Source organism: Melanerpes formicivorus, unplaced genomic scaffold (assembly GCF_026170545.1).
Source record: "Melanerpes formicivorus ecotype bairdi unplaced genomic scaffold, bMelFor1.0.p_v2 SCAF_15, whole genome shotgun sequence".
In the NCBI taxonomy this organism is placed as follows: Eukaryota; Metazoa; Chordata; class Aves; order Piciformes; family Picidae; genus Melanerpes; species Melanerpes formicivorus.
Window position 1 is genome coordinate 15,874,975 of NW_027142367.1, and position 144,179 is coordinate 16,019,153.

The window sequence follows — 144,179 nt, forward strand, 5'->3', positions numbered from 1 at the left end:
TATCCTAGCAGAAGTAATATGTCTATGGAATTTGAATTAAAACAGATTAAATACCTGCAAAGAAGTGCACTAGAGATGTATTATTGTGATTCATTTTCATTGTCAAATCTCGAACCCCTTTTGAAAAGCCAAGCTAAAAATACCAAGGGAGGCAAGAAATAAGGCCATGAGCAGAAGTAATCAAACCCATCTGCTGTTCCAGACTCTCAACCTCAACCTCTTCCCTTTTTATGCCCTCGGTAAAGTAGGGATCTTCCTTACCTGTCCTCACAAGCAGTGCAACAGTACCAACTTCTCAGCTTAGGAATATTTCTGTTCCAACTGAGATCGTCATTGCCAATCAATCCATTGCATTTGAGCATTTGAAGGGAAATGAGACCCTCAGAGGAACACCCCCCATGCTCTGGGACCATCAGAGGAACACCCCCATGCTCTGGGACCATCAGAGGAACACCCCCATGCTCTGGGACCATCAGAGGAACACCCCCATGCTCTGAGACCGTTAAAGGAACACTCCGGGGCTGTTCACAACTCAAGACTTCTCTCTGCTATATGGCATTTGATAACTCACTCAGGAAATAAGCCAACCTATTAATTACAGTTCTGTGCATCCTCATCAACTTCACACACAAGCATTCAGAAATCTGGAACCCTCTAGGAGGTAAATAAGTAAGTAAATGTATTTGATATCCCTGGTAGGTGTCTTTGTTCAGGAGCACACAGAACCAAACCTGCAAATGTTTTCTGATGGTCTTAGGGGGCTGTAAACAATTTAGGTTTTCAGTGCTCAGTTGAAGGGCAGTCAGCCATGATTTTAGATCTTTAGCTGGACTCTAGCATAACCACACCCTGCTGTTCTTGCTCAGATGGTTCAGAGAAGCCTGGTGGCCACATAATTCTCAGAAGAACCTCTGCACATGAAGGAAGCTTTTTGTTGCCAGGCTGTTGATGCTCCTCCCTGGTCAGCCAAGTGGAAGCAGAGCTGTAGGCAGGCTCATGATGCCTCCCTCCCAGGCCCCTTTCCAAACATCCCATATTCAGCAAGACTTTCACTGACGCTTCAAGGGGAGAGGAGAGGCAAGCAGAGGTAGGCCAGGCACACAGTTTGCAGAGGCAGATGATGAGCAGCTGCCATGGGAACACTTCATCTGCTGGGCTGTTGTCCTTTGCTGATATGGCAGATTTGTAAAACACCAAAAGCTGTGTAGATCCTAATTCTCAGGTCTGCCTTCTAGTTCTGTTTAAGGACTCTTATTTTTGTCTTATGTTCTTTTTGTCTGTTTGTTCAACTTCTGTGTGGTTTCTTCTGTAGGTCCCAGCAGAGTCTATCCACAGGCACACATGCCACTCCACACGTGCGTGGCTTGGGTTGTAAATGTTCTCCACCATGCTCTTTTCTGCTTTGCCTCATTTATCCATGTACCTTCCATGTTCTCACTTAATTTTTGGTGCAACTAAACCTTACAATAAATTATTATTAAATATAACCTGACAGTTGACAGAGTCTTCCTGGTTTGTTTTCTCCTGGGCATGGGGTGGGGGGAAGATGGGAGGTGGGGAGAAAAGGGCTGAGTTTCCATGCCATCCCCAGAAAGAAAGCACTGAGATGAATGAGTGATAAGAGGTCTTTAAAGCCACATAACTGTCAGCCAGCAAGCTTCTGGGCATCAGTTCAATTCTTTCAGTTCCTAGCTCCATCTGCTGAAAACCTGCCTGCAGGTCAGTGGCTGATCACAGCTTTCCACAGACCAGGTTCTCACAGGAAAGGAAGGGCTAGGCCAGCAACTGCATCTGGAGCTCAAGGAGACAAGATAGATCAGATCCACACAGACTGCACTGGGTTGGAAGGGACCCTCAGAGGGTATCTTGTCCAACCCCACTGCAGTCAGCAGGGACACCTCCAACTAGATTAGGCTGCCCAGGGCTGCAGCGAGTCTGATCTTGAATGTCTCCAGGGATAGGAGGCATCCCTGGGCAGCCTGTTCTAGTATTTCACCCCACTCATAGTGCAGAACTTCCTCCTGATGTCCAACCTAAACCTATCCTGCTCCAGTTTCAAACCGCTGCCCCTCGTTCTGTCACTAAACCCCCTTCTGAACAGTTCCTCTCCAGCCTTCCTGTAGGCCCCTTGCAGGTACTGGAAGGCCACTGTAAGGTCTCCCTGGAGTTTTGTCCCCAGGATGCACAGCCCCAATTCCTTCAGCCTGTCTCCACAAGGAGAGGTTAGGATAGCAGCTCACCCACAGCCCTTCACCTAAGACTGGCTTTTTTGCACTAAACATACTATTTCCCGTGTCTGTTTCCCCCTTTTTTGCTGTTTCTGATGGTGAATAATTTCTGCCTTCAAGAAGTGTGGCAGAGTCTTTAGTCAATTTTCACAGAATGCTCTGAATGGCTTTAGTGGGAAATGTACTCTGATTTACAAGACTTCATGCCAATGTTTGTGTGTTGGGGGATTGGGTGGGGGGAATTAGTCAGCATGGATTTGGGAAGGGCAGGTCCTGCCTGACCAACCTGATCTCCTTCTACGAGCAGGTGACCCGCCTGGTGGATGTGGGGAGGCCTGTGGATGTAGTCTACCTGGACCTCAGCAAGGCCTTTGACACTGTCCCCCATAGCAAACTCCTGGCCAAGCTGTCAGCCCATGGCTTGGACAGCAGCACTCTGAGCTGGGTTAGGAACTGGCTGGAGGCTGAGCCCAGAGAGTGGTGGTGAATGGAGCCACATCCAGCTGGTGGCCATCACTAGTGGAGTCCCCCAGGGATCAGTGCTGGGCCCCATCCTCTTTAACATCTTTATTGATGATCTGGATGAGGGCATTGAGTCCATCATCAGTAAATTTGCTGATGACACCAAGCTGGGGGCAAGAGTTGATCTGCTGGAGGGTTGAGTCCCTCTGCAGAGGGACCTCGACAGGCTGGACAGATGGGCAGAGTCCAAGGGCAGGAGATTGAACACATCCAAGTGCCGGGTTCTGCACATCGGCCACAACAACCCCATGCAGAGCTACAGGCTGGGGTCAGAGTGGCTGGAGAGCAGCCAGGCAGAGAGGGACCTGGGGGTACTGGTTGATGGTAGGCTGAACATGAGCCTGCAGTGTGCCCAGGCAGCCAAGAGGGCCAATGGCTTCCTGGCCTGCATCAAGAACAGTGTGGCCAGCAGGAGCAGGGAGGTCATTCTGCCCCTGTACACTGCACTGGTTAGGCCACACCTCGAGTCCTGTGTCCAGTTCTGGGCCCCTCACTTTAGGAAGGAGGTTGACTTGCTGGAACGAGTCCAGAGAAGGGCAACAAAGTTGGTGAGGGGCTTGGAACACAAGCCCTATGAGGAGAGGCTGAGGGAGCTGGGATTGCGCAGCCTGAAGGAGACTCAGGGGTGACCTTATCACTCTCTACAACTACCTGAAGGGAGGTTGTAGACAGGCGGATGATGGTCTCTTCTCCCAGGCAGCCAGTACCAGAACAAGAGGACACAGTCTCAGGCTGCACCAGGGGAGGTTCAGGTTGGATGTTAGGAAGAAGTTCTATACAGAGAGAGTGATTGCCCATTGGAATGGGCTGCCCAGGGAGGTGGTGGAGTCGCCGTCATTGGAGGTGTTCAGGAGGAGACTTGATGGGGTGCTTGGAGCCATGGGTTAGCTGTTTGGGTGGGTTGGATTGGTTGATGGGTTGGACACGATGATCTTGAAGGTCTCTTCCAACCTGGTTTGGTTTATTCTAAATAAAAGTTATTCTATTGGCTTGGATTGTTTTGTAGGAACTTTCTTGGGTTTGGTAGTGCTGGCCAAATTTGGCAGCTGCACACGGGGCCGTGAGGTAAGTTCCGACATGGGCTCAGACTCCATTATTCACAGAGATTAGTTAGTGCTGATTTCTGTGAATCTCTGATACTTCTGCTTTTGTCAGCTGCTGTTTGCCCAGCAGCAAAACACCACCTCCTGTGTGGAAAATCAGGGATATTTATCATTCTATGGAGCTCTCAACTTGTGATGTTGAGAGTTCTCAGCTCATGGATGTTGACAAGATCAAGCACCTTTTCTTTCTCAGTCACAAAGGCTTCTCAGACAGATTCCTCAGACTAAATTCGCTTCATGTAAACATAGGCAGCGCCCTTCTGCATGGCAGAGCTGTTCTGAGATCCTTACTGCAGAATACACCTCTTGGGTAAAAAAAGTATTTGACTGCTGCAGTACAAAATGTCTTTCATTCTACAGGTGAAGGGAAGGACAGGCTAATGCTGCAGGCTGCAGCACAGCACAGACACACCTGGTGGAACATGGCCCAGGCAGCCTGTCCAGCAAGAGCTGCCAGTTTGACTTCCATGTTTTGCCAGCACAAAGACAGTAAAGTCTAAGCTGCAAGTACAAGGCCTCTAAAATAGGATGGTTACAGAGAATCATAGAATGGGTTGGGTTGGAAGGGACCTCCAAAGGTCACCCAGTCAGCAGGAGCATTCTCCACTGCATCAGGTTGTTCAAAGCCTTGTTGAGCCTGACCTTGATTACCTCCAAGGATGGAGCCTCAACTACCTCCCTGGGCAACCTGTTGCAGTGTTCCAGCACCCTCATAGTGCAGAACTTGTTCCTAACATGCAATCTAAATCTGCTTTTCTCTCATTTCAAACCATTGCCCCTTGCCCCATCTGTCCATGTTTGTCCCAGGCCTTTGGGAACCAGTCCCTCTGCAGCCTTCTGGTAGCACCCTTCAGGTACTGGAAGGCTGCTTTTAGGTCAACCTGGAACCTCCTCTTCCCCAGGCTGAACACCCCCAGCTCCCTCAGCCTGGATCTACGATCTGGATAGAATTCCAGGCCTCAGCAGCATCCCCACCCTTCAGTCTAAGCACTTCAGACCTTATTTTTCTTTTCCTGATGTTTCACCTTCAGTTTTATCAGGGCAAGATAATAATCTCGGAGTTAATGAGTCTGAGAGCTGAGATTATCAGGTAGAATTGGATGAGGAAAACCATGAGGGGTTTTTTGGTTTGTTTGGGTGGGGTTTTTTGTTTATTTGCTTGTTGGTTTTTTTTCTTTAGGACCAACCAAACTCAAAGCCCTTTTTACCTTTTCTCATTGGGAGCCAACCATTCCTGAGGCATTTGTTTTCTTTAACTATGCCAAACCTTTTGTAATTCCTGACCTTAACATCACATTTAAGAGTTTACAGCAACATGCCAAGAGGCTTGTGCTGTGTCTCTTTAGTCCTTGTGCTCCCATCAAAGGTGCTGTGCTGATGGAAGCCTATAAAGTGGCTCTCCAGCACTGCTGTCAGTATTGGATGTGTCCCTCTCTCCCCAACCTTTGCAGCTCTGGCATTTTCTCTGCAAGGCTGTGAAATGTTTCTGCAGGAAGGTATCTGACCTGGTTTGGAGGAGGAAGCAGTGATGGGCCAGACAGTTATTTGTTTTAACAAGGGATTTGAACTGCACTGTCAAGATCTCCATGTGGTTTGTCCACATGCCTTGCTGGACTGGCACATAGGATATGCTAAGGAGGCATCACCACAAGACTTTCAGCCACAGCTAAAAGACATGAATGCAATCATGGTCAGAGAGAGGTGGCTTTGGGTTTGTTTCTTCCAGCAGCTGTACAATCATTGAGTTGTTTTGGTTGGAGAAGACCTCTAGGGACATCTAGTCCAACCACCAACCCAACACCACCATGGCCATTAACCCACATCCCCAAGTGCTAGGCCACACTTTGCTTGAACACCTCCAGGGGTGGTGATTCCACCACTTCCCTGGGCAGCCTCTTCCAACACCTCCTCACTCCTGCAATGAAGAAATTTTTCCTATTCCCCACCTAACCCTCCCCTGGTACAGTTTCAAGCTGCAGTGGCAAGCAGCAAAGTCAGAGGCTATAATGCTTTGGATGCCAGTCATGGAGTTTCCCTGATCGGAACAATCTGGCAACCATCACCTTTGGACACCTGAAGCAGAGCTTTGCTTTCCTGAGGAGCTGCACAGCACAGTGATGCCTATACCAGCTGCTTCAAGCCTTTCACACATCATGTGCTGCACTGCATCCCCAAGGGCAAGTAACAGCAGCATTTCCTCCTGGCTCTGCAAACCTGGGGTTGTTTGGTTCCTCAGATACTTATTCAGAGATTAACAAATCAGTTTGGTTGGAAGGTACCTTGAATACCATCCAGTTCCAACCCCCCTGCCATGGGCAGGGACACTTTCCACTAGCCCAGGTTACTCAAGGCCTCATCCAACCTGGCCTTGAACACCTCCAGGGAGGGGGCATCCACAGCCTCCCTGGGCAACCTGTTCCGGCGTCTCCCCACCCTCACTTCCGAATCTCCAGCCTGAAACTGCCCTCCTCAAGCTTCAGTCCATTCTCTCTCATCCTATCACTCCCAGCCCTTGCAAAAGTCTCTTCCCAGCTTTCTTGTAGGTCTCCTTCAGGTACTGGAAGGCTGCTCTAAGGTTTCCCTGGAGCCTTCTCTTCTCCAGGCTGCACAGCCCCAACTCTCTCAGCCTGTCCCTACAGGGCAGGTGCTCCAGCCCTCTGATCATCTTTGTGACCTCCTCTGGATCAGCAGTTCTATGACCTTGTTTTTCTGGGGGCACCAGACCTGGATGCAGCACTCCAGGTAAGGGTAATTCCATGCCAGATTGTCATGATTTGGGTGGACACTGATTTTTCTCTTTCTCTGGTTAATGTAGAGCAGATTGGCAGGGAACAAGGCTGGTTGCTGTACAGTCCTGGTTGGGTGGTTGCCCTTTGGGTCAGGTGAGTATCCTTTGGAAGGTGGGAGGTAGCATCATCATACACACAATTTCCCTAGTAAGCGTGTTCAGACAGGAGAAACACCTGGAGCTGAGGGTGACATTGGCAGGAAATGAACAGGACAGCAAAGATGGAGCTGGGAGCAGATGGGGAGACCTCAGGGCTCTGAAGAATGTGGGTAGCAGTAGGTTTGCTCACAGCAGAAGACAGCAAAGACCTCTCAGGGGAGAATAGCTGGTTTATTGGAAAGCCAGCAGCTGCTGGAAGCTGGTGGTCTGAAAAGTGAGAGAAGAGGAATGTGACCTCTAAGAACATGGTGTGCAAGAGGAAGAATTTACTTCAACCACCTTTCCATTTACCTCTCCTCTTCCCTAGCAGAGCTGAATCTGACTCTGCAGATCTGAATCGGCTTGGTATAGAACCCAACTACCTGTGCTGGTGTGGTGACTTTTGAGGGCCTGCACTTCAAGCACCGTATTTTGCAGCTTTAGAGCCCCCTGTCAGGAGTCATTTAAGCTCCCTTGAAGAATACTTCAGGAGTAAATTCTTGTGGAACTAGGGTGATATCCTAAATGATTATCCAGCCTTGGCAGTTGTCTGCAGTAATAGAAATGTAGTTGTCTTTGGCAAGCTGTCTAAGGAGTTCATTAGCTTCACTGTGCTGTACCTTCTTAGTTCAGTGCATTTATCTCTCTCCTGTCCTTGTCTGTCATTAACTTTCAGTCTCCTTGATTGCATTCCACATGGATCTTCAAGTCATTCATTATTTGTTCAGATTTTTTTTTCCTGAGTTAAACTCATTAGACACAGTCCCTCCAGCCTTTCAGCATTTCAATGTTTTAATCATACTTCTGCTCTCCAAAGGCAGAGGGAATCTCATTTTTTCTGTACTGGCTTCCATTGATTAAGAATTGTTGCCCAGACTTTTGCAGTCAGGGTGTCATAGAGACTGCACGAGCTCTAGAAGTCACAGACTTCCACAAGGAAGTCTCCAGCCTGTCACCATGCATAGAGATCACCTCTTCCTACATTTGGGGCAGGACATTGCCCCTGTGAAATCACAGGTTTGTCAGGTTTGGAAGGGACCTTGAGGGTCATCCAGTTCAACCCCCCTGCCATGGGCAGGGACACCTCACACCAGATCAGATTGCTCAGAGCCACATCCAGTCTGGCCTTAAAAACCTCCAGGGATGAGGCTTCCATCACCTCCCTGGACAACCTGTCCCAGTGTCTCACCACCCTCATGGTGAAGAGCTTCTTCCTAACATCCAATCTGAATCTCCCCTCCTCTAGCTTGGGTCCACTCCCCCAGTCCTATCACTACCCAACATCCTAAAAGTCCCTCCCCAGCTTTCCTGTAGCCCCCTTCAGATACTGGAAGGCCACAATGAGGTCTGGGAGCCTTCTCTTCTCCACACTGAACCACCCCAACTCTCTCAGCCTGTCCTCATAGGAGAGGTGCTCCAGCCCTCTGACCATCCTCATGGCCCTTCTCTGGACACCTTCCAGCACCTCCAGCTCTTTCTTGTAAATCCTACTGCCCTGTGTATCTAGCTTAATTGCTGGGCTAAGGCTGCCCCATATTGGTGGTCTTTCCAGTAGTTAAGACTTTGACAGGCCTGGCACCAAACCAAAACCCTTCACCAGCAATTTCTACCCTAGGTTTTTGATAAACATCTGATATGATAAAACTGGGCTTGCCCTGCCCACTGCTCATTGCAGCCATTGGAACTGCTCCCTGTTCTCTCCCTGCCATGGCCATCACTGGGCTTGTTTTAGCTGCATTTGTCTTTGCTTGGTAAGAACAGCTCCGTGTTTGGTATCTTCCCTGCTCCATCTTTGGCTTTCCTACCTGCACTGATTCATGCTTGGATAGTGTTTTAAGCTTCCTTCCAGGTCAGCTGGTCCTGCTTCCATCACATCCATGCTTCCTTTACAGCCTAGAGTTTAGTGAGGAGCTTCTGGTACATCCATGCAGGACTTGTGACGTTTTGGGTTGATTTCCTGCTTGTCTGAGTGGACCACTGGAGCAGTGTTTCTTTGAAAAGCTCCTCTCTATCACCCATGGGAGTCTTCAAAGGCCTTTAAAGGGGCTGAAGTCTGCTCTTCTATAAGCCTGGGATTGTGAGGCTGCTTTGTTTGCTTTCATCCCTTTCTCCTGGGATCATGAATTCTGCTATGCAGCCAAGTCACCCCTGATCCTCACAGCCTCAGCAAGCTCTTTCTTTTCTGTAAGTCTGACATTGAGCAGAGGGCTTCCTCTCTTCAGCTGCTTAATCACCTGAGTGAGGAAGTGATCATCAATGCCCTCCAGAAACCTACCAGGCTGATTGTGCCCTGCTGTGTTTCTTCTCCACAGACACCAGCTGGTTGAACTCTCCCACGAGGACCACAGAAGGAGAAGCTTCTCCCAGCTGTCTGATGGAGCCCTCATCTGTATCAAGCCTGAGCAGCCTAATCAGGCAGTCTGTAGCAGACACCCATCACAACAGCCCCTGCAGCAGGTTGGGTCAGCAGGTGAGAAATGAGTCACCCTCACAGGATCACACAACAGCAAGCCTGTGGTATCCAGCTGCCATGCAATGGATGGGAACATCTAAACCAATCCTTCTGATTTCATCCTACTTTGCTAAATGCACTGCAGTCCTCAGCAGTCACAGGTTTTTTTCCCCCTTAAGCTGGCATATTCTGATGCAAACCAAGTAACCAAGAGTACATTACAGCATCATTATTCTTAGCAACTAACTGAATGTTCATAATGGTGGAAAGAAGAAAAGAAGGAAAGGGGAAGAAGAAATGTCCAAAATTCCCCAGTGCTGAATAAAAGGATCTGGATGCTCTGATTGCTAGCCAGAGAGGAGAGAAAATGTTATCACATTGTCTGCTTCCAAAAGACAGATTCACTCAGGTGTGTCAACAGAGAGTCATCAACAAGACAAAGGAGGCATTTTCCTGTTTCACTTAGCAGTGGTGAGGCCTCAGCTGGAACATTTTGCTTCATTCTAGGTACCTGATGTTCATAAGCTTCCCTACAAACTGGAGGGAATTCTGTCGAAGACAAGAATGATGACATTTAGGCTCAGGAAGTAAAAGTCAAAGGAACTCTGCTTAGTGCAGAGGGATGACTGAAGGCTGGCAATGGGAGAGCCTTCCCTGTTGTGCAAAGGAAGGACTGTGGGAATAAAGTCGTTCTCAAACAAGAGATCTCTGGGTTAGGCACAGTGGCAGGGCTGGGTAAGGGCTGGAGCGACTCCACAAGAGGATTGTGTGTGCACTTCCAAAATGGGAATTAGTCAGGGATGATACAGATGTGCCTCAGAGCACAAAGATGGGGCAGAGGAGTTTGGAATGTCTCCTCCAACCTGAATTTCCCACAGTTCTGTAATTCATAGCATCATAGTATCATTCAGGGTTGGAAGGGACCACAAGGATCATCTAGTTCCAACCCCCCTGCCATGGGCAGGGACACCCCACACTAGATCAGGCTGGCCAGAGCCTCATCCAGCCTGGGCTTAAACACCTCCAGGGATGGGGCCCAAACCACCTCCCTGGACAACCAATTCCAGGGCTTCACCACTCTCATGGTGAAGAACCTCCTCCTCATGTCCAGCCTGAATCTCCCCACCTCCAGCTTCATTCCATTCCCCCTAGTCCTATCACTACCTGAGATCCTGAGCAGTCCTTCCCCAGCCTTCCTGTAGGCCCCCTTCAGATACTGGAAGGCCACAATGAGGTCACCTTGGAGCCTTCTCTTCTGCAGACTGAACAGCCCCAACTCCTTCAGTCTGTCCTCACAGGAGAGGTGCTCCAGCCCTCTGATCATCCTTGTGGCCCTTCTCTGGACATGTTCCAGCACCTCCACATCCCTCTTGTGATAGGGGCTCCAGAACTGGATGCAGTACTCCAGGTGGGGCCCAGGTGAGCTCTTCCTTCTCTAGAGAGGAGGAGACCCCTGCTCTGCTCCCAGCAGGACAGGTTTGGGCTTTTTTTACCCCCCCTAGCTTTTCCCACTGAAGGGACATCCAATCCTTTAGTTCCTCAGAGAAGAAGGATGAATGTTCCTGTGAGTCTGTGAAAAGCAGCATTTACCAGGTCACTAATCACAGCAGAGGGGTGACAAAAGGCAGCTTCCCCTGCCTCCAACCTCTTGCTTTCTAATTAGGTGCTGCCAGTGTAGTTGACAGTGTGTAAGATGCAGAGATAGCTCTTGCTCTGGGGAGCTCAGAGTCTGAAAAGCCCAGGCATGAAGATCCCTCAGGATTAAGTTCCTGCTTCCACGTGCTTTAAAGGGCTGCTAATTTTTCACTGTGGACCTATGAATCACATTCTAAATTGAGAGAGAGATAAATAGAAAGCAAAGCTATTTCAGGTGAATGGGGGCTTGCAAAAAAACACACCCACAACCCTGCAACGTGCTGCTTTTGGCAGGCAGAGGAAAATTAATAGAGAAGTCAAGTGCTGAGTGGCATGGATATCATCACAGCAGCTAAGAATAGCAAAGCTCTGTCTCTGCTCTCACACAAGAGGTTGATCACTCTATTTAAAACGTGGCAGTGCTTCATGGTGCAGCTGGCACTGCAATGTTCCAGTCAGGAATTGCCAGTCTTACTCAGGGTTGCAAGCAAAATAGATCCCCTGAGCAAGTGATTCGTTGTCACTGATTGTCAGAAACAAGAAATTACTCAGTAGTTGAGAAACCAAACTAAAAATAACCCTTCCCAAAATCATTTCACACTAAAAAAAAATAAACAGCAAAACACAACCTGAAATAATCCCAAACCAAGTGCACAAACCTGCAAGTCCCAGAGCAGAGAGCTGCAGGCACTGTGGCACTTGACTCTGCTGGTATCATCCGGGAGTGGGCACACACCAAAAGCATCCTATCAAAAGAGAGATGTACACCATCTGCACCCTACCCTCCTGGGCACTGGAGGTATCAGAGCAGGTAATGCAAGGGAAGGTCCATCATCCAGCCTCTCCTCATACCTCCCTTGCCTCTAAGCTGTTTCTCCCTACCTGCCCAGCTGGAAAATCCACATATTTCTGATCATCTGTGAGTAAGACCCCCGACAGCAGCAGCAGCAGTGGCACATGTCATGGTCATTCCACCACTTGGAACAGTTCCTTGGGCTTTTCCTCTCTGCTTCTCTATGCAGTACTGCACAGTCTGGCTCTTCTTTCTCAGTGATCTCACTCTCTCTCCATTCTTTGAACCCCAAAGCAAAGGAAGGGAAGGCTCACAAAGATAAACAAGACTTATTCAATTAATTGTGGGCTCAATGCCAACTGTGGTTAGACAACAAAAGCACCACAGTGGAACTTTCCAGCTTTAAAAATAGGACAACCCAAAACTAAAACAAAGAACCAAACCTAAGAGTGCAGCAAGCACAATGGGACCCACAGCCTGGATTTTAATCGTGACTTGACCTTCCATCCTGGATGACCCTGGGTGACTGTTTGTTTGGTTTTTAATGGACATTGCTACAAAGCTGTGAAGAATTAAGACATATATTCAGGGCCAGCACCATATGTTAATCCCCTGCTTAATGATTCATTAGTAGTTAAGATTTGACAGGTAGGCCTGGAGCAACAGTGCAGCAAAAATGACAGATATCCTTACAGACTGCTGCTGGCACCAAGGGGGAAAAAAAAGGCCTTGGCTGAGGCAGTGCAGTGAAACAGAAGTCAGCTCAAGAGAGCACTCCAGTTTCTGTACAGAGATAAAGCAGCAGTGAGCCACATTCTCAATTGGTCTCTTCAGCTGGAGAAGGAATATCAGAGATTTGTCTTTCTTTTCCAACATTCAGCCTGTTCACTGATTTCTAAGAATCTGAGAGTTTAATTACCTCTGGCAGGCTTCACAACAGCCATTACATAGACCCATAGAACTGTCAGGGTTGGAAGGGAGCTCAAGAATCATCCTGTTCCAAACCCCCCGCCATGGGCAGGGACACCTCACACCAGATCAGGTTGCCCAGAGCCACATCCAGTCTGGCCTTAGAAACCTCCAGGGATGAGGCTTCCACTACCTCCCTGGGCAACCTGTTCCAGTGTCTCACCACCCTCATGGTGAAGAGCTTCTTCCTAACATCCAATCTGAATCTCCCCTCCTCTAGCTTGGGTCCATTCCCCCCAGTCCTATCACTACCCAACATCCTAAAAGTCCCTCCCCAGCTTTCTTGTAGCCCCCTTCAGATACTGGAAGGCCACAGTAAGGTCTCCCCAGAGCCTTCTCTTCTTTCTTTGATTAGAGTCAGCAGAACTTATTTTGTGAGGATTTATATTTTTTAATTGTATTGTGACTCCCTAGATCTTCCTTGAAGTGTTCAGAACAAAAGGCATGGAGCTCTGGAAAATGTTTAATCATGTGTGATTTAGAGCAATCATAAAATACCTCCAAAGCAGCATATCAGCTCCAAAAAGGCTTATCAACAACCCTAACGTACCAACAGAATGCTCTTTTATCACAGCTTCTCAAAATGTCCCTGGGGTCATTCAGCCTGAAGAAGAGAAGGCTTTGAGGAGACCTAAAAGGACACCTTCCACTAGCTCAGGTTGCTCAAGGCCTCATCCAGCCTGCCCTGAATGCATCCCAGGAAGGGGCATCCACAGCTTTCCCAGGGCAATCTGTTCCAGTGTCTCACCACCCTCACTGTCAAGAATTTCATCCTAATCTCCAGTCTCAATCTGGCCTCCTCAAGTTCCAATCCATTCTTTCTCATCCTGTCACTACAAGCCATTGTGAAAAGTCCCTTCCTGGCTTTCTTGCAGCCCCCTTTAGGTACTGGAAGGCTGCTCTAAGGTCCGACTGGAGCCTTCTCCAATCTGAACAGCCCTAACTCTCTCAGCCTGGTCCCCACAGGGGAGGTGTTCCAGAAGATCAGAGGGTCATCTTCATGACCTTTTTACAGCTGAAATAGAAAGGAAATGCAAAAATCCTGTGGAACAAAGACTGAACTTGGTTCCAAAGAGCTCCATCAGGTATTTATTAAAACCCTTTCTAACTCCAACCACCTCCCAACATTTCTACTATGACTGAAATTAGGGAATCAGATGCAGAAGCCACATGCAGTATTGATCTCTGTTACAATTACATTCCTGCTCAGCACACAGACACCAAACACAGAGCAGCAGGATCTAAAATGGCAAAGCTTCAAGGTCTTGTTGTCAAGTGATGGGGAAGGTGAAACGATGCCATAGTGTCTGGGTGGCTTTGTCAGTCAGAATTAGCCCATGTGAACCTGAGCACGTCTCTTGGCTCCAAATCCAATCCAGCCTGACACTTCCTTGCCTTTTGGATGCAGGAGAGCAGGTGGTGTGAGAATTTCCTCCTCCACTGAAAGTGGGACCAGCTTTCACCCTGTACATTTACTGTTATTTTTTTTCCTTGACAAGGTTGTGGTAGTTGAGGTTTAGGAGCACAATGCAGCTGAATACCAAACTGAACTGTAAAATCATAAAATGGCTTGGCTTGGAAGGGACCTCAGAGACCGTCTGCTCTAACCTCCCTGCCAACTAGACTTGGCTGCTCAAGGCCTCATCCAACCTGGCCTTGAACACCCACAGGGAGGAGACATCCACAACCTCCCTGGGCAGCCTATTACCTGAGGCAGCTCTAAGGTCCTCCTGGAGCCTTCTCTTCTCCAGGATAAACACCCCCAGCTCCCTCAGCCTATCCTCATAGCAGAGGTGTTCCACCCCTTGGATCATCTTTACTCCTGGTGTTAATCTTCAGCACATAAATCACTGCTTATAAAAACAAGAACTGCCAGAGGTGACAGTCCAACCCCCATCAGTAGGATTGAGGAGGGCAGATTTAGATTGGATAGTAGAAAGAAATTCTTGACAGTAAGGTTGGTGAGACACTGGACAGGTTGCCCAGGGAGAGTGTGGATGCCTCCTCCCTGGAGGCCAGGCTGGATGATGCCTTGAGCAACCTGCTCCAGTGGAAGGTGTCCTTGTCCTTGGCAGAGGGGTTGGAACTGGATGATCTTTTGAGGTGCCTTCTGACCCCTAACATTCTGTGAGTCTATCATCCTGTGTTAAAGCTGGGCCAAAGCCTCAGCAGAGAAAACTCCCCTCCCCAGTCTGGCCAGTACTGCTCCATCATTCCACTGACACCAGAAGCCTGCACTTGCTGAATTTTTTAAGTCTGATATGGAGAGGAACCAATGGAAAACTCTTCCCAGGGCTTTGTAGTTGCTGTGACTGAGAAGAATCCATAGCTCCACAGTGCTGGAAGAGCAAATCACCAATGAGTACCTTTCTCATAAATGATTCCTGGGGTTTGGAGGATATTCAAGGAGGCTTGTAAAATACACAAAGCTTGGGAAACTTCATCAGCAAGTCATGACTTAACTGTCTCTGTTTGCATGAGCACACACACAATCACAACTAAATGATTTAAGTTTCATCCGCTCTGCGTTTTGGTTTCTTTACCACTCAAGCAAAAATGATTTCTTTGAAAGTTGTGAAGGGTGCAGTAGATGAAACATCAGTCCTGAGAAAGCCTCACTTGGAGGGTGTTTTATGTACATACCTCTTTTGAGCTGAAAGTAAGTTCCTTCTTGATTACAAATCACAAAAGGTAAAGCAGGAGCGTATCTCTGGCTAGTGCAAGTGGTAATTATCTTCTCCTGGATGAGGATTGCAGGGCCATGCCTTTTATCAGAGAAATTAGCTACCTGCTCAGTACCACCTTCTGCAGTCTGCACAGGGAAGCCAGCTCCACTTTCATTGCACTTTCCTCTGAAGGACAAGAAACCATTTCACAGCTCTTCAAAGCTGAAGGGATTTTACAGGATCTGATACCCTTTGAAAACTCAAACATGATAAACACCACGCCCTTGAAAACAGATGCAGCTCCAGGATCTGCTGTGAATGAGGTCGATACTTTTAATTCTCTTTCAAGAGAGCCATTAAGAGTAAAGGTTCTTGTGAGGCTAATTGTGCAGCCTAAGTGCCAGTGAACAGAAATTACAGCTTTGTTTGTGTGCTGTAACAGAATCACAGACTGGTTTGGGTTAGAAGGGACCTTGAAGATCCTCTAGTTCCAACCCCCAGTTGTGAGTATCACAGTAGCACAGTATAACTAAGGTTGGAAAGGACCTTGAGGATCATCGAGTCCAACCTATCAACACAGACCCCATGACTAGACCATGGCACCAAGTGCCACGTCCAATCCCCTCTTGAACGCCTCCAGGGACGGTGACTCCACCACCTCCCTGGGCAGCACATTCCAATGATGAATGACTCGCTCGGTGAAGAACTTCCTCCTCACCTCGAGTCTAAATCTCCCCTGGCGCAGCTTGAGACTGTGTCCCCTTGTTCTGGTGCTGGTTGCCTGGGAGAAGAGACCAACCCCCTCCCGGCTACAACCACCTTTCAGGTAGTTGTAGAGGGCAATGAGGTCTCCCCTGAGCCTTCTCTTCTCCAGGCTAAACAATCCCAGCTCCCTCAGCCTCTCCTCATAGGGCTTGTGCTCAAGGCCTCTCCCCAGCCTTGTTGCCCTTCTCTGGACACGTTCAAGTGTTTCGATGTCCTTCTTAAACTGAGGGGCCCAGAACTGGACACAGGACTCAAGGTGTGGCCTAACCAATGCAGAGTCCAGGGCACAATGACCTCCTTGCTCCTGCTGGCCACACTATTCCTAATGCAGGCCAGGATGCCATTGGCCCTCTTGGCCACCTGGGCACACTGCTGGCTCATATTCAGGTGGCTGTCGATCAGCACCCCCAGGTCCCTCTCTGTTTGGGAGCTCTCCAGCCACTCCGACCCCAGCCTGTAGCTCTGCATGGGATTGCCGTAGCCAAAGTGCAGCACTCAGCACTTGGACTTGTTGAATGCCATCCCATTCGACTCTGCCCATCTGTCCAGTCAGTCAAGGTCCCTCTGCAGAGCCTTTCTATCCTCTAACTGACTAACATCTGCTCCTAACTTGGTGTCATCTGCAAACTTGCTGATGACTGACTCAACCCCCTCATCCAGATCATCAATGAAGATGTTAAAGAAGATGGGGCCCAGCACTGATGCCTGGGGGACGCCACTGGTGACTGGCTGCCAGCTGGCTGTGGCACCATTCACCACCACTCTCTGGGCTTGGCCCTCCAGCCAGTTCCTAACCCAGCACAGAGTGTAGTGGTCCAAGCCACGAGCTGACAGCTTAGACAGCAGTTTGCTGTGGGGGTCGGACTGAGTACGGAGACATTCCACAAGCCCAGGGTGCTCAAGGCCTCATCCAACTTGGTCTTGACCAGCTCCACTCAGTAACTCACCTCTTGGTTTAATATGCAGGGAGACTGCTGTATGTCTCCAGTTTTGGGGAGAAAAGGTGATGTAGAAGGTGATGTCCTTTAGATAAATAAATCAATCCTTATTCAAAGAATCCTAGATTGGCTGAGGTTTGAAGCGACCTCAGAGATCATCTAGACCAGCCTCCCTTGCCATGGGCAGGGACACCTCTCAACTAGACTTAATCTTGAAGGAGGAAAGTCTACAGTATTCTGTGAAGCCTTTGTACACAAAGGGAATAATGAGGTTTGAGGTGTGTGCCATCTGAGGCTGAACAGATTTGATATTCCTGAGGGGCAACACTTAACAGAAGCCTTTACTTATGGTATTGCTGCACTTCATAGGTTATAGACCAGTTTGGGTTGCAAGGGACCTTGAAGATTGTCCACTCCAAACCCATCTGCCATGGGCAGGGACACCTTCCACTAGCCCAGGTTGCTCAAGGCCTCATCCAGCCTGGCCCTGAATGCATCCCAGGAGGGGGCATCCATGGCCTTCCCTGGGCAACCTGTTCCAGTGTCTCACCACCCTCACTGTCAAGAATTTCTTCCTAATCTCAGTCTAAATCTGGTCTCCTCAAGCTTCAATCCATTCCCTCTCATCCTATCACTACAAGCCCTTGTAAAAAGTCCTTCACCAGCCTTCTTGTAAGCCCCCTTCAGGTACTGCAAGGCTGCTCTAAGGTCTCTCCAGAGCCTCCTTTACTCCAGGCTTGAATCTTGAAGAAGGAAAGTTTTCAGTATTCTGTGAAGCCTTTGTGCACAGGGGGGAAAAAAGAGGTTTGAGACTGAAAATGGCTTTGACTTTCCTGAGGAGCAACACTTAACCCAAGTCTTTACTTATGCCATTGCTGCAGCTGCTTCCCACAATTGCAAAAGGTTGCAAAATACAGAGAAAAGAGCAGTTAGATCCATGCTCATTTGGGGATAAATACAGCACTTGCACTAGGCTTTGCTGCAAGAACAAATACATCAGCAATTTACCTGGTTGTTTTTTTTTTCATCTGAATGAATTCTTCAAGGCTCTGTACAGCTCAGTGAAACAGAAATGTTCACAGGAAACAAGCATCCCACTCTTCTCTGTTTTGACTCTGATGTACTTGCAGGTGATGAAGTCACTCAGGTACCCCAGCCCTGTTTCACCTCACTCCATTCATTTGTGTTTCTGCACTTCCCAAGAGCTCTCAGCAGCCCTGCTGAGTGCTTGCTTCCATCAGCACTAACTTGGCATTGAGTGCTCTCATTTTTTATGTCTCTGAAAAAGCAAGCAAAGTGGCAGACAATCTACAGTTTGACTTCTAACCTGACTTATGAAGAAAATCATTAGGGTCGAGGCTGCTGAAAGAGGAGTCTCTGAAAAGATCTGGCACTCTCTAGGCTGAGGGGAAGCAAACCTCTCACCAAGCCCAGGCTGCAAATGCTGACTTTGCAGAGCTGTCTTGCTGCAGAGTGTTCTCTGCCCTGCAGCTCACAGCTCTGCAGGGCTATGGCATGAGCATGACAGCATTTAACAACCACTTGGCAGCTAATGCAGTGTATCAAGTGGGAAAGAGTCAGGCTTTGGTGGTCTGTCGTTTGGTGAAGGAATGAGAGGTTAGCTGCTAATTCCTAGTAATGATTTCATCCAGCCACTGTAAGCATCACCCTTCAGTCAGCTGAATCATCTCAAGTCACACATTATTTAGGAGCAAAACAACAAACGTTCCTCTGTCAGTAGAAAATACTTTCAGTATCTAGTTAAGAAGAAAAGACTAATTACAGGTAGAGGTGGCCTTGCTACAGCTCTTCTAGGGATGTTACCCACCTTTTGCCTCTCTGGTTGCTTGCTTTCATGCAAACTCTGTGCTGAGAGGAATCTAAACACCTTGCTAGAAGCAGGTTCAGCAGAACTGTCACAGGCTCAGGCAGCAAAGTATTTTTTCTCTCAAACTCATTTAGCACAGAAAACTGAAAAATTTAAGACAAGTAAAGGTTTAAAGCCAACAAATTACATAGTCGAAGAAAAATCAATCACAATCGATCTTCCTTGTCTGAGTGTGAACATGGAATGGAATGGAATGGAATGGAATGGAATGGAATGGAATGGAATGGAATGGAATGGAATGGAATGGAATGGAATGGAATGGAATAGAATAGACCAAACCAGGTTGGAAAAGACCTTTGAGATCATTGAGTCCAACCTATCACCCAACACTATCTAATCAACTCAACCATGGCACCAAGCACCCCATCCGGTCTCTTCCTAAACACCTCCAGTGATGGTGACTCCGCCACCTCCCTGGGCAGCACATTCCAATGGGCAATCACTCTTTCTATGAAGAACTTTTTCCTGACATCCAACCTAAGCCTCCCCTGGCACAGCTTGAGACTGTGAATTTTTGGGGTTGGGCACCCCCAGCTCCCCCTCCAGCTCCAGCCGGGAGATGACATTGGGCTTGGGCACCGGGAAATTGTGTCTCCAATATTTTCCACCCCGTTGTAACCTAACTAAAACTGAAGGAGGTATCTCACATCCTGAGTAAACTGCCATGCTGGCAGTCCCCCCTGTGCACATCTGTAACACTCCAACCACAATGCACCCACAAGGGATGCTCATCCCAATTAAAAAACAACCTTTATTAAGACCAATCCTAACCAGCAATCCTAATACTTTATAGAAACAATTCCAATGCATAACTTAAGAAAACTTCTGGTTTTTCACATCCTTTTCCCTCTGTACATCCCCTCCCTCTGTGTACTTACTGTACTTACTTAATGTAGCAGCATTACCATTTCCCATTGGGATTAGAGTACAAATAGTTTGAACCACATTTATTACTATTGCTTTGGTTCAAAGTAAGGAACATACTCCTCAAAGGCTTCATAAAATTCTCCCATAGCATAAATGCTGCTGCCACTGATCCAGGAATTAGAGACATTTTCTTTGAGCTTCAGGCTGCCTTTGAGAGCTGTCCACTTTCAACCTGAGGAGTCATCTTCTGGTCATTAAGAATCAAGAAGCTGTACAATATTCTCTAGGCATTTTAAGTAGTAGGCATGTAGCTCATCTTCTTCAGGCTGTGGAGTAGCTAAATGGAAGGAAAAAAAACACCAAAAAAAAAAAAGAGTTGAATTTCTAGTGGGCTCTTCAGACTCAATTACCTTTAAGATTGCAGCAAATGCCTTGGTAGAATTCACCCTATGTTACCTCCTCAACCTCTCTGTATTATGAGCAGCAGATCAAGTATTAATATTTCATGTTGCAAAGTCTGGGCTGTGTTGTGCTTTATTTAAAGGCAAGAATTCCATAGCTTTCCAAGCCCCCACCTAGCTGTGACAATCACAGTATCACAGTATAACTAAGGTTGGAAAGGACCTTGAGGATCATCGAGTCCAACCTATCAACACAGACCCCATGACTAGACCATGGCACCAAGTGCCACGTCCAATCCCCTCTTGAACGCCTCCAGGGACAGTGACTCCACCACCTCCCTGGGCAGCACATTCCAATGACGAATGACTCGCTCGGTGAAGAACTTCCTCCTCACCTCCAGTCTAAACCTCCCCTGGCACAGCTTGAGACTGTGTCCCCTTGTTCTGGTGCTGCTTGCCTGGGAGAAGAGACCAACCCCTTCCCGGCTACAACCACCTTTCAGGTAGTTGTAGAGGGCAATGAGGTCACCCCTGAGCCTCCTCTTCTCCAGGCTAAACAATCCCAGCTCCCTCAGCCTCTCCTCATAGGGCTTGTGTTCAAGGCCTCTCCCCAGCCTTGTTGCCCTTCTCTGGACACGTTCAAGTGTTTCGATGTCCTTCTTAAACTGAGGGGCCCAGAACTGGACACAGGACTCAAGGTGTGGCCTAACCAAAGCAGAGTCCAGGGGCACAATGACTTCCCTGCTCCTGCTGGCCACACTATTCCTAATGCAGGCCAGGATGCCATTGGCCCTCTTGGCCACCTGGGCACACTGCTGGCTCATATTCAGGCGGCTGTCGATCAGCACCCCCAGGTCTCTCTCTGTTTGGCAGCTCTCCAGCCACTCTGACCCCAGCCTGTAGCTCTGCATGGGATTGCCGTAGCCAAAGTGCAGCACTCGGCACTTGGACTTGTTGAATGCCATCCCATTGGACTCTGCCCATCTGTCCAGTTGGTCGAGGTCCCTCTGCAGAGCCTTTCTGTCCTCTAACTGACTAACATCTGCTCCTAACTTGCTGTCATCTGCAAACTTGCTGATGACTGACTTGACCCCCTCATCCAGATCATCAATGAAGATGTTAAAGAGGATGGGGCCCAGCACTGATCCCTGGGGGACACCACTGGTGACTGGCCTCCAGCTGGATGTGGCACCATTCACCACCACTCTGAGAAGAAAAAAAACCAAATCTAAGTGCAAACTGCTTTTCAATCATTCTAAATTACAATGAGGTCATGGCTTGTTCTTCTCCAAACTTATCCTCTGGTAGGACAAAGCAGAAAGCCAGAATAACAGCTGTGTGGAAAAATCCCTTCCCTTGCACCCAGAAGAACAATCATAGAATGGTTTGGGTTGGAAGGGACCTCCAAAGGTTATCTAGTCCAACCCCCCTGCAATCAGCAGGGATATGCTCCACTAGATCAGGTTGCTCAGAGCCTTTCATGTCCCTCTTGTGCTGAAGGCTCCAGAGTTAGGGTGATGAGGTCTCACCAGAGTGGAGTAGAGGGGCAGAATCACCTCCCTCAACCTGCTGTCCACACTTCTTTTGATGGTAAGCAGGAACAGACCTTTCCTTACAAAGCAGCCACAGCAATTACCTGGGGTCTTTTCAATCATTCCTTCACCAAGAGGCATTTCTCTGTATCTGTGTTTGTAAGCTGCCTAACCATAAACCACACTGCTTCCCATGGCCTTAGAGACAGAAGCATCCTGGATGTGAGGAGGAGGTTCTTCACCATGAGAGTGGTGAAACCCTGCAATGGGTTGTCCAGGGAGGTGGTCAAGGCCCTGTCCCTGGAGGTGTTTAAGACCAGGCTGGACGAGGCTCTGGCCAGCCTGATCTAGTGTGGGGTGACCCTGCCCATGGCAGGGGGGTTGGAACTAGATGATCCTTGTGGTCCCTTCCAACCCTGACTGATACTATGATACTATGATCCTGTCAAAAACTTCTAACAGTTACTGTGCTGACATAAATGGAAATGTGTTGCTGGTTATCCACCAGATGGAAAAATACACAAGTGGCATTAGCTGGAAGTAAGACTTACATTTCTTAATTGAAGAGTAGGCCTCATCTATTCTTCTCCTTATGGATGGGTTCTTCAAAGTCACTTTTGCCTGCAGCACACACAAACCCAGGCACAAATTTATTTCCTTTCCTACATTTTCACACTTAACAGGCAAAGTTTGGGAAATTGAAATTGCTCAGCAGAACCTGAGATAGAGGAATTTTAGAATCAGCAGATGACTGCATCATGAGGCCCCCTTAGGGCAGCCTTCTAGTACCTGAAAGGGGCCGACAAGAAAGCTGGGAAGGGACTTTTTACAAGGGCTTGTAGTGATGGGATGAGAGGGAATGGATTGACACTTGAAGAAGGCAGATTTAGGCTGGAGATTAGAAAGTTTCATAAAGCATGTTTCTGAGACTTAAAAGCAGTGTCTCCATCTGTCATTAACTTGTTGAACAAGGTGACCTCTGGGGGTCCCTTCCAACCCACTGCAGTCTGTGAATACCAACCTTCTGGTAGTTGTGAAGCAGAGCCCAAAGTGAAGCTGCTCCTATTCTCTGAACAGCACGACTGTCACTTTCCAGACAGGCAGACAGCACTGCAATTGCTTGATCTAAGGAGAGAAAACATAAAAAGCATCTAGGAAACAGCAAAAGAACAGAAATATATTTACATGTCTCACATATTCTGGTGCTTGGAGTACACTCATTTAGGGCTACATGGAAAATCAGGGGACTAGAGCAACCCATTCCAGAGTCTCACCACCCCTGTACCAAAGAACTTCTTCCTCAGCTCCAATCTAACCATGCCCTGCCTCAGCTTCAAACCATTCCTCCTTGTCCTGTCTCTAGACACCCTCATGAAAAGTCTCTCTGCAGCCTTCCTGGGGGATCCCCTTAGCTATTGGAAAGCAGCTCTCAGGTTCTTCTGGAGTTTTCTCCAGGCTGAACACCCCCAGCTCCCTCAGCCTATCTTCACAACAGAGGTGTTCCACCCCTTGGATCACTTTTGTGGTCTTCCTCTGAACTCACTCCACCAGCAAGATGATCTCCAGAGGTCCCTTCTAACCATTCTGGGACTCTGATTTCTGGAGCAAGTATTGGTAGAGCACAGAAATTACAGGAACTTTATTATCAGGTTAATTAAAGCTAAATAAGCTCACAAAATCAGCAGACTACATTTCAAACAGTATTAACATAGCAAAACAAAGCCAAGCAGTGGTAAAAAATGAAGCCATCAGTAATCAAACAATCACACTATTAATAAGCCTCAGCTTGACAGGGTGCTGGGCCATCTCATCTGTACCATCACCTAGAAAGATTGGACCTTTCTAGATGATGCTTGGGGTCTTCTCCAACCTGGCAGCCTGTGATGATTCTGTGATTCATTATGTACAGCCATCAGCTATGCACAGGATCTGAGTAAGCCTTGTAACTCTTTTATATCTCCCAGTAGCCACAATTAGAGCCACATCAGGAGGGAAATGAAGATGTTGTTGCTTTCCTTAGTACTTATTCTGTGGATGATTTGTGACCATTGAGGACTGTTTGCCACCCCGCTGTAGGTGCCTTCATTTCCTAGTCTTGCTTTGGAGCCAGCCTCTTCAGGCTTGCTTGTTTAACTCATAATAAATAAAAACCCTCACAGATTATGTAAGTGAATAGTGTATGCTTAATTAAGGCAGCAAATCAGCACCTCAGGAAGAAAGGCAAAGCATGGAGACTATTGGAAAACCGGCTGAGAACTTACAACAAAGACAGAAGCATTCTCTCTGCAATCAAATGGGGGAAGGAAGTATGCCTCTGACAAGCAGTTAAGAAAGAAGTTATGTGCATGTTGCTCCACTAAATATATCTGCCATGATCAGAACTTTATCATTACTATCAACATGGTCTGCAGGTGACAGAACACAAGAGGTGGAGGTTGGTCTCTTCTCCCTTATATCAAGTGACACAATGAGAAGAAATGACCTGAAATTGTGCCAGGGGAGGGTTAGGGTGGAGATGAGGAACAATTTCTTTCCTGCAGGCATTGGAGCAGGCTGCCCAGGGAGGTATCACAGTACATTACAAGTTGGAAGGGACCTCCAGAGATCATCAGGCCCAATGCCTCTGCTAAAGCAGGATCACCCAGGGTAGTCCACATAGGAATGTATCCAGACAGGTTTTGAATGTGTCCAGAGAAGAAGACTCCACAACCACTCTGGGTAGCCTGTTCCAGTGCTCTGTCACCCCCACTGTAAAGAAGTTTCTCCTCATGTTGAGGTGCAGTCTTCCATGTTCAAGTTTAAACCTGTTGTTCCTTGTCTTGTTATTGCACACCACCAAAAAGAGCTTGGCCCCCTCCACTTGACACTCACCCCTCAGATATTGATAGATATTGATCAGATTCCCTCTCAGCCTTCTCTTCTCCAGACTAAGCAGCCCCAGGGCTCTCAGGCTCTGTTCCCACAGGAGGTGCTCAAGTCTCCTCGTGGCTCTGTGTTGGATTCTCTCCAGCAGGTGGTGGAGTCACCATCCCTGGTGTTGTTCCAAAAATGTGTGGCCATGGCACCGTGGGACATGGTTTAATGGCCATGGTGATGTTAGCTTGATGGTTTGACTGGGTGGACTTGGGGATCTTTTCAAACCAAAACAGTGCTATGATTCTATGAAAAGTCAGCCTCAACACCCAGGACTTGCAGGAGCTAAAAAGTTTTTGTCCAACTGAAGGATAGAAACTTCAGTTCTTTCATACTGGCTGACACAAAGAATCCTTCAAATCGCCCCCAAAACATGTAGCTGTATGAGAGAAGATACAAACCCCTTCAATCCATGGTGTGTTTCTATACTGAGATGATCAGATTCACAAGAAATCAGGAGAATTTTTTAAAGCTATTTGGTTTTCATTTTGCTATGGATTATTTTTAAGTTTTTCCACCAAAATAAATGTTCTACAATTCCTCCTACAAAAATGGGGCTTTGGACAAAGGATTTTGCCTTCCAGTACCTGAAAAGGGCCTGCAAAAAAGCTGGGAAGGGATTTTTACAAGGGCTTGCAGTGGTAGGATGAGAGGGAATGGATTGAAGCTTGAGGAGGACAGATTGAGACTGGAGATGAGAAAGAAATTCATGACAGTGAGGGTGGGGAGACACTGGAACAGGCAGCCCAGGAAGGCTGTGGATGCCTCTTCCCTGGAGATGTTCAAGGCCAGGTTGGATGAGGCCTTGAGCAACCTGGGCTAGTGGAAGGTGTCCCTGCCCATAGAAGCAGGTTGGAACTAGATGATCTTTAAGGTCCCTTCCAACCTCAACCAGTCTATGAAACTATGAGCAATATTGGGTTTGGTCATTAAGCAAAACTGCAATGAAAATGTGATCTTCTGGAAGACAGAATACTCTCAGACTACACCAGAATGTATACCCTTGAGATACTTACCATTAGCTAGTATCTTTGGTTTATTAGTTGGACTAAAACATATGTTGTGAAGAATCAGTAATGCTAGATGTTGGCTGCTCCTGTGCTTGTGTTTACACATTTCCACAATCTGGTCTAAAAAGCCATTTATCTTCATGATCATTTGCTGTCCATCATCTCCAAAAGATATGCTCAGCAGCAGCTTCAGCCAAAGAGCAGACACATTGCTGGGACTTTTATGACTTCCTTTTGGTGAGGAAAGAGAAGAAAAGTTCTGCAGGAAGTTGCTCTGCCAGAAAAAAGGAAAAGGGTGTTAGAATTTCCAGTATTCCATGGTTTATTCATTGCTGTTTGATCTTCTAAGCTGCACACTTCACCAAAACCTAGTATTTCATTGTTAGTCAAGGATTTTGACAGAATTACAGCAGAAGAATTCACATCTTGGTTAAAGAGTCAGTAGGGTGAAAACCATTTTTTTTCTGTGCTAATTGATGCAGTGTAGATGCATGAAAGTTGGCCCACCAGAAATAAAGATCATTCAATATACACCTTACACAGGGAAAATACAGTACCTATATTCACATAGCAAGAACAGATTTCTACATTCCAGCCAACTACAGACATGGAGCACACTGTGATGGGTTAGGAACTGGCTGGAGGGCCGAGCCCAGAGTGGTGGTGAATGGTGCCGCATCCAGCTGGCAGCCAGTCAGTAGTGGAGTCCCCCAGGGATCAGTGCTGGGCCCCAGCCTCTTTAACATCTTTATTGATGATCTGGATGAGGGCATTGAGTCCATCATCAGTAAATTTGTTGATGACACCAAGCTGGGGGCAGGAGTTGATCTGCTGGAGGGCAGAGAGGCTCTGCAGAGAGACCTCGACCAACTGGAGAGATGGGCAGAGTCCAAGGGCATGAGATTGAACACATCCAAGTGCCGGGTTCTGCACATTGGCCACAACAACCCCATGCAGAGCTACAGGCTGGGGTCAGAGTGGCTGGAGAGCAGCCAGGCAGAGAGGGACCTGGGGGTGCTGGTCGATGGTAGGCTGAACATGAGCCTGCAGTGTGCCCAGGCATCCAAGAAGGCCAATGGCATCCTGGCCTGCATCAGGAACAGTGTGGCCAGCAGGAGCAGGGAGGTCATTCTGCCCCTGTACACTGCACTGGTTAGGCCACACCTCAAGTCCTGTGTCCAGTTCTGGGCCCCTCAGTTTAGGAAGGAGGTTGACTTGCTGGAACAAGTCCAGAGAAGGGCAACGAAGTTGGTGAGGGGCTTGGAACACAAGCCCTATGAGGAGAGGCTGAGGGAGCTGGGGCTGCTTAGCCGGGAGAAGAGGAGACTCAGGGGTGACCTTATCACTCTCTACAACTACCTGAAGGGAGGTTGTAGACAGGCAGATGATGGTCTCTTCTCCCAGGCAGCCAGCACCAGAACAAGAGGACACAGTCTCAGGCTGCGCCAGGGGAGGTTCAGGTTGGATGTTAGGAAGAAGTTCTATACAGAAAGAGTGATTGCCCATTGGAATGGGCTGCCCAGGGAGGTGGTGGAGTCGCCGTCATTGAAGGTGTTCAGGAGGAGACTTGCTGGGGTGCTTGGTGCCATGGGTTAGCTGTTTGGGTGGGTTGGATTGGTTGATGGGTTGGACACGATGATCTTGAAGGTCTCTTCCAACCTGGTTTGGTTTATTCTAAATAAAGGTTTATTCTAAACTAACTTTAAAAGAATTAATCCAAAAAGCCAACCAAGAGAGCACTAAACCACCTCTTTTGTACAACTCCAATTTCAGGACCTCTTTTGTACAACTCCAGTTTCAAGACCTCTTTTGTACAACTCTAATCTGCATAAAGATTCTTTTACACAATTTGTCAAAGCACCTAAAGATTAAATGATTAACACAAAAGGTAATTTCTTGCTTGCCATTGTTCTCCTGTCTGCTCACCTGCACGACCCACTGAAGTGATTGCAATCAATACAGATGGCTGCTAAAAAACTTTACACTGCACTGAAACTCAGAGGGTGATAAAAGGCTGTAGCAAAAATTGTGTAGTTCCATAGGCTGCTTCTGTCTGTAATATGAAGAGATCTGGACCTGCTGCAGTGGGTCCAGAGGAGGCCCACCAAGATGATCAGAGGGCTGGAGAACTTCTCTTATGGCAACAGGTTGGAAGCGCTGGAGCTGTTCAGCCTGAAGAAGAGAAGGCTCTGGGGAGACCTCATAATGACACTTCAGTATCTGAAGGGGACCTACAGGAAGGCTGGGGAGGGACTGTTCAGAAGGGCCTGTGGAGACAGGACCAGAGGCAATGGTTTGAAACTGGAGCAGGGTAGATTTAGTTTGGACATCAGGATCAAGTTCTGTACAATGAGAGTAGTTAAATGCTGGAAGAGGCTGCCCAGGGATGTGGTTGAGGCCCCATCCCTGGAGACATTCTGGATGAGTAGTACAACTAACTGAGAATCATAGAATCATTTTATTTGGAAGAGATCTTTCAGATCATCAATCCTGAGCATTAATCCAGCACTTCCAGATCACCACTAAACCATGTCCCTCAGCACCACACCTACACATCTTTCAAATACATCCAGGGCTGGTGACTCCACACTTCCCTGGGCAGCCTCTTCCAATGTTTTGCAATGCCTTCTGTGAAGAAACCTTTGCTAATATCCAACCTAAATCTCCCCTGGCACAACTTGAGGCCATTTCCACATCCTGTTGCTTTCTACCTAGGAGAAGACACTGACCCCCACCTCACTAGAACCTCCTTTTAAGTAGTTGTAGGAAACCATAAGGTGTCCCCTGAGCCTTGTGAGAAGGCACAGCTGCTTTGATTCCTGCAGAAGCATCTCCATATGGTCACAGTTGACTCCATATTGAAAGAAGAAGGTTCATTATAAAGTCAATGCACCCATCACATTGCTGAGATCAAGAATATTGTTTCCTTACCTTCTGAATAATGCCTTTGCAGTCATGAGACACAGCAAGGTTAGAAAGAAGACAGAAGACCACGTGCTGAATTGGGCTGTTGTCAGTTGACTCTTGGGAAGCCAGTTTCAAGATGTTATGCATTAATGCATTGCCAGCTGTGCCTCGTGCTGATGGCAGCGACGACTGGCCACCACTGGCCCAACAAAGTGAAGCACAGCCTTAAAGAAAGAAAAGCACACACATGCATTAGGAAAGGACACACCTATAGAAAGAGCAGTCTGCAGCTCACAGACTGAAATGAGACTTTGGAAAGGCTTGGAGTTTTGCTTTGTCTCACAGTGAAGCCAATGAAGCATGCCTGAATGTGGCACTTTGCTGGATAGGTGTCTGCTGTTCTGCAGTCTAAGAGGTGGTTCTGTTGATAAAGACATTGCTGTCTTCAAAACCAGAATCACAAAGGCTAGAAAAGACCTTTAAGATCATTGAGTCCAACCCTAACCCAACTACCATGACCACTAAATTATATCCTGAAGCACCACAGCTACAACTTCTTGAACAGCTCCAGGAATGGTGACTTCACCATCTCCCTGGGCAGCTTGTTCCAACACCTCAGGAGAGAAATTTTTCCTAATCTCCAACCTAACCCTCCCCTGGCACAACTTCAGCCCATTGCCTCTTGTCCTACAGCTAGTTATTTGGGGGAAGAGGCTGGCCTCACTCCAACCCCTTCAAGCCAATAGCAAATAATTATCATAGACTCACAGAATGGTTTGAGTTGGAAGGGATCTCCAAAGGTTGTCTTGTCCAACCCCCCTACAGTCAGCAGGGACATCCTCCACTAAATCAGGTTGCTCAGAGCCTTATCAAGCCTGACCTTCAATAGCTCCAGAGATGGGGCCTCCTGGGCAACCTGTTGCAGTGTTCCAGCAGCCTCATGGTGCAGAACTTGTTCCTCACATCCAATCTAAATCTGCTGTTCTCTCATTTCAAAGCATTGCCCCTTGTCCTGTCACTGCAGGCCTTTGGAAGCAGTCCCTCTGCAGCCTTCTTGTAGCCCCCTTCAGATATTGAAATGGTGTTCTATTGTCTCCCTGAAGCCTTCTCTTCTCCAGGCTGAACAACCCCAGCTCCCTCAACTTGTCCTTGTAGCAGAGGTGCTCCAGCCCCCTGATCATCTTCATGGTTCTCCTCTGGACCTGCTCCATCAGGACCATGTCCTTGTTGACAATTACTCAAAGGAATTAAAATGTTTCCTCAAATTCAGAAAAGAATCCTTATGAAAAACACATGAATGCAAGCTACTGAGGCCAATGCATGAATAAATGGGGAGAAAACATGACTACAGAAGTAGATTATTGAATACTCCAACCCCAGGATGTTCTCAGTCAGGGCTGGAGCACAAACTGTGTGAAGAACTGATACAGTGCTCTCAGCCTGAGGATTCCTAGAGCACCACTTCTACAGAATAGTAGCAGGGCTTTCAGTGTAACCTTCAAACACAATGGTTTGAATTAAATTCTATTTAATCCTTTCACACAATTGTCCTCCTGCTAAATCCAACAGACTGAAACAGGAGCTGAACAAAAGTCCTGGATGTATTCAAATCAAAACTCTTGAGAGACTTTGCTGGACCAGTGCTTTTATACTTTGATGGTAATAATAAACCTTCTTTTCTCTTTATTATATGTTTCTGTCTTAATTATCCTGGTTCAATATGTTGATGTCATAGATCACTGAGTGTCTCTCATACCTGCAGGGCAGTTTGCAGTGTAGACACAAAGCAAATGCAGAGCTATTTGCATGGAGGAATCATCTGTCAGAAACCACGGCCACAGTGACTGCACAACAGGAACCAGATGAGCTTTGAGTGCTGCCACCTAAAAGAACAGGAGGAAGAATTTAAGCTAGATAATCAAATACTTGGCAAGGGAAGAATAAATAGAGTGAGAAATGCATTTTTTTATCTTATTGTGCCCCATTAGTTTGCTTCAAGAGATTGTGTGCAGTGAACAGCCACCACCACTTCAACATTAATGGAATTAACACCATCCCAGACATGCTCAGCTACATGCAGACAAAAGACTTACTCATTCCAGCTGTGATTGCTCAAGAGCTCCCTATTCTAAAGTTTTATTCTACTCCAACTGAGCTAATTATTTGAGCTCAAAAAGCATAAAAATAGAAAGGTTCAGCTCTCCAGAGGAAATGATACAAAACATCAGTCACCAAAAGCGACCTCCTTGTCTCCTCCAAGAAACTATCCCTGTAGCCTCCAGATCACAAGAAGAAACATATTACCCAGTCATCTCGTCTGAGCTTATGGCACAGTCAAGCTATGAGGCAAGAGATAATCAGATGGCTTGTTCAGGCCCACCATTTCCATGTTCTGCTAACACAGCCCATCAACAGGGGCATATCTGAAAAGGCAAGAAACCATGGGGTTCCACCAGTGTATGAGCTGTGTCACAATGCAAAACAAAACTGAGTTGTGAAAGAGAAAATGGAAATAAATGTGTGAAAGGTGCCAACAGTAAGACACAGCAGTGAGAAGAAAATAAAGGATACAGGAAAGAATGCCAGAAAGCAGCATTTATATATAAAGAAACAGAAGAGGGGATTCTGCCCCTTACTCTGCTCTGCTGAGACCCCACTTCACATACTGCATCCACAGATCCTTTCCAACCCCCAGCTCCTGTGATCCTGTGATCCAGTTCTGGTGTTCCCAGCAGAAAAAGGACACAGAGCTGTTTGGGTGAGACCAGAAGAGGCCACAAAGATGATTCAACAGCTGGAGCATCCCTGCTATAAGAATAGGCTGAGGGAGATGGGGTTGTTCAGTCTGGAGAAAAGAAGACGCCAGGGGGACCTTAGATCTGCCTTCCAATAGGTGAAGGGATCCTACAGGAAGGCTGCAGAGGGACTTTTTATGAGGGTGTCTACAGACAGGACAAGGGGGAATGGTTTGAAGCTGAGGCAGAGCAGGGTCAGACTGGATCTTAGGAAGAAGTTCTTCGGTACAAGGGTGGCAAGACTCTGGAACAGGCTGCCCAGGGAGGTGGTGGATGCCTCCTCCCTTGGGGTGTTCAAGCTCAGGCTGGATGAGGCCTTGAGCAGCCAAGTCTAGTTGAGAGGTCTCCCAGCCCATGGCAGGGAGGTTGGAGTAGATGATCTCTAAGTTCCCTTCCAACCTGAGCCATTCTGTGACTTTACTATCTAGAGATTTATAGAGAGAAAAGAATACATACATAAAAGGCTTATTTTCTCCTTCATTTCTTCTGCCTATCTGTTTTGGCTTTTTTTTTTTCCCCATAGGAAAAATAATTGAAAAGGAGAGAGAAAAAGACAAAGAGTGTGCAATGAAAAGAAGAAATTCAAAACAAGCTTCTGAGCAACAAAAACAATAGGGAAAGAAAAAAAATTGTGCCTGCCAGGATTGGTGTAATTTAAGTCAAAGCTAAGTGTTGGGGGGGGTTTTGTCTTTCAGGAAGAGAAAGGTAAAAAGGAGAGAGGAACAAGGAGAGGAAACTACTTTCCAAGATGTGAAGTTGTCTTTTAAGAGCCTTTCTTCTTGCTCCAGATTTTTTCTCCACGTCCATTTTTCATATTATGTGCTTTGAACATTGGCAATATTGATTTAAGCCAAGCAGAAGTGGCTTCAAAGGCTGATAGGAAACCTTTGGGAGATGATGTTGCAGTATGAACATTTAGCTCCTTAATGCATGTATGAAATCTTCTTAGGAAGTGGTAGTGAGAATGAAATTTGAATGATTTCTTGCCATTAATCTCAAGGTTAAATTTAGCCAGCTTGCAAATAATTTCCAAGGAGAAAATGTGTATATATATATTTTTTCACAGACTCACAGAATAGTTTGGGTTGGAAGGGACTTCAAATTTAGATCACCCAGTTCCAACCTCCCTGCCAGGGGCAGGGACAACACTCAGTAGCCCAGGTTGCTCAAAGCCTTAACCAACCTCACTGAGTTAAAAACTACTTACCTTGCATTCTTCATTTTGGAAGAGGCAGTTTCTGAGCAGCTGCATAGAACATCTCAACTGCTTGATGAGGTTCTCCTCCTAGCCAGAGAAAAATATTGGAAGATCATTAGCATAAGACCAGAAGGAATTTTGCACAAGGAGGGAAATTTCACTGGAGAGGTGCACCTCTAAGGCATTTGGGTGACATCTCTTCAGCTGACCTTCCTTCTGATTTCAGATGGGACTTCTCTCAGCTAGCTCTGTCTCTAATATATATGTTAGAGGCATTTGTAATGACTTACTTGCAGTCATCCTCATCTCTCTTTATAACCCACAGGCAGCACTTCTAGGGTCACTAATCTGGCCAAATGCAGAGATCTCAGGCTGAGAGAGGTGATCTTTAAGGTCCCTTCCAACCCAAACCATTCCATGAATTTATGAATCTGTAATGCAGAGCTCCATTTCTCTTCTATTTAATGAAGAAGGGGTGGGAGCACTTCATGGGTATTTCTTCCATCCTAAAGCAAACATTTACACCAAGTCAGGTGAGTCACTCTCCTGAAGCTCCTGTATTTCTTCCTCAGATAAAAAAAAACCAGGGTAAACAAGCTCTGTCCTGCAGATCTCTACATTTGGGCAACCAAATCCATCCTTGTACTCCTAGTGTCTTAGTTTCCTATCCTTAATAACAGAAAGAGTTTCCAGCCTGATAAGAAGAATATTACCAAGATAAATAGGGACCTCAGGACAGTGAGGTACTGCACTGAGATTCAAGTACACAAGTAAACAAAATATCTATCTTCATGATGGTGCTGTGACACTAAAAGGCTAATGATGGCTGACCTATCTCTGGAAGGCTGACACACTAAAGTGCTTCTGTAAGATTATCAAATTCCAATAGGCTTCTTCACCACAGGAGACTCTTTCAGCATTTATCAAGGATAAAGGAACAAAAACGTAAAACAGGATTCATGCTTGATCTCAGACAAGGTGAAGCAGCACTGCTGGCTTATAGATCATATAATGTGCAGCTGATGACATGTGGAGATGAAGAAAAAGTCTCTCTCAAAAAAAGTCAAGTCTGGGAGATGGAAAAGAAACCTCCAAGTCATCATTGCAAAGGCATTTTATGATGGGGTTGTCTCATTTTTGGTTAAATAAAATGCTAACCCTAGAGATACTCCTGCAAGAACTTCCATATGTATTCATTCCTTTAACAAATGCAACTAGCATTACATCTATGAAATGCCAAAAGGTACAATGTGTATTGAACACTGCCCCCAGTGTCCCCAGCAGAAGAAGGACACAGAGATTCTGGAGCACGTCCAGAGGAGGCCACAAGATGATCCAAGGGCTGGAGCAGCCCTGCTGTGAGGACAGGCTGAGGGAGCTGGGGATGTTCAGCCTGCAGAAGACTCCAGAGGGACCTTATTGTTGCCTTCCAATAACTGAAGGGATCCTCCATGAAGGCTGCAGAGGGACTTTTCATGAGGGTGTCTAGATACAGGACAAGGGGGGATGGTTTGAAGCTGAGGGAGAGCAGGGCTAGACTGGATCTTAGGAAGAAGTTCTCCAGTACAAGGCTGGTAAGACTGGAAGCTACTGGCAGTTCTGTGAGTGATAAGCTAAATCTTACTCTGAAAGCAGTGTCTCAGTTTCCCTCACATGAAACTAAATTGCTTGGTTTTATGCACCATGTATGATGAGCAGCATCCTTACACATAAAGCATGCCCAGCAGGCCTAGGGAAGTTCTCTTGCCCCTTTGCTCTCCCCTGCTGAGACCACACCTGCAATACTGTGTCCAATTTTGGGCTCATCAGTTCAAGAGAGACAGGGATCTAGTGGAGAGTTCAATGGAAAGATAGGAGGGTAATGAAGGGACTTGAACATCTCTCCTGTTAAGAAAGACTGAGAGCCCTGGGGCTGTTTAGTCTGGAGAAGAGAAGGCTGAGAGGGGATCTGATCAATCTCTCTAAATATCTGAGGGGTGGGTGTCAGGATGAAGGTGCCAGGCTCTTTGTGGTGGTGCACAGTAACAGGACAAGGAACAACAGGTACAAGCTGGAACCCAGGAACTTCCACTTCAACCTGAGGAGAAACTTCTTTGCTGTGAGGGTGCTGGAGCCCTTGATCAGGATGTCCTGAGAGATTGTGTAGTCTCCTCCTCTCGAGACTTTGTAAACCCACCTGGATGTGTTCCTGTGTGACCTGCCCTGGGTGACCCTGGTCTGGCAGAGGGGTTGGACTGGAAGATCCTTGGAGGGCCCTTCCAACCCCTCCCATTCTGTGATTCTGTGCAATTCAAAGTGTTGTGAAGAGGAGGACATCTGTTGATCATGTCTGTGCTGGGAGCCCCCAGGATCATCAATACTTGTGTACATTTAAAAGAAAGGGGTTGGACTGGATGATCTCTGCAAGTCCCTTCCCACCCCTAACATTCAGTGATTCTAGGATATGATGTAGCAACCTACAGTTCCAGCTCAGAGGGGAAATCTGCCACAGCCTTCTGCAAACCTTTTTCAAATAATTCATTAAATCTGAAAGGTCTTTCTGACCTTTCTCAGGGGCTCATTTCCTACAATTTCTTTCAAGTTTTAAATTCCTTATGCATTTAGCATTTCTAAGTAAGAAACATAAGGAGCCAGATGACTTCAACCTTACTGGACATAGCCAGGGAAGGACACCTTTCAGCATTCACCCCTTGAAGTACAGATAAGAAATGTGTGTAGAAGATCTCCAGAAAATAAGAAAACCAGAAAATAGTCTTCAAATAGCAGGGTCAAACTCACAATCTACTAAGACCAATATACTCTGGGTGGGAGAGTGAATGAAATAATCAGTTGAAAATAAGCTCTAAAAGCCCAGTATCCAGATTCAGTGCCAGTTGTCACTTCCTCTTGTCTCACCTGTGACAGATAGCAACAGCACCTGCCTCAAGGAAAAGACAACCAAAGCAACCAAAACACCCCAGCAAAGTAGCAACAAAAAAGAGCTGCTAAGTGCCTTATCATAGCAGTCTTTTAGGGTTTATAGTTACCTTTTTCTTCTGTGCTTTACCAGGCTTCAGGGCATCCAAATTCAGCTGTGCATGGATGTGTTTCATGTTTTCTATGCAGCTGTCTATCAGGTCAGCTGGAAAACAGACAAAAAAAAAAGGCTGACATTTGCAAGTTCATTTTATGGCAATGATTTTCTTGATTACTGTTACCCTCCTGAGTAGAGATTTAAGGATTAGGATCTTCAAATACTGGGAGTTCACAATATTTTTTTTATCAAAGAATGGTAGGGGTTGGAAGGGACCTCTAGAAATCATCCAGTCAAACCCTCCTGCCAAAGCAGGATCACTGAGGGCAGGTCAAAGAGGAACACAGCCAGCTGGGTTTGAAAAGTCTCCAGAGAAGGAGACTCCACAACCTCTCTGGGCAGCCTGCTCCAGGCCTCCAGCACCCTCACACTAAAGAAGTTTCTCATTGTACTGAGGTGGAAGTTCCTGGGTTCCAGCTTGCACCTGTTGTTCCTTGTCCTATGACTAGGAACCACAAAGAGCCTGGCACTTTCATCCGGACACCCACCCCTCAGATATTTAGTGACATTGATAAGATCTCCTCTCAGCTTTCTTCTCTTCTCGGGACTAAACAGCCCCAGGTCTTTTCTTGCCTAGGTACAGCCAGAACTGAGATGCCTGGGCATGCTTTCACCTACAAACCTGCATTAGCACAGCATAAAACAAGGAGTGGAAGGTGCAGGCTGTGCAAACCCTGCAGTTCCAAATGGCTGAACACACCACCAGCAGGAAAAACTCACAGGTTACAAACACAGAGCTGTGAATTGGCTGCAAAATCCCAGACTGGCCACAGCCAAATATTTCATTTGTAACTGAAAACTTCAAGTATTGATAAGCTTTCTCCATAAAAATCTGCCCAAAAACATTTTCCTAGGTCTTTGTTTTGCCAAAAATAAAAAAGAACTAGAAGAAAAATACATAAAACAGCTGCAAGCATTTGCTTCCTAACTCATTTCCCACCCCATTCAGGTATGCTCACCTTCCAAAGCACACTGCTGAGCAGTTTTACTGACAGCTAAGAGGGACAGCAGTGCATTTGTAGCAACTTCTTTCAGCACATCCCTGGAAGATTTTCTTTCACAAACCTACAAAGAATGCAACAAGGAACAAAGTGACCAGAGGAAAAGCACTGTTCAGATTTAGAGATCTGTTGGCACAGTCCATATTTTCAATGGGGTGATTCTTAACTGCATTCCTCTCCAGAGCTCTCCCTCTCACACATCCAAGTGCCGGGTTCTGCACATCGGCCACAACAACCCCATGCAGTGCTACAGGCTGGGGTCAGAGTGGCTGGAGAGCAGCCAGGCAGAAAGGGACCTGGGGGTGCTGGTTGATGGTAGGCTGAACATGAGCCTGCAGTGTGCCCAGGCGGCCAGGAGGGCCAATGGCATCCTGGCCTGCATCAAAAACAGTGTGGCCAGCAGGAGTAGGGAGGTCATTCTGCCCCTGTACACTGCACTGCTTAGGCCACACCTCGAGTCCTGTGTCCAGTTCTGGGCCCCTCAGTTTAGGAAGGAGGTTGACTTGCTGGAGCAAGTCCAGAGAAGGGCAACAAAGTTGGTGAGGGGCTTGGAACACAAGCCCTATGAGGAGAGGCTGAGGGAGCTGGGGCTGCTTGGCCTGGAGAAGAGGAGACTCAGGGGTGACCTTATTGCTGTCTACAACTACCTGAAGGGGGGTAGGAAACCACCTTGGAAAATGCATTAATTTATACTCTTTAGGTGCAACAACTCTGACCTTGCACTATGAGGGAATGAACTGCAAGGTTTAGTGATTCACTTTGGTTCATCATGTTTACTAAGGCAGCTGTTAAGAACAACACTGTTGTTCTTAACTAGGTCTTGAACCTTAGAAATCTCACTACAAGTTTGGAAAAACATAAAAAAACCACAAACATATCAGTATTTGTCCAAATATATTCTGTCTCTGTCATCTTCTCCAGGTAAGGTTTTGTACCATGCAGTTTGAACACAATTGCCTTGCAATGCACTCCTGAAAGTTGCTGTTGTGCCATTATTCAGCTTATTACATGAATTTCAAAGAGGAGTGTAAGAGAGGACTCAAATTCAAGACATCTTGGCTCATAACTTGGAATAATTGTCTCCTCATTAGCTGACTCCATTCCTTTGTATCAAAGTACCAAGCTGCAGGAATGTGCCCTGCAACCACATTGTTAAATGTTAGCTACCTGAATAATCAGTGCAGTGAGTTGAGTTACTGATGCTTGACATCCTTCAGTGTGATCCAGGAGAAAGCTAATAGTTGGTTTGTGACACATGCTCTGCTTATCTTGGAGCTGTCTTCTTCCTTCCTCATTCAGGAGGACAGAGAGGAACTGTAAACTGGCCATGTACAAAGAAGGGTTTGTGGCTGACAGATGAATGCAGTCACAAATAGTATCTGAAAGGTTAAATAACACAAAACAAAAATTAGATTTCCTTCTGAACAGAGTTTAGGTGGCTCACAACTCTGGTGAGACACCAGAACAGGTTGCCCAGAGAGGGTTGTGGATGCCCCTCCCCAGAGATGTTCAAGGCCAGGCCGGATAAGGCCTTGAGCAGCTTGGTCTAGTGGAAGATGTTCCTGCCCATGGCAGCGGGGGTGGAACAGGATGACCTTTAAGGTCCCTTCCAAGCCAAACTATTCTTTGAATCTATGAATCTGCCACAGCTAATTACTAGAATCTAAACAGGAATGCTCCTCTTTCCTATTTGTTTATTAGTTGCCAGGTTAAAACCCATCCCAGAACAGTGATTACCAATTACTGCTGTGCAATGATTTGCAAAGGCTGCTGTCACAGATAGAAGAGCTATTTGGCCACTCTTCCACAACAATGTAGCTAAAAGGTTGAAAAAGTCCACCCATGTTTCATGAAGCACAGATGTTAACTCAGAATCTGCAAAGAGAACACAGGAAAAAACATCAAACCATTGATATCTGTGCGCACACCTGGACAGTAAAGCCTGACACCAACTGTCAGCTTAAATGAAGGTGGTATAGGAATGAAGATCTGCCTCTATCTGGCTCTACTGGAAACAAAGCACTGCATTACCTAACCCATCCCTGGAGCGACTGGTGAGGATGGTGAAGGTGTTTCCCAAGAGAGGCTTCAGCAGTTCATCCTGGATTACAAGCTGAGAGTCCACCAGCACACATGATTTCAGCAACTTGGTCACAGCTGACAGGTACTGAAGTAGTGACACCACCTGTAAGAGTTGTTAAAAGATATGAACTGAGGCCAGGGATTTGTTCCTTCCATGTTTTCAATACTGACATCACCTCAGCTCCTCCTTAACATTTGGAATTCATGTCCAGCACTTGAAAGAAATAATAGAAGATAAATCAAAACTTCTTCTCCTCATTTTTATTGTGGAATATGAAACAATTCCTACACTGGAAACACATCTGTGAAATCAGTTTTCTAGTGACAAAGGAGTAAAGCTTCCTGTGTGGAAGTCTTGCCTCTCATTATATGCACAGCTTCTTGGGAAGCTCACAAAGGACAAACATTTCAGTGGTCATTAATGTTGATGAATGTACAGAATCATGGAATGGTTTGGGTTGGAAGGGACATCCAAAGGTTGTCTAGTCTAAACCCCCCTGCAGTCAGCAGGGACATCCTCCACTAGATCAGGCTGCTCAAAGCCCTGTCAAGCCTGACCTTGAATATCTCTCCAGGGATGAGGTTTCAGCTACCTCCCTGGGTAACCTGTTGCAGTGTTCCAGCACCATCGTGGTGCAGGATGTTTTCCTAACAGCCACTCTAAATTTCCCCTTCTCTAATTTCAAAGCTATATTTAATTCCTGAAACCTGATACTTGAGGGGAAAAAATGTATTTCTTACATATTTATACAATTATTCATAGTATCATAGTTTCATTCAGGGTTGGAAGGGACCACAAGGATCATCTAGTTCCAATCCCCCTGCCATGGGCAGGGACACCCCACACTAGATCAGGCTGCTCAGAGCCTCATCCAGCCTGGGCTTAAACACCTCCAGGACAACCCATTCCAGGGTTTCACCACTCTCATGGTGAAGAACCTCCTCCTCACATCCAGCCTGAATCTCCCCACCTCCAGCTTCATTCCATTCCCCCTAGTCCTATCACTACCTGAGATCCTGAGAAGTCCTTCCCCAGCCTTCCTGTAGCCCCCTTCAGATACTGGAAGGCCACAATTAGGTCACCTGGGAGCCTTCTCTTCTGCAGACTGAACAGCTCCAACTCCTTCAGTCTGTCCTCATAGGAGAGGTGCTCCAGCCCTCTGATCATCCTCATGGCCCTTCTCTGGGCACCTTCCAGCACCTCCACATCCCTCTTGTAATAGGGGCTCCAGAACTGGACACAGTACTCCTGGTGGGGTCTCACCAGAGCTGAGTAGAGGGGGAGGATCACCTCCTTTGACCTGCTGGCCACACTTCTCCTGATGCAGCCCAGGATCTGATTGGCTTTGCAGGCTGCAAGTGCACATTGAGAGCTCATGTTGCGCTTTTTGTCCACCAGCACCCCCAAGTCCCTCTCCTCAGGGCTGCTTTCCAGCCAGTCCCTGCCCAGCCTGGATTTGTGCCTGGGATTGCCTCGACCAGACGCAGGACCCTGCACTTGCTCTTATTGAACCTCATGAGGTTGGCTTGTGCCCACCTCTCCAGCCTGTCAAGGTCCCTCTGGATGGCCTCCCTTCCCTCCAGCGTGTCTGTTCACAAGACTTCTGCAGAATCACATTTTCTTAATAACCTAGGGGTCTTGCTTCAAAGTAAATACCTCCAAAGTAGGTTGGACATCAGGAGGAAGCTCTGCACAATGAGATGGTGAAATAGTGGAACAGGTTGCTTAGGGATGTGGTTCAAGATCAGAATTGTTGTGGACAGGGGCAGCCTGATCTAGTTGAAGGTGCTCAGTGCTAGGGGGTTGGACAAGATGACCTTTGAGAGCCCTTTCCAACATAATGTGAATCTCTGTGAATCTCAGTGGAGAGCACCAAAGTTTTTACATGGTGCTGTGCCATGAGCACAAAGAGATGACCAGAGTTAAATTTGATACCAAAGCAATTTCACTGGCAGTAACCCTTTATACTTGGCATATATCAAACTGATTGAGAACTCTGCAAGTGTCTGCAAGAAAATAAACAGGAAATGTGTCAGTAAATGTGTCTAGTTCAGACTTCAACGTACAAAGAAATTCACAGATTTACAGAATGGTTTGGGTTGGAAGAGACCTTAAAGATCATCCAGTTCCAATCCCCTTCCCCTAGCCCAGGTTGCTCAAACCGCATCCAGCCTGGCTTTGAACACCTCCAGGGAGGGAACATCCACAGCCTCCCTGGGCAACCTGTTCCAGTGTCTCACCACCCTCACTGTGAATGCCCCAAAATGTCCAAAAAAAGTCTCTGACATGATTTCTGTACTTTTAAAACACAACTGGGACACTGCTGGATGGCTCTAGGCAACGTTCAGAGGGTGGGGTCGGAGTGGCTGAAGAGCTCCCAAACAGAGAGGGACCTGGGGGTGCTGATCGACAGCCACCTGAATATGAGCCAGCAGTGTGCCCAGGTGGCCAAGAGGGCCAATGGCATCCTGGCCTGCATTAGGAATAGTGTGGCCAGCAGGAGCAGGGAAGTCACTGTGCCCCTGTACTCTGCTTTGGTTAGGCCACACCTTGAGTCCTGTGTCCAGTTCTGGGCCCCTCAGGTTAAGAGGACATCGAAACACTTGAACGTGTCCAGAGAAGGGCAACAAGGCTGGGGAGAGGCCTTGAGCACAAGCCCTGTGAGGAGAGGCTGAGGGAGCTGGGATTGTTTAGCCTGGAGAAGAGGAGGCTCAGGGGAGACCTCATTGCCCTCTACAACTACCTGAAAGGTGGTTGTAGCCACAAGGGGGTTGGTCTCTTCTCCCAGGCAACCAGCACCAGAACAAGGGGACACAGTCTCAAGCTGTGCCAGGGGAGGTTTAGACTCGAGGTGAGGAGGAAGTTCTTCACCGAGCGAGTCATTCGTCATTGGAATGTGCTGCCCAGGGAGGTGGTGGAGTCACCGTCCCTGGAGGCGTTCAAGAGGGGATTGGACGTGGCACTTGGTGCCATGGTCTAGTCATGGGGTCTGTGTTGATAGGTTGGACTCAATGATCTTCAAGGGCCTTTCCAACCTTAGTTATACTGTGACACTGTGATACAGTTAATGGTTCTGTGTTGAATACAGTGTGGTTGATTTTCTCTTAAACTTTGTCAAAAGCAGAGACACTCACATGAGAGTACCCTGTAGCAATATATCTGAGCTGTCTTAACAAAAATACATGTTGTAGACATTTTTAATTTAATAATTAAGACAAAAAAATAAGAAGTAACAAATGTCCCTCTCACCTGAGCTTTCACATCTTCTGTATGACATGGACGACCCAATGGAGCTTTCAGTTCCAAGATGCATCTCTCGACCATGTTAGCACTTACAAGACTAAAGTAAAATAAAGTTGGTTAGAAATATCCTTAAATAATTAAATACTCCACTACATTAGCATTCCACAGAAGAGAACAGTGTAAATAAACAGAGTGAAAATAAACTAGGAAGTACTGTCTTCAAATCATAGAATGTTTGGGGTTGAAAGGGACCTCTAGAGAACATCCAATCCACTCCAACTGGGTCACCCAGGGCAGGTCACACAGGAACACAGCCAGCTGGGTTTGTAAAGTCTCCAGAGGAGACTCCAAAACCTCTCTGGGCAGCCTGCTCCAGGCCTCCAGCACCCTCACATGAAGGAAGTTTCTCCTTGTACTGAAGTAGAAGTTCTTGGGTTCCAGCTTGTAGCTGCTGTTCCTTATCCTATCACTGGGCACCACCACAAAGAGCCTGGCACCTTCATCCTGACATCCACCCCTCAGATATTTAGAGACACTGATCAGATCCCCTCTCAGCCTTCACCTCTCCAGACTAAACAGCCCCAGGGCTCTCAGTCTCCTGTGAGGTTCAGCAGTACAAATCTGGTGCAAGGAGAACTTTAGCAGCAGAAAGTTGTTTCAAACCAGCCAGACCAAGAAGAATTCCAGTGGCTGTTCCTGCACTGATAGAAGTGGTTTGTTTGTATTTGACTGCTTATTTCCTTTCCTGGAGCAGAACAAACATCTCTGTAATGACATCAACAGTATTCCAATGAGGGGTTGAGATTTTCTGTTAATTAATTGCAGCATGAGGAGCAATACAAAAGCTCTTGAAAAATCTGAACTCATTTTCAAGCTTCACTTCAGGACTTCCAAACACTTTCTAATGATGAAAGGATTTGTTACATAGGAAATGGAAACATGGGATATAATCTGGGGACTATTTAGAAGTGGCTCCTTCTTTAGACTCTGTTGTTGTGTTTCTCTTCTCTTCTCTCATCCTATTCTCTCCCAAACCTGGCAAGCAGTATTTACTCATTCAGTCTGCCTGCCCTTAGCTCATCCTCAAGATACTGCATACAATGCAAGGAAGAAATCACAGAAGGAACTGCAGTGATTTGAAGTTCTCAACATCTGACTATATCACACACTGTAATTAAGACTTATCCATCCCAAAAGGATGGTTAAACAGCCATCTGCCAAAACCCAGAGGGACACAGCAGTGCTGTGGAAGAAAGGCACCACAAATGGAATCACCAACATCAAAGAATGGCTTAGGCTGGAGGGGACCTTAGAGATCTACTCAAACCTCTCTAACATGGGCAGGAACACCTCTCAGCTAGCCCAGGTTGTTCAAAGCCTCATCCAGCCTGGCCTTGAACTTCCCCAGGGAGGAGGCATCCACAACCTCCCTGGGCAGCCTATTTCGGAGTCTCACCACCCTCCTACACAAGAACTTCTTCCTCAGCTCCAGTCTAACCCAGTTCTCCCTCAGCTTCAAACCATTCCCCCATGTACTGTCTCTACATTCTATGATCAGGTGACCCGTCTGGTGGATGTGGGGAGGCCTGTGGAAGTGGTCTACCTGGACTTCAGCAAGGCCTTAGACACCGTCCCCCATAGCAAACTCCTGGCCAAGCTGTCAGCCCGTGGCTTGGACGGGAGCACACTGCGATGGGTTAGGAACTGGCTGGATGGCTGAGCCCAGAGAGTGGTGGTGAATGGTGCCACAGCCAGCTGGCAGCCAGTCACTAGTGGTGTCCCCCAGGGATCAGTGCTGGGCCCTGTCCTCTTTAACATCTTTATTGATGATCTGGATGAGGGCATTGAGTCCATCATCAGTAAATTTGCTGATGACACCAAGCTGGGGGCAGGAGTTGATCTGCTGGAGGGTGGAGAGGCTCTGCAGAGAGACCTCAACAGGCTGAACAGATGGGCAGAGTCCAACGGCAGGAGATTGAACACATCCAAGTGCCGGGTTCTGCACATTGGCCACAACAACCCCATGCAGAGCTACAGGCTAGGGTCAGAGTGGCTGGAGAGCAGCCAGGCAGAGAGGAACCTGGGGGTGCTGGTTGATGGTAGGCTGAACATGAGCCTGCAGTGTGCCCAGGCAGCCAAGAGGGCCACTGGCATCCTGGCCTGCATCAGGAAGAGTGTGGCCAGCAGGAGCAGGGAGGTCATTCTGCCCTTGTACACTGCACTGGTTAGGCCACACCTCAAGTCCTGTGTCCAGTTCTGGGCCCCTCAGTTTAGGAAGGAGGTTGACTTGCTGGAACGAGTCCAGAGAAGGGCAACAAAGTTGGTGAGGGGCTTGGAACACAAGCCCTGTGAGGAGAGGCTGAGGGAGCTGGGGCTGCTTAGCCTGGAGAAGAGGAGACTCAGGGGTGACATTATTGCTCTCTACAACTACCTGAAGGGAGGCTGTAGACAGGCGGATGATGGTCTCTTCACCCAGGCAGCCAGTACCAGAACAAGAGGACACAGTCTCAGGCTGCGCCAGGGGAGGTTCAGGCTGGAGGTCAGGAAGAAGTTCTATACAGAAAGAGTGATTGCCCATTGGAATGGGCTGCCCGGGGAGGTGGTGGAGTCGCCACCATTGGACGTGTTCAGGAGGAGACTTGCTGGGGTGCTTGGTGCCATAGGTTAGCTGTTTGGGTGGGTTGGATTGGTTGATGGGTTGGACGTGATGATCTTGAAGGTCTCTTCCAACCTGGTTTGGTTTATTCTATTCTAAAGTTTATTCTAGACACCCTTATGAAAAATCCTTCTCCAGCCTCCCTGTAGGATCCCTTTAGCTATTGGAAAGCAGCTCTAAGGTCACCCCAGAATCATCTCTTCTCCAAGAAGAATATTCTCTTCTCCCAGTTCCCTTAGCCTATCCTCACAGCAGAAGTATCCCAGCCTTTGGATCATCTTTGTGGCCTCCTCTGTACTCACTCCAACAGGCCCGTGTCCTTCTTATGCCAGGGACACCAGAACTAGAGGCTGTATTTGAGGTGGGGTCTCAGCAGAGCAGAGTGAAGGGACAGAATCCCCTCCCCTTGGCCCTGCTGGCCTTTTCCATAAGAAGTAAAATAGGATCCAATTTATTTTCTTGCTTTGCTTGTATGTTTTTTAAAAGGCCTGTTTGCACTCTTCAGGAGCAAGCAGTGATCAATATATTTACCAGTTTTGGTAACAAACAGTGGTGAATCTCATCTCAAACTTTTCCCCTCTACTGCTACCACCTTGTTTGTAGTCCAGCAGTTATTGATCCTGTACCTGCTGAGAGCTGTTAGCAAATGTGCCTGTTGGAGAGCAATTCCAGTATCTTCTGGTGTGACAAGCAGCAGATTGTGCAGAAGGCTGCAAACAGCTGACAAAAGGGCAGGTGTGACCACAGCACAGTGTTTGGATGGAGCAGCAGACATGGGGAAGTCATCTCGACTTGGAGACTCTGTTGTGGTTGTATTGCTTTGACCTAGAATGTGGTCAATAAAAGGAAAGAAAAAGTCCAAAACACCAAAGATTAACCCCAGCAGTTAGAGGAAACAGATTGCTTTTTCTTTTTCATAACATATCTGAGTTCCCTCTGCATTTCAAACAGCTGCTAGAGGAAAGCAAACAAAACACCAACCAAGGAATCAGATGCAAGAAAAAGTGGGGTTTAAAATAGTTCTGAAAGAAACTGTTCCACCTACAATGCACTAAGAATAGTTGAACAGCACATTTGGAAACATAAATTTGCACTTATTTCCTTACAGAGTAGGATATTTTGTATTTGGGGATATCTCTCTCTGCATTCAGCCTTTTAGATATGGATAAATATTTCAGTTCTTTTTTTACATACTGATTTTAGCTTCCTGCAGATAAAGAGAATTATGTGAACTGCTGAAGTGGGCTGAGAGAAGGTCCACCAAGATGATCAGAGGGCTGCAACACCTCTCCTATGAAGACAGGCTGAAAGAATTGGGGCTGTTCGGCCTGGAGAAGAGAAGATTCCAGGAGACCTCAGACCATCATTTCCAGAACAAGAACCAGAACAAGAGGACACAGTCTCAGGCTGCACCAGGGAAGGTTCAGGTTGGATGTTAGGAAGAAGTTCTATACAGAGAGAGTGATTGCCCATTGGAATGGGCTGCCCAGGGAGGTGGTGGAGTCACCATCACTGGTGGTGTTCAGGAGGAGACTTGATGGGGTGCTTGGTGCCATGGGTTAGTTGTTTGGGTGGGTTGGATTGGTTGATGGGTTGGACGTGGTGATTTTGAAGGTCTCTTCCAACCTGGTTTGGTTTATTCTAAATAAAGGTTTATTCCAAATATCTGAAGGGGACCTAGAGGAAGGCTGGGGAGGGACAGTTCAGAAGGGCTTGTGGTGACAAGACAAGGAGCAAGGGTTTGAAACTGGAGCAGGATAGATTTAGGCTGGACGTTAGGAGAAAGTTCTGCACAATGAGAGTGGTGAAACACTGGAACAGATTTGTCAGGGATGTGGTTGAGGCCCTGTCCCTGGAGACATTCAAGATCAGACTTGATGTGGCTCTGGGCAGCCTGATCTAGTTGCTGGCGTCCCTCCTGCCTGCAGGTGGGCTGGACAACATACCTTTTGAGGGTCCCTTCCAGCCCAGTGCAGTCTGTGAATCATCAAGGACTTACCTTGTGCCATGAGCCGGTCAGCTCCAGTGTCAGGAATAAAACTGGTTGAATTCATGGGGACTGCTGTCTGCAGGTCACAAACACTGCCTAGAGGTGGTGATGCAGACCGGATCTGGAAAGGCATGGAAAGGGAAAAAGCCATTTGTAGCTTTTGTATTTTGCTTGAGGGACTGGGGGGGAGCAACCACCAAAATCACCAGACCCATAAAGCCAACACTGATGTGAAAACTACAGGTCAAAATGAACTGAATCACATTTTGCTCAGATTTGTGTATCTATGTTTATATCTATATATGGTGTATAAGCATCCAATAAGTAAAACTATTGAAAGGTCATAGAGTATGTAGAAATTCAGAATAATATATTTAAGATGTCTCTCAGCACAGCAGTAATTCCTTTTAGGGTTTTATGTGTTGCAAAAGAACTATATAGGTTCAGCAATATAAGGGTTTGGGTTGGAAGGGACCTTAAAGATCATCTAGTTCCAACCTGCTTCTATGGGCAGGGACACCTTCCACTAGCCCAGGTTGCTCAAGGCCTCATCCAACCTGGCCTTGAACATCTCCAGGGAAGAGGCATCCACAGCCTCCCTGGACTACCTGTTCCAGTGTCTCCCCACCCTCACTGTCATGAATTTCTTTCTCATCTCCAGTCTCAATCTGCCCTTGCCATGAGCAGGGACACCTTTCACCAGACCAAGTTGCTCAAGGCCTCATCCAGCCTGGACTTCAAGACCTACAGGCAGGGTGCATCCACAACCTTCCTGGGCTGCCTGGTCCAGTGTCTCACCACCCTCACTGTCAAGAATTTCTTCCTAATCTCCAGTCTAAATCTGCCCTTCTCAAGCTTCAATCCATTCCCTCTCATCCTATCACCACAAGCCCTTGTAAGAAGTCCCTTCCTGGCTTTCTTGCAGCCACCTTCAGGTATTGGAAGGCTGCTCTTTGGTTTCCCAGCAGCCTTCTCTTCTCCAGGCTGAATATCACCAGCTCTCTCAGCCTGTCCCCACAGGAGAGGTGCTCCAGCCCTCTGATCATCTTCATGGCCTCCTTTGGATCTACTCCAGCAGTTCCATGCCACTCATGTGCAGGAGGCACCAGAACTGGACACAGTGTTCCAGGTGAGGTCTCACAAGAGCAGAGCAGAGGGGCAGAATCCCCTCCCTCATCCTGCTGATCACAGTGTTTTTGACGCAGCCCAGGGCATGGCTGGCTTCTCAGCTGCAAAGATCTGAAGTATGACAACCTGAAACACCCCTGTTAAAACCTGATCAATGCCCATGTTACTGGAAATTCCTCCTCTTCATCCTTCTTATTCATCCATATAATTGACTCAATCTACATTTGGACTAAGACAGAAAGCCATTGCTGTGGCATTTAAACTCAAATTTTTCATGGACCATTTGCTCCACTGAGAACATCAGCACTTGTCCATTTGTACCAGGACACACTCAGATAAAAATATAACAAGAGCATCAGTCATCAACCAAAGGAGAACTTCCAGAGCCTTCCCACTTCTGGTTACTTCTCTTAGCCCTGATCCTTACCGGTATTCATGGTGAAGATGTGAGATACTTACAAGACAAATGACAATTTTACTGTCACACTAGCCATGACACTTTACACTATTGGTCATATGATCAATAATTAATTGATTAATTGATGATCAAGGGACTTGAACATCTCTCCTGTAAAGAAACAATGAGGGAATAGAATAGAATAAACCAAGTTGGAAGAGAACTTCAAGATCATCATGTCCAACCTATCATCCAACACCACCTAATCAACTAACCCATGCAACCAAGCACCCTGTCAAGTCTCCTCCTGAACACCTCCAGTGATGGCGATTCCACCACCTCCCCGGGCAGCCCATTCCAGTGGGCAATCACTCTCTCTGTGTAAAACTTCCTCCTGACCTCCAGCCTGAACTTCCCCTGGCGCAGCCTGAGACTGTGTCCTCTTGTTCTGGAACTGGCTGCCTGGGAGAAGAGACCAACCTCTGCCTGTTTACAACCCCCCTTCAGGTAGTTGTAGAGAGCAATAAGGTCACCCCTGAGTCTCCTCTTCTCCAGGCTAAGCAACCCCAGCTCCCTCAGCCTCTCCTCATAGGGCTTGTGTTCCAAGCCCCTCACCAACTTCATTGCCCTTCTCTGGACTCGTTCCAGCAAGTCAACCTCCTTCCTAAACTGAGGGGCCCAGAACTGGACACAGGACTCGAGGTGTGGCCTAACCAGTGCAGTGTACAGGGGCAGAATGACCTCCCTGCTCCTGCTGGCCACACTGTTCCTGATGCAGGCCAGGATGCCATTGGCCCTCCTGGCTGCCTGGCCACACTGCAGGCTCATGTTCAGCCTACCATCAACCAGCACCCCCAGGTCCCTCTCTGCCTGACTGCTCTCCAGCCACTCTGACCCCAGCCTGTAGCTCTGCATGGGGTTGTTGTGGCCAATGTGCAGAACCCGGCACTTGGATGTGTTAAATCTCATTGAAACTTAAGGGCAGATTGAGACTAGAGACGAGGAAGAAATTCTTGAGAGTGAGGGTGGTGAGACACTGCAACAGGTTGCCCAGGGAGGCTGTGGATGTCCCCTCCTTGGAGACATTTAAGGCTAGACTGGATGAAGCCTTAAGCAACCTGGGCTAGTGGAAGGTGTCCCTGCCCATGACAGGGGGGTTGGAAGTAGATGACCTTTAAGGTGCTTTCCAACCCAGACCATTCTATCCCTATACCTATATGGTGCTTCTGCAACAAGTAAAGCCCTAAAAGGAATTACTGACGTGCTGAGAGACATCTTAAAGATATTATTATGAATTTATACAAACTTTCATGTACTAATGAATATCTTCTGCATCACAGAACAACTCTTTCTCCATCTTCTACAACTGTCTAAACACTTAGGGCAAAGAAATAAAAATAAAGTCTTAGAAATGCTAACAAAAAACCCAACAGCAAATAAAAAAACAACCCAAACAAAACCCAATACAATGAAAGTTCTATGTGGCTAGAAAAAATACCAGCTTCCTGCACTGATGAACATTCATTGCTGATTGCTTCACAGTGGGACATGGGTTAAACCCAGAATTTTCCTCCTGCCTTAACAGAAAACATACAGTAACACAAAGAAGTTGTTTCACAGAATCACAGAATGATTTGAAGGGACCTTCTAATGGCATCTAGTCCAAGGCCCCTGCAGTCAGCAGGGGCATCCTCCACTAGATCAGGCTGCTCAGAGCCTTGTCAAGTCTCATCCTGAATATTTCCAGGGATGAAACCACATCCTGGTCTCCAAACTGGTGACACATGGGTTTGATGGGTGCACCACTAGATGGATAAGGAACTGGCTTGATGGCCGCACCCAAAGAGTGGCTGTCAATGGCTCCATGTCCCAGTGGAGGCCAGTGACAAGTGGAGTCCCTCAGGGATCAGTCCTGGGACCTGTCTTGTTCAACATCTTTGTGGGTGCCATGGACAGTGGCATTGAGTGCACCCTCAGCAAGTTTGCTGATGACACCAAGCTGTGTGGTGCAGCAGACATGCTGGAGGGAAGGGAGGCCATCCAGAGGGACCTTGACAGGCTGGAGAGGTGGGCACAAGCCAACCTCATGAGGTTCAACAAGAGCAAGTGCAGGGTCCTGCATCTGGGTCAAGGCAATCCCAGGCACAAATCCAGGCTGGGCAGTGACTGGCTGGAAAGCAGCCCTGAGGAGAGAGACTTGGGGGTGCTGGTGGACAAGAAGCTCAACATGAGCTCTCAGTGTGCACTTGCAGCCCACAAAGCCAATCAGATCCTGGGCTGCATCAGGAGAAGTGTGGCCAGCAGGTCCAGGGAGGTGATCCTCCCCCTCTACTCAGCCCTGGTGAGACCCCATCTGGAGTACTGTGTCCAGTTCTGGAGCCCCTATTACAAGAGGGATGTGGAGGTGCTGGAACACATCCAGAGAAGGGCCACAAGGATGATCAGAGGGCTGGAGCACCTCTCCTATGAGGACAGACTGAAGGAGTTGGGGCTGTTCAGTCTGCAGAAGAGAAGGCTCCGAGGTGACCTAATTGTGGCCTTCCAGTATCTGAAGGGGGCCTACAGGAAGGCTGGGGAAGGACTTCTCAGGATCTCAGGTAGTGATAGGACTAGGGGGAATGGGATGAAGCTGGAGGTGGGGAGATTCAGGCTAGATGTGAGGAGGAGGTTCTTCACCATGAGAGTGGTGGGACCCTGGAATGGGTTGTCCAGGGAGGTGGTCGGGGGCCCCGTCCCTGCAGGTGTTTAAGGCCAGGCTGGATGAGGCTCTGGCCAGGCTGACCTAGTGTGGGGTGTCCCTGCCCATGGCAGGGGGCTTGGAACTGGATGATCCTTGTGGTCCCTTCCAACCCTGAATGAAACTGTGAAACTATGAAACCTCAACTACATCCTTGGACAACCTGTTGCAGCACCATCATGGTGCAGAAAACTTGTTCCTAACATCCAATCTAAATCTGCTTTGCTCTAATTTCAAACCACTGCCCTTCATCCTGTCACTGCAGGCCTCTGGAAAGACTCCCTCTGCAGCTGCCTTCTTTGCCTTCCAGGAAAGAAAAGCTACCACCTTTGGTAAGGATGAACTGGGGGTCTGAGACAGTCTATCTAGTAAAAGGATATTTACTTCTGCCACCACCTTCTTGCTGGGAGCAAGGAAGCTTACTACTGCCACCATCTTCTTGCTGGGAGCAAGGAAGCTTTCTGTTGCTTAACAGCGAAACAGCAGACTCTGGACAAAGATTTAATTGGGGGTAGGGGAGAAGAGCTGTGTAGGGAGGGAGCTGACAACTGCAAATCAGAAGTAATACAAAAGAATACAAAAAGTGTCTGAATAGAGACAGAATAAATGTGAGGGTTTTGCAGTTTATCTGCTGAAAATGAATGAAAGGTCTTTTCTTAACCTCTGGTATAAAAATCCCTCTGGCATTGCTTTAATGGGTGTGCAGTGATTAATTCCATTCAGTTCCCTTTTCAAAGGTTTAAATCACTTAACTGTACAGCATTCTGGTAACCATGGCTCCAAAAAATACAACACACAGTTCTATGAAATAGCAAGGGGGCATCATAGGAAAGAATGGCCTTGACTTAAAGCTAGCTGAGAACTGTGCAGATCTTTAACCTGCATCACTTTTAGCTCAGGTTTTTCAGTAACTGCTCTTTTTGCTACATGGTCCTGGGCATGGAACAGCCCTGGTGTATTTATTTAATCAGTGTGGAAGAAATGTCTCCATGCTGATTGATGTTCTCAGTCATACACAGAATCAGAATCACAGAATCAAACACCAAACACAACCCAACACACTCTGTTCTCTGTATAATGATGGAATCATAGAATGGCTTGGGTTGGAAGGGACCTCCAAAAGGTATCTAGTCCAACCCCCTGATCAGGTTGCTCAGAGCCTTCTCAAGCCTGACCTTGAGTAGCTCCATGATGAGGCCTCAATCACCTCCCTGGGCAGCCTGTTGCAGTGTTTCACCACCCTCACAGTGCGGAACTTGTCCCTCACATCCAATTTAAATCTGCCCTGCTCTCGTTTCAAAGCATTGTCCTGTCAGGCCTTTGGAAACAGTCCCTCTGCAGCTTTCTTGTAAGTACCCTTCAGATATTAAAATGATGCTCTAAGGTCCTCCCAGAATCTTCTCTTCTCCATGCTGAATATCTCCAGCTCCCTCAGCCTACTCTCACAGCAGAGCTGCTCCAGCCCTTGGATTATCTTGGTGGCCTCCCCTAGACTCGCTCCAGCAGCTCTGACCTTCTTCTGCTGGGGACAGCAGAACTGGAGGCAGTATTCAAGGTGGGATCTTACAAGAGCAGAGTAACCCTGTGTCAAATCAGCCTATGACAGCAGAAAGCTCAATTTCAAGTATGTGAAACCTGAAACCAGAAAACTGATTGTTTGGTTTTGTCACAACTTTTAGGAAATGTGTAAAATATAAACCAAAAACCCATCAGACCTTTTCTCTTTGTAGAAAAGGATTCACACAATTTCACAGTATCACAGTATCACAGCATAACTAAGGTTGGAAGAGACCTCGAGGATCATCGAGTCCAACCTATCAACACAGACCCCATGACTAGACCATGGCACCAAGTGCCACGTCCAATCTCCTCTTGAATGCCTCCAGGGTCGATGACTCCACCACCTCCCTGGGCAGCACATTCCAATGACGAATGACTCGCTCGGTGAAGAACTTCCTCCTCACCTCCAGCCTAAACTTCCCCTGGCACAGCTTGAGACTGTGTCCCCTTGTTCTGCTGCTGGTTGCCTGGGAGAAGAGACCAACCCCTTCCTGGCTACAACCACCTTTCAGGTAGTTGTAGAGGGCAATGAGGTCTCCCCTGAGCCTCCTCTTCTCCAGGCTAAACAATCCCAGCTCCCTCAGCCTCTCCTCATAGGGCTTGTGTTCAAGGCCTCTCCCCAGCCTTGTTGCCCTTCTCTGGACACGTTCAAGTGTTTCGATGTCCTTCTTAAACTCAGAGGCCCAGAACTGGACACAGGACTCAAGGTGCGGCCTAACCAAAGCAGTGTCCAGGGGCACTATGCCCTCCCTGCTCCTGCTGGCCACACTATTCCTAATGCAGGCCAGGATGCCATTGGCCCTCTTGGCCACCTGGGCACACTGCAGGCTCATATTCAGGCGGCTGTCGATCAGCACCCCCAGGTCCCTCTCTGTTTGGGAGCTCTCCAGCCACTCCGACCCTAGCCTGTAGCTCTGCATGGGGTTGCCGTAGCCAAAGTGCAGCACTCGGCACTTGGACTTGTTGAATGCCATCCCATTGGACTCTGCCCATCTGTCCAGTCAGTCAAGGTCCCTCTGCAGATCCTTTCTACCCTCTAACTGACTAACATCTGCTCCTCACTTGGTGTCATCTGCAAACTTGCTGATGACTGACTCGACCCCCTCACCCAGATCATCAATGAAGATGTTAAAGAGGACGGGGCTCAGCACTGATTTAGTAAAAAGACATCAGTTATGCTTCTGCAAAGATCTCCAGGATGTGGCTTGCTGAAGAAAAATAAAAGCAATTTCAGCCTTCTCAGAATGACATTCATGAAATGAATGGATATGGACTTATTCAGAAGAGCTGGTTGTGGGGTTTTAAAGAAAATACAATAGTTACTTTAATATCAGCGAAGAGCTTCTGATATAAATAATTCTACTTGCTTTAATAGCTGATAAGTCTCAATTATTTGTGCTTGTTGTCAGCAAATCTGTCCCTGCACAAGGAAAATGTTTTTCCCCTTCAGTAGGTGCTGCAGAGTCCTTTCCATCTCTGATGGCTCCATCATGCCATCTAGTGGGCTTGGAACAGCTGCAGTGTCCTGCTACCACCAACGCAGAAAATCAAGAGACAATTTCTACAACCTTTTGGTAATGACTTCGTTCATAGATCCATTGAATGGTTTGGCTTGGGAGGGACCTTCAAGATCATCCAGCTCCAACGCCTTGCCATGGGCAGGAACACCTTCAGGTTGCTCAAGGCCTCATACAGCCTGGTCTTGAACACTTCCAGGTGTATTTTTAATCCTCATATATCGAAATGGAAAGCTTCGAGCCAAATAGCAGGAACACAAAATTTATACAGGAATAAACTGCAAATCGTAGAATGGCTTAGGAGCAAAGGGACCTTAGAGGTTAAATCTATTGCCCCTCGTCACTGAGTATCACTGAAAAGAGCCTGGTACCTTCATCTTGACACCCACCCCTCAGATATTTAGGGACATTGATCAGATCCCCTCTCAGCCTTCTCTTCTCCAGACTGAACAGCCCCAGGGCTCTCAGTCGTTCTTCATAGCAGAGATGTTGCAGTCCCTTCATTATCCCTCTATCCAGCAGATCTTTGTTTCTCTTGAACTAGGCACCCCAAAACTGGACACAGTATTGCAGATGTGGTCTGAGCAAGGCAGAGCAGAGGGGCAGGAGAACCTCCCTAGACTTGCTGGCCACACATTTCTTGATGCACCCCAGGATCCCATTGGCCCTCTTGGCCACAAGGGCACATTGCTGTCCCATGGAGAACTTACTGTCCACTGGGACTCCAAGGTCTTACTCCATGGAGCTGTTCTGCAGCAGGACACCCCCCCAGTTCGTACTGGTGCCAGGTTATTCCCTCCCAGAAGCAGGACTCTGCTGCTGAGCTGTGACTTCCACGCTGCATTAGATGCTTAAGCATAAATAACACAGTGTTGAAGAAAATACACAATTACAAAACTGGCTTTCAGTGCAGCCCATCACAGCTGCCTTGGAGTTCTCCTGCAGTCCTTGAACAGGTATCTTTTTATCAGGTAACTAATGAATTAACATTCAAAAGCTTCCTCCACAGCCTGATCTGATTTTGCAAATCTCCTCTGGAACTGGAAGACTGTGTTTCAATTTCTCCTCCTTTCCATTTCCCATCATGACAGACAACAGATGTTTGCAGCCTTTCATTGCAGTCATCATCCGAGCCAGAAACAAACTTCCAAGCGGCCACCTGCCTTTTATTTTTCATGTCTGCTTTTGGGTCTGGCAAACATTTGTGCTACTTTTATCTTTTCTGAAAGCATTTTGAGAATTCAGAGATTGTTATGACACAGAAGATAATTTTAACCCAGTGCCCTTGTGTGGTTCTGATTGATCCAATTCTATAGCTGTCTGGTGTAAATATAAGATCAGCCTGTAAGGACAAGAGGGATAAATCACAGAACCAACAAGGTTGGAAAAGACCTCAGAGATCATCAAGTCCAACCTATCACCTAACACCACCTGACAACAAAACCATGGCTCCAAGTGCCACATCCAATCCTTTTTTGAACACCTCCAGGGATGGTGACTCCATCACCTCCCTGGGCAGCACATTCCAATGGCCAATTACTCTTTCTGGGAAGGACTTTCTCCTCACCTCCAGCCTAAACTTCCCCTGGCACAGCTTGAGACTGTGTCCTCTTGTTATGGTGCTGGTTGCCTGGAAGAAGAGACCAACCCCAACCTGGCTACAACCTCCTTTCAGGCAGTTGTAGAGAACAATAAGGTCTCCCCTGAGCCTCCTCTTCTCCAGGCTGAACAATCCCACCTCCCTCAGCCTCTCCTCATAGGGCTTGTGCTCAAGGCCTCTCCCCAGCCTTGTTGCCCTTCTCTGGACACGTTCAAGTGTTTCGATGTCCTTCTTAAACTGAGGGGCCCAGAACTGGACACAGGACTCAAGGTGTGGCCTAACCAAAGCAGAGTACAGGGGCACAATGACTTCCCTGCTCCTGCTGGCCACACTATTCCTAATGCAGGCCAGGATGCCATTGGCTTTCTTGGCCACCTGGGTGCACTGCTGGCTCATGTTCAGCCAGCTGTCAACCAGTACCCCCAGGTCCCTTTTTCCAAAGCATTTAATGAACAATTTTATATTTAAAATAAAGAGATTACTCTCCAAGTTACCATAGTTTCAGCTGTTGACTGAGAATGTGAAGATTGGCTCTGACTCAATGGAGCCTTCCAAAGATTAAGAGAATCATCCAAATCTGTAGGAAAATAATGAATACAATTAAAAATTGAACAAAAACCCCAACAACCCCCCCCCAAAAACATCCATTCTCTTTTTCATTTCTGTAAGACCAGCAGAAAGCATACCAAGAGGACTGTTTCAGTGAAACACTAAAGTAGCCAAATTCATTTATCCTTCTGAAGATCTCAGAGTGTAAATTTTCACCCCCTGTTACCTATGAATTCTTATCCAGCAAATCCCTTGAACAAACAGACTCATGTAAAACATAAATTCCAGCAAAACATAAAATACTCTGGGAAGAGCCTCACTTAGCTCAAAAGGCAGCTATGGAGCCTTCAGTGGTTAAAAACAGTGCAAATTTAGCTTTCTTTTAAATGTACACAAGTATTGATGGTCCTGGGGGCTCCCAGCACAGACATAATTAACAGATGTCCTCCTCTTCGCAACACTTTGAATTGCACAGAATCACAGACTGGGAGGGGTTGGAAGGGCCCTCCAAGGATCTTCCAGTCCAGCCCCTCTGCCAGAGCAGCATCACCCAGAGCAGGTCACAGAGGAACACATCCAGGTGGGTTTTGAATGCCTCCAGAGAAGGAGACTCCACAACCTCTCTGGGCAGCCTGCTCCGGGGCTCTCTCACCCTCACAGAGACAAAGTTTTCCCTTCTATTCCCATGGAACCTCCTCTGCTCCAGCTTGCCCCCAGTACCTCTCATCCTATCATTGGACATCACTGAGCAGAGCCTGGCTCTGTCCTCCCAACACTGCCCTGCACATCTTTATCAACAGCAATCAGGTCACCCCTCAGGCTCCTCTGCTCCAAGCTAAGGAGCCCCAGCTCCCTTCGGGAGATGTTCCACTGCCTTCAGCACCTTTGTAGCTCTGTGTTGGACTCTTTCAAGCAGTTCCCTATTTATGTTCCTAGTTTATATATTCCTTTTGGCCACACCTCAAGTCCTGTGTCCAGTTCTGGGCCCCTCAGTTTAGGAAGGAGGTTGACTTGCTGGAACGAGTCCAGAGAAGGGCAACAAAGTTGGTGAGGGGCTTGGAACACAAGCCCTATGAGGAGAGGCTGAGGGAGCTGGGGCTGCTTAGCCTGGAGAAGAGAAGACTCAGGGGTGACCTTATTGCTGTTTACAACTACCTGAAGGAGGGTTGTAGACAGGCAGAGGTTGGTCTCTTCTCCCAGGCAGCCAGCACCAGAACAAGAGGACACAGTCTCAGGCTGCGCCAGGGGAAGTTCAGGCTGGAGGTCAGGAGGAAGTTTTACACAGAGAGAGTGATTGCCCACTGGAATGGGCTGCCCAGGGAGGTGGTGGAATCGCCATCACTGGAGGTGTTCAGGAGGAGACTTGACAGGGTGCTTGGTTGCATGGGTTAGTTGATTAGGTGGTGTTGGATGATAGGTTGGACGCAATGATCTTGCAGGTCTCTTCCAACCTGGTCTGGTCTATTCTATTCTATTCTATTCTATTCTATTCTATTCTATGGCAAGTTACTCACACCAGAAGTTATTTAACCAGGTTTATACCACTAGGAGGTTACATTAATATCACTTACCAGTTACAGCACCTTTTTCTATGAGGTAGTTGTCTTCCTTGGAAGAATTCCAGTCAAACATGTAACACCCTAGGTAGCAGTGTTTCACCATCTGATTCACGTGTTCATAGAAGTGGTAGTGGTACAAAAGGGCCTTAAGTGCAGGTTTGCCTGTCTGAGAGAGGCCAGTTTCTTCATCATGGACACAGGGACCCTGCAGACAGGAAATTCACAAACAGAAATTCTTGAAATGAAGCTTTAACATTCAATAAACAGTCAAACTAAAAGAGGAGCAATGTCTCTCACCACTAACTTGATCTATTGCAGAAAGCAGGAGATAACACTGTGCTTGAAGAGGTCAGACGATGAAAAACTCAACTTAAGCCAGGTGCTGGGCTGCATTGGAAGCAGTGAGAGCAGGAGGACAGGGAGGGGATTCTACCCCTCTGCTCTGCTGAGACCCCACCTGGAGCACTGTGTGCAGTTCTGGTGCCCCCAGAATAAGAGGGACATTGAACTGCTGGAGTGGTTCCTGAGGAGGGCCACGAGGATGGTCAGAGGGCTGGAGCACCTCCCTTACAGGGCCAGGCTGAGGGAGCTGGGGCTGTTCAGCCTGGAGAAGAGAAGGCCCCAGCAAAACCTTAGAGCATCCTGCCAGTAGCTGAAAGGGGCTACAAGAAGGCTGCAGAGGGATGTTCCCAAAGGCCTGCAGGGACAGGACGAGGGGAAATGGTTTGAAATGAGAGAAGAGCAGAGATTGGATGTGAGGAACAAGTTCAGCACCAGGAGGGCAGTGGAATACTGGAAAAGGTTGCCCATGGAGAGAGTTGAGGCCACATCCCTGGAGATATTCAAGGTCAGGCTGGACAAGGCTCTGGGCAACATGATCTAGTGGAGGATGTCCCTGCTGAGTGCAGGGGGGTTGGACTAGATGCCCTTTGGAGGTCCCTTCCAAACCAACCCATTGTATGCTTAATAACACCTCTCTGTAGCACTGTGACCTTTGTCACCAGTGCAGCAGTCACTCACTTGCCACAGACCATCTTTGCTGTCTTCTGGAGGAAATGGAATCACAAGGAGATTTTGCAGAATAAAAGCAGCCTGAAAGAAATGAAAGCATTAAGATTGCCATCTAGCCACCACACTTCAAAAAACCCTAGCAGATTGAAAAGCACAGTCTACATATTCCACTGCTTCAGGGATTTCATATTCATGTTGGGGGGAAAAAAATAATTAGGAGGATGTAACCTGAAAATCCCTCAAACTCCACCTGTGATAGATGTCAGTAGGGCAAGGCACAAGAGGAGGCTGGTAAGGAAATAAAAGGCAAGGAAGAGACAGAATAGAAATCCTACATATTGTAATAAAGAATAATGAATTAATAAAATAATGGATTTGATTTCTATTCCATCTCTTCCTTGTCTTGTTTTAATATATAAACTACTTCTAAGCACCATTCCAGTACTGTAAATCCTGCTGAATGTGAACTGCATAGCAACAAGTAATGAAAAAAAAATCCCACAGCAGGAAAGTCTGGATCAGTGTTCAGGACTCTTCACCACATTGTCCTCAGGTCTTGATTTTTCATTATTATAAAAAATTGGGGTGTTATTACTCAAAAAAACCTGGGACGATGCAGGAGACACGTTGGGACAGACACATACATCCCAAATGTGGCCAGCAGGTCGAGGGAGGTGATCCTCCCCCTCTACTCAGCTCTGGTGAGACCCCACCTGGAGTACTGTGTCCAGTTCTGGAGCCCCTATTACAAGAGGGATGTGGAGGTGCTGGAAGGTGTCCAGAGAAGGGCCACAAGGATGATCAGAGGGCTGGAGCACCTCTCCTATGAGGACAGACTGAAGGAGTTGGGGCTGTTCAGTCTGCAGAAGAGAAGGCTCCGAGGTGACCTCATTGTGGCCTTCCAGTATCTGAAGGGGGCCTACAGGAAGGCTGGGGAAGGACTTCTCAGGATCTCAGGTAGTGATAGGACTAGGGGGAATGGGATGAAGCTGGAAGTGGGGAGATTTAGGCTGGATGTGAGGAGGAGGTTCTTCACCATGAGAGAGGTGAAGCCCTGGAATGGGTTGTCCAGGGAGGTGGTCGAGGCCCTGTCCCTGGAGGTGTTTAAGCCCAGGCTGGACGAGGCTCTGGCCAGCCTGATCTAGTGTGGGGTGTCCCTGCCCATGGCAGGGGGGTTGGAACTAGATGCTCCTTGTGGTCCCTTCCAACCCTGAGTGATACTATGATACTAAATATTTTCCTAACTACATGGCACATATGTTTTTCTGATTTACATCACACAGACATCACATGGATTTGTGGGTGGACTGAAAATGCTGGATTTGGAATTCTGTCAACCTTTGTCAATAATTTCACTCTTATGGGAGTATTAAAATGGTTTGGAAGGTAAGGAAAAGAAGGAAGCAGACATTCCCAAGAGCACTTTGCACACATACATTTAAAATAGTACTAGGGAATATGCACACAAGTGAGCAACAAAGCTGAGAAGAGACTCACATTCACATGAAGAAGCAGATGAAGAGATGGGATTCAGCCACTCTGCTCTGCTTTGTCAAGACCTCACCTCCAGTATTCCGTCCAGCTATGGGACCCCCAATACAATAGAGACATGAACCTGATGGAGGGGGTCCAGAGGAGGGCCACAAAGATGATCAGAGGGCTGGAGAACCTCTCATACAAAGACAGGCTGAGAGAGTTCAGGCAGTTCAGCCTGCAGAAGAGAAGGCTCTCTTAGGGAGACCTTAGAGCTATACTCCAGTATCTGAAGGGGACCTACAGGAAGTCTGGGGAAAGACTCTTTGTAAGGGCTTGGAGTGATAGGATGGGAGGCAATGGCTTGACACTGGAACAGGGGAGATTTAGGTTGGACATCAGGAGGAAGCTCTGTACAATGAGAGTGGTGAAACACTGGAACAGGTTGCCCAGGGATGTGGTTGAGGCCTCATCCCTGAAGACAATCAAGATCGGACTTGCCGTGGCCCTGGGCAGCCTGCTCTAGTAGGAGGTGTCCCTGCTGCCCACAGGAGAATTGGACAAGATGCCCTTTGAGGGTCCTTTCCAACCCAATGCAATCTGTCAATCTATGAATGGCCATTGCAGGCTGGGCCATTTTGTTATGTTTTAGCAGCCTATTTGTCTGCCTGGGTTAAGCCTTGGGAGCTTTTCTGCATTTGTGGTGAGCCTGACAGAGCAGGGTTAATGATTGGACCTAATGACCTCAAGGATCTTTTCCAACCTGAATGATTCTATGATTCCATGAGTTCATTTTTGCCTTTACACCAGCCAGCTGCTTTTGTTGCTTCTTGTGCAATTCTAAAGAAGCAGCTAAACTTTTAATCAGGCAGCATTTAACTCACAAAGCAGAAAGTATTGTGCAGTGTCAGAGAAGAGATATACAGAATAAACTGAAGGTAAGATAAAATAAAACAGCATGCAATAAAAATCACATGAAAGCAACCATGACAGCAGAAGGACACAAGAAACTCACCTCCCTGCGTACCATGCTACATTCAGCCTGGTCCAGTAGGATGTTTATCACCGTGCCCCACAGCCCCCCTGAGATGTTCTGGCAGCTTTCTGCTAAAGCAAGGCATCCTGTTTCAAGGGATGTAAGAGCTGATCCTATTCCAAGTGCTGTGAATCTCACCTAGTAACACACAAACACAACACCAAGGGATTATTCCTTACAACAACCAGCAACACACAGAATCACAAAATGATTTTGGTTGGAAAGGATTTGTAAGATCACCCACTCCAACCATTCTCTACCAACTCTGAGGCTAAACCATGAGCCTCAGCACCATATTTCTGTGTCTTTGAAACACCTCCATGGATGGGGATTCAACCACCTCCCTGGGAGCCTGTTTGAGAACCCTTTCAGTGAAGAAGTTTTTTCTAATGCCCAAGCTAAACCTCCCCTGGTGCAACTTTAGGCCATTTCCTCTCATCCTATCACTTGTTACTAGGGAAAAGAGACCAGCCCCTCACCTGGCCCCAACCTCCTTTACGGGAGCTGTAGAGAGCACTGAGGTCTCCCCTCAACTTCCTCTTCTCCAGGCTGAACAACCCCAGCTCCTCACCAGCCCTGTTCTCCAGACCCTTCACCAGTTTTGCTGCCCCTCTCTGGACACGGTCCAGCCCTTCAATGTGGTGTGAGGGGTCCAAAACTGAACCCAATACTGAAGGTGTGGCCTCACCAGTGCTGGGTACAGGTGGACAATCACCCCACATGAAGTGAGGAGAGTTCTCCTGATGCACTCTCCCAGCCCCTGCAGCAAGTGCTGTACATGAAAACCTCTTTTCCTATAATTCTCTGGCCCTGTACTCAGAATCACAACTATGTGTACATAAAAATGACAATTAATAAAACAGATCTTTTAATAAGAATGAACCATGAGACAGCCTGCAATATCCTTCCCCCTTTAGCACTCTAAAATAGATCTCTTCAGCAAACTTACAGAACTTAACAGATCTGCATCAAAGCATTTATCACATTGGCTCTGAAGATCCAGTTCCTGTAAATTTCTCTGCTTTGCAGCTAAGTAACAGCAATGTCAATGCAAGCTGGCTATCAATCACCAACCTCAGTGACTAACGAGAGCACAGGAGACAGGAAGATGCAGGGAAGGATTTCTTAGATGTTGATATGGAAACAGTCTCCCTCACTTTCTGGCCACTGCTGTTTAGGATATAGTTAGCAGTGGTGTCCCCCAGGGATCAGTGCTGGGCCCCATCCTCTTCAACATCTTCATTGATGATCTGGATGAGGGGGTTGAGTCAGTCATCAGCAAGTTTGCAGATGACACCAAGTTAGGAGCAGATGTTAGTCAGTTAGAGGACAGAAAGGCTCTGCAGAGGGACCTCAACCGACTGGACAGATGGGCAGAGTCCAATGGGATGGCATTCAACAAGTCCAAGTGCCGAGTGCTGCACTTTGGCTACGGCAATCCCATGCAGAGCTATAGGCTGGGGTCGGAGTGGCTGGAGAGCTCCCAAACAGAGAGGGACCTGGGGGTGCTGATCGACAGCCGCCTGAATATGAGCCAGCAGTGTGCCCAGGTGGCCAAGAGGGCCAATGGCATCCTGGCCTGCATTAGGAATAGTGTGGCCAGCAGGAGCAGGGAAGTCATTGTGCCCCTGGACTCTGCACTGGTTAGGCCGCACCTTGAGTCCTGTGTCCAGTTCTGGGCCCCTCAGTTTAAGAAGGACATCGAAACACTTGAACGTGTCCAGAGAAGGGCAGCAAGGCTGGGGAGAGGCCTTGAACACAAGCCCTATGAGGAGAGGCTGAGGGAGCTGGGATTGTTTAGCCTGGAGAAGAGGAGGCTCAGGGGTGACCTCATTGCCCTCTACAACTACCTGAAAGGTGGTTGTTGCCAGGAAGGTGTTGGTCTCTTCTCCCAGGCAACCAGCACCAGAAAAAGGGGACACAGTCTCAAGCTGTGCCAGGGGAGGTTTAGACTCGAGGTGAGGAGGAAGTTCTTCACCGAGCGAGTCATTCGTCATTGGAATGTGCTGCCCAGGGAGGTGGTGGAGTCACCGTCCCTGGAGGCGTTCAAGAGGGGATTGGACGTGGCACTTGGTGCCATGGCCTAGTCATGGGGTCTGTGTTGATAGGTTGGACTCGATGATCCTCGAGGTCCTTTCCAACCTTAGTTATACTGTGATACTGTGATACTGTAATAGTTTCATTAGGAAATAAATTAATGAAACCCAAATTTTGCAAATACTTCAGGGTCAAAAGAAGACTTCAACTCAACATTGCATCAACTAACCTCAGGGTCTCTATCTACCCACAAAGGAACCAGCCACGCCAGACCTAGCTGAGAAGATGCTTGTTCTTCACTGGTATCATAAGGCAAAGACCAAAGAGATATCCAGTCCTGAGTAGAAAACAGAAAATAAATGAATACAATTATTTTACAACTGTTTTGACACCAGTTATACACTGGAACACTTCAAATGCACACAGTACGAATATTTCATGGACTCACAGAACAGTTTAGGCTGGAAAGGACCTAAAACATCATCTAGCTGCAACCACCCTGCCATGGGCTGAGACACCTCCACTAGCTCAGGTTGCTCAAGGCCTCATCCAACGTGGCCTTGAATGCCTCCAGGAAGGTGACATCCACCTCCCTGGGCAACCTCTTCCAATCTCTCCCCACCCTCACTGTCAAGAATTTCTTCCCAATCTCCAGTCTAAATCTGCACTCCTCAAGCTTCAACCCACTCCCTCTCATCCTGTCACCACAAAGCCCTTGTAAAAAGTCCCTTTTTTCAGCAAAAATATTTTGATTCTGACTCTGTAAACACACATTTACCCTGCTGACTTAAGCTACTGAATCAGATTCTACTCATATCTCCTTCTTCATAGAATTAGGACAGGAGAGCTAAAGAAAGAGTAAATATTTGACTTGAAAGACTGGAATCATTTGTTCCATTCCAAATGCACTCCTTACATATTTTGGTTTCATTTGTCCTTAACATTATCTTTCTCTCACATTTTAAATGTGCAGAAAACTACCAGGTTAAAACATGCAATTATTTCTTAGATCCTGCTGTATTCTTTTTCTTCATGCACCCATCAGGTGATTAAATAAACTCCTGCAGACTACCACATGAGCACTCTGCTACAGATCACATGGAATCAAACTTCACTTTGCAAATCAGCTTTATTTAATTCAGGTTAAAAAATTCTGCATCCCTGCAAAATGCTCTGGTTAACCACTGCACAAACACTGCCTTCAGCTCATGATAGCTGAAGTTGTATGTCTCTGTGTCTTCTGACCATCTCAGTCCTGTATGTCACAGAATCATGGAATGGATTAGGCTGGAAGAGACCTTGAAGATCATCTAATCCAACCTCCCTGCCATGGGCAGGGATGTGTCTCAGCTAGACCAGCTTGCTCAAGGCCCTATCCAACCTGGCCTTGAACATCTGCAGGGAGGAAACATCTGCAACTTCTCTGGACCATCCATTCCAGAGTCTTGCCACCCTGGTAGTGAAGAATTTCTTCCTAAGATCCAATCTAAACCTATTCTCCTTCAATTTCAATCCATTTCTGACTGATGTTTCATTTAGGGCAGCGGATTTTGCACGGATCCCCTCAGTACACCCAAAACTGATAACAAAAAGCACAATGCTTTACACTCTTTGGATCTGGGGGAGGAAGACCATCAACATTCAAAATGAAATACAAAACACAATTCAGCCTAGCAAGACCAATTAAATGGATGGCACCAAATAGTGTGGTCTGGTTGACAGGCTGGAGGGAAGGGATTCATCCAGAGGGACTAGGAAGAGATTTGAGAGGTGGGCCCAAGCTAGCCTCATGAACTTCAACAAGGAACTCACCATATCCTTGGCTTGAGCCATCATTTCATGGGACAAGTGAAGCAAGCAGAGGACTGTGCTCTTGGTGACCCCTTTCCCCATGAAGGACATCGCGTTTCCTCCCCATTCAACATAAAAAGATGAGATCACCTAAAAGGGGGGGTACAAGGTCGTGGTGGCTTTGCTGTATGCAGCATACAGGGAGAGCACAAAGTGTCCTACTCAAAATGAAAGCATGATTTAAATTGATGAAAAGACAGTAGAGTTTTAGAAATAAAGCAATTCTTAAAATTCATCTGAATCATTCACTCAGGAGATGGTTTTCCCTATGGTTAAACCACTGAAGCTCAGTGGTTTCAGTGACTTGAATCAGAAGAAACAGAAGAGGTTTCTGTATCAAATTCTAATGAACAAAAGTCATGAAAATCACAGAATGTTAGGAGTTGGAAGGGACCTCTACAGATCACCCAGTCCAACCCCCCTGCCAAAGCAGGATCACCCAGGGCAGGTGACACAAGAATACATCCAGGCGGGTTTGGAAAGTCTCCAGAGAAGGAGAATAAAGGTCACTGGATCGTAACGCAAAATGAACTGTCTCTGACCAAATATCAAACCATGCATTTGAAAGGCATGCTGCATTCAACAGAACATACCCAAAAAGATTTTTCTAACAAAGAAGAATCTTAAAACTTACACTTCGAGATATATTTTTCCCCTCAAAGCATGGCAATTTAAACCCATCCATGTTTCATTGAATCACAGAATGTTAAGGGTTGGAAGGGATCTCTAGAAATCATCCAGTCCAACCTCTATGGCAAAGCAGCATCACCTAGGGCAGGCCATTCAGGACCACAGACAAGTGGGTTTGGAAAGTCTCCAGAGAAAGAGACTCCACAACCTTTCTGGACAGCCTGCTCCAGGCCCCCAGCACCCTCACACCAAAGAAGTGTCTCCTCATGTTGAGGTGGAGCCTCCTGTGTCCCAGCCTGTACCTGTCGTTCCTTGTCCTATCACTGGGTACCAAAAAGAGCCAGTTACCAAAAACCAAACAAACAAAAACCCAGAAATGCCAACACACACCTATGTTTCATCTTGCTTACATTATAACCACTTTATACCAGTATTTAAATAGGGGATGAAGACTCACACAATACAACCTAGCATCATTGATACAGACACACAGCACACAACATAGAATCACAGAGTCATACAATGGTCTGGGTTGGAAGGGACCTCCAGAGGTCATCTGCAGTAAACAGGGTCATCCTCAGTGAGACCAGGATCATAGACTCGATGCTTTCACTATTTATTTGGCAGAGAAAAACATGTTTCCCACCCCTGTTTCTAGAGATGATAGTCCCTACAAGTAAAAGCTAAACCTGTGCCATTAGTTAGTGCTATTAGCTAGGCAGATCCTTGCCAGCACTCAACCCAAAAGCTAATTTCTAAGCTACTCACCTCGAGCAGACCTATTAAGTATTTCTCACAAATGGTGCCAGGTTCAGCTGCAGCAGAGTAGGTACTCCAGCCTGGAAGCGCAGTGACATGAACCATTCCTCTTAATGTTCTCTCCAGTGAAGGGAGGCCATAAAAATGTGGGGCATCTGTCAGCCTTAAGCACTGCAGCAATGTCAGAGCCAACTCAGACCTGAAAGAGCCTGCGAGCTCCAAGCCCTCTCTGGTTTTGTTGTTAAAAAAACAAACAAAAAGACACAAAAAAATCAGCTGCCAACGTGAAGCTTTTGTGAGGAAACATTCCACAAGAGATCAGTGCCTCATGCTTCTTACACTTAGCGTATGAGTCTCAGCATCTCGATTTGTTACTATTGGTTGATAGCCAATTTAATTCCATGTTACTCTGTGCATTTTCTATCTTCACCCAGGTTCTGAAAGCATGCTGCAGCAGCTGATGATAACAGTAAAACCAAGATATAACTCTCTTATTGTTAAAATTAGACAGAATTCTAATTATTAAGGAGCACGTTAAGTAAAGAGTGGCACAGCTTAGTCCATTTCCTCTTATCCTATCACCCAATACCAGGGAGCAGAGAGCAATCCTCACCTCGTTTCAATCTCCTTTCAGAGCACCTCTCCTATGAGGACAGACTGAAGGAGTTGGGGCTGTTCAGTCTGCAGAAGAGAAGGCTCCCAGGTGACCTCATTGTGGCCTTCCAGTATCTGAAGGGGGCCTACAGGAAGGCAGGGGAGGGACTGCTCAGGATCTCAGGTAGTGATAGGACTAGGGGGAATGGAATGAAGCTGGAGGTGGGGAGATTCAGGCTGGATGTGAGGAGGAAGTTCTTCACCATGAGAGTGGTGAAACCCTGGAATGGGTTGTCCAGGGAGGTGGTCGAGGCCCCGTCCCTGAAGGTGTTTAAGAGCAGGCTGGATGAGGCTCTGGCCAGCCTGACCTAGTGTGGGGTGTCCCTGGCCATGGCAGGGGGGTTGGAATTAGATGATCCTTGTGGTCCCTTCCAACCCTGACTGATTCTATGATTCTATATTCCAGTTTTTCAGTTTAAAATCATAGAGTCATAGAATGGTTTGGGTTGGAGGGAACCCACAAAGGGAATCTTGTCCAAACCAACTCTAGAGTCAGCAGGGGCATTCTCCAGTAGATCAGGGTGCCCAGAGCCTTGTCCAGCCTCACCTTGAATATCTCCAGGGATGGGGCCCAAACTACCTCGCTGGGCAACCTGTTGCAGTTTTTCAGCACTCTCATGGTGCAGAACTTGTTCCTCACCTCGAATCTAGATCTGCTCTTCTCTAATTTCAAACCATTGCCCCTCATCCTGTCATTGCAGGCCTTTGCAAACAGTCCCTCTGCAGCCTTCTTGTAGGCCGCCTTCAAGTCCTGGAAGGCCAGCCAATGGTTGAGCCACAATGCAATTCTATTCAAACTCTGACTGAGATACAGCAGCAGCAGACATTGTGATGCCCTGTCAGAATTACAAAGGCAGATCTATTTCCACTGTACCTGTCAGTCACTGACATGGAACAAAACAGCACTGTGTTAAAAAGATGAATCAGTTCTTTATCCAGTTGCTGCCTGACAGCACTCTGCATTTCATCAGCTTCATCCCGTGCTTGAGATTCCGGCCGCACCAGGAGGCATAAAAGGGATTTTGGTTTCTAAAAAGAAAGAAGAAAGACAGTCAGAGGACACATAGTTTAAATCCTACTTCAATCCCCACCAGAAAGCCAACTTCCTGTTGAGAGCTTGCAAATCACACACAGCAGAAATCACAAATTCAGAGTCATTGCATGATTTGGGTTGGAAGGGACCTTAAAGATCATCTAGTTCCAACCTCCTGCCATGGGCAGGGACATCTTCCATGAGCCCAGGTTGCTCAAGGCCTCATCCAGCCTGGCCTTGGACACCTCCAGGGAGAGGATATCCATGACCTCCATGGGCAACCTGTTCCAGCATCTTACCACCCTTACCATACAGAGTTTCTTCCTAATCTCCAGTCTAAATCTGCCCTCCTCAAGCTTCAATCCATTCCCTCTCATCCTGCCACTACAATACCTTGTAAAAAGGTCTTTCCCAGCTCTCCTGTAGGCTCCCTTCAGGTACTGAATGGCCATTATAAGGCCTCCCAGGAGCTTTGTCTCCTCTAGGCTGAACAGCTCCAATTCACTGTCTGTCCCCACAGGGGAGGTTCTCCAGCGCTCTGATCATTGTTGTGGCCTCTGGAGCTGCTCCAGCAGTTCTTTGTCCTTATGCTGGGGGCACCATAAGTGGATGCAGTACTCCAGCAATTCCATGTCCTTATGCTGAGAGGGGGGGCAACAGAACTGGATGCAGTGCTCCAGGTGGACTCTCGTGAGAGCAAAGCAGAGGGGCAGAATCCCCTTCTTCACAAGGATGATTAGGGGACTTGAGCATCTCCCCTGTGAAGACAGACTGAATGCCCTGGGGCTGTTTAGTCTGGAGAAGAGAAGGCTGAGAGGCAATCTGATCAATACCTATCAATATCTGAGGGGTGAGTGTCAAGTGGAGGGGGCCAAGCTCTTTTTGGTGGTGTGCAATAACAAGACAAGGAACAACAGGTTTAAACTTGAGCATAGAAGACTGCACCTCAACACGAGGAGAAACTTCTTTACAGTGGGGGTGACAGAGCACTGGAACAGGCTGCCCAGAGAGGTTGTGGAGTCTTCTTCTCTGGACACATTCAAAACCTGTCTGGATGCATTCCTGTGCAGCCTACCCTGGATGATCCTGCTTTAGCAGGGGGGTTGGACCTGATGATCTCTGGAGGTCCCTTCCAACCTCTAATGTACTGGGATACTGTGATTAATACCACAGGATCTGCTGTTCCTTGCTTTTATGACGAGTGCTTCCCTTTGAGCAACTCAGCAAACCAAAGCAGACAACCAGTTCGCAGTTGCATCATTTCTCACATCTGACTTCTTAGCCATATTCTTACATTTTTAAGCAATGATTTCAAGATCCACTTCAGATGTTCTGCCTCCAGATTTGATCTCTGCTCTCTAAGCAACTTGTTGAAAAATCTTAATACGTCTACCAGAAGCCTCTCATCCTCTGCAGAAGCTGGAAGGACTTGCAGAAACCTGCAGTGCAAACAGAAGAATATATGTAGCATGTGAAAGTGGAGTTTAGGAACTCAACTAGCAGGACTGAAGTCACCTAAAAACGTGAAATTATATAAATAGGTATATTGCATATATTTACAGATGACAAAGGTGGAAGTATTACAAGCAGGATATGGAGGTGCTGGAATGTGTCCAGAGAAGGGCCACGAGGATGATCAGAGGACTGGAGCACCTCTCCTATGGAGATAGCTGAGAGAGTTGGGGTTGTACAGTCTGGAGAAGAGAAGGCTCCAAGGAGGCCTTATTGTGGCTTTCCAGTATCTGAAAGGGGTTACATGAAAGCTGGGGAGGGACTTTTTAGGGTGTCAGGTAATGACAGGACTAGAAGAAATGGGGCAAAAGTAGAAATGGGTAGATTCAGAATGAATGTCAGGAAGTTTTTCACCATGAGGGTGGCAAGACTCTAGAAAAGGTTGCCCAAGGAGGTGATGGAAGCCTCATCCCTGGAGGTGTTCGAAGCCAAGGCTGGATGTGGCTCTGAGCAACCTGATCTAGCATGAGGTGCCCCTGCCCCTAAGATTCTAAGTGCTTCTCCAAGAATCTCCTGGATTGTTTATGCCCTGCTGTGTCAGAAACAGAGGTGCATGGACATTCAATTCTGTACATTTAAAATATGAAAAATAGGAACTTTCCAGCTTAAGCTTCATAAACAGGAATGAAGTTCTGTCCTCAAAAAGCTCACCTGCTTATTGCCTTTTGCCAAACAAAGCTCTTCAAAGTGGTTCCACAAGACCCAGAACTGCATTTGAATGCCAGTCTGTCATTCAGCATGTAAAAACTAAGCCTAGTTAGAGCAGTTCGAACATTCCTGTGGGATGCTGCCTGAATGATTGAATTAAGACAATCCTGCAGTCCATAGCCGGTGTGAGTTATCTTGAGTAGAAGAACATCTTCTGAAGATAGTTTTAATGAGTCTAAAAATCTGAAAAGGTAGAAGAGAAAAATTATTAAGTCAGGACCTTGATGATCACTTCAGTCAGTGCTGACTCCTTCACCCCCAGGTTCAAACGAGAAGACAAGACAGAAATTACAGAATCACAGAATATTAGGGGCTGGAAGGGACCTTGAAAGATCATCCAGTCCAACCCCCCTACCAGAGCAGGATGACCTATACCAGATCACAGAGGAACACATCCAGGTGGGTTTCAAATATCTCCAGAGAGGGAGACTCCACAACCCCCCTGGGCAGCCTGCTCCAGTGCTGACTTAAAATGTTATTTCTGCTAACCAATTCTTTCCTCTCCTTCTTGTTCCCCCACTTCCACCCCAAACCAGCAACAATAACTAACAACCCCACCTCATTTAAAGCATGAGCTGTTTAGGTTCTTGGACAACATGTCTACAGCCTCCTGAGATGTGATCCTTTCTTTTTAAAATACACCACTCTCACAGTATCACAGTATAACTAAGGTTGGAAGAGACCTCGAGGATCATCAAGTCCAACCTATCAACACAGACCCCATGACTAGACCATGGCACCAAGTGCCACGTCCAATCTCCCCTTGAACGCCTTGAACGCCTTGAACTGAGGGGCCCAGAACTGGACACAGGACTCAAGGTGCAGCCTAACCAAAGCAGAGTCCAGGGGCACAATGACTTCCCTGCTCCTGCTGGCCACACTATTCCTAATGCAGGCCAGGATGCCATTGGCCCTCTTGGCCACCTGGGCACACTGCTGGCTCATATTCAGGCGGCTGTCCATCAGCACCCCCAGGTCCCTCTCTGTTTGGGAGCTCTCCAGCCACTCCAACCCCAGCCTGTAGCTCTGCATGGGATTGCCGTAGCCAAAGTGCAGCACTCGGCACTTGGACTTGTTGAATGCCATCCCATTGGACTCTGCCCATCTGTCCAGTTGGTCGAGGTCCCTCTGCAGAGCCTTTCTATCCTCTAACTGACTAACATCTGCTCCTAACTTGGTGTCCTCTGCAAACTTGCTGATGACTGACTCGACCCCCTCATCCAGATCATCGATGAAGATGTTAAAGAGGATGGGGCTCAGCACTGATCCCTGGGGGACGCCACTGGTGACTGGCCGCCAGCTGGATGTGGCACCATTCACCACCACTCTCTGGGCTCGGCCCTCCAGCCAGTTCCTACCCCAGCACAGAGTGTAGTGGTCCAAGCCACGAGCTGACAGCTTAGACAGCAGTTTGCTGTGGGGGACGGTGTCAAAGGCCTTGCTGAAGTCCAGGCAGACCACATCCACAGGCTTCCCACGTCCACCAGACGGGTCACCTGATCATAGAAGGAGATCAGGTTGGAGAGGCAGGACCTGCCCTTCCTCAATCCATGTTACCTCAAACCAGTAGAATCAGAATCACAGAATATATCTGGTTGGAAAAGAATTCAAAGATCATCCAACCCAACCCTCAAACCCAGAACAACCTGAGCTCCTCTCTGAAGCTGAAAGCATTTGAAGCCAGTTGGAAGGTTAACTTAACTGAAATGTGCCAGGATTTAAAAATCAAGATAAATGGGCTCACATTCCTGCTTCCTCTTCAGAATTCATCAGTTGCAGTAGGTTTTCAATCCCATGGTACCAGGAGAAATTCCAAGCCATCTTAAGCATATCTGACACAGGCTTCATAGCCAAGCACTCTGAAGACAATGGCAGCACAACAGTGTTAGGGCTAACAACATGATGAGCGGTGATCCTAACTGGGAGATGATACCTAAAAAAAGAAACACATGAAGGAAAAATTAAAAGGAGGTTGGTTGTTCCCTTTTTTCTTTGGTTTTGTTTGGTTTGACCTTGTTTTGGTTTTTTTTTTAATTAAATGCTCTATTGGATCAAGCTTTGAAATGTGCAAACAAAGCTCTTGAAGCTGTTTGGCAGAAAACAAAGACTTAGAGAAATAGCTCCTTGCTTAAAAATGCAGTTTTGGATTTAAAAATCAAATGTTGCCCTTCATTCTCCCATCTCCACACTTCAGGAACGAGAGCAAATGGCAAAAAAAGCAAAGTTAACTGTTTAAAAATAACTGAATACCTCCCAAACCCCAAACTACCCACACATACCTTCTGACAATAGCAACAGGTAGACTGAAGGGAGGTAGGCCACTACCATCAGTGGTTGTGCCATCAGCCCTGCAAGAGGTTACATAATAGTTATAGAATCAGAATGGTTTAGGTTGGAAGGGACCTAAAAAGAGCATCCAGACCAACGACCAACCCCTCCTGCAGTCAGCAGGGACATCATCCATTAGATCAGGCTGCTCAGGGCCTTATCCAGGCTCTGGATAAGGCCTCAACTGGGCAACCTGTAACAATGTTCCACCAACCTCATGGTGCAGAACTCGTTCCTAACATCCAAACTCAATCTCTTCTTCTGTCATTTCAAACCATTGCCCCTCGTCCTATTCACTGCAGGCCTCTGCAAACAGTCCCTCTGCAGCCTTCTTTTAGGCCCCTTCAGGTATTAGAAGGTTGCTATTAGGTCTCTCCAGAGCCTTCTCCTCTCCAGACTGAACAACTCCAGCTCCCTCAGCCTGTCCTTTGTAGCAAAGGTGCTCCAGCCCTTGAATCACTTTTGTCAACCTCTTCTGGCCCTGCTCCATCATGTCCATGTATTTATACTGCAAAAAATATGCAGTGTAGTTCTATGTCTATACAGCATGCAACCCAAATACTGAAACCATTTGTTTGGTCTACAACCATGAAATTTTAGTTGTATGTAATGTTTAGAGCCTGATTTCTTTGGATATATAAACTTACTTGCACTAAAACCTCACATTTCTACCACAGATACTGTGATTAAAAAGCTATTTTTTTCATACCACATTTCTGTTCTGGCTGCTTCGTCGAACAACAGAAGACAGAGCAACACTGCAGCTTCAGTTAAAACAGCAGCATCATTGTGGAACAGCAGGGAAACTGAATGAAAGAAAGATACCCAGAAATGTGTTAGGAAAAGACAGACATTTACAAATACAGAGAAGCACACTGGTTAACAACAACTCATTTCCACAGGCATTTTGCCAACGTCTTCAACAGATGTGACAATGCAGATTCACAGATTAGACTCCAAGATTCATAGATTCATAGAAAGGTCTGGGTTGGAAGGAGCCTTGAATACCATCCAGTTCCAACCCCCCTGAAATGGGCAGAGACACCTTCCAGTAGCCTAGGTTGCTTAAGGCCTCATCTAACGTGGCCTTGAACACCTCAAGGGAGGGGCATCCACTACCTCCCTGGGCAAACTGTTCCAGTGTTTCCCCACCCTCACTGTCAAGAATTTCTTCCCAATCTCCAGTCTAAATCTGCCCTCCTCAAGATTCACAGAATCAACCAGGTTGGAAAAGACCTCAGAGATCATCAGGTCCAACCTATTACCTAACACCACCTGGCAACTAAACCATGGCTCCAAGTGACATCCAATCTTTTTTGGAACACCTCCAGGGACAGTGACTCAATCCAATCCCTCTCATCCTACCACTACAAAGTCTCTCCCTAGCTTTCTTATAGGCCCCTTTTCAGGTACTGGAAGGCTTCTCTAAGGTCTCCCTGAAGCCTTCTTTTCTTTGGGCTGAACAGCCTCAACTCCCTCAGCCTGTCCTCACAGGGGAGGTTCTCCATCCCTCTGAACATCTCTGTGGCCTCCTCTGGACACACTCCAGCGGTTCCACGTCCTTTTTATGCTGAGGGGCACCAGAACTGGATGCAATACTCCAGGTGAGGTCTCATGAGAACAGAGCAGAGGGGCAGAATCCCCTCCCTTGTCCTGCTTGGGTAACAGCAGCACACAGTGACTTATCTTTTAAGTATTAGAAACCCTGAAGTGATTCAAGGTTCTTTTGAATGTTATTGGTTAAACATCTAACCATATTCTACACATTTTCTTTTGATGCGTTCATCAAAGCCAGTACAGACTCCTTACCTCTGAAGAGCAAAAGCAGCAGAGCTGACTGCTGTGCTAGAGAAAGACGAAGAACCGGATCAGCAGACACCAGCTTGCGTAAGAGCGTCAGGCATGGTACCATGATGGCCTCCATGAGCTCCAGGAACAGAGAAAAAACAAGGAAAGATCAATAACAATTAGGGTAATCCAGTATCAGATGATTAATACTAGCTGTCCTGTGGAATTCCATATACAGCTGTCAGCTTACACTGTCCTGTTGGCTTGATCTAAAGCATTCATTGTCCAACATGTGGAATTTCAGATTTCACCTCTAAAATGCTCTGCAACTTTCCCCAGGCAAGGTTTGGATGTCCAGTTTAGCACAAAGGAAACTAAGGAAAAACTCAGATAAAAGCAGTGTAACAAGAGGACTTGCACCTCTGCAAGGCTGCAAGGTGCAAGAGGACCTCTGCACAGACAAAATAATAGCATGTTGGGGGTTGGAGGGAATCTACAGAGATCATCCAGTCCAACTCCCCCTGCCAGAGTAGGATCACCTAGGGTAGGACACACAAGAACGCATCCAGGTGGGTTTGGAAGGTCTCCAGAGAAGGAGACTCCACAACCTCTCTGGGTAGCCTGCTCCAGGCCTCCAGCACCCTCACACCAAGGAAGTTTCTCATTGTACTGAAGTGGAAGTTCCTGGGTTCCAGCTTGTACCTGTTGTTCCTTGTCCTATCACTGGGCACCACCACAAATAGCCTGGCACCTTCATCCTGACACCCACCTGGTGGGTTGAAGTTTTCCCCCAGCATTAACTTTGCCAGAGCAACTCAGTTAGAAGCAAATGAAGCTGTATTTACAAGCAAGAACTACACTCTACAATAGAATGCAATGAATATGTACAAAATACACAGGATTTACAATGGTATACAGATATTTACAATTAGCAAACAACAGGAAAACTCCCCTGGTCAGAGACCAGGGAAGCTGTTCCACTGACCCCACCTCCTGTCCCAAGAGAGAAAAGGAGCGGAGAGAAAGCAGTGGGTTAGACTTAACTAAACAGCTCAGCCAAGGCCAGCCAACAAGCAGGTTAATCTTTCCAGAGCGAAGCAAAAACAGAAGAGATCAGGAAAGAAGAGAGAGAACTGTTATGGTACAGCTCATCTTACTCTAGCTATTTACCCAATGAATTTGTTTAGAATAATCTTTTGTTGTCTTTTTTATACCCAATAGTGATTTGTTTCTATTTTTCTACTTTTCTGCTTGAAATCTGTAACTAAATTTTAAAGGCATAGCCTAAAACCACCACACCACCCCTCAGATACTTAGAGACAAAAAGCTCAACAATAGCTCTCAGCGTGCACTTGCAGCCCGCAAAGCCAATCAGATCCTGGGCTGCATCAGGAGAAGTGTGGCCAGCAGGTCGAGGGAGGTGATCCTCCCCCTCTACTCAGCTCTGGTGAGACCCCACCTGGAGTACTGTGTCCAGTTCTGGAGCCCCTATTACAAGAGGGATATGGAGGTGCTGGAACATGTCCAGAGAAGGGCCACGAGGATGATCAGAGGGGTGGAGCACCTCTCCTGTGAGGACAGACTGAAGGAGTTGGGGCTGTTCAGTCTGCAGAAGAGAAGGCTCCCAGGTGACCTCATTGTGGCCTTCCAGTATCTGAAGGGGGCCTACAGGAAGGCTGGGGAAGGACTTCTCAGGATCTCAGGTAGTGATAGGACTAGGGGGAATGGAATGAAGCTGAAGGTGGGGAGATTCAGGCTAGATGTGAGGAGGAGGTTCTTCACCATGAGAGTGGTGAAGCCCTGGAATGGGTTGTCCAGGGAGGTGGTCAAGGCCCCGTCCCTGGAGGTGTTTAAGCCCAGGCTGGATGAGGCTCTGGCCAGCCTGATCTAGTGTGGGGTGTCCCTGCCCATGGCAGGGGGGTTGGAACTAGATGATCCTTGTGGTCCCTTCCATCCCTGACTGATACTATGATACTATGATACTGATCAGATCCTCTCCCAGCCTTCTCTTCTCCAGACAGGGCTCTGGATCTTTCTTCATAGCAGAGATGTTCCCTCAATCTTACCATGCCATCCACATGAATGAACTCATTGAGGTAAGCCAAAACCTTTTCTACCACACCCAACTTTTTCACAATGCCATGCATTTTGGTATCTGTAGGGAAACACAAACGGCAGTTAGCATCACTGCTTCTACACCACCTGAAGATTAAACTTTTTTCTGTAACTTCACAAACTCTTCCTGCTGAAAACAAGTTTCCAAAATTGCCAGTTCACAGAACAAGTGCACATCTGGAGCCCTCCACACAGGAATGACATGGATCTGATGGAGCAAGTCCAGAGGAGGAACACGAAGATCATCAGGAGGCTGCAGAACCTCTCCTATAAGGACTGACTCAGAGTATCTGACTTACCACTAGCAAAAAGTTTGAGGCACTCTTATTTCTGACAGAGATAACAAACTGGTGAATATTAAAAGATTAAAGTAGGAGGGAAAAAAAAAAGCTTTTTCAGAGCTCACTGAATTCAGCTTACTCCTTTATCACCCAGGAAAGTTGTTTCTTTTAAACAGTTAACCAATATTTCTTATTCCCATGGGGAAAAAAATAACAACAAACTGTTTGGGCTATTTTTTAGCATTAAAATTCTAGCCCAAGAAAATGACAGAGTGCCCTTAGCCAGACATACAGCAAACCCAGCAACCCTGCAAGCTCTCACAATGGTCATCACATGAACACAAAGGTGCTGAACAATTGTTTTACCTTCTACAATGACAGCCAGCTGGTCAGCTGCAGACTTGCGTAAAGGTAGGTCAACGGCAGCTGAAGTCAAGATGGCATAAAGCTTCTCAACAGTTTCTGACTGGAAGAAAAACTACATTAGATTTACATCCAGCATGGTGTTATCAAGTAAGGTAACCAGCCAAGAAAGTAGAAAATAAAAAGATCCAGTCCAAAGGAGGCCACAAAGATGAGCCAAGGGCTGGAGTACCTCTGCTATGAGGATAGGCTGAGCGAGCTGGGGTTGCTCAGCCTGGAAAAGAGACGATTCTGGGGCTACCTTAGAGCTGCCTTCCAGGATCTGAAGGGATCCTACAGGAAGGCTGGAGAGGGCCTTTTCACAAGGATGTCTAGCCATAGGACAAGGAGGAATGGTTTTAAGCTGAGGAATAGCAGGGTTAGACTGGATCTGAAGAAGAAGTTCTTTTGTACCAGGGTGGCGAGACTCTGGAACAGGCTGCTGAGAGAGGTTGTGGATGCCTCCTCACTAAGGGTGTTCAAAGACAGGTTGGATGAGGCCTTGAGCAAGCAAGTCTAGTTCAAAGATGTACCTGCTTATGGCAGGGATGCTGGGATATGACCTTTAAGTCCTTTACAACCCAAACCATTCTGTGGCTCTATATTTAAAATTATTTGTGCTTGTGTCAGTATAAATTGATTTTATGGGGGGAAAAAAAAAGCTATGTGTGAGAAAAAAATAACTAAATCAGCCTATGCATGCACAATTAAGTTGTAAACAGAACAGGCCTGTGGTGTTTTAAAGCAAGTGGTGACTTGAGTGACTGGGCTGGTAGAGGAGTCAATCCATGACAACCTTAAGACAGAGTTTACTCACCTTAAATATCGATTCTCTTTTATCATCCAATTTTAGCTCAACAGCTTTTTCCAGAACAAACAAGTTTGCCATGCTGGAAAGCAGGCTGCCATGCAGATCTGGGCGTTTGAGCTTTGCATCTTCTTCATTCAACAGATGGAACGTTAGATGTTGAAGAGCTGAAGAACGAACCCTACAGGAGTAAGCAGTAAAAAGAATAAACAGATGAAGCCCCCCCCGCAAAGTGGAAAACTTTGGCTGTATAGTTAAGGATGAATTAGTTTATAACATTATCACAGTGTAGGGCGAAGTGTTTACTCAGCTCAGTATTGATTAATCTGCCTTCAAATAGGAATAGTGTGGCCAGCAGGAGCAGGGAGGTCATTGTGCCCCTGGACTCTGCTTTGGTTAGGCTGCACCTTGAGTACTGTGTCCAGTTCTGGGCTCCTCAGTTTAAGAAGGACATCGAAACACTTGAAGGTGTCCAGAGAAGGGCAACAAGGCTGGGGAGAGGCCTTGAGCACAAGCCCTATGAGGAGAGGCTGAGGGAGCTGGGGTTGTTTAGCCTGGAGAAGAGGAAGCTCAGGGGTGACCTCGTTGCCCTCTACAACTACCTGAAAGGTGGTTGTAGCCAGGAAGGGGTTGGTCTCTTCTCCCAGGCAACCAGCACCAGAACAAGGGGACACAGTCTCAAGCTGTGCCAGGGGAGGTTTAGACTCGAGGTGAGGAGGAAGTTCTTCACCGAGCGAGTCATTCGTCATTGGAATGTGCTGCCCAGGGAGGTGGTGGAGTCACCGTCCCTGGAGGTGTTCAAGAGGGGATTGGACGTGGCACTTGGTGCCATGGTCTAGTCATGGGGTCTGTGTTGATAGGTTGGACTCGATGATCCTCGAGGTCATTTCCAACCTAAGTTATACTGTGATACTGTGAAATCAATCCACTGCATTGGTTTTAAAAAGAAGAACAAAGCATCACAGCATTGCTTTGGTTGGAAAAGACCTCTAAAAGTCATCAAGTCCAACCATCAACCCAAAACCACCACAGCCACTAAACCATGTTCCAAAGTGCCATGTCTACACATTTTATTAACATCTCCAGGGATGCTGACTCCACCACCTCCTTGGGCAACCTGTTCCAACACCTCACCACTCTTTCAGGAAAGAAACTTTTCCTAATATCCAACCTAAGCCTCCCCTGGTGAAACTTGAGGCCCTATCCTCTTACCCTATCACTATTAATTTGGGAGATCAGCCCCACATCCCTCCAACCTCCTTTCAGAGCACTGTAGAGAGCAATGAGATCTTCCCTCAGCCTTCCCTTCTCCAGAACAAACTGCCCATTTCCTCAAGCTGTTCCACATAATATCACAGTATCACAGTACATTAGAGGTTGGAAGGGACCTCCAGAGATCATCACCTAGTCCAACCCCCTGCCTAAAGCAGGATCACCTAGGGCATGACATGCAGGAATGAATCCAGGTGGGTTTGGAAAGTCTCCAGAGAAGGAGACTCCACAACCTCTCTGGGCAGCCTGTTCCAGTGCTCTGTCACCCTCACTGTAAAGTTTCTCCTTATGTTGAGGCAGAATCTTCTATGTTCAAGCTTGTACCTGTTGTTGCTTGTCTTATTATTGCACACTACCAAAAAGAGATTAGCCCCATCCACTTGACACCCACACCTCAGATATTTAGACAGTGATCAGATCCTTTCTCAGCCTTCTCTTCTCCAGACTAAACAGCCCCAGGGCTCTCAGTCTCTCTTCATAGGGGAGATGCTCAAGTCCCCTAATCATTCTTGAGGCTCTCTGTTGAATTCTCTCCAGCAGATCCCTGTCTCTCTTGAACTGGGGAGCCCAAAACTGAATACAGTATTGCAGGTGTGGTCTCACCAAAGCAGAGTACAGGGGAAAAAGAACCCCCCTAGACCTGCTGGACACACTTTACTTGATGTGCCCCAGGATACCATTGGTTCTCTTGGCCACAAGGGCACATTGTTGTCCTATGGAACATAGCTGTTGCAATAGAAAACAACTACCCCCACTCCCAAGAAAATCCAGTATTTAACTTGAGCAGCTCAAGTACATCTGTGCATAGCCCTTCTAAATGACAGGCTAAGGTATTGTTGTCATCAGAAACCTGCAGGCTGTCACTTACAGCTGCTTTTTGGAGAAGAGAAGGCGCAGGGCAGCTCGTAGCCTAGGAGTTGTAGGGAGAACACCCTCTCCTTTGTCAGAGGGTGTCTCACTCAGCATAAGGATGCATTTACCCAGCACATCTTTTGTGTCAGCATAACCCTAAAACAAAGAACAACAAACAAAAATTTCCAGCAATAAAAGCACAAAACCTAGTTACTAACTTAGTAAATTAGACAAAGGAATTCGTTCCCTTTTTTTTTTACAGGGTTTCATAAAGGACACATTGGGTTGGAAGGAATCCTCAAAGGGCATCTTGTCCAGCCCCTCTGCAGTCAGCAGGGACCCCTCCAACTAGACCAGGCCACCTAGGGCCACAGCAAGTTGGATCTTGATTGAATGTCTCCAGGGACAGGCCCTCAACCACATCCCTGGGCAGCCTGTTGCAGTATTTCACCACTCTCATTGTGCAGAATTTCCTCTTGAGATCCAACCTAAACCCATCTTGCCCAGTCACCTTAAATTACTGGACTTAGTAACCTCTATACTAAATCAAGTAAAAACCAAATCCTATATACTTTTTTCCCCCTGCATTTTATGAATGTTTCACTAAAATCTAAAATACAGGGTTTTTAAAATAGATGAGAAGAAAATAAGACTCAGTGATGAAAGGTCCCATTGCTCTTGAATTAATAAGTCAGTGGACTGAATCATTTAGTCACTAAAGATGAAGGCCTTTTTTCTGTTACTATTTTCTTTCTTACATTTCATGCCTCAAATTTAGACTAAAGTACTTAAGAAGTACCTGCAAAACAGGAATGACAGGACAGAGGGCCTCCACAAACTTGTTCCAAGTCACTCCTTCCATCACTAATCGTCCCTGCAACAGGTGCAGCAGAATGGCCTTGGCTGAAGAGTTCACCTGCTCACAACCAAAGAAATTAATGCAACCATGGATGTGTCTAAGACACTTTGTCAAGTGCTGTAACTGGAAAGGTTATAAAAAACATCTCAAAGATAAAAGATCTACAGACACAATACTGTCACTGCAAAATGTCACTTTTAAATTCATAGAATCCTAGAATGGCTCAGGTTGGAAGGGACCTCAGAGATCATCTACTCCAACCTCCCCACCATGGGCAGGGACACCTCTCAACTAGACTTGGCTGCTCAAGGCCTCATCCAGCCTGGCCTTGAAGAAGGACATCGAAACACTTGAACGTGTCCAGAGAAGGGCAACAAGGCTGGGGAGAGGCCTTGAGCACAAGCCCTATGAGGAGAGGCTGAGGGAGCTGGGGTTGTTTAGCCTGGAGAAGAGGAGGCTCAGGGGAGACCTCATTGCCCTCTACAACTACCTGAAAGGTGGTTGTAGCCGGGAGGCGTTTGGTCTTTTCTCCCAGGCAACCAGCACCAGAACAAGGGGACACAGTCTCAAGCTGTGCCAGAGGAGGTTTAGACTCGAGGTGAGGAGGAAGTTCTTCACCAAGCGAGTCATTCGTCATTGGAACGGGCTGCCCAGGGAGGTGGTGGAGTCACCGTCCCTGGAGGTGTTCAAGAGGGGATTGGACGTGGCACTTGGACGTGCCAAGAGGGGATTGGATGTGGCACTTGGTGCCATGGTCTAGTCATGGGGTCTGTGTTGATAGGTTGGACTCGATGATCCTCGAGGTCCTTTCCAACCTTAGCTATACTGTGATACTGTGATACCCCCAGGGAGGAGACATCCACAACCTTCCCCACCACCTACCTTGGGCAGCTGAACACCTGCACTTTATGACCGATCTAAAAATCCTCTCACCCCAGGCAACAAGAGCAGCCTTTAATAATATCAGTCTACCCTAGCTTTAAGGGAGAAGGCAAATATTAAGCCCAATCTTAGAATACAAAGTTCTTCTCAATTGCTTCTCCTTGTCACATGCCTCAAAAAGATGAAACTGATGCTTTATGAAAACTTAAATAGCAGATACACAGCCAAGAAGTAAAACAAAACATGCCTGGATATGACCTTCATTATCTAGTTTGTTAGAAGCATAAGGAGAAGGCATTAGAAGATAAAGGGAACCAAATGAGATCATTTTGCAAACATGAATTCTCCATCTCCATGAATTAATAAATTTAGTGTCAGCTGAAGCCTATTTGTTATGCTTCACAAATCACTAAATAAGGCACCCAAGAAAGAAATGAAAATAAATGCTTTCCCTGGAAAAAGACACATTAGCAAGTACAAATACAAAGCACATCAGCAGAGATATTTAATGCTTTCTAAAAAAAATGCTAACATGAAAAAAAACCCAACCCAACAATCACTTGTAAATGGAATTGTGCAGAGGAGTGTGTTTAACAAGAATCACCTCTTCCAGGAAACAAGCTGAGAAAAACCCAGAAGTTGTTTGTCAACATTCTTCCCTCTCTGCCCACAGAGGGCCTTAGAGAGCAGCTATAAAGTATATTCAGTATTCAGTATCACAGAGGTTGGAAGAGACCTCAAAGATCATTGAGTCCAACCTGTCACCACAGACCTCATGACTAGAGTAGGGAGGACACTAAGGACATCGAAACACTTGAACGTGTCCAGAGAAGGGCAACAAGGCTGGGGAGAGGCCTTGAACACAAGCCCTATGAGGAGAGGCTGAGGGAGCTGGGATTGTTTAGCCTGGAGAAGAGGAGGCTCAGGGGAGACCTCATTGCCCTCTACAACTGCCTGAGGGGTGGTTGTGGCCGGGAAGGGGTTGGTCTCTTCTCCCAGGCAACCAGCACCAGAACAAGGGGACACAGTCTCAAGCTGCACCAGGGGAGGTTTAGACTCGAGGTGAGGAGGAAGTTCTTCACCGAGCGAGTCATTCATCATTGGAATGTGCTGCCCAGGGAGGTGGTGGAGTCACCATCCCTGGAGGTGTTCAAGAGGGGATTGGACGTGGCACTTGGTGCCATGGTCTAGTCATGGGGTCTGTGTTGATAGGTTGGACTCAATGATCCTCGAGGTCTTTTCCAACCTTAGTTATACTGTGATACTGCCCACTGCAGGCTTGAACCCATGACCTTCCCATGAAGGGTCTTATGCACTACCAACTGAAGTACTCACAAATAATCTAAAGAATTCCCCCTGCCCCGCCCCAAGAACTGCCTACTTAGCTTTATAAGCTAGGAGATCATAGAATCACAGAATGGTTTGGATTGCAAGGGACCTCCAAAGGGCATTTAGTCCAACCTCCCCTACAGTCAGCAGGGACATCCTCTACTAGATCAGGTTGCTCAGAGACTCGTCCAGCCTCACCTCGAAAATCTTCATGGATGGGGCCTCAACCACCTCCCTGGGTAGCCTGTTCCAGCACCCCCATGTTACAGAGCTTGTTCCTAACGTCCAATCTCAGTCTGCTCTTCTCTCGCTCCAAACCATTACCCCTCACCCTGTCACTGCAGGCCTTTGGGAACAATCCCTCTGCAGCCTTCTTGTAGCCCCCTTCAGGTACTGGAAGAGTCCTATAACGTCTCCCTGGAGCCTTCCCTTCTCTAGGCTGAACAACCCCAGCTCCCTCAACCTGTCTTCATAGCAGAGGTGCTCCAGCCCCCTGATGATTTTTGTGGCCTTCCTCTGGACCCACTCCATCAGGTCTATGTACTTTCTGTGTTGAGGGCACCAGAGCTGGGCATGGTGGATCTATGTCAAGCACTTGTGTATACAAATGAACACAATAGAAACTGGTCCTGTTCTAGAATACTATAGAACACTTCTACAACAGCCAGGTCACTACATTTAAACACAGGTGTGGTTGCTGTGATAGAAAACACTGGTGTAGCACAGATACTGCAGATTTCAAATGCCTTTTTGCTCCTCAACCAACACATGCACTTCAGAGGTCATCCCTCCTTCACAAGAACTTGAGACTTCAGGTTTTCCATGAATGCAAAGCATCTTCCATACTATTTCATCACCTCTACATTTTATTAGGGCTGAATATATTTCATTTCTCATTGGTCTTCATTACATTTCATAGCATCCAATGCTTAGAAAATGGTTTAGTCTCAATTCATCATTGAAAAGCCTTTCAGTTGACTACAGCTTCACTGTTTGCATAGGTTTCTATATCCAAGAAACCAGGTAAACCTCAGACCACCATGGAGAACTATCAACACATACTTGGTGTGCACATCAACTACTAAACACAGCTATTCAACACAGTACCTCGTTCTTCTCTTCCTGAAGGCCAAAGGTACAGATCTCATACAACACTCTTGGCTGCAGAAGGAAATGCACTCCATGGCAGGCTGAAGACCCAGGCTTGGCAACATTATGAATACCTAAACAGTCCTGCAGTAGAAAGAAAAGCTTCTTAGTTTTACAATTCACAGAAACACAGAATGTTAGGGGTTGGAAGGGACTTTGAAAGATCATCCAGTCCAACCCCCCTACCAGAGCAGAATCACCTAGAGTAGGTCACATAGAAATGAATCTTTACTGAACACTTGGGGTGTTGCACTAAGTAATCATAGAATCTTAGGATCACAGTATCACAGTATAACTAAGGTTGGGAAGGACCTCGAGGATCATCGAGTCCAACCTATCAACACAGACCCCATGACTAGACCATGGCACCAAGTGCCACGTCCAATCCCCTCTTGAACACCTCCAGGGACGGTGACTCCACCACCTCCCTGGGCAGCACATTCCAATGACGAATGACTCGCTCGGTGAAGAACTTCCTCCTCACCTCGAGTCTAAACCTCCCCTGGCGCAGCTTGAGACTGTGTCCTCTTGTTCTGCTACTGGTTGCCTGGGAGAAGAGACCAACCCCTTCCTGGCTACAACCACCTTTCAGGTAGTTGTAGAGGGCAATGAGGTCTCCCCTGAGCCTTCTCTTCTCCAGGCTAAACAATCCCAGCTCCCTCAGCCTCTCCTCATAGGGCTTGTGTTCAAGGCCTCTCCCCAGCCTTGTTGCCCTTCTCTGGACACGCTCAAGTGTTTCAATGTCCTTCTTAAACTGAGGGGCCCAGAACTGGACACAGGATTCAAGGTGCGGCCTAACCAAAGCAGAGTCCAGGGGCACAATGACCTCCCTGCTCCTGCTGGCCACACTATTCCTAATGCAGGCCAGGATGCCATTGGCCCTCTTGGCCACCTGGGCACACTGCTGGCTCATATTCAGGCAGCTGTCAATCAGCACCCCCAGGTGCCTCTCTGTTTGGCAGCTCTCCAGCCGCTGTGACCCCAGCCTGTAGCTCTGCATGGGATTGCCGTAGCCAACGTGCAGCACTCGGCACTTGGACTTGTTAAATGCCATCCCATTGGATTCTGCCCATCTGTCCAGCCTGTCGAGGTCCCTCTAGGCTGGAAGAGACCTTAGAGATCATCCAATTCAACCTCCCTGTCATGGGCAGTAAAGATTAGTTCTGACCTTAACCACCTCCAAGCAGCACCGATAGGCTTCAGCTTTTATATTCGGCAAAGGATGAGACAGTAGGCGGAGAAGAACCTTCTGACCCTCAGTCTGGAGCAACAAGCTAGTCTCAGCAGACTTCCAACTGAAAAATGACAAATAATTAATTTAAGTATATATTTTACAATACCCAAAGCTGTCCACTTATATTTTCCTCCTAAACTTCAGGATAATCTGTGAAAAATACTTCCTGAAAACATATTTGACAGACAGAAGTCCAGAGATCAAAACATATTTTCCAATATCATACTGTTAGTCATGTCATAGAATGTTAGGGGTTGGAAGGGACCTCTAGAGATCATCCAGTCCAACCCCCAGCCAGAGCAGGATCACCCAGAGCAGGCCACACAGGAACACATCCAGGCAGGTTTAGAAAGTCTCCAAAGGAGACTGCATAACCTCTCTGGGCAGCCTGCTCCAGGGCTCCAGCATCCTCACAGTAAAGTTTATTCTCCTGTTAAGGTGGAACTCCCTGGGTTCCAGCTTGTATCTGCTGTTTCTTGTCCTATTACTGGACACCACCACAAAGAGCCTGGCACCTTCATCCTGACACCCACCCCTCAGATATTTAGAGACACTCATAAGATTCTTTCTGAGCCTTCTCCACTCCAGACTAAACAGCCTCAGGGCTCTCAGACTTTCTTCATAGCAGAGATGTTCAAGTGCCTTCATCATCCTTGTTGCTCCCTGTTGGACTCTCTCCAGCAGATCCCTGTCTTTCTTCAACTGGGGAGCCAAAAACTGGACACAGTATTGCAAGTGTGGTCTCAGCAGGGTAGAGTCGAGGGGGAAGAGAACCTCCCTAGACCTGCTGGACAAATTGTTCTTGACACACCCCAGGATCCCATTCACCTTCTTGGCCACAAGAGCACATTGCTGTCCCATGCATCTACATCTATTTATCTTTTTGACTCAAGTAGATGATCAAAACACTTCTTTTTTTCCAAAATCTCTCCTCAACAGTCAGGAACCCAACAAACATTTTTTGGTCATCTGCAAACATAACATTCTACCGAGCTTCAACAGCCTTCTTAGATGTGCTTTTAAGAAGGGATTCTAGGCTTCCAGGATTTTTCCTTGTAGAGGTGAAGTTCCATCTCACTACCACAGCCTGAACTGATGGCAGTTAAAAACTTGAATTTCCTCTTGCCTGCAACAGTAATCTGCCAATAATTACATAGAATTACATAGAATAAACCAGGTTGGAAGAGACCTTCAAGATCATCGCATCCAACCCACCAACCAATCTAACCCACCTAAACAACTAACCCATGGCAACTAACCCATTAATTAATTAATTAATTAATCCCAGAAACCATTAGAACACTGCAAAGTGTTTTGATGTTTCATAATTTAAAAACTCAGAGAGCTCTTCCCAGAAAAAAACAAAAATCCCTGAAGTCACATTGCAAATTAGGATAAAATGAAGATTTTTTTGTGGGTGTGTTTCTAATTAAGTTACCAATAGAGAACTTTTCCAGGCACCACTGGGTGACTTCAATTTACCAGTTGGAGACATGGAAGATTTAAGATGCAATAAAGGCATGCTGTTGTAATAAATGAGATTCCATTTTGGAACACACAGCACCTACACTCAAATAAGACCCTTTAAGATTTCCCAAAGTAAAAATAGAATAGAATAGAATAGAATAGAATAGAATAGAATAGAATAGAATAGAATAGAATAGAATAGAATAGAATAGAATAGAATAGAATAGAATAGAATAGACCAGGTTGGAAGAGACCTTCAAGATCATCGCGTCCAACCTATCACCCAACACTACCTAATCAACTAACCCATGGCACCAAGCACCCTGTCAAGTCTCCTCCTGAACACCTCCAGTGATGGCGATTCCACCACCTCCCCGGGCAGCCCATTCCAGTGGGCAATCACTCTCTCTGTGTAAAACTCCCTCCTGACCTCCAGCCTGAACCTCCCCTGGTGCAGCCTGAGACTGTGTCCTCTTGTTCTGGTGCTGGCTGCCTGGGAGAAGAGACCAACCTCTGCCTGTCTACAACCTCCCTTCAGGTAGTTGTAGAGAGCAATAAGGTCACCCCGGAGTTTCCTCTTCTCCAGGCTAAGCAGCCCCAGCTCCCTCAGCCTCTCCTCATAGGGCTTGTGTTCCAAACCCCTCACCAACTTTGTTGCCCTTCTCTGGACTCGTTCCAGCAAGTCAACCTCCTTCCTAAACTGAGGGGCCCAGAACTGGACACAGGACTCGAGGTGTGGCCTAACCAGTGCAGTGTACAGGGGCAGAATGACCTCCCTGCTCCTGCTGGCCACACTGTTCTTGATGCAGGCCAGGATGCCATTGGCCCTCCTGGCCGCCTGGGCACACTGCAGGCTCATGTTCATCCTACCATCTACCAGCACCCCCAGGTCCCTCTCTGCCTGGCTGCTCTCCAGCCACTCTGACCCCAGCCTGTAGCTCTGCATAGGGTTGTTGTGGCCGATGTGCAGCAAGTTCCATATATCCTTTTCGAAACAAGGAATTAAAAAGAAGTTTGGAAGCTAGGTGAGAGTGGTTTAAGGCTGCTTCTCTGTAAATCAGAGACTAACTTTATTGGCAAAACCACAAAGGTTTAGACACGGCAAGAATGTAACACTAGGTTTTCAGCAGCTGAGATTCCTTCTTGGAGAAATCCACCACAGGATGACACAAATTATTTAGAAGAGACCTTTCAACAGTTCTTCAAACACAGGGAATAAACACATTTAGCTTCAACTTGGGAAACTTTATCCATAAAAAAGATGACATTTCCTCAAGTAGGAGTTTTAAATAGCAAGATACTCACAGATTGGAGCATAAGTGAATGCTTTCCTGAAGCAAGGGGAAGTGCTGATGGTAGGGTAGGCTACTAAAGGCCTGATCTGCCAATTCTACCAGTTCAGACAGGTTCTTCTGACCCTGAGAAGCAAAATGAAAGAAATCAGTAATATTAATTACTAATATTAAAAGTATACAACTTTATTGCAGAATCATACAATTATAGAATATTAGGGGTTGGAAGTGACCTCCAGAGATCATCCAGTCCAACCCACACTGCCAAAGCAGAGTCACCTAGGGCAGGGCGCACTGGAACACATCCGCTTGGGTACGAAAAGTCTCCAGAGAAGGAGACTCCACAATCTCTCTGGGCAGCCTGCTCCAGGGCTCTATCCAAGCTGGCCTTGAACACCTCCACAGAAGGGGCATCCTCCCTGGGCAACCTGTTCCAGTGTTTTACCACCCTCAATGTAATGAATTTCTTCCTCATCTCCAGTCTAAATCTGCCCTACTCAATCAGTATATTCAGTATTCAGTACCACAGAGGTTGGAAGAGACCTCAAAGATCATCGAGTCCAACCTGTCACCACAGACCTCATGATTAGAGTAGGGAGGACACTACTGCCCTTCCACATTAAGGGTCTGATGTGCTACCAACTGAGCCACGACTGCCCCAAATCATTTCCCTCTCATGCTGTCACTACAAGCCTTTGTGAAAAGCCCCTTCCCCAACTTTCTTGTAGGCCCCATTCAGGTATTGGAAGGCTGCTCTAAGGTCTCCCTGGAGCCTCCCCTTCTCCAGGCTCAATTCTCTGTTTCTACTTAGGATACATTGGGTTTGGTTTGTTCAGGGTTTGGTTTGGTTTGGTTTGGTTTTGGTTTTTTTTACAAACCTCATGAGCACTACTGATGAAAACAAATCCAAATTAACCACATCATGCATGCTATGGAGCACTCATAGGTGTGGATTTTCATCAGCTATGACAGACTATAGGTTGCACCACAGAGAAAAGGGAGGAAGAAGATTTGCCTGCAGGAAACCTTTTATATAATAGAATCACAGACCTTCTTCTGAACTTCAGCCATAAAGCTACAAGTGCATTCCATTGAATATGCAGCTTCTGAAGCTTGTTTGTAAATCCTGTAATCTTCAGTACTCATCTGCTCCAGGTAGGCTGCAATGGACTCCTGAATGCTTGGGTATTCCACAGAGAAAGGCATGTCCAGAGAGAGAATAAATAAAGCACACAGCAAACTCTTCTGTAAAACTTTATTTGCCTGTGAAAGAGAAAATAACTGTTAGAAGAGCAGCCTGAAAATGCAACAAATCAAACAGCAGCATCTGCACTCATTCAACAAGTAGCAGCCCTGTCCATGGAAGGGAGGTTGGAGCAGATGGTCACAGTATCACAGTATCACAGTATAACTAAGGTTGGAAAGGACCTCAAGGATCATCGAGTCCAACCTATCAACACAGACCCCATGACTAGACCATGGCACCAAGTGCCACGTCCAATCCCCTCTTGAACGCCTCCAGGGACAGTGACTCCACCACCTCCCTGGGCAGCACATTCCAATGACGAATGACTCACTCGGTGAAGAACTTCCTCCTCACCTCGAGTCTAAACCTCCCCTGGCGCAGCTTGAGACTGTGTCCCCTTGTTCTGGTGCTGGTTGCCTGGGAGAAGAGACCAACCCCTTCCCGGCTACAACCACCTTTCAGGTAGTTGGAGAGGGCAATGAGGTCACCCCTGAGCCTCCTCTTCTCCAGGCTAAACAATCCCAGCTCCCTCAGCCTCTCCTCATAGGGCTTGTGTTCAAGGCCTCTCCCCAGCCTTGTTGCCCTTCTCTGGACACGTTCAAGTGTTTCAATGTCCTTCTTAAACTGAGGGACCCAGAACTGGACACAGGACTCAAGGTGCAGCCTGACCAAAGCAGAGTACAGGGGCACAATGACTTCCAAAGTCATTGTCTCTCAGGTCCCTTCCAACTGAAGCCGTTCTGTGACTCTATGAATCATGATTGCTGTTACTTAAAATTATACAAACACAGAGCAAATAAATTCTAGACAAAGTATTCCATTGGTTTATTATTATTATTATTATTATTATTGTTATTGTTATTATTGTTATTATTATTGTTGTTATTATTATTATTGTTTTTATTATTATTAAAAAGCAAGAGTTCAGTAGATTTTAGTCTTACTGTTAGTCCTGTGACCAGCCACAGAAACTGTGTGAACTAGCCACAGCACTAGCAACCACATACACCACTGGCCATGGTCCATTCACAGATTGCATGAGGTTGGAAAGGACCCTAAAAAGTCATCGTGTCCAATCCCCCTGCAGTCAGCAGGGACACTTCCAGCTAGATCAGTATGCCCTGGGCCACAGCAAGTCTGATCTTGAATGTCTTCAGGGATAGGGCCTCAACCACATCCCTGGGCAACCTGTTTCAGTATTTCACCACTCTCATTGTGCAGAGTGCACTCTCTGATGTCCATCCTAAACCCACCCTGCTCCAGTTTCAAACCTTCTAAACAGTCCCTCCCCAGCCCTCATGTAGGTCCCATTCAGATATCGAAATGCAGCTCTAAGGTCTCCCTGAAGCCTTCTCTTTTCCAGGGTGAACAGCCCCAATTCTTTCAGCCTCTCTTTGTAGGAGAAGTTCTCCAACCCTCTGATAATCTTTGTGGCCTCCTCTCCATCCACTCCATCAGGCCCATGTCTCTCCTGTGTTGGGGCTCCCACACCTGCACACAGAACTCCAGGTGAGGTCTCCCCAGAGCAAAGCAGAGGGGCAGGATCCCCTCTCTCCAACTCTGGCCAAGCTGCTTTTGATGCAGCCCAGGATGCCATTGGCACACACTGTTGGCTTAAGTCCAGCTTCTCATCCACACACCCCCCCAAGTCCTTCTCTGCAGGGCTGCTCTCAACGTCATCATCTCCCAGCCTGGACTGATTTCCTGTCTAACCACCAGATGGCAGAGAACTCACAGACCACAATTTCTCTAATGAAAATGCTGTCTGCAAATGCACAGAACAACTTCACACCCTGAGAAGCAGGAATTCTGTTGCTGTTCTGGTCGTTTCTAGTACAAGTGATCAATATTCCCACACACAAAAATTTGACCTGAAATACAATTTTTTCTTAACTCCTGCCAAACACAGAATTGAGATCTTGCATGATGTGCATAGAAACACAGAAGACAAAAAAGATAAGGCATTAGATGAGTGTGAGAACACTGATTTGCAGTTAAAAGAGACTATTGCTGCTAATAGTGAAAGACAAGATTTGTGACCATAGGTTTGCAAGTGAAAATCAAACAGCCACTTGGATTGAAAACCATCTAACAAAAGGAGCTGCACTGATTTAGAAACTGATCCCAAGAAAGTGTAAACCCATCTAGGTTTGAACACATTCTAACACTTCCATCCCACAGAAAAATTCCAATCAGACTTCCCCTGTCTGAAATAAAAAGGAAAAACATCCCCAAGCAAGTTGTAGAAGGGCTTGTAGTGATAGGATGAGAAGGAATGGACTGAAGCTTGAGGAAGGCAGATTGAGACTGGAGATTAGGAAAGAATTCTTGACAGTGAGGGTGAGGAGACACTGGAACAGGCTGTCCAGGGATGCTGTGGATGCCCTCTGCCTTGATGCATTCAAGGCCAGGTTTAGAATAAACCTTCATTTATTTAGAATAAACCAAACCAGGTTGGAAGAGACCTTCAAGATCATCACGTCCAACCCATCAACCAATCCAACCCACCCAAACAACTAACCCATGGCACCAAGCACCCCATCAAGTCTCCTCCTGAACACCTCCAATGATGGTGACTCCACCACCTCCCTGGGCAGCCCATTCCAATGGGCAATCACTCTCTCTGTATAGAACTTCTTCCTAACATCCAACCTGAACCTCCCCTGGTGCAGCCTGAGACTGTGTCCTCTTGTTCTGGTACTGGCTGCCTGTTCCAGCAAGTCAACCTCCTTCCTAAACTGAGGGGCCCAGAACTGGACACAGGACTCGAGGTGTGGCCTAACCAGTGCAGTGTACAGGGGCAGAATGACCTCCCTGCTCCTGCTGGCCACACTCTTCTTGATGCAGGCCAGGATGCCATTGGCCCTCTTGGCTGCCTGGGCACACTGCAGGCTCATCTTCAGCCTACCATCAACCAGCACCCCCAGGTCCCTCTCTGCCTGGCTGCTCTCCAGCCACTCTGACCCCAGCCTGTAGCACTGCATGGGGTTGTTGTGGCCAATGTGCAGAACCTGGCACTTGGATGTGCTGTTGGATGAGGCCTTGAGCAACCTAGGCCAGTGGAAGGTGTCCCTGCACATAGCAGGGGCATTGGAACTGGATGATTGTCATAGTCTCTTCCAACCCAAACCATTCAGTGAAGCTAAGAATTCGAGAGCTACAACTGAACTTCTTTACAGGAGCACTGGATGGACATGAGAATGAAAATCACTATTATGTATCAAACATTAATTGCCTTCTGTATTCCATCAGGTCAGAAGTGGTGATTTTAAATATGATGCAATTTAAACATCATTCTAGTCTGACTTGCACTCATGCTGCAAAGGAGCAGGGGGCAGCAAAGCTTTGCAAACCTTGCATCATAACAGAAAACACACTAAAGAAGGAAAGACAACACTGAACTTAAAAAACCTCCTGGAAGAGAATGTACTTAAAATGTTGGGGGGTTAAGATTAAAGATCTGCAGAAGATTCTGCAGAATGCACTGATCAATGAAGGATGGACAGAGGAGCCTTTGTTGACTGTACACAAGAGAGACATGGAGCTGCTGGAGTGGGACCAGAAGAGGGCCACAGAGATGATCAGAGGGCTGGACCACCTATCCTGTGGGGACAAGCTGAAAGAATTGGGGCTGTTCAGCCTGGAGAGAAGGCTGCAGGGAAATCTTAAAGCTACATTTCAGTATCTGAAGGCGACCTACAGGAAGGCTGGGGAGGGACTGTCTATAAGGGCTTGTAGCAATAGGATGAAGGGCAATGGTTTGAAACTGGAGCATGATAGAACTAGGTTGGACATCAGGAGGAAGTTATGCACAATGAGGGTGGTGAGACACCAGAATAGACTGCCCAGGGATGTGGTTGAGGCTCTGTCCCTAAAGACATGCAAGATCAGACTTGCTGTGGACCAGGGCATGCTGATCTAGCTGGAAGTGCAACTGTTGACTGCAGGGGGGTTGTACAAGATGCCCTTTGAGGGTCCCTTGTAACCTGATGCAGTCAGTGAACAAACCAATGTGAATTAGATTAATTTCTCTGTCTGGGGGCTGCTTTCATGTTGTTAACCACAACTGGCAAACCAAAACAAAAGTACATCTCATTGGTGCTAGCTTACCTTTTCTACAGGGACCAGGGTCTGCAGCAGCCTAACAGTGAAGAGTGAAATGCTGTTGAATGCCATTCTGTGATGCACCAACATCACCTCGGGCTGCTCTGCACTGATATTGCTTTTGTGATATAAAATAGTTTCTCCAAGCAAACCCAAGACCAGCAGCAGCTTCCCTTTCTGCAAACAAAAATCAGAACTACAATCATTTCATTAGCAATCATTGCAACATCACTGCATGGTCACAGTGTTTGTACAGCACCCAAAGCAGCAGACAGTTACACCAAACACTTCTAAAATGCAGAAAGGGTACAAAAAGCACAGGGTGCCTTTTTTCCAGTCTGGAAAAGAAAAGGCTGAGGGGGAGCTCATCAATGCTTAGCAATCCTTACAGAGTGGGTGTCAGGAGAATGGGACTCAAAACATTCTATGAGTCTGTGGTTGACTAAATAAGTCTCCCACCATTTGCATGAATTCTAACTTCAATCATATGCACAGAAGACCACACATCTCTAGTGTTCAGACAAGTTGTAGCTTGCATCTCTAGCATGTTTGCTACATGCTGTCTTACATTTCATAGAATCACTAAGGCTGGAAAAGACCTCTAAGATCATCAAGTCCATCTGTTACCCAACTACAACTACCACTTAACTAGATCCTGAAGCACCACAGCTACAGCTTCTTGAACACCTCCAAGGATAGTGACTCCACCATCACCATGGGCAGGCTGTGTCAACACCTCCTGCAGCAAAGAAATTTTTCCTAATATCCAACCTTAGCCTCCCCTGGCACAACTTACCTGTGAGAAAATACCAACCCCAGCCTCACTCCAACCTCCTTTCAGGGAGTTGTAGAGATTAATGAGGTCTCCCCTCAGACTTTATTTAGAATAAACCTTTATTTAGAATAAACCAAACCAGGTTGGAAGAGACCTTCAAGATCATCGCGTCCAACCTATCAACCAATCCAACCCACCCAAACAGCTAACCCATGGCACCAAGCACCCCAGCAAGTCTCCTCCTGAACACCTCCAATGATGGTGACTCCACCACCTCCCCAGGCAGCCCATTCCAATGGGCAATCACTCTTTCTGTATAGAACTTCTTCCTAACATCCAACCTGAACCTCCCCTGGCACAGCCTGAGACTGTGTCCTCTTGTTCTGGTACTTCTCTTCTCTAGACTAAACAACCCCAGCTGCCTCAGCTGCTCTTAGTATAACACTCTCCAAAACCCCCACCAGCCTTGTTGCTACTCCCTGGACACCCTCCAGCACCTCAGTGTCTTTCCCATCCTGTGGCACCCAGAACTGAAGCCAGTACTCAAGCTGTGACCTCACCAGGGCACACAGGGGCACAATCACTTCCCTACTCCTGCTGGACACATCAGCTGGTAAAAGACTTTTTTTTTCATTGTTTGCTACTGCTAGAACCAGCAATAAACTATTTCAGCTTTTCCAAAGGGTAGGCTCAGCAGAAGATCAGATTTGTAGATGAATCACTGCAGAAAATGTCAGGGGCTTATAAAAGCAGCCTGTTAAATATGGCTGAGCAAAGCCTAAAGCATCTTACCAATTCCAAGGCAAAAAGGCTATCCTCTTCCCAAACACTGTCAGAAATAGCATCACCAATAAGGAACATGTCTTCAACCAGCAATTCTAGAGCTGCCATTGTCACTCTCCTACTGCCTAGGAATACAAATGAGAGAAGAAATTCAAACACAGCCAAAACATTGTGATATCCAGAAAACAGCATTTGGAAAAAGAGATTACTCTGAATCCAAACTGTGGTATTTTAATTGTCCAAGATGCTTTTACCAAACTAATGCTAATGACTCTCAACAACCAAAGAAGAGACAAGGATGTACTGGAGAGAGCTATGAGGATGATGATGAAGGGACATGAACATTGCTGCTATGAAAAAAGGCTGAGACCCCTGGGGCTGTTTAGTCCAGAGAAGAGAAGGCTGAGAGGGGTTCTATCAATGTCTACAAATGTCTGAGGGGTAGGTATCAGGATAAAGGTGCCAGGCTCTGTTTGGTGGTGCCCAGTGACAGGACAAGAAGTAACAGGGATAAGCTGGAACACAGGAAGTGCCACCTTAACAGGAGAAGAAATGTCTTTATTGTGAGGGTTCTGGAGGCCTGGAGCAGGCTGCCCAGAGAGGTTGTGGAGCCTCCTTCTCTGGAGACTATCCAAATCTGCCTGGATGTGTTCCTGTGTGGCCTGCTCTAGGTGATCTTGCCCTGGCAGGGGGTTGGACTGGATGATCTCTCAAGGTCCCTTCCAACCCCTAACATTCTGTGATTCTACAAGGATCATTAAGGGTCTTGAACATTTCTGCTGTGAATAAAGACTCAGAGACCTGGCATTGTTTATTCTGGAGATGGCTGAGGGAGATCCTATTGCTCTCTACAACTACCTGAAAGGAGGTTGCAGTGAGGCTGGTGTTAGTCTCTTCTACCAAGTAATTAGAGATAGGATTAGAGGAAATAGGCTGAAGTTGTGCCAGGAGAGGGTTAGGTTGGAGATTAGGAAAAAATTCTTTGCAGAAGGAGTGGTGAGGAGTTGGAACAGGCTGCCCAGGGAGGTGGTGGAGGTGTTCAAGAAGCTGGTGTTTCAGGATCTAGTTTAGTGGTCATGGTAATTGGTAGTTAGCCTCCCCCTAATGTCCCCAGAGAAAACACAGGAGTAGCAGTCAAGGGCTAGAAGGTTTCATGAAGAATAAGGCAGAATACCTGGAGCCAGGCCAGATATTTTCAACCTCACACAACAGAGAATGCCAAAACTGTCTGGCATCCTAGAGAACCATATGGTGACAGTTTCCCCCCAAATACTCCATTTAGTGCAACTGTTAGCTTAGTTACTTGTTGCTGCTATGTTTCTATTCCAAACCATGGATGAATTTCACACAACATTGTTGAGTTTCCAATTTAGTTTCTAACATCACAATTCTGCATCCTTGGAAATCTGTTTTTAAAAGGCAAGGTCTATTGCTTGTTCAGTCTGAACATTCATTCCTATTCTTTGCAGATTTTTCACTGTAGAAGCCTTGATGAGGAAAAATATCTGTGTACCTGGCTGTATCTGTAGTGACAATGACCACAGCCCAAGTGATCTGCTCTGACTGAGCACATGGCAGAGAATGGCACAGGGCCTTTTTGAAAGCTTTCTATTTCTTCTCTCACAGAAGTGCTGTTTTCCATTTATTTTGGGCAAGGCTTTGTTGATTTGAACAGTTTATGTCTGCAAATTCCAATTATCATGCAAACTCCTGACCAAATTTCCATGCTGAAAGCACTTGAAAGGTGACTTAGTAAATTTCTCCAGTATAATGTAAGTAATAAACAATGCTGGGGTTCTTTTTAAAAGGCACAAATCCAGGCTGGGTGCAAAGTGGGTTTGGAATAGCCCTGAAGAAAGAGAGTTAGGAGTGTTGGTTGATAAGAAGCTTCCCAGGAGCCAGCAGTGCTCTCACACAGTCCAGAAGGCAGCTGTGCGCTGGGCTGCAGCCAGAGGAGTGTGGGCAGCAGGGCAAGAGAAGGGATTCTGCCTCCTGACTCCACTCTGCTGAGATCTCACCTCCAATCCTGCTTCCATTTCTGGTGTCCCCAGCAGAAGGACACAAAGCTGCTGGAGAGAGTCCAGAAGAGGTCACAAAGATGATCCAAGGGGCTGGAGCACCACTGCTGTGAGGATAGGCTGAGGGAGCTGGGGGCGTTCAGCCTGAAGAAGAGAAGACTCCAGGGAGACCTAATAGAAGCCTTCCAATGCCAGAAGGGATCCTCCAGGAAGGCTGCAGAGGGACTGTTTGCAAAGGCCTGCACTGATACGATGAGGGGCAATGGTTTGAAATGACAGCAGAGCAGATTTAGATTGGATGTGAGGAACAAGTTCTCCACCATGAGGGTGGTGGAACACTGCAACAGATTGCCCGGGGAGGTAGCTGAGGTCCCATTGATGGAGATGTTCAAGGTCAGGCTAGAAAAGGCTCTGAGCAACCTGATCTAGTGGAGGATGGTCCTGCTGACTGCAAGGAGGTGGACTAGATGACCTTTGGAGGTTCCTTCCAACCCAAACCATTCTATGATTCCATCACTCTCTGATTTCATCCAGCCACACAATTTTCCCACCACAGACTTACTTCTTCCTACCACTACCACTACTTTCCATCACCAGTAAAAGACACCTGAAACTTCTGTAGCAACTCTGAATATCAACCAGAAGATTGAAGCTTCATGGTCTGAACAAAGCCCCAGGGAAAGAACTCTTATAACTAGCTGCAGTATATCAATAATCATTTGTACCTTATTTATTTGTGGTACTCACTTAACATTACCAACTTCAGAGGTATGTACTAAAGGTGGGAAGGATATAGAAGTGAAATACTCAATTCAAAGCTTTCTCACCTGTTCTTAGAAGAGGTATTGCACTTTCCAAGATGGCAACACAGAACTGAGGCAGGCTAAGCTGCTTCATCTGTAATTCCAAAGTATCCTCATTTTCAATAGCTGACAGGTCCGTATGTCCTACATCAAGTGGGGAATGCAGAGAGATTCTGGAGTTTGCATTTGCTTGAGTACTGTTTCCACTTACAAAAACAAACCAAACAAGAGAAACAAAGAGACAAAGTTAACTCTTGCAAAGAGAAAACTCAAGTACATATTGATGTACATGAACTTATTGAGAAGGCTCCAGGAAGACCTCAGAGTGGCCCTCCAGTACCTGAAGGTGGTCTACAACAAAGCTGGGGAGGGACTTTCTGCAAGGGCTTGTAGGGACAGAGTGAGAGGGAATGGACTGAAGCTTGAGAAGGGCAGATTTAGACTAGAGATTAGAAAGAAATTCTTTAGATTGAGGGTGGGGAGACACTGGAATAAGTTGCCCAGGGAGGTGGTGGAAGCCCCACCCCTGAAGATGTTGAAGGCCACACTGGATGAGGCCTTAAACAGCTTGGTCTAGTGGAAGATGTCCCTGCCCATGGCAGGGGGCTTGGAACTAGATGATCTTTAAGGTCCTTTCCAACCTAAACCATTCTACAAACCCATGTTAAAAATAACATCAAGCAGTTTAATGACCTCCTTCCTTAATGCATAACCTTTCTTCCATCCCAATCTTTCTTTGCTATCCACCAGCACTGCAGGAAGAGAAGGATTTTACAGTACCACTCCGACCCCAGCCTGTAGCTCTGCATGGGATTGCCGTAGCCAAAGTGCAGCACTCGGCACTTGGACTTGTTGAATGCCATCCCATTGGACTCTGCCCATCTGTCCAGTCTGTCAAGGTCCCTCTGCAGAGCCTTTCCACCCTCTAACTAACATCTGCTCCTAACTTGGTGTCACCTGCAAACTTGCTGATGACTGACTCAATCCCCTCATCCAGATCATCAATGAAGATGTTAAAGAGGACAGGGCCCAGCACTGATCCCTGGGGGACGCCACTGGTGACTGACCGCCAGCTGGATGTGGCACCATTCACCACCACTCTCTGGGCTCGGCCCTCCAGCCAGTTCCTAACCCAGCACAAAGTGTTGTGGTCCAAGCCACGATCTGACAGCTTAGACAGTAGATTTTGGTTGATTGGCTTTTTAAATGTCAGGACTGGTAGCATCACAAGTGAATGCCTACTGTTTTGGCAGTCATCTTCACATGCACTTTGCAGGGCGTACTGGAAGAAATACACATGCAATGAACATGATATTGCCAGAGAAAAATCAGTTGATTTGAAATTGTGACAAAAAAAAAAATCTATCAGCTCCTTGAAGCAAGACCACTTACTAAATCAAACTTCAACTGGACTGACTAGATCAAAATCATTTTAAGAAGCTAGCTATGGGAGGCGACGGAGATTGGAATCAATACGGCTGACCAATATGATCGAGTATGGTTCCTTTTTTGTTCCAGTGTTGCAGGCCTATGGTGAGGCTTGTAGTGCAGGTGTAGCACAGTAAAGTGTAGAACAGGAGACAGGAAAGGCAGAAGTGCATAGCAAGGGAACTGCTACAACTTATATAAACTCGGAGTGCCTTGTTGGCACGGCTTCATTGGTTCCCTCTGAGTGACCACACATTGCACTATTACAGATTATTGGTCCAACTACTAACGACACAACGAGGTTTGTTGATGCAGGTGCATGTCCTGTTGTCCCAAGATAACTGTCCATGTTTATAGCTACCAGTGCCTTGTTTTAGTTCCATGCTGCAGGCACAGCACTGTTTTGCTACACTGCTGTCTGGCTCTGCACTTATGCTGAGCATGGCCTACCACCATGTCAGGCTCTAGGCCTGCACTGCCGGATTGCTCACACTGCTCGTCGCTGGCATTGCCACAAGAATCCCTAGAAGCAAAATCAAATATGCCTTATGTTTGAGATTCTAGGACTTCTTTGTCCACCACAAACCAGAAAATATTGAGTTTTAGGGTTTCTTTGTCCACTGCAAACCAGAAAATATTGCCTTGTCCAAGAAAGCTTTAAATGCAACCAGCAGATTACAAAATACATACCTAGGTACTGTAGAATCATTTAAAATTCTGAGCTCTGTATACAGTTCATCATTTTGTCACTTTTTAAACTGCTTTCCAAAAGAATCTAACTCTAATTCTTTCCAAAATCATCCAATTCTATTATTCTAACTAACTCTACAAATACAACTCAGAACACAGAGTTTTATTTTTCTTAGCCTAAAGAACATTTAGTGATCTTGAATTGCTTTAAAAACCCCTATACAACTTTTAAAGGGGCTTCTTTGGTTTGTTTCATGGCTTCTTTTCTTATTAAACAATCTGGAGAAACTGAATTGTGGCATGACTGTGTTTTGTCTCTGTGTAACAAAGAGGTCCAAAGAACAGCAACCACGAATTTCAAAGCCAACTGATTTTAAGATGTCAGCGGAAGACTACAAGGAAAAGATTCCACCAATATGTAGTGGTTCTGACTGCACTTACCGGGGCATAAGGAAGGTGAAGTGTCAATCATAAAAGCAATTCAGAAGAGGAAAGGTTTAAGTGTCCAGGCAGAATTTGAAACAGACAAAAACAGAGGAGTCTCAAGGTTTAAGAACAAGGAAAAAGAAGAGTTACAGACAGAAAAGCAAAGAGCAAATCACTGATACCACAATTACGCTGAAAAAGAGAAGTTTCACTAAAAGCAGCTCCTGCATATCAAAATCAGCCATGTCAGAGCAGCACTATGGTCACTTCCTTCTAGACAGTTTTTGACTCAACATCACATTTCTCTTTATGCTGTCTGCAGGGTAAACTATGGGTTTGTACGAAAAGGGGCTCACAGGCAGTGAGCAGCTCAACTGCAGCACACAGGATGCAAGGAGATAGAAGTACACAGTAATACACAGCTCCTAATATGGCCTTCTAGTCAGTGACCACTCTCTGGTTTTTAGATGTCTCATCTCCACCTTAAATGTGTGACCACCAGCATGAGGTATTTGATTCTGCCCCTCTACTATGCCCTTATGAGACCCCAGCCAGAGTACTGTGTCCAGTTCTGGTGCCCCCATCGTAAGAAGACCATTGAACTGCTATTGTGCATCCACAGGAGGCCACACAGATGATCCAAGGGCTGGAGCACCTCTGTTATGAGGCCAGGCTGAGGGACCTGGGGTTGTCCAGCTTGGAGAAAAGACTCTGGGGGTACCTCAGAGAAGTATTACAATACCTGAAGGTATTGTAGAGGAAAGCTGGGGAGTGGCTTTTCATAAGGGTGTCTAGCAATAGCATGAGAGGGACTGGATTGAAGCTTGAGGAAGGCAAATTGAGATGGAGATTAGGAAAAAATTCTTTAGAGTGAAGCTGGTGATACACTGGAACAGGTTGACCAGGGAGGTCGTGGACGCCCTCATCCTGGAGGTGTTTAAGGCCAGGCTGGATGAGGCCTTGATCAACCTAGGCTTGTGGAAGGTGTCCTTGCCCATGGCAGAGTGGTTGAAACCAGATGATCTTCCAGGTCCCTTCCAACCCAAACCATTCCATGCATCTATGAATTTTCACATCTGGCAAAACTCTCAGATCATTGCACAGACCACCAAGGAGCTGATGACAAAATCTATATTAAGAAATTTTTAATTGAAGAGGAATTTATCTCCTTTTATTATTCACCTGGAAGATGCTGCATCCCAATCTTGACCATCTCCTCTAGGCCGCTGAACTGTCCGTCCAATCACTGATGGCCGAGGGCTGCTGCTTCCAGGTGATGGATTCTGAGAAGGAGGAGGCCCTCTTCCTTCTTGACAGTAAGATACAGAGGAATTCTGGGAAGCTGTGGCTGTATGTAACAAAAATCACATATTTGTGTAAAAAAATCCTGTTTTCCATTCTATTTTATGTAATAAAATTCATGTATTGCCCATTTGTGGAATCCATGATTCCAAACAATACAATACAGTGAAGTAGTGATCCAAGTAGTTAAGGTAGGATATGGAGAACCACCTGGAGTACTGCATCCACTTATGGTGCCCCCAGCATAAGGACAAAGAACTGCTGGAGCAGCTCCAGAGGCCACAAAGATGATCAGAGGGCTGCAGAACCTCCCCTGTGGGGACAGACTGAGAGAGTTGGGGCTATTCAGCCTGGAGAAGAGAAGGCTCTAGGGAGACCTTAGAGCTTCCTTCCAGTACCTGTAAAGGGGCCTACAAAAAAGCTGGGGAGGGACTTTGAAACTTTTTACAAGGGCTGGTAGTTGTAGGATGAGAGGGAATGAAAAGATCAGAGGGCTGGAGCACCTCTCCTATGAGGACATACTGAAGGAGTTGGGGCTGTTCAGTCTGCAGAAGAGAAGGCTCCGAGGTGACCTCATTGTGGCCTTCCAGTATCTGAAGGGGGCCTACAGGAAGGCTGGGGAAGGACTTCTCAGGATCTCAGGTAGTGATAGGACTAGGGGGAATGGAATGAAGCTAGAGGTGGGGAGATTCAGGCTAGATGTGAGGAGGTTCTTCACCATGAGAGTGGTGAAACCCTGGAATGGGTTGTCCAGGGAGGTGGTCGAGGCCCCGTCCTTGGGGGTGTTTAAGCCCAGGCTGGATGAGGCTGTGGCCAGCCTGATCTAGTGTGGGGTGTCCCTGCCCATGGCAGGGGGGTTGGAACTAGATGATCCTTGTGGTCCCTTCCAACCCTGAATGAAACTATGAAACTATGAAATAGATTTAGGCTGAAAATTAGGTAGAAATTCTTTACAGTGAGGATGGTGAGACACAGGAACAGGTTGCCCAGGGAGGTTGTGGGTGCCTCCTCCCCAGAGATGTTGAAGACCAGGCTGGATGAGGCCTTGAGCAGCCTATTCTAGTGGAAGGTGGCGTTGCCCATGGCAAGGGGGTTGGAACTGAATGATCTATAAGGTCCTTTTCCAACCCAAACCACTCCATGAATCTATGAACACCAAGTAAATATTGGTGAGCTAGGACAACCTACCACTGGCATGTAGCAGAGTCTGGAATGAATTCCAAGGCAAAAGCAGTGAAAATTACAGATGAATCTTTAATGTTGAGTTATAAAAATACAAACATGGTGTCTGGCTAAGGCTGCTGGATTTGTTGATGCTGTAAGTGAATTAGCAAAGAAACAGCCAATAGAATTTATTAAGACACCAAATTGAGTGACAATCTTATGAAGAGCAGCAGCCTGCCAATTAAGAGAAACAAAGTTGATTAAAATTCAGCTGACAAAAGGAAACAGGAAGCCCATAACAACTAGTCTGCATTATTAAATCTACAAAATCTAAGCAAGAAGAATGTTGTGAAACAGCCCTAATGACTGTAAGATCCAAATCAGTGATTAAACTATTTTCAGCCATCAGAATAAAATGAAGAAAATTAGCATAGCTCATGAAATTAGTAACTAAACTGTTAAGCACTAATAGCTTGAAAACATTTCTGGAGCTCTAGCCATTTTCATTTTAGTTAAAAAGTACTCTTCTGCTGACATACAAACAATGGATGAGCCAACAGTGTGTGCTTGAAGCCCAGAAGGCAAATCCCAGCCTAGGCTGCATCAAAAGCAGCATGGCCAGGTGAGAAAAGGGATTCTGCAACTTCACTCTTTTGAGACCTCACCTGGAGCACTGTACCCAGCTCTGGAGCCACCAACACAGGAAAAGACATGGACCTGATGGAGTGGGTCCAGAGAAGGGCCACAAAAATAATCAGAGGGCTGGAGCACCTCTGCTACAAGGACAGGCTGAGGGAACTGGGGTTGTTCAGCCTGGAGAAGAAAAGGCTCTGGGCAGACCTAACAGCAGTCTTCCAACACCTGATGGGACTACAAGAACGCTGCAGAGGGACTGCTTCCAAAGACTTGCAGTGATATGATGAGGGACAATGGCTTCAAAGTAGAGAAAAGCAGATTTAGCTTGGATGCTAGGAACAAGTTCTGCACCATGAGGCTCCTGGAACACTGCAACACATTGCCCAGGGAGGTGGTTGAGGCCCCATCCCTGGAGATATTCAAGGTCAGGCTGGACAAGGCTCTGAGCAACCTGATCTAGTGGAGGATGTCCCTGCTGAGTGCAGCTGAGTTGGACTGGATGCCCTTTTGGAAGTCTCTTCCAATCCAAACCATTCTATGACACTGGGAAAAACTGATGAACAGGGAATCACAAGAAACTGTAAAAATGAACCCAAAGCACTCCAAAAATATTTACTAAGATGAATAGTTGTGAACAGCAGCATTTGGCAACAGTTCCATGAGATCACATTTGTTATAAAGTTGGAGGTTGGGAGGCTTTTCTTCAAATCCTTTTGGAGCATCCTACCTGTAGTAAAACCAGAACAGTACTTCACCATTGACCAATACTCACCTTGCTCTGTGGAACGAAAACTTGGATCTCTGTGGAAGTTGAGACGTCTCCTCAAGAAAATGCACAGCTGCTGCAGGCATGCCACAGCCTGCAGAGCTAATCCATGCCTCCCATCTCCTCCAAAGGCCAGGGTCAGCAGGGACAAGAGGCTCTGCAAAGACAAACCCATCAACCCCACTGGCTGAATATGAATGCACCTTCCCCAGCAACCATGCCAGCAAGAGCCTTGCACTAGATGCAGCTCACAAATGTTGAAAAAATCACAGCAAAGCATTGATAGGCTTAGCTACTGATCTCTTACTGAGTGCAAGGCTATCAGCCCTGAAGGAAAAGCTGAGTTCTACAGTCTATTGCAAATTAAGTCATTACTTTAATTATGGGAGCCCATTAGAGAATGTGCCTATGACAGCAACACTGTTTTATCTTAGCCAGAAGAAACCTCACAACATACTGCATTACTGAAGCCATCAGAACCAGATCATGAGGGCCAACTCATCATGACCAACTCATCAACAGACCTAACAGTGACCTTCCAGTACCCGAACGGGGCCTACAGGAAGGAGGGAGAGAGACTGTTTACAAAGGCCTGTGGTGATAGGACAAGGGGCAATGCCTTCAAACTAGAGAAGAGCACATTTAGATTGTATGTTAGGAACAAGTTCTTTACAATGAGAGTGGTGGAACCCTGGAACAGGTTGCCCAGGGAGGTGGTTGGAGCACCATCACAGTATCACAGTATCACAGTATAACTAAGGTTGGAAAGGACTTCGAGGATCATCGAGTCCAACCTATCAACACAGACCCCATGACTAGACCATGGCACCAAGTGCCACGTCCAATCCCCTCTTAAACACCTCCAGGGACGGTGACTCCACCACCTCCCTGGGCAGCCCGTTCCAATGACGAATGACTCGCTCGGTGAAGAACTTCCTCCTCACCTCGAGTCTAAACCTCCCCTGGCACAGCTTGAGCCTGTGTCCCCTTGTTCTGGTGCTGGTTGCCTGGGAGAAGGCATCCCTGGAGATATTCAAGGTCAGGCTCCCTAAGGCTCTGAGCAGCCTGATCCGGTTGAGGATGCCCCTGCTTACTGTAGAGGGGGTGGGACTAGATGACCTTCAGAGGTCCCACCCAACCCAGATCACTCTGTGATTCTATTCTATGATCACAACTAACTCATGAGGACCAAGTCACCATGACCAAGTCACTTTCTAAACACAACATGTAGCTATTGCACATTTCCCTGTAGACCTAGAGCTCATGTAATAGCACTTTTCTTTAGCTCTTCATTTCAGAAATACATTTCATCATGTACATCAATTCTTACTTAGCACAACTTACACCACAGCACAACCAAAACCTTCAACTTCATGCATATTACTCTTGCCTGTACAATCTTTGGTCTTTGAAGGAAAATCTCAGCAGGAAAATCTTGCATAATCACATCCTGGAGAAGCTCGCATGTACTCCAAACTAAGCTTTGGTTATTGCTTCTCAAAGAGCTAAAGATTAAAGCAAAAAAAAAGGCAGTTCAGATTTAAATATGTAATAAAACCCCCCAAAAACTCCAAGAAATCTTAACAAGTAATCAAAACACTGAAGAACCTCAAGGGAAAAAAAAATGCTGTGATACCAGTTTTCAACTTGAATTATTCCTTAGCTGTGCTAATTCTGCATACAATGAAGAACAAGTGCAATCTGAGCTGTTAGCAAACCACAGGCAGAATTCACTTTCCAGGAAAGAAGAAATCACTTTATTGATTCTGAAATTGAAATGAAAATAAGACAGACTGGAAGTTCCCTGTGAAGCTGGAGATTACCTCAGTGCTATCCAGCAAGTAATTAAACTCTCAGTATCACAGTATAACTTAGGTTGGAAAGGACCTCGAGGATCATCGAGTCCAACCTATCAACACAGACCCCATGACTAGACCATGGCACCAAGTGCCACGTCCAATCTCCTCTTGAACACTTCCAGGGACGGTGACTCCACCACCTCCCTGGGCAGCACATTCCAATGACGAATGACTCGCTCTGTGAAGAACTTCCTCCTCACCTCAAGTCTAAACCTCCCCTGGCACAGCTTGAGACTGTGTCGCCTTGTTCTGGTGCTGGTTGCCTGGGAGAAGAGACCAACTGTGAAAATCCAACTTTCTATTACTATTGGCCAAAAATAGTTTAGTCATGAGGTCTGTGGTGACAGGTTGGACTTGATGATCTTTGAGGTCTCTTCCAACCTTGGTGATTCTGTGATTCTTTAACAAGAATGGTTTCAGTCTTCCATTTCACTTCTCTTTTTTTTTTATTTTTACTCACTCAATTGTTAAGCACTACCAGCTTGAAAACATTCCTGGGACTCACCCACTTCTATTTGTAACAAAAATACATAAATGTAAAAATAATTGCAAAAAAAATTAAAAGCTGTTTCAAAATCAAACATTTCTCGTTTTAAGGGTCTGGGTTCTTTTTCTCTATTCAGACATAAAGGAAATGAAATATGAAAAAGATTTTCCACTTTCAGAGAGCTTCAAAAAGGAAAAAAGATCAAAAGAATAAAACAGACAAACAAACTTGTACTATTAAACTTATAGTTGGAGTAGAACTGTTAAATAGTCCAATCCATGGTGCTGCATTGCTAGCTATCATAGTATCAGTCAGGGTTGGAAGGGACCACAAGGAGCATCTAGTTCCAACCCCTCTGCCATGGGCAGGGACACCCCACACTAGATCAGCCTGGCCAGAGCCTCATCCAGCCTGGCCTTAAACACCTCCAGGGACGGGGCCTCAACCACCTCCCTGGACAACCCATTCCAAGGTTTCACCACTCTCATGGTAAAGAACTTCCTCCTCACATCTAGCCTGAATCTCCCCACCTCTAGCTTCATTCCATTCCCCCTAGTCCTATCACTACCTGAGATCCTGAGAAGTCCTTCCCCAGCCTTCCTGTAGGCCCCCTTCAGATACTGGAAGGCCACAATTAGGTCACCTCGGAGCCTTCTCTTCTGCAGACTGAACAGCCCCAACTCCTTCAGTCTGTCCTCATAGGAGAGGTGCTCCAGCCCTCTGCTCATCCTCGTGGCCCTATACTAGAAATCTCTCACAGCTATGTGTCAGCTCATGGTGAGTCCCAACACAGAACTTTTTCTTGAGTTGCTTCTGTAAGTGAAAGCTTGAGGAGAGGAAGAAATACTGTACAGTGAGGGTGGTGAGACACTGGAGCAGGTGGCCCAGGGAGGTCATGGCCCAGCCCTAGAGGTGTTCAAGGCCAGGTTGGATGAGGCCTTGGGCAATCTGGGCTAGTGGAAGGTGTTCCAACCAATGGCAGGGGGGTTGGAACTGGGCAATCTTTAAGGTCCCTTCCAGCCTAAACCATTCTATGAATCTATCAGTCTGGACTTGTTGGCTTAAACCTAGTGAGCTACCACTAAAAGTATGGATTTCTCTGCCAAGTGACCTTGGGAATAAAAAAAAGTATTTTATTCTAGCTAGTTCTAAAATTCACTGAAGGAAATCTTTGATCCAGTTGAGAAATTCAGACTGTGGTGTCGTGAGCAAAAAAGAAAACGGACTCTGAAGTAAACACAAAGGATGGAGAGTGACAGTAACAGAAACCTGCCCTGCTATAACCCATTGTGTATCTGCTTCAGTGCAGCTTCTACAACCATTTATCCAAAAATACCTCATTAGGCTATTCACAGGAGCACTCTAATGAGAGAGAAGGGCAGAAATGTAGAACCACTCTTAGGTAAGATAAATAAAAGCTATGAGATCACTGTAATGCTTCTATTCCTGTACCTTTCATTTGAGGCAAGAACATGTCTGTCTGTTGAAGTCAGAGTTAGCCAAGGAAATACAGAAAACTTCAAGCATTTCACTGCAAAAGAAAAAAAGTAGCTATTTGAATATGTTTTGTAAAAGTTTTTCACTGGATATTTCCCTACCAAAGCTAAAAGCTTCTGAATTCAACACCATCTGAAATCGAAATACCTTTTATTAAATACAGAGTCAAGTCCTTCTAAGGTGCTTTCAGCAATACAAAACAAGTACTAAGGTCACCACTGATCAAAATTAAATACATAGCAAACAGAAAACACCCTTACTGCAACAGTACTCCATACCCCACACCAGGTACCAGTCATCCTGCTGGAAAGCAGCTCCATGGAGAAAGACCTTGGAGTCCTAGTGGAACCATGGGACAGCAATGTGCCCTCGTGGATGGGAGGGCAAATGGGATCCTGGGCTGCATCAAGAAAAGTGTGTCCAACAGGTCTAGGGAAATTCTCCTCCCACCCTACTCTGCCCTGCTGAGACCACACCTGCAATGCTGTACCCAGTCTGGGGCTCCCCAGTTCGAGAGACAGGGATCTGCTGGAGAGAGTTCAACAGAGAACTATAATGATGATGAAGGGAATGGAACATCTCTGTTGTGAAGAAAGACTGAGAGACCTTGGACTGTTCAGCCTGCAGAAGACAAGACTGAGAGGGGATCTGATCAATGTCTCTAAATATCTGAGGAGTGGGTGTCAGGGTGAAGGTGCCAGGCTCTTTGTGGTGGTTCCCAGTGATGGGACAAGGAACAATAGGGATAAACTGGAACATACAAGGTTTCACTTCAACACAAGGAGAAACTTCTTTTCTGTGAGGGTGATGGAGCCCTGGAGCAGGCTGCCTAGAGAGGTTGTGGATGCCTCCTCCCTGGAGGTGTTCAAGACCAGGTTGGATGAGGCCTTGAGCAACCAAGTGTAATTGAGAAGCATCCCTGCCCATGGTGAGGAGGTTGGAGCAGATGATCTCTAAGGTTCCTTCCAACCTGAGTCATTCTATGATATGCTATTAAAACTGACAAGACATTTTAATATGTTTCACATATTCCAAAGAGTTATACTAACTTTACTATGAAAGAGAAAGATCCATTCAGCTGAACACCATGTTTATAAGCCTTGTAATTGCAGTTTCTGTGACACTAGATTTCAGGGAACAACAGTAGGACAAAGAACATCCAATAAGCACTTTTTGGAATTAAAACATTCTTATTTTATAACTGTACATACCAACAGTCCTTTTGGGAGGTGCTTCTAACTGTGGCAGATGACTTCTACCTTGATAAAAATAGCCAGTGAGTAACTCCTCTTGAGGCAGAACTGAAACACATAAAGAGGAAGATGAAAAAATGTCCCCTGAAACAAAACAAAACCAAAACAAACAGCTGAAAGCAAAAATTTATTCTCATGACTTCCTTGAGCTGCTGCCCTTTTGCCATTGAGTTCAAACCAATTTAAAGTAGTCTCAGATGATCAGGAAAGTGGAGTGGAAACACAAAAAAAAAGAAGGGTGTGTTGATGTTAAGTTTTTGTAATCATATCCTGCAACTCTAAAAGCAACAGCAAAAGAACTACCAGAAATGTGTTGCCTGATGGAGAACTGGCAGCAACCTCTAACCTACTTATCCAGCAACTATATTAACATCTTTAATTAACTGCTTACAACCTTTCTCTACCAAAACTGCTGTCTTCTCAGGTCAGCACCTCATTAAGGTCCCTTCCAACCCAAAACACTCTCTGAATGTATGGATCGTGGTCCTCTTACATTATAGCAAACACTGCTAAATACACTGAAGAGATGGCCACAGAAGGGCTGGTTAAACACAGGACAATTTCTTGAGCAGAGAATTGCCTTGCAGAAATGGCACTAACTGATTTAAACAAGATCACAGCAGGTTGAGCATAAGCTTCACTGATCTCTCAGGAAGAACTCACCTTCTGTGGCTGAGAACATTCCCTTTTCATAGCCTAGAAGCTTTTCATGTACTTGACCATCATTTGAAAGGAATCACACTTTAAATGACGTTATTTACCTGGCTGATCTACTGCAGGCTGAGTTTGATAAACCACTGACAGAGAACTGGAAGGAAGTGCAGAAGGAAGGTAGAACAGTCCATCCACAATCCCATCGATGATGGCCTGCAAGTTTGGATCCACATTGGGGCGAAGCTGAGAGAAAAATTCCACTGCACCAATTCCAATCATTGTCTGGGCAGCAGGTGGATGCTACAGCAGGAATGAAGAACTGACAAAGTTAGCCTGAAGAATCTCAAGGTCTCTTGTGGGGAAGGGGCACAAGGGCAGGAAAGAAAAAACATTTTAATCAGAGCTTAGTTATATTTTGTCTGCCTTTCTTTAGGCCACCCATCCATCAGCATCAAGGATAGGATTTTTCTTCACTGTATGGCTGCTGTTTAGTGATTAAAACCCAAAGAACTGGAGAGAGCTGAAATTTCTTCAGTGTTTTCTCAACCTTTTTTTAAATTGAGTCGCACTGTTGTTCAAATCTTCACTTTCCAGGAACAGTACAAACATTTAGCTGCAAATCATGCCTCAAAGAAGAAATAAAACACTGAGCAAAAAAACTGAAGCAGAAGAAACTGAAGTAAAAAACTACAGATAATAATTCTTTTCCTTTCATCTATCCCTGTGACCCAATTCAAGGCACTCAAATTATGTTAATTTCTCTCTGCACTCTATGGTTTTATTACTCCTGTCTTTGTAAAACACTCTAAAAACTAATTACTTGCAGCTACAAACCAAGCATTATCCATTAGCATTAGCATTCTGAACACATGTAAATGTAAATAAATGTTAGGATGCCACACCTTGATCAAACTGTTCAAAAAATTTAGCACTTCCTCTTTTATTGGTACAACTGGAAAATTGAACCACTCCAGAAGATTGCAGAAAAGCCTTTTTTCATGGACCAGGTCAGCATATGAAATCAAGTCGTGTTCTAATTTAAACAGAATAGTCTTCAGAGACCTTTCTCTTATTTCTGCCAGTTCATGACCTGCCAAAACAAGACCAAAAATCAAACTATAACATTTTCTGACACAGTTTATTTCTCATTTGGACAGAGAGAACATTGTCACTGAGTACTGTGTCCAGTTCTGGGCCCCTCAGTTTAAGAAGGACATCAAAACACTTGAACGTGTCCAGAGAAGGGCAACAAGGCTGGGGAGAGGCCTTGAACACAAGCCCTATGAGGAGAGGCTGAGGGAGCTGGGATTGTTTAGCCTGGAGAAGAGAAGGCTCAGGGGTGACCTCATTGCCCTCTGCAATTACCTGAAAGGTGGTTGTAGCTGGGAGGGGGTTGGTCTCTTCTCCCAGGCAACCAGTACCAGAACAAGAGGACACAGTCTCAAGCTGTGCCAGGAGAGGTTTAGACTCGAGGTGAGGAGGAAGTTCTTCACCGAGCGACTCGTTCATCATTGGAATGTGCTGCCCAGGGAGGTGGTGGAGTCACCGTCCCTGGAGGTGTTCAAGGGGAGATTGGACGTGGCACTTGGTGCCATGGTCTAGTCATGGGGTCTGTGCTGGTAGGTTGGACTCGATGATCCTCGAGGTCCTTTCCAACCTAAGTTATACTGTGATACTGTCAAAGGTGCGGGAAGAGAGCTGGCTTTTATGCTCTTGATGTTTTGTTCACCGGGAAGAAAAACCTGATTGCTCTTCCCATAATTAAATATGTTTGCACAGTGTAAAGCGGTGAAATATCACACTGACCTAATCTGGTAGCCTTTTTCTTCAACTGCACAACTTAATTATGAAAACTTCTGTCAGAATACATACAGAAATATATCTACATATATGTGGCTGAGGGAGCTGGGTTTGTTCAGCCTAGAGAAGACGCTAGGTAGACCTTAGAGCTGCCTTGCAATACCTGAAAGGAACCTGCAGAGGCTGGACAGGGACTTTACAAAAGGGTGTCTAGCAACAGGACAAGGGGGAATGGTCTGAAGCTGAGGGACAGTAGGATCCGAGGAAGAACTTCTTTAGTATGAGGGTGGTGAGACTCTGGAACAGGTTGCCTAGAGAAGCTTTGGATGCCTCCTCCTTGAAAGTGTTCAAGACTGGGTTAGATGAGGCCTTGAGCAACCAAGTCTAGTTGAGAGGCATCCCTGCCTACGGCGAGGAGGTAGGAGGATGATCTCTGAGGTCCCTTCCAACCTGAGCCATTCTGTGAAAAATTACCTTGACAGAAGGGGAAAACACTGGGCACTTCCTAGGAAAGCATCAGCCTGTGCCACTCCATGTCTGCGGCAGGAAAAGAGTGGAAAAGCAGAAGGCAGAAAGCTGCCGAGCGCCCGGGGTGCGCGTCCTGTATAGAAGCGGGGGCCGGGCAGCCGCAGCCGCGCTCCGCGAGTGCAAAGGAAGGAGCCCCCAGCTGCCTCCCTCCCCGGCTAGCAGCCGAGCTCGCACACACCACTGCCAGGCCCCTTTGGCAAGTAAAGCCCCTGCAGGTAGGGGACAGTCCCCTCGACGTCCCCACGGCGCACACAGCCCCGTGAAGGGATCGGGATGGCCGCGGCGCCCCGAGAAGGAGAGGAGAGCCCTTACCCAGCTTCCTGACGAGCGCTGACAACTCCATCGCGCCTCTTTCCCCGCCGGCATTCAACCGCCGCGCCGGTTCCGCCGCCAACCCGCCCCGCCCGGCCACCGGCGGCCGCGGTGCACCCTGGACAGCGTAGTCCGCTCGCCTGCGCCTGCGGCGGCCTTTGCCTGTGCGCCGGGCGCGCCGGCAGCGCATACGGAACAGCAGAGGCAAACTACAGCCCCCATGGAGCCCCGCGCCGGGCTCGCCCGCCCCGCTGCGGCGCCGTCGGGTCAGGGCGGCGCGGAGCGGCCGGGAGGGGCGTGCCGTCCAGCGGCCGGGGCGGGAGCGCGGCTGGGCAAGAATCGCGGCCCGGGGTGGCAGCCATGCGTCACGGCGCGGGTGGAAGTTCTGCGTGTTCTCAGACCTATGGCTCCGAATGCCGTAGCCGGGTCCTGCAGCGTGGGGCCTGAGGGCTCCCCATCAGCAGACTGTCAGTAGGCTGAAGGGAAGGGATGCTGTCCAGAGGGACGTGGACGAGCCTGCGGGGCGGGCCCAGAGAAGCAGCCCTGAGGAGCTGATGGATGAAAAGGTGGACATGAGCCAACAATGGACGCGTGCAGCCCAGAAGGCTAACTGTATCATGGCCCCTTCAAAAGTGTGGCCAGCTGTCTGCGACGGAGAACGGAATCAGTACGAACGACCAATGTGATCTAGTACTGTGCGTTTATTAAGGGAACCTCCACAGCTTATATAGACTCAGCATTGCTGGCTTAGCTTCATCGGTTCCCCACGAGTGAGCCCACATTGTGCTATCATAGATCACTGGTTAAACTACTAATAAAACGCGAGTTTGTTGACGCACGTGTGTGTCCTGTTCTTCCAGAGAACTCTCTGTGTTTATAGCGACCAGTACCTTGCTTTAGTTACAGCGCTGCAGGCACAGCATTGTGTTGCTAGACTGCTAGCTACCTCTGCACTTATGCTGAGCATGGCCTACCACCATGTCAAGCTCTAAGCTTATATTGCCAGATTGCTCACACCACTGACTGCTGTGATTGCCACAGCCAGCAGGTCAGGGATGCTCTGGTGAGACGGCACTTGCAGTGCTGGGTCCAGCTCTGGACAGGGTCCAGCACAGGGAAGACATGGGCCTGGTGGAACAGGTCCAGAGGAAGGCACCAAAGTAATTGGAGTGGTGGAACACTTCACTATGAAGAAAAGCTGAGAAAGCTGAGGTTTTCCAGCCTGGAGAAGAGAAGGCTACATGGAGACCTTACAGGAGCCTTTCAGTATTTAAATGGGGCCTATAAGAAAGATGGGGACAATCTTTTTAGCAGGGCCTGTTGCAACAGGACAAGGGGTGATGGATCTCAACTAAAAGAATAGATTCAGACTACACAGAAGGAAGACATTTTTCACAGTGAGGGTGGTGAAACACTGGCACAGGCTGCCCAGAGAGGCCACAGATGGCTCATCCCTGGAAGTATTCCAGGTCAGGTTGGACAGGGCTGTGAGGAACTTGATCTAGTTGAAGATGCCCCTGCTTACTGAAGGGGATTTGGACTAGATGACCTTTAAAAGTCCTTTTCAACTCATTCTGTGAAAAACAAATGGGCCACCCATCTAGCAGCATTTAGTGTAGCAAGCATCCGAGTAGCAGTTGCTGTTCTCTGTCCCGATGGGAACTGTTTCCTTGGTCTTCCCCCTTGAGCTCTGAACATACCTGTAGGAATATGGTTTTTTGGCATCTTAAGTTCAGCCATCATTCTTCAGTGCACCTTTTGTCACACTGAATTCACCACAGATTGGATTGCTTCTTTGTCTGAATCCAAAAATTAAAAAGGAAAGAGTGTGTTCCTTTGTCCTTTAGTACCCACATGGCCCTGACTTGGAAGCCAAAGAATTATTTCTGTTTATAGTAATAGCTGAGTATTTGCTAATGTTTCTTTGATGTATCTGGTAGCACTCTGGAAATAGCTCTTGCTGACTCTTGTAAAGGAAATGGATGAGGGGGTGAAGCAGGAGGTGAATCATGAGGGGTTTAGGGGTTTTTTTTAAGTAACCTAGGCTCCACCTTACTGTGTTTATAGTGCAGAACAGTTTCACAAATCAAGAGTTTCTTAAATGTGTAGTAAAGATGCAGAGTACATGATGTCTAATTTCTAAAAGATTGTGCTTGCCTTCACAGCTAGAAAAAATAAATTGACGAGAAGTGGACAAGTGCTGGAACGTGTCCAGAGAAGGGCCACGAGGATGATCAGAGGGCTGGAGCTCCTCTCCTGTGAGGACAGGCTAAGAGAGTTGGAGAAGAGAAGGCTCCCAGGAGACCGTATTTTGGCCTTCCAGTGTCTGGAGGGAGCCTACAAGAAAGTTGGGGAGGGACTTTTTAGGGTGTAGGTAGTGATAGGACTAGGGGGAATGCATCCAAGCTAGAGGAGGGGAGATTTAGATTAGACATTAGGAAGAAGTTCTTCCCCATGAGGGTGGTGAGACACTGGGACAGGTTGCCCAGGGAGGTGGTAGAAGCCTTATCCCTGGAGACTCTTAAGGCCGGGCTGGATGTGGTTTGGGGATGTGGCCCTGTCCATGGCAGGGGGGTTGGAACTGGATGATCATTGAGGTCCCTTCCAGCCCTGACAACTGTGTGATGCTGTGAAGTGATGGATATTGTCTGTCTGTGCTCACGCAGTTTTTTGCACACAAGCTGCAGGTGCACAAAACACAACAGCCATGGAGTAGTCTACCATGTTGCACGAGAAAGTACATTTTTATCAGCACCCAGCAAAAGTGTGAGAAGTGCAGGAGAGTGTATGCAGATGATTTGCAAAAGGATCTTTGTCACCGCCTTTTGTTTGTGTCTCATTGCTTTTCCAGCCTGGTTTCCATCACTGTGCTGTTTTTTTTTTCACAGCAATCTAGCATTGATGTCCTCCATCTGCTGCAGCAAGGTTGTGCTAAATTCTTAATTGCAACTCAGAACTGCCTGTCACTTTGCAAGGCAGTATTTCTATCTGTGGAGCAATAAACCAAAGGGACTTTATTAAGCTAATTATAACTGCGCTGTGATTGCTGCAGTGAGAGGAGTTTTCCACAAGAGGCTGAACTCACACGGATCTGTCAGTGTCTTTCAAGAGCAATTACAAAAGAAGCAACACTTACTGAGTGAAAATTCCTCTTGGCTGTGCAAGACATGCTCCTGTAAGGAATCAGGGATCCACTCAGGGCTGCTCACACAGAATCATAGAATGTTAGGGTTGGAAGGGACCTCTGGAGATCATCCAGTCCAATCCCCCTGCCAAAGCAGGGTCACCTTAGGGCAGGCCACGCAGGAACGCATCCAGGTAGGTTCAGAAGCTCTGCAGAGGAGATTCCACGACCTCTGGGCAGCCTGCTTCAGGGCTCCAGCACCCTCACACCAAAGAAGTTTCTGCTCATGTTGAGGTGGAACTTCCTGTGTTCCAGCTTGTACCTCTTGTTCCTTATCCTATCACTGGGCACCACCCAAAAGAGCTTGGCACCTTCATCTTGACACCCACCCCTCAGATATTTAGAGACCTTTATAAGATCCCCTCTCAGCCTTCTCTTCTCCAGACTCAACAGCCCCAGGGCTCTAAGTCTTTCTTCATAGGAGGGATGTTGGATCACTTAATCATCCTCACAGCTCTCTGTTGGACTCTCTTCAGTAGATCTCTGTTTCTCTTGAACTGGGGGCCCCAAACTGGACACAGTATTGCAGGAGCGGTCTCAGCAGGGTAGAGCAGAACAGGAGAACCTTCCTTGACCTGCTGGCCACACTTTTCTTGATGTAGCCCAGAAAACATGAAGAGCTCTAATTGGATGCATGCAGGACTGCTCACATCTCTTCAGACAGGACTAGTGGGAACTTTATGAGACCCCATCTGAGAAAATAATAGAATGGATTTGTGTCTCATTTTTTTTCAACAAGGAGAAGGAGATGCTGAAGCAGTCATTTCCCAAAACAGACGAAGTAAAAAGCATTTCTTCAGGAGGAAGAGATACATCACTCGATGTGATGTGGCAATGAAGCTGGGGAAGAGTCTGGAGAACAGGGCTGGTGAGGAGCAGTTGAACAAAGTGGAGTTGATTAGCCTGGAGAAGAGGAGGCTGAGGGGAGACCTCCTTGCTCTCTACAACTCCCTGAAAGGAGCCTGGAGTGAGGTAGGCATTGGTAACAAGTGATAGGATGAGAGGAAATGGCTTCAAGTTGCCCTAGGGGAGATTTAGGCTGGGTAATAGAAGAAAGTTCTCAACTGAAAGGGTTCTCAAAGACTGGAACAGGCTCCCCAGGGAAGTGGTTGAATCCCCATCCCTGGAGGTCTTTAAAAGACACAGAGATGTGGTGCCGAGGGACATAGTTTAGTACCAGCCTTGGCTGAATTAGAGAATGGTTGGACTCAATGATCTTAAAGGTCTTTTCCAACCAAAACAATTCTGGGATTCCATGAGACAGGCACTCTTCATTGCTTATCTAGTGCCTGTCTAATATACATAGACATTTCATTCAAATATTATTAACAAAAGTCCTAACTAAATTCCATCTAAAAAAACATATTCCTGATCTGGAATAGTAGCTTAAGTTTTGCTGCTCTTGTTTTAGATCAGAAAAGCAGTGGGGAGGATCATGTACCGAGGACAGTGACCTGGGTGCATGCTGTATCAGTTGGAGCAATATATTTTATCCTATCATTGTTCAGTGTTGATATTCAAGATGCTCACTAGGAATCACATTTTCATCCTCTCAAATAAAGGAGTGATTTGTTAAGGGCAAAGTCTGTACTTAATGAAAAATAATTAAATCCACCACCACCACCTTTTAGTGGATATTAAAAGTCGCCCAAAAATAGTGGATGGGTTCAACTATAGTTCAATATCAGAAGGGTACCTACAGAAAGGCTGAGGAAGAACTCTTTAGAAGGGCTTACAGTGATAGAATGAGGGGCAGTGGTTTGACACTGGAGCAGGGTGGGTTTAGGCTGGACATCGGGAGGAAGTTCTGCACAGTGGGAGTGGTGAAACGCTGGAACAGGTTTCCTGGGGATGTGGTTGAGGCACTGTCCCTGGAGACATTCACGGACATTCAGACTTGCTGTGGCCCAGGCCATACTGATCTAACTGGAGGTGTCCCTGCTGACTGCAGGGAGTTGGACAAGATGACCTTTGAGGGTCCCTTGAAGCTTGTTGCAATCTGTGAATAATCATTACTGGCATCGTGAGACAACCTGAACAGGAGAAGAATAGCCTCTCGTTGCTGGGAGTGCCAATTCCCTCTGTGGCTGTGTCCACTTTCCCTCTTACCTGTTTTTTCCCAATAGCTTGCAGGTTCCCATAACTGCTTCTGAAGCCAGTGTGACATTTTTCCCTTCCCTTCATGGTCCCTTCTACCACGTGTATTCTTACTAATCTGCAGTCAAACTGTGTAGGAGTTACACCACTGGGGAAATTAGTCACCAAATCTCATTTACATTGTCCCGTGTTGCTTCCTTACTGCACTCTGTGCAAGATGATCTTTAAAGAGCTGCCTACTCCTGTCTCCTCACAAGCTTGGTTTCTTTAATTCCAAGAACTTGTCTGTATCAGTTGGAGCTATCTAAATGGAGAAGTAGTGGCCATGGCTGTGTGTCTATGCTCATGAGGTGATGGGGTTGTACTGCAGGTGCACAAATGAAGAGAGCACCGTGGTTCTATGAAGATTTTTGTTCAAAAGCCATCTTTTAAATATTAAATGCTTTGCAACTTTAAAATTTCCCTTCAGTCAAATGTCAGAGAGAGGGGAACTTGAAAACAAAATTTTCTGAGTCTTTCTTTTTAAAGAGTTTTCAATCTCCTTTTATTTTTATTTATCGTTTCTGTGATTCATTCATCGCAGGATGAACTCTTATTAATTCTGTATTCTCCTTTCAAAGCTATTTACAGCACTTTTCCCCCCTTGTCTTACTGCTTTTGAGCTTTGTCCTTTGACATTTCTTAAGTTCTCTGAAGATCAACATATCAAAGACTCTATCTGACAGGTCTTGATGCCATTTTTTATAATATCCTTACTGTACTTCTGAGCTTCACCGTTGCAGCTTCTAATTCTCCATTAATTTCCTGCTGTCTGTCAAAGAGCAGCAACCTTATGAAGAACATCATAGTTTCATAGTATCATTCAGGGTTGGAAGGGACCACAAGGATCATCTAGTTCCAACCCCCCTGCCATAGGCAGGGACACCTCACACTAGATCAGCCTGGCCAGAGCTTCATACAGCCTGCTCTTAAACACCCCCAGGGACGGGGCCTCGACCACCTCCCTGGACAACACATTCCAGGGTTTCACCACTCTCATGGGGAAGAACCTCCTCCTCACATCTAGCCTGAATCTCCCCACCTCCAGCTTCATTCCATTCCCCCTAGTCCTATCACTACCTGAGATCCTGAGAAGTCCTTCCCCAGCCTTCCTGTAGGCCCCCTTCAGATTCTGGAAGGCCACAATTAGGTCACCTCGGAGCCTTCTCTTCTGCAGACTGAACAGCCCCAACTCCTTCAGTCTGTCCTCATAGGACATGTCAGATGCAAAACACATGAATTCCAGGTGCCTCTCTGAAGGGAACAACAAGCAGGGACTGCAGTGCCCAAATCTCAGTGACTTCTGTAGTCAAAATTAGACTTACGACTTGGCGGCTGAAAGAAGACCGCAGAAAGGAGGGAGAGAAAGCAATGAGAAGGAGAATATTGGAAATGGAAGGAGCAAACAATGGACATGAGAATTTAGATGAATCATAAAATGCTTCAGGTTGGGATGGACCTCAGAGATCACCTACTCCAACTTCCCTGCCATGGGCAGGAATGCCTCTCAACAAGACCAGGTTGCTCAAGGCCTCATCCAGCCTGGCCCTGAACACCCCCAGGGAGGAGACATCCACAACCTTCCTGGGCAACCTATTCCAGAGTCTCACTATCCTCATACTGAAGAGCTTCCTAAGATCCAGTCTAGCCCTACTCTCCTTCAGCTTCAAACTATTCCCCTTTGTCCTGTCTCTAGATACCCTCATGAAAAGTCCCTCTGCAGCCTTCCTGTAGGTTCCCTTCAGGTGTTGGAAGGCAGCTCTATGGTCCCCTCTGAAGCATTCTGTTCTCCAGGCTTAACAAGCTAAGGTCCATCAACATATGCTCACAGCAGAGGTGCTGCAGCCCTTGGATCATCTTTGTGCCTCCTCTCCCTGGCTGAGAAAATGATCTCCTATAAAAATCTTATCAATCTGCCACCCGGTTCATTTCAGAGTCCTTTTCTGCCATAAAGTCCTTCTTTGCTTGCTGTCACCTCCAGCTTTCTCATCCTTCTCTACGCAGAAGCTATTGGTAAAAAAAGGTCTCTACAATTTTAAAACCCCCCAAACCTGTTGGTTACCATGCTGGACCTACTGCATATCTGCATATCTGCACCTGCTGCACATGTATGGTATAAGGCAGGCTGGGCATCTGCAGTAGCTGTGTATTTATTGCTGTAACTGACTGACAGATCCCTAAAATTTGTATTCAAAATCAGCAGGGCAATAGCAGACTTGTAAAGGTTGTCTGTAACCATCAGTGGAGCTGCATGTCTGAAACCTCTTCCCTTTGTGTTTTCTGCAGCCAGCAACAAGATTTTATGGCTGCATTTTTTTTGAGGCTCATGACAAGATCTCAGCAGGTGCTTTAATGCAAATTCCTGAGTTTTACTCCTTCCAAACCAGCTACAAAAGACCCAACCCAAGCACACACTACAAATATTTGTGCCTGCAGCAGTGCAGATGCAAATTTGGAAGCTCATTTATGATGTTACTAATTTATTGTTCAGCTTTTCTTCCCCAGTGAGACTTTCTAAATTCTCTGTTTTCCTTTTTCTATTGTTATTTTTCATTTATCTGTGTCTATCTTCCATGCAAAACTGCTTATGCACTTGAGTTAGAGTGGTGCAGAAAAAAACCAAACCTCTTGCATCTCCATAACTGCCAGACAATTGCATTGATTATTGTATTTGGTGAGTCAGTCAATATCAATATGAATGTCTAGCATGGACAAAGTCCCAAAACCAAGGGACTTCTGAAAACCTAAGTGAGAAAATCTTTCTTCTGTGAAGTTTGTTTAAAACATATTTAATGAACTTACTGAATTCATTGGCACAGGAGGCTGGACCAGTAACTCCAAAATAAGATTAGGCACATTAACAGGGAATGAGCCATAGACACTAGAGGCACAGGCAAGGGGGTGCCCACTGACATTCATGGCAGAGACTGGGGGCAGACAGCCCAGGGAAAGCAGCTCTCCCACATCAGTGTCTCTAGTAATCACTTGGGGACAGCTCCGTCAGTCTGTCCTGCCCGGTAAGACATTTCTTACTCTCTTCTGATGTGTGAATTTAGATTCCAAGAAAGGAAACATAACTAGGACCATAAAGGTCATAGAATCATAGAATGGCTTAGGTTGGAAGTGATCCTAGAGATCATCTACTCCAAACCCCCTGCCATGGGCAGGGACACTGCTCAACTAGCCCAGGTTGCTCAAGGCCTCATCCAACCTGGCCTTGAACACCCCTAGGGAGGGGCATCCACAGCCTCTCTGGGCAGCCTATTCCAGAGTCTCATTACCCTCCTACTGAAGAACTTCTTCCTGAAATCCAGTCTAAACCTCAGCTTCAAACCATTCCCCCTTGTCTTGTCTCTAGATACCTTCATGAAACATCCCTCTGCAGTCTTTCTGTACATTCCCTTCAAGTCTTGGCAGTTCTAAGGTCCCCCCAGAGCCTTCTCTTCTCCAGGCTGAACAATCCCAGCTCCTTCAGCCTGTCCTCTTAGCAGAGGTGCTGCAGCCTTTGGATCATCTTCATGGCCCTGCTCTGGATTCAGTCCAAGAAAACACAGCTGTGGAAGTGCAGAAAATAAGGATTATCAATTTCTGCCCCTCTGAAAACAAGCTCCTGCTTCTAGCATTTGTCAGATTCCAAACCCTTCAAAAGTGAGAAAACAGCCCACAGATTTTAAATGATCTTTTCATAGCTGGTAAGCATCTTCTTCCTTCAGGAGTATAAAGCCAAATTAAACTGGATGTGGGCATGGGTTGGATTTTTTTGGTTTTGTAGGTTTTTAGTGTTTTTTCCAAAATGAAAAACCTGGATTAAACTGCTGTGAATTTTATCTGCATCCACTTCACTGAAAGAGCTGGCAAGGCAATGCCTAATACATGTAAGTAGTTTGCTTTCTATGAGGGCACACACACTATTTCTGGCTCAGGCTGCATAATTACCATCTCTATTTCCCCTTTTATAAACAAATTCCAGTTCTATCATTTAAAACTAATAAACCACTCTGATATTATTAAAACATCCAGCATTTTAGCTAGCACTTCTCTCCTGTTTTAGCTACTTTAACACATTGTTCTGTGTACTTACTTCTTTAAGACAGTTTATTCTAAAGGCAGCTTTTGTAGTTTATTGCTTGGATGGTGTTAAACTTCTCAAGGTGGTCTGCAGTTCTAGAAAACAATATATCCTTTAGAACTGTTAAACTGATATGGGGCTTACTCTTGGGACAGCAGTGTGCCCTGATGACCATGAAGGCCAGTAGTATCCTTGGGTTCATTAAGAAGAATGTGTCCAGCATGTCTAGGATGGTTCTCCTTGCCCTCTACTCAGTCATAGTTAGACCACACCTGGAATAATTGTGCCCAGTTTGGGCTCCCCAGTGCAAGAGTAACAGAGTGAGAGAGTTCAACAAAGGACTATGAGGATGATGAAGGGACGGGAGCATCTCTGTTAAGAGGAAGGGGAGGTTCAGGTTGGATGTTAGGAAGAAGTTCTATACAGAAAGAGTGATTGCCCATTGGAATGGGCTGCCCAAGGAGGTGGTGGAGTCACCATCATTGAAGGTGTTCAGGAGGAGACTTGATGGGGTGCTTGGTGCCATGGGTTAGCTGTTTGGGTGGGTTGGATTGGTTGATGGGTTGGACACGATGATCTTGAAGGTCTCTTCCAACCTGGTTTGGTTTATTCTAATAAAGGTTTATTCTAATAAAGGAAAGAAAGCCCTGGGGTTGTTTAGTCTGGAGAAGAGAAGGCTGAAAGGGGATCTGATCAATGTCTACAAATATCTGAAGGGTGGCTGCCAGGAGGATGGAGCCAGTCTCTTTTCAGTGATACCCAGCGACAGGCCGAGGGGCAATGGATGAGAACTCAATCACAGGAAATTTCATCTCAACATGTGGAGACACTTTTTTACTGTGAGGGCGATGGAGCACTGGAACAGGGTGCCCAAATCCGCCTGGATGTGTTCCTGTGTGTCCTGCCCTAGGTGATCCTGCTTTGGCAGGGGGGTTGGACTGGATGATTTCTGGAGGTCCCCTGCAACCCTTAACGTTCTGTGATTGTGCGATTCTGTAATGCTGGACATCACTGCCAAGAATAAAAACAAGGAAGTAATCAGTTCTTGGATTTGGAAGGCCTTTCTATTTCAGTCAACATTATGACATTTGTGTTTTTGTTCTGATGTAACTCAGTAAATTATCAAGTCTAAATCAAAACAGGAAATAACTCTTCTTGAGACACTGATGGAGTAATTCTTTTCAACCATATTAATTTATGGGCTTGTAAAAGCCACGGGTGACATAATTCTTTAATCTAATTACTGTTAATTAGCCAAAGTAATATCTGAAAGCTATGTAATACTAATTATTTGCCTCAGAAAAATTCATGTCACTGCCCCTATATATCTCAGCCACATAGTCATATTCATATGTCTGGTCATTAATTAACAATTGCACTTACTTCAGAGGCTACGAGTTACAGAAGGAAAGAGAAGGCGGTGCTAAGGGCTTTCCATTTAATACTTTTCTCCAGTCTTACTCTTCCCTTATAATTAATAAACAACCAAAAAAAACAGTACCTGAAGTGGGCTAAAGAAGGCTGCAGAGGATCTGTTTGCAAAGGCCTGCAGTGATATGACAAGGGGCAATGGTTTGAATTCACAGAAGAGCAGATTTAGATTGGACGTTAGGAACAAGTTCTGCACCATGAACATGGTGGAACACCACAACAGGTTGCCCAGGGAGGGAGTTGAGTCCCCATCCCTGGAGATGCTCAAGGTCAGGCTCAATAAGGCTTTGATCTAGTGGAGGGTGTCCCTGCTGACTGCAGCTGGGTTGAATTAGATGCCCTTTGGATGTCCCTTCCAACCCAAACCATTTTATAACCCTATGAAAAAGTGTCAAAGAAAGAGGAAATCGTTTTCAAGAATCTACCAAGCTCCTCAAAATTATGGTAGGCTGCTGTTCTGGGCTGTAAATTGATCTGAGCTATTTAATGTCATAGTCACTCAGTTGTATTCCTTGCCTTTTCCTACTCAGCTTCATATCTCCCTCTGAATTGCCAAACTCAATCTAAAAGAATCTTAGAGTCATAAAATGGTTTGGGCTGGAAGGCACCTGCAAAGGGCATCCAGTCCAACTCACATGTATCACAGTATCACAGTATAACTTAGGTGGGAAAGGACCTCGAGGATCATCGAGTCCAACCTATCAACACAGACCCCATGACTAGACCATGGCACCAAGTGCCACGTCCAATCTCCTCTTGAACGCCTCCAGGGACGGTGACTCCACCACCTCCCTGGGCAGCACATTCCAATGATGAGCGACTCGCTCGGTGAAGAACTTCCTCCTCACCTCGAGTCTAAACCTCCCCTGGCACAGCTTGAGACTGTGTCCCCTTGTTCTGGTGCTGGTTGCCTGGGAGAAGAGACCAACCCCTTCCTGGATACAATCACCTTTCAGGTAGTTGTAGAGGGCAATGAAGTCACCCCTGAGCCTCCTCTTCTCCAGGCTAAACAATCCCAGCTCCCAGTCATCCTCCACTCGATCAGGTTGCTTAAAGCCTTATTGAGCTTCACCTTGAATATCTCCAGGGATGGGACCCTGACTACCTCCCTGTTCCAGTGTTCCACCACCCTCAGGGCTTGTTCCTAACCTCCAATCTAAATCTGCTCTTCTCTCATTTCAAACCATTGCCCCTCATCATATCACTACAGACAGAAAAAAAACAACAACTGAAAATACTGAAAGACTAAAAAAATTAAACTACTGATGACTCCCATGCAGCATGTTTTGAGTGGCAACATTTACCTTTTTGTCTTTCAGGAGCATCACACTCCGATCCACCTGTAGCCCTCGTAAGAGATGCTGTGTATGAGGGAAACCTATTTTCTGTACAAAAACTTCAGTTCTGCCTTTTAAAAACAGGCACTTTTCCAAATACCCTCAGAACATTTTTCAGAAGTCAGCTTGCAAATGTAACCATATGCATGCCTTCACCTAGTCATGTTTTCTTAGTGAACTGACAAAAATAAATCCTAGCTAATGTCACCCTGCTAAGTCAGGGTAGCTGCCAAGCAGTGAGCTGGATGGACCAGATTCTGCCTCCAGAATTCAAGACAGGGCTGATGATTAGCAAGATTTGAGTCTGGTCCTTAGTGTCAGTAGGCAATGAATGGGGGAGGACATGGCTCATTTGCAGGTAGCTGAATGCAGGTAGCTGAACGTTCACGTCTTGGCATGTATAGCCTGGGAGAATAAATAAGGCATCCACAGAACTCCACCCAGCAAAGCTGCCAGCTTCTTGGGTTTGATTTTTTTTCTTTTCTTCTGATCATCATTTCATTTGGCCAAATGCTAAATATAAACTGCAGAAGCCTCAGTTGCACTCCATGAAGAGGTCATATGAAGCACTGTGCCTAGTTCTGGTGCCCCCCCCAGCATAAGAAGGACATTGAACTGCTAGAACACATCCAGAGAAGGCCACAAAGATGATCAGAGGGCTGCAGAATCTCCCTTTGTGGGGACAGACTACAAATGTTGGGGCTGTTCAGCCTAGAGAAGAGAAGGTTCCAGGGAAACCTTAGAGCAGCCTTCCAATACCTGAAAAGGGACACAAGGCCAGGTTGGATGAGGCCTTGAGCAACCTGGGCTAGTGGAAGGTGTCCCTACCTGTGTCAGGGGAGTTGGAACTATATGATCTTCAAGGTCCTTTCCAACCCAAAGCATTCTATGAATCTATGAATGTGTTTAGAATAAACCAGGTTGGAGGAGACCTTCAAGATCATCATGTCCAACCCCTCAACCAATCCAACCCACCCAAACAGCTAACCCATGGCACCAAGCACCCCATCAAGTCTCCTCCTGAACACCTCCAATGACAGCGACTCCACCACCTCCTTGGGCAGCCCATTCCAATGGGCAATCACTCTCTCTGTATAGAACTTCTTCCTAACATCCAACCTAAACCTCCCCTGGTGCAGCCTGAGACTGTGTCCTGTTGTTCTGGTACTGGCTGCCTGGGAGAAGAGACCAACCTCTGCCTGTCTACAACCTCCCTTCAGGTAGTTGTAGACAGCAATAAGGTCACCCCTGAGTCTCCTCTTCTCCAGGCTAAGCAGCCCCAGCTCCCTCAGCCTCTCCTCATAGGACTTGTGTTCCAAACCCCTCACCAACTTTGTTGCCCTTCTCTGGACTCGTTCCAGCAAGTCAACCTCCTTCCTAAACTGAGGGGCCCAGAACTGGACACAGGACTCGAGGTGTGGCCTAACCAGTGCAGTGTACAGGGGCAGAATGACCTCCCTGCTCCTGCTGGCCACACTGTTCCTGATGCAGGCCAGGATGCCATTGGCCCTCCTGGCCCCCTGGGCACACTGCAGGCTCATGTTCAGCCTACCATCAACCAGCACCCCCAGGTCCCTCTCTGCCTGGCTGCTCTCCAGCCACTCTGACCCCAGCCTGTAGCTCTGCATGGGGTTGTTGTGGCCAATGTGCAGAACCCAGCACTTGGATGTGTTCAATCTCATGCCCTTGGACTCTGCCCATTTGTCCAGCCTGTCGAGGTCCCTCTGCAGAGCCTCTCAACCCTCCAGCAGATCAACTCCTGCCCCCAGCTTGGTGTCGTCAGCAAATTTACTGATGATGAAACACTCAAGCCTAGAAGTCAACACTACTTTAGAAAGCAAAACAAACCCCACACCTCTTTTCCACCAGCACTGTGGGGCTTTCTCTATATTTATCTATATTCACGCAAGGAGATTTCTACAAAGCCTCTCTTCACCTGTCCCTGATTACCACCTTCTTTTTCCTCTGATTTTGCCAGGGCTGCCTAAAAGAGTGAGTTATCTAATGTCATGCATGATCTGACGATATATTTTCAAATGTAGGCCCTCTTAAGGGATGTTAATAATCTGAAGTATTCCTAAGCAGGAAAATATGGAAAGCTCTCTGCTGTTATCAGTGAGTCAGTTTTAATTGGTTTTTCAAAGTGTAAATTACAAGAAAAATTACATTTTTGCAATGCTTGGCAGTGCCTCTCTGATTTCATATAGGAAAACTCTCTTAATAGCATCCTAAAGATACGAAAAGATGCTGGGCTAAAAATATGTTTATTCAGTGCTGAATTCTTTACCATCTTGGTTCACACATTTGTCTTAATCTAACTAGTAGCAAATTTCATACAAAGTGTTGAGTGTTTCAATGTAAAAGTGACTCAATTAAATTTTACTTCTTTTTCACACAGAAGTCATTCTCTTTAAAAGAAGTACCTAAATGGTCCCAAATTCTATATTTAGTGAAGAAAACTAGAGTAGGGTTGTTGGTTTTTTAATGAATAAGGTAATGGTGGCCATGAGGAGAGCTACCACTGCTTTGTTGGGCAGCCTCTCTGTTCTTCAGTGTATGGGACAGAAATCTGTGTTTCCTAGGATAATGGCATTTCTGAAGGGTTCTTTTAAAGTGTTACAGTTTTCTTCTAGTGATTTTAATGTGGTGAGACCACACCTGCAATGCTGTACCCAGTCTGGGGCTCCCCAGGTCAAGACAGACAGACATCTGCTGGAGACAGTCCAATGAATAGCCATGAGAATGATTGTAGAATCATAGAATCAATAAGGCTGGAAAAGACCTCAGAGATCAAGTCCAACCTATCACCCAACACCTCATGACTAACTAAACCACGGCTTCAAGCACCACGGCTAATCCTTTTTTGAACACCTCCAGGGACAGTAACTCCACCACCTCCCTGGGCAGCACACTCCAATGGCCAATCACTCTTTCTGTGAAGAACTTTCTCCTCAAAGAGAACTAGAGAAGTTCCAAACAGAGTGAGCTTCCTACTGCTGGTAATGATAAGAATAACAAAATAACGAACATCTCTGCTGTGAAGAAGGCTGAGAGCCCTGGGGATGTTTAGTCTGCAGATAAGAAGGCTGAGAGGGGATCTAATCAATATCTACAAATATCTGATGGGTGGGAGTCTCTGTTTGGTGGTGCCCAGTGATAGGATAAAGAACAACAGGGACAAGCTGGAACACAGGAAGTTCCACCTCAACATGAGGAGAAACTTATTTGGTGTGAGGATGAGGGAGCCCTGGAGCAGGCTGCCCAGAGAGGTTGTAGAGTCTCCTTCTCTGGAGACTTTTAAGACTCACCTGGATGTGTTCCTGTGTGTCATGCCTTAGGTGATCCTGCTTTGGCAAGGGAGTTGGACTGGGTGGTCTCTAGAGGTCACTTTGAACCCCCAACATTCTGTGATTCTATGATTTAAAGTCTATATATTCAGTGCTGTCCATACCAAAAGGGCTACCTGCCATATACACCTTCCAATTGCTGATGTCAGAGGCAAAGGGAAGAGTAACTCAGTATCTCTCTGTTGCTTTGTTCACTGCCTGAGGGAAGCAGATATAACTTAGTGAGAAAGACATTTATTAGAAAAGCATCCCTCAAAATCATCTCTCAGTTTGCACTAAGCAGATATTCTCCACAGACAGTGAGACAAACTTGGATTAGAGGCAGAGGTCCAGCCTGCCTAAAGTAGTTCAGCTGCTCTTTTAATACAAAGGCTGTAGGTGAAGAATGTGAATGATGTCTCCAGTGCCCAGAGGTCTCTATTTGCAATTCCATTAGCTCTACAATTAGAAAATAACTAATTTCAATGGGAATCAGTTTGAGCTGTGTGACCCTGTCAGCAGCAGCACGGAGATTGCCTGTTACAATTGCTAGCTAATCCTTTGTGTCCTATGTGAGCCACAAATCATTTTGTTAGGTCTCAATCTTGTCATCGCCTCCTCAAGGGTCTATTACTGGCTCACACTTTAGTAGGAGGCTGGCTGTGGGTTCAAATCACCTGGCTGTGTATGCATCAAAAAGCATTTCGCTGGTGATGCTTCAAAATTAGAGGCTTGGTCCCAGATTTCCCCTCTTTTAGCTCCAAACTACCCATTTAGCCATCTGAAAGCTGGGTTGCTCCCTTGAGAGCTCACAGTGAACTGGCAAGCTGCAGGCTAGCATGTCTCCAGGAGTGTGTGCATAGGAATGAAGATCCAGAACAGCACATCCTTCTCATGCCTGATTTTGCTCTATTCACACGCTCCACACACCAGATGAGGGGGCTATGGAATGAAGCCCGAGGAGGGCAAATTAAGACTGGAGATTAGGAAGAAATTCTTGACAGTGAGAGTGGTGAGACACTGGAACAGGTTGCCCAGGGAGGATGTGGATGCAGACGCAGATGCTCCCTTCCTGGAGGTGTTCAAGGCCAGGTTGGATGAGGCTTTGAGGAACCTGGGCTAGTGGAAGGTGGCTCTGCCCATGGCAGGGGGGTTGAAGCTAGATGATCTTCAAGGTCCCTTCCAACCCAAGCCATTCTATGAATCTATGAATCAGGAACTGTCAAAAGTTCTAAGAAAACACCTGGTTCCTGGTAGGTGGTAGCATAGACACTGTTGAGGCGGTGATGCTGTTTGTGTGCAGATGTCAGCCAGGGCTGGATGGGTTTAGGAGAGGGTGTGCACAGCTCTCCCTATGGGCAGCAGCAGCTGCTGTGTGCACATTCCCAGCACAACAGGGAGCATGGCTGGCAACTGTTTATTAGTGTACAGCTCATCTTCTTCACTGCTAGCATGAGGTCAAAGCTGCAAATTACTGCTTGATAGGTTGTACTCTCTGAACCCACACAACCCTGCTCTGCTTCAAGCTGCAGCATATTTCTGTCTGAAGGCCAGCTGCAGCCTCACTGCTGTGTGTTTTTAGACACCCACAACTTGACAGGCTGGTTACAGTGCACAACAACTAATGAGAAAGGCATTCATTAAGCCTTGTTAATTTTTCTGTCAGTTCTGGTTTTGAAGAAAATGTCCTGAGATGTAAGGCTTCCCTCTGGGCTGACCTGAGCCCCTCTACAAGGGGCTGGGGATGCAAACCAGGTTGGTTTTCTTTGCCCTGAGGACTGGGAAAATGGGACACTCTCTGCTGGGGAAGTTGGACAAGATGACCTTTGAGGGTCCCTTCCAATCTGCTGCAATCTGTGAATCTGAATATTTTACAATTAATTGTTTGGATTGTTTTCCAGGTCTGAGGCCTTAGATGAGAAATGTTCACACTGACATTATTTGATCATTCACAGCTTCACAAACCAAAGTTTAACAGGGTGCCACTGAGATAACCCCAGCTGCTCTGCTGCTTCCAAGATAAAATAATGTATTACAATGAAATTTACACTTCCATTCATTTATCATTCTTTCTGAGAGAGCAGCAATTCACTCCTAAGGAATTTCCACTAACTTCCTAATCCGTGGAGATGTGATTGCTCGGTGGAAGAATGATGCTAGAAATTCAGGAAGATCCTGTGGCTTAAATATTTCATCACAAGTTAACTGTTATTGCTGTGACATTTTTCATAGTTAACAAGCTGTGTCTTCCAGCAGCACTAAAATGTCCTTTTCTAGGAGAGACCTTGCCCTCGTGTGAAGGCTGCTCCAGCAGAACGTGCAGGCACAAGGACACACTTACACAGTCACAGGCACCTTGTAGTAGCAGCTCTCCACTCCAGCCTGAACACTGCCTTTTCATTTATGTTGAGGAATTATTTTTGTAGTTCCAAATGCTTAAAGTTGGTTAAGAGTCAAACAGAGCTATTGACTGAGACAGATTCGTAGAATGGTTTGAGTTGGAAGGGACCTTGGAGATGATCTAGTTCCAACCCCTCTGCCATGGGCAGAGACACCTTCCACTAGACCAGGCTGCTCAAGGCCTCATCCAGCCTGGCTTTAACACCTCCAGGGAGAGGGAATCCACAACCTCCCTAGGCAACCTGTTCCAGTGTCTCACCACCTTCACTCCAAAGAATTTCTTACTAATCTCCAGTCTCAATCTGCTCTCCTCAAGCATCAATCCATTCCCTCACATCCCATCACCACAAGCCCTTGTAAAAAGTCACATCCTGGATTTCTTGTGGGTCTCTTTCAGGTACTGGAAGACTGCTCTAAGGCCTCCCTGAAGTGTTTTCTCCAGGCAACAGGGAAGAAGTCCAAGAGGGGATGCCACTGAGCCGTGCTTACTGTGGTCTCAGGCAGAGTGCTGTGCATTAAGGAAACCTAGGGGCTCAGATTAGGAAGTGGTTGCATCTCGTAAGATCTCAACAGCATTACACAATTATCTTGGTATTTGAGGGAGCAGCAAGACTTCCTCTTTAGATGAAGCATCCCACACTGGGCAAAGCTTTAAACAGATGACCAGGTTTAGCTGGGATGTTAAATCAGATGCTGATCAGGTAGGGTAAATCCTGTCTTTGTGTCTTTCCAGGACACAAATAAAGCTCATGCTTCACTCTCTCTGTTATTTTTTGTTTAATCTGAGACTTCACCATTGCTATTTCTTTACTTTGAAAGGTTCTAAAGAGGTTTGAAGTTTCAGGCTGCAGTTGTGGAGTTTTCTAAAGGCGACACTCATTCCTTTGATGACAGATGAGTCAGAGAAGAATGAAGACAGGGGCTTCTTGCCTGTAAACTTATATTAATAGAACTTCCTTGTTTGAGAAAAAGGTTCCTAACTTCAAAAAGAGATGCTGAGCCAGCTGAGGTAAACACTTGTAAGTGCCCGGATATGACTAGTTTGGGGCAGAAAAGGTATTAACATCAGAGAGCACTCAGCTCAGCAGGGTGTCAGAACAGCTGCAACGAAGGGTGCAGCATTGCAGGATGCTGAAGTGCACTTCAGTGCTTGACTCCTGGCCCATGGCATAGAAACAGTTCTTCCAAAATATGGAAAGACACTGTAAGGTCCTCTGGATTGCCAGGTATATGATCGTTGTGGACTGTAGCTTTTAGCTTGGCCAGAATATGATGACAATGAAAGCAAAAATAAAACATACTCTTGAGGAATGGCAAACACCACCTCGAATGCTGCATCCAGTTCTGGTGTCCCCAGCAGAAGAAGAATACAGAGCTGCTGGAAAGAGTCCAAAGGAGGCCACAAAGATGATCCAAGGGCTGAAGCACCTCTACTATGAGGACAGGCTGAAGGAGCTGGTCTTGTTCAGCCTAGAGAAAAGAAAACTTCTGGGGATACCTTAGAGCTCCCTTCCAATACCTGAAGGCTGCAGAGAGACTTTTCATGAGGGTGTCTAGAGACAGGACAAGGGGGAATGGTTTGAAGCTGAGGCAGAGCAGGGTTAGACTGGATCTGAGGGAGAAGTTCTTCAGTACAAGGCTGGTGAGACTCTGGAATAGGCTGCCTGAAGAGATTGTGGATGCCTCCTCCCTAGAGGTGTTCAATGCCAGCCTTGAGCAGGTGAGTCTAGATGGCAGGGCCCATGGCGGGGAGGTTGGAGTAGATGATCTAAGGATTCTGTGATTCTATGATCTTACAGGTGATGTAACTCCTTTGTCATGCCAAAGTGCTGCATATCCTACATACACACACGAATGCACCAGAAGAGTTTGGATTCTTTTTTTTCTTTATGATTAACAACATAAAGCAGTTTAATTGCTCCTTTGCATGGAAAGGACAAACACTTCATTCTGATCAGACAGAGCAGGTAATGGCATTGCAATTCCTCCTCCTGCAGATTTTGCATTTAACTGGATCTAATTGACATACCTAAATATTTTGCTGCTTTGAGTCAACTCCAGAGTGATTAGTGTCCTCCTCCCTGCTCCCCCCACTTTCATATACCTTAAAGAGGCATCTTCAGGGGATAACAAATACCTGTTCTGAGGATCCTGACACTATCTGCCCCCAAAATACTCTGCAAGATGTGCAATCACTCAGCACTGTTAATTTAGGCATATTTATTGCCTTTTAGACATGCCTTGGGAGGAAATAAAATTGGAGTCAGCATCTAAGAAGACTTCTGGACTAAAATATACCTGCTGCTCAAGGCATTTTCCTTTTTCCTTTCTTTTCCTTTTCCTTTCTTTTCCTTTTTCTTTTTTTTTCCTTTTCCTTTTCCTTTTCCCTTTTTTAGTTTGTTTCTTTTTTTTCCCTATTCCTTTCTCTTTTGCTTTTTCTTTCTTTTTCTTCTTCTTTATCTTTCTCTTTTTCTTCTTCATCTTCTTTTTCTTTTTCTTCTTCCTCTGCTCCATTTCCTTCTTCTTTTCTTTTCCCTTTTTCTTCTTTTTCTGTTCTTTTTTCTTTTTCTCTTTTCTTCTTGTTCTTTTTCTTCTTTTTCTTTTCTGCTTCTCTTTTTCCTTCATATTTTCCTTTTTTTTTGTTTTCTTTTTATTTTCTTTTTTTTTCCTCTTCCTTTTCACTATAGATTTTTCTCCATTGTTTCTTGGGTGCAAGACTCTCCACCTAGAACCTGCTCGTTTGTTTTAGGATATTCCCGCTATTAGTGACAACAGCTGTGGATAACTGTGGCAAATCGATGCTAAGTTGTTGTCTCTTTCTTTTGTATCCCAGCCTGCTGGGTATTTGCATACATTGTCATGTAGCTGGGTTACGACACTGTCCCAAATGGCGCAGTGCAGCAGATTTGCATGAGTAACAACGACAAGCAGTGAAAGCTCACAAATGGCTTTGTTTGCTAATTTGTAATGTGGAGGTCAGATATAATGGAATCTGACCTTTGAGGGTAAGAGGAATTGCCCATATGCTGTTCCCAGATCCAGAAACAAAAGCCTTACACAGAAAGTGAAACTATTGTCAAAGCAGTGCTGCGTGGAGAACACTTGATTCTTTCTTTCTTTGTTTATTCTGTAAGCCTTTTTCTCAAAACATGGTTACATTGGTGCAAACTGCAACCAAGATCTGCTCTGACTTGGAAACTTTGTCTCAGCTGAGATGAAAAAAAACAAACAAACCAAACCAAAACCAACAAAATAAAGAGGTACCAAATTCTTATAGGAAACTCCAATAATTTTGTTTTCCAGAAGCTAAAAGCAGTCCAGAATGCCAATGGCATTTCTCCATGGTTAAAATTAAAGCATTACAAAATGCTGCAGTTTATAAAATCATGGATTTGGACATCAAATGACTTTATGGCCAGTGGAATAACTGCAATTAGCAAACTGTGTCAAGACTGAGGAAAGGACAAGTTTTCTAAGTTTTATAATGCTAACTTCAAGCTAGTTAGCAGCAAAGCTGGCTGACAGTCACTTAAAACTCAGGACTAATCTAACAGAGATTTAGATTTCCAGGTATTTGTGAACTTCATGGTAAGTACACTGATGTTTATAGTTCCCGATTTTGTGACTTGAGTAAGAAATTACTAAAGTGAGAAGTATCATAGTATCGAAGTATCATAGTATCATGATATCATAGTATCATTCAGGGTTGGAAGGGACCACAAGGATCATCTAGTTCCAACCCCCCTGCCATGGGCAGGGACACCCCACACTAGATCAGGCTGGACAGAGCCTCAGCCAGCCTGCTCTTAAACACCTCCAGGGACGGGGCCTCGACCACCTCCCTGGACAACCCATTCCAGGGTTTCACCACTCTCATGGTGAAGAACTTCCTCCTCACATCCAGCCTGAATCTCCCCACCTCCTGCTTCATTCCATTCCCCCTAGTCCTATCACTACCTGAGATCCTGAGAAGTCCTTCCCCAGCCTTCCTGTAGGCCCCCTTCAGATACTGGAAGGCCACAATTAGGTCACCTCGGAGCCTTCTCTTCTCCAGACTGAACGAGTAAAGGGGCTTACAAGAAAGCTGGGAAAGGACTTCTGACAAGAGCTTGTAGTGACAGGACAAGAGGGAATGGATTGAAGCTTGAGGAGGGTGGATTGAGACTGGAGATTAGTAAGAAATTCTTTAGAGTGAGGGTGATGAGACACTGGAACAGGTTGCTCAGGGAGGTTGTGGATTCCCTCTCTCTGGAGATGTTAAAGTCAGGTTGGATGAGGCCTTGAGCAGCCAGGTGTAGGGGAAAGTGTCTCTGCCCACAGCAGGGCTTGTGGAACTAGATGAGCTTTAAGGTCCCTCCCAACCAATCTTGACCCTCGTCAGACAACACCACACTTAACACTTTAGCAATGAACCCAGCACCCTGTTCAAACAGACAACAAAAAGGCCTGGGTTTGCAAAAAGTTTCCTGGCTACAAAATTTTGCAGTAATATACATCCCAATTTTGCAGACTCAGCTTTCTTCTGCTGTCCTTTTCTTCAAGATGGATGACAGAAACAATGGGCAATATAAAGCAGACTTCTTGGAAGCTTTAAGAACCAAAAGCTTCCCACCAAAAGCCCTCGACCACTTGATTTCTCTGCCTGCATAAGACTTAACTGCAATCCTTGGAAGAATGTGTTCTGAGGAAAGCAGCTTTAGCTATTTAGAGACAAAACAGCTGAGTAGCTTCTATCTATATTTGATTCTGTGCTTCTAGACAGCTCAAACAATTCCAAATGTGATGCTTACACTGTTCAGCTTGTCGCACAGTTTTACAAGAGCTGACAGGGTCACAGCCTGAGGTAGTATGGTTGCCAGATGTCACACCATTAGTTACCATCTTAGAATAGGTGTAAGCAGAATGAAGCAAGACTTAAAATAACTCTTCCTGCAATGTTTTTCCTGCCAATACTCTTCTAACACCATTAGCAGTATTTCTTATTCCATAGTGCTAGGTGGATCTTAATATTGAATGGAAATTAACTGTGGAACTCAGTTTACAGTTAAGTGGTAGAAGCCTGTAGCTATTTATCCTGTACAAGCTATGGTTATAATTATCAAGCTTGTCATAGGACAAACCCCTTGAACCACATCAGATCCTACCAGTGACCTAGGACATTGACTGCATCAAGAGAAGTGTGGCCAGCAGGTCGAGGGAGGTGATTCTTCCCCTCTGCTCCACTCTGGTGAGACCCCACCTGGAGCACTGTGTCCAGTTCTGGAGCCCCTATTACAAGACAGAGCTGGAGGTGCTGGAATGTGTCCAGAGAAGGGCCACAAGGATGATCAGAGAGCTGGAGCACTTCTCCTATGAGGACAGGCTGAGAGAGTTGGGGCTGTTCAGTCTGCAGAAGAGAAGGCTCCGAGGTGAACTAATTGTGGCCTTCCAGTATCTGAAGGGAGCCTACAAAAAATCCGGTGACAGACTTTTTAGGGTGTCAGGTAGTGATAGAACTGGGGGGAATGGAGCAAAAATGGAAATGGGGAGATGCAGATTGGATGTTAGGAAGAAGTTCTTCCCCATGAGGGTGGTGAGGCACTGGAACAGGCTGCCCAGGGAGGTGGTGGAAGCCTCATCCCTGGAGGTTTTTAAGGCCAGGCTCTGGGCAACTTGGTCTAGTGGAAGGTGTCCCTGTCCATGGCAGGGGGTTGGAACTGGATGATCCTTGAGGCCCCTTCCAACCCTCACAATTCTGTGACTCTGTGTCTTGTTTGAGCTGAACAATTGCTTGGTCACTTTCATATATATTTGTTATTCATTACACTTTAATATCTTGTGTTCAACAGGGTTTTTTCAAGCAGAGACTATTTATTTTTTGTTCCCCAACACTTCTCTCATGTTTTCTACTCACAGTTTCATACTGGGATGCATAGAAATAAATCATTACCTTACCTCACTGGATTTTGATGCAAGTTTTCCACACATGATTTTTGACTGAATGAAAGCTAAATATCTTTAGCAACAAGCTTGGCAATGTCAAGCTGGTGGCAGTTAGCTGCTCTGAAACTCCCAGAGAGAAACTGGAAAATTACTTGTAATTTTCCTTTGCTTTTGTTCAGCCTGTCTCTCTTGGACTATGTATTCTTACTTCGCAAATAAGATTTATCAGGGGGAACTGTTTTGCCTGCTGGAAGTTTCCTAGAAGTTTCTTTTCATAGATTCATAGAATATTTTGGGTTGGAAGGGACCTTGAAGATCATCAAGGGACCTTGAAGATCATCAAGACAAGTCCAAGTGCCGAGTGCTGCACTTTGGCTACAGCAATCCCATGCAGAGCTACAGGCTGGGGTCAGAGTGGCTGGAGAGCTCCCAAACAGAGAGGGACCTGGGGGTGCTGATTGACAGCCACCTGAATATGAGCCAGCAGTGTGCTCAGGTGGCCAAGAGGGCCAATGGCATCCTGGCCTGCATTAGGAATAGTGTGGCCAGCAGGAGCAGGGAGGTCATTGTGCCCCTGTACTCTGCATTGGTTAGGCTGCACCTTGAGTCCTGTGTCCAGTTCTGGGTCCCTCAGTTTAAGAAGGACATCGAAACACTTGAAGGTGTCCAGAGAAGGGCAACAAGGCTGGGGAGAGGCCTTGAGCACAAGCCCTATGAGGAGAGGCTGAGGGAGCTGGGATTGTTTAGCCTGGAGAAGAGGAGGCTCAGGGGAGACCTCATTGCCCTCTACAACTACCTGAAAGGTGGTTATAGCCAGAAGGGGGTTGGTCTCTTCTCCCAGGCAACCAGCATCAGAACAAGGGGACACGGTCTCAAGCTGCACCAGGGGAGGTTTAGACTCCAGGTGAGGAGGAAGTTCTTCACCGAGCGAGTCGTTCATCATTGGAATGTGCTGCCCAGGGAGGTGGTTGAGTCGCCGTCCCTGGAGGCGTTCAAGAGGGGATTGGACGTGGCACTTGGTGCCATAGTCTAGTCATGGGGTCTGTGTTGATAGGTTGGACTCGATGATCCTTGAAGTCTCTTCCAACCTTAGTTATACTGTGATACTGTGATGCTGTGATCTGCCATGGGCAGGGACACCTTCCACTAGCCCAGGCTGCTCAAGGCCTCATTCAACCTGGCCTTGAACACCTCCAGGGAGGGGGCACCATGACCTCCCTGGGCAACCTGTTCCAGTGTCTCACCACCCTCACTGTCAAGAATTTCTTCCTAATCCCTGTCCTAAATCTCCCCTCATTATAAACCAATGTTACACTTACCAAAAGACGGACATCAAATTTATTCTATAAGAAACTTATTGATGCAAAAAGAAGAAAATAACTTGCACATAGAAATAAATATATGCAGAAACACACATATTTCTATACTTATATTCCATTTGCAAAGGAATACTGTTCTTTATAGAGCTGGAGAAGAGAAGGCTCTGGGGAGACCTAATTGTGGCCTCCCAATACCTGAAGGGGGCTACAAGAAGGCTGCAGAGGGACTCTTTCCAAAGGCCTGCAGTGACAGGATGAGGGGCAATGGCTTCAAAGCAGAGAAGAGCAGATTTAGATTGGATGTTAGAAACAAGTTCCTCTCCATGAGACTGCTGGAACAGTGGATCAAGCTGCCCAGAGAGGTTGTGGAGTCGCCTTCTCCAGAGACTTTCCAAACCCACTGGATGCATTCCTGTGTGGCCTGCCCTGGATGATCCTGCTTTGGCAGGGGGGATAGACTGGATGATCTCTAGAGATTCCTTCCATCCCCTACCATTCTATGATTCTCTGATTCTATTAAACTTTATTGCTCTTTGATGTGTATAAGTCTGGAAATCACTCTGTAACAGTATGCTTTTCACCCTTATGCAGGGCACCATCATTACCAATTCGGGGCACAGTAATGCAGAAATTGTTGCCTGGCAAAAAAAAGAAAGGAAAGGAAAAATGTTTTGCAAAGAGACCGACTAGTGTACTATGTGAGGTGTCATGGCAAAGGAAGCAGCCCATGTATGAGACTGTAGTAGACAGCTGCATGTAGGTAAATAGTTGTTCTAAGCCTATTTGCATCTGGTGTTCATTAGAAACACAAAAGAATTGCCTCCAGCAGTATTTCCTTAGAAGCAGACAATACAGCTTTTGTCTTTCCAATCTGCATAAGAGAGTCACAGACCAGGAAAAGCAGCTAAGTTTCCCCTGTGAATTAATGATATCTAAAAATAAGAAGGATGAAATATGTTTTGATTTAAGATGAATACTGATGTGTAAGTAATGCTCTATTAAATTTTATGCTTAGAGGAAAATGACCCTTTCCAGATGCATCACCTGTTTGCTCAGGGCAATCTCCCTAAGAAACACTTGGCTCTGCTCTGCTGAGACCTCACCTCCAATACTACCTCCAGTTCTGGTGTCCCCTTCATAAGAAAGACACAGAGCTCTTGGAGCAAGTCCAGAGGAGGGCCACCACAAAGATGATCCAAGGGCTGGAGTACCTCTGCTATGAGGATAGGCTGAGGGAGCTCGGCTTATTCATCCTAGAGAAAAGAAGACTCTGGGGGTAACTTATATGCCTTACAATACCCAAAGGGATTCTACAGGAAGGCTGCAGAGGGACTTTTCGTAAGGGTGTCTAGAGACAGGACAAGGGAGAATGGTTTGAAGCTGAAGCAGAGCAGATCTGCATTGCTGCAAAGTAAAAGTGAAGGCAGTAAGAGCAAGTTTAAACTCAACATTAGGAAAAATTCATTCATTGGAAGGGCTGTCAAGCAACCACTGGGCTGCCCAGGGGACTGCTGGAGTCACCATCCCTGGTAGTGACATGAGGATGTGATACTTAGGGACATGTTTTAGTGGTTGGGTTGGTTAGGGGTTGGACTTAAAAAGTTTATTTTTATTTTTATTTAGAATAAACCAAACCAGGTTGGAAGAGACCTTCAAGATCATCGCGTCCAACCCATCAACCAATCCAACCCACCCAAACAGCTAACCCATGGCACCAAGCACCCCATCAAGTCTCCTCCTGAACACCTCCAATGACAGCGACTCCACCACCTCCTTGGGCAGCCCATTCCAATGGGCAATCACTCTCTCTGTATAGAACTTCTTCCTAACATCCAGCCTGAACCTCCCCTGGTGCAGCCTGAGACTGTGTCCTCTTGTTCTGGTGCTGGCTGCCTGGGAGAAGAGACCATCATCCACCTGTCTACAACCTCCCTTCAGGTAGTTGTAGAGCGTGATAAGGTCACCCCTGAATCTCCTCCAGGCTGAGCAGACCCAGCTCCCTCAGCCTCTCCTCATAGGGCTTGTGTTCCAAACCCCTCACCAACTTTGTTGCTCTTCTCTGGACTCATTCCAGCAAGTCAACCTCCTTCCTAAACTGAGGGGCCCAGAACTGGGTTGTTTGCACCCTAAACAATTCCATGACTCTATGAAGTGGCTGCCAAGCTGGGAGCTCCCCAGCCCCATTTGTTACTGTTGTAGAGGTGGGATCACCTTTAATACACATCAGACTGTTTTCAGGAGCAGCTGCCTCTTCTCCCATGTGTGACCCCATGTCACCTCCCATACTATGAGCAGTAGAGCAGCACTGGGGACCAAGCTGATAAATGATCTGCAGGGGACAGAACTTCTACAGACAATCAATTGTTTCTTAATTTTATTTTTGTATTGTACCCTAGATTATTCCCTGCTCCCTGTGCAGCTGCAGAAACCATTGCCCAAGAAGAGGCAGTGCAGGGCTGGAAGTGAGCAGCCCCAGGAGAAGCTGCAGGGCTCCTCAACAGGGTAACAGCAGAGTTGCCAACTGGGAAACCTCAGCCTAAGGATGCAGTCTCAGCTCACAGCTCATCTGGTGTAACTGTGGGTTGCAGATAAAGGCTGACCCTGCTCTTCCCCTTTCCTGCCTGCCTCTGTATCAGATATAGCAATCAGAAGGTAAAGGTCACTAAGAGTTGGATCAGCTTGTTGATCTGTCAGAAACCTAACCCACCACCTTCCCTGCAGTGCCTCTGTGGTTAAGGGAGTAAATTCTCTTTTCCAGCACCAAAATCTCCTGGCTCAGTTCAAGGTAAGCACCAGGGACACTTTGCCAGGAGAATGAAGAGATATTTGCAGATTAGTACTGGAGTACTGTGTCCAGCAATGGGAGCCCAACACAAGAGGCACCTTCTGGAGTGGGTTGAGTGGAGTGCCACCAAGATGATCAAAGGGCTGGAGTGCCTCTCCTACAAAGACAGACTGAAAGAACTGGGGCTGTTCAGCCTGGGGAAGAAAAGGCTCCAGGGAGACCTTAGAGCTGCATTTCAATATCTGAAGGAGACCTACAGGAAGGCTGAGGAAGGACTATTCAGAAGGGCTTGTGGTGAAGGGACAAGTGGCAATGACTTGAAACTGAAGCAGGGGAAATTTAGGTTGGATGTCAGGAGGAAGTTCTGCACAATGAGAGCAGTGACATCCTGGAACAGGTTGCCCAGGGATGTGGTTGAGGCCCCATTCCTGGAGATACTCAAGATCAGAATTGCTGTGACCCTGGTCAGCCTGATCTAATTGGAAGTGTCCCTGTTGAGTGCAGGGGTTTTGGACAAGATGATCTTCGAGGATCCCTTCCAACCCAATGCAATCTGTGAGGCTGTGAATTTTCTTGTTTTTTCATTTATGTGTAATGTATGTTGGGGTTTGTTTTGCTTTTTTAAAGTAGCTCCCTCACAGCTTGAAAAAGGAGAGGAAATTTCTCTAGAAGTTTTTCCTGTCCTGATGTTTTCTGACTCATTTTATTCTTTCAGAGCTTTAACAATTTTCATCATCATGAAAAAAAAACCCAACAGTCTGTATCTGTCAGCCTGTTCTACAACCACTTAATATTAATAGTACATAATCTGGTTTGGACTAACTTTGTTTCATGAGCTTTTTGTTTCAGATTAGACTAAGAGGAGGTTTATTATTTCTCCTTAGGACAAAATAGCCTTTCTGGTGTGATCATAGTGAGGTTGCAAAGCATTTTTTTTTTTGCAGCTGTTGAAGACTATTTAAATCAACACCCCTCAGTTCATGCTCTTCACTTTTGCTAAGTGTCCTTCAGCTTCACAGTGATTACTGGTTTCCATGTTGCCTATCAACATATTTATAAAATCAAGAGGATGTTTTATTTACAGCAAAGACATGATACAGATGAGTCATAAAAGAGAAGGAGTTTTGCTTTAAAATTCTAACAGAGCAAGGGAGGACATTCTTTTCAAAGGGATGAAGATCCATGAGGCACCTAAGTGATGTCTAGAAGTGCCCTTTCTCTCTTTGAAAATCTCCCCTGGATACATGCTCCTGTCCCAGTCCAGAGAGGGAAAGAGACTCAGTTCTTATGAATATTCCCGTGTTGTGAAATTAGAGGCACAAACGAGGCCGAAATATCAACAGCTAGACTATTTATTGCATAAATAAAGTGGACATAAGAAGGGGAGAGGGAGAAAATAGAGAGGGAGAGAGAGAAGAGAGAGAGAAGAGGAAAGGAATTATATTACCACACCCCTCACCCACCCCTAAGACAGTTTGAGTCTGTGGAGGAAAGGTGCTGCAGGAGATGTTGGGTTGGTACAGGAACGGTGCTGAGGCTCTGGCTGGAGAAGAGCTGTGGTCCTCTGGGCAGCCTGGGTCTGTAGAGGAAAGGGTGCTGTGGCTCTGGCTGGAGAAGAGCTGTGGTCCTCTGGGGAGATGTTGGGTTAGTACAGGAACGGTGCTGTGGCTCTGGCTGGAGAAGAGCTGTGGTCCTCTGGGCAGCCTGGGTCTGTAGAGAAAGGGTGCTGAGGCTTCTTTTCTCCGGAGCAGCATTGTCGTTCTCAGCGGCATGGTCCGTCTCCTGTGTTTTCCTTCATCTCCATTTTTCTCCCAAAGTAGCCAGTAGTGGCTCCAGTCTTTTATACAGTTTTTAGTCCTTAGGTATGTGTCCAAGTATTGTCCCTCAGGAATTCAGAGGCAAGGAAATCATCCTTAGGTAAATGTCCAGGTATTGTTCCCCCGAAAATCTTTCTGTGTATTTCTGTGTGTTTGGGCAAGGTTGGATGGAGTGGGGGGGGAGGGCCCTCCGCCTCCTCAGTCTCCATCCAGACAAGCCCCCACACTCATTACACATCAGGAAAACAGGTGGTGAATCCATTGTGTCACCCTTCCCAGGGTACTTGATGGGTGGAGATTATCTTGTCTCATGCATATTCCTGAAGGTGGCCTCGGTCCATTGTTGTCAGGCCAGCTGTGGCCCAGTGAGCAATGTTATCTTTGCACCTTCCAAGAGTCCTTCCAGTGGCTCTGCCCAACACATATCAGCTATTGTCTGGGCAAACAGCAAGTGATTTTATCTTTGTTGAGTCACACCAAGAGAGACAAACTTTTAGTCTCTCACAGCTCCAGAAGAGGATGACATTGCTCCCATCAAAGGAAGCATTTGCTTTTCTGGAACAGAATTTGATAGCCAGCTCAAGGCTGATTTTTACCCACAAAGAAGACTGTGGTTGTGGATTCTCTATGCAAGAACATTTTGCAAATGTTATCAACCCCCTTTCCCTAAAAGAACAGCTTTATTTATCAGTTTCACCTGAAAGCCCTCAGCCCTGGGGTCTAAGATTGTATCTTCCAGAGCGTTGTCTTTACTGATGTAGATTGGAGTGGTGCATTGAAGAGCATATTGAAATTCACTGTATTTGCAGTGAAGAAGATGCTGCAATGTTATTTTGCATCAGTAAAACTTCCAGCTTTAGTACAACACATTACATAGCACAGAATCATACAATCATAGAATGATTCAGGTTGGAAGGGACCTTAGAGATCATCTACTCCAAGCTCCCTGGCATGGGTAGGGACAACTCTCAACTAGACTCAGCTGCTCAAGGCCTTATCCAACCTTGCCTGGAACACCTGGCCTGATCGACAGCCGCCTGAATATGAGCCAGCAGTGTGCCCAGGTGGCCAAGAGGGCCAATGGCATCCTGGCCTGCATTAGGAATAGTGTAGCCAGCAGGAGCAGTGAAGTCTTTGTGCCCCTGGACTCTGCTTTGGTTAGGCCGCACCTTGAGTCCTGTGTCCAGTTCTGGGCCCCTCAGTTTAAGAAGGACATCAAAACACTTGAACGTGTCCAGAGAAGGGCAACAAGGCTGGGGAGAGGCCTTGAGCACAAGCACTACAAGGAGAGGCTGAGGGAGCTGGGATTGTTTAGCCTGGAGAAGAGGAGGCTCAGGGGAGACCTCATTGCCCTCTACAACTACCTGAAAGGTGGTTGTAGCCGGGAGGGGGTTGGTCTCTTCTCCCAGGCAACCAGCACCAGAACAAGGGGACACAGTCTCAAGCTGCGCCAGGGGAGGTTTAGACTCAAGGTGAGGAGGAAGTTCTTCACCGAGCGAGTCATTCGTCATTGGAATGTGCTGCCCAGGGAGGTGGTGGAGTCACCGTCCCTGGAGGCG

At 46.6% G+C, this 144,179-nt stretch overlaps 1 protein-coding gene across 1 annotated transcript; it reads right to left on the reverse strand.

Moving 5' to 3' along the window:
- Positions 1-19,618: 19,618 nt before the first annotated feature.
- RTTN (rotatin) lies at positions 19,619-112,947 on the reverse strand. Its single transcript, XM_068147686.1, has 49 exons — positions 112,895-112,947; positions 111,157-111,344; positions 110,362-110,554; positions 109,559-109,648; positions 108,303-108,381; positions 105,895-106,009; positions 104,511-104,661; positions 101,819-101,984; positions 98,117-98,298; positions 95,281-95,396; positions 93,720-93,890; positions 89,414-89,626; positions 88,377-88,489; positions 85,539-85,665; positions 84,329-84,454; positions 80,951-81,067; positions 80,168-80,307; positions 78,037-78,208; positions 77,184-77,283; positions 76,488-76,576; positions 74,443-74,560; positions 73,343-73,439; positions 72,585-72,653; positions 72,050-72,238; positions 70,249-70,488; positions 69,380-69,524; positions 67,927-68,081; positions 66,408-66,627; positions 64,971-65,099; positions 63,388-63,495; positions 61,101-61,259; positions 58,622-58,693; positions 57,614-57,806; positions 55,988-56,070; positions 46,564-46,675; positions 45,191-45,389; positions 41,915-42,005; positions 38,614-38,767; positions 38,320-38,457; positions 37,750-37,961; positions 36,541-36,646; positions 35,535-35,629; positions 32,518-32,595; positions 30,272-30,398; positions 28,540-28,739; positions 25,615-25,882; positions 22,707-22,810; positions 22,237-22,306; positions 19,619-20,089 (listed from the first exon to the last, which is right to left on the reverse strand). The coding sequence occupies exons 1-49, from the start codon at positions 112,923-112,925 to the stop codon at positions 20,007-20,009; spliced, it is 6,693 nt and encodes a 2,230-aa protein (XP_068003787.1). The 5' UTR covers positions 112,926-112,947; the 3' UTR covers positions 19,619-20,006.
- Positions 112,948-144,179: the final 31,232 nt, after the last annotated feature.

Bases quoted from the DNA above. Each gene is read 5' to 3' on its own strand.
- RTTN (XM_068147686.1), bottom strand. From the start codon at position 112,925: ATGGAGTTGTCAGCGCTCGTCAGGAAGCTGG. The intron at 66,628-67,926 runs GTACAGTGGAAA...CAACAAAACCAG, and splicing joins TCCATGTCAGTGACTGACAG to AGAGGGCTTGGAGCTCGCAG. The intron at 45,390-46,563 runs GTAAGTCCTTGA...ACCACATTCTAG, and splicing joins TGACCGGCTCATGGCACAAG to GTCAAAGCAATACAACCACA.